This window comes from Siniperca chuatsi, linkage group LG17, assembly GCF_020085105.1.
Source record: "Siniperca chuatsi isolate FFG_IHB_CAS linkage group LG17, ASM2008510v1, whole genome shotgun sequence".
Classification (NCBI taxonomy): domain Eukaryota; kingdom Metazoa; phylum Chordata; class Actinopteri; order Centrarchiformes; family Sinipercidae; genus Siniperca; species Siniperca chuatsi.
This window is the reverse complement of record NC_058058.1, coordinates 15,449,479-15,579,145: the sequence shown is the minus strand read 5'-3', so window position 1 is coordinate 15,579,145 and position 129,667 is coordinate 15,449,479. Positions and strand designations below refer to the sequence as shown.

Here is a 129,667-nt window from a genome sequence, read left to right as displayed (position 1 = left end):
ACAGACAAATAGACCTCCTTTGCTTCTTAACCTCAGTGAGACGCAGCAATGCAGCCTTTCTTTTAGGCTTCATTAATTCTAATTAAGAATACATATTATTTATGATTTTGTTTTCACGTGAACTATGGCTCAGGAAAAGAATAATAGTCTTTGTGATGTTTTGCAACAGACTTTCAGCTTCTCTACTCAAATGAGGTAAACCTGCTGAGTGGAGGCTTGCTAATTCAAATGCTGCACACTGTTCAAATTATAAAGATCATAATTTTAAAAATGTAGTCCTAATAAAGATACTGTACATTACAACAAAGCTGAGTTCAAACATAACATTTTAACATTCTGCTGCTACTTTATTTGCACTTCCCGTTATTCTATTTATATTTGCACTGATTATATTTAACTCTGACCATATTCAACTGTACATATCGTCTTCTTTTACACTGTACGTGCTACACCCCTTCTTGCTGTTTGTGCTGTATATCACATAACCAGACTCATATCTGTATATACTATTTAGTGCTTTCTGTCCATACTGTACATTTTACAGTTACATTACTGACATCTCATAGCTGCATTCATTCGTACTGTACATTTTGTATATTGTGTTGTTTTATTATATGTAACAGTTACGGCCCTTTCTACTATCACTACCCCATCTGTTTATTGTTCTTTCTGTACTTTTCTTTATCTTTCTGTATATCTCATGTGCACTTTAAATACTGTTTGCCTTATCTGATTAGATTTTTTTGTACTGGTACTTACAGTGAGTAATGACTATTGGTTGAATTGAATCTAATCAAAAATTTGTGATGAAAAATATCTTTGATTATATATTATGTATGAAAGAAAATTTGAATCCCTATGATAAAGCATCACTAATGTCAGAAAACCTATTACTCTAAAATCATTCAAAAAGTAAAGAAAAAAAGAAGGTAATTCACATTTAATGGATTGTAGAAGGCTATCAATATAATACCATACCAAAACAGTCCCCTTAGAGATATTATATTATAGTATATATTTTTATACATGTTAATATCCCTACAGGAACTTATTTTATATGGTAAACGGTTAGTGAAAGATCCTCTGGAAATGTTATATCTTAAAATAGTGTATGATCTACCCAGAGTCACAATTCTGCATCACAACAGGGTTTACATTAGTAACATGGATATCACAGTTCTCATTGGTAGGATGCAGGCAGATGTCACTGCTGTTTTGCATCATAAACGAAGAATTTGCTTACAAATGTATCTAAAGGTGTAATTAATTAAGTCACTGTAGGGACTAGAGAAGGAATACAATATTGGGTAATGTAGGGTCCAGGATATAGGAGGGAGCCCTTGAGAAGGTTTCAGTGGTACAATTCACTGATTTCATGAAGACTGACTATCCTAATTAGAGGTATCACTTGCTGCTTCATTTCCCACCCACAATAGAAACAAAGAACATTAACCTCATTTGACGGGGCTCCTGTGATAACACCTTTATGCAACGTCCTGTGGTCTAAACTGTAACTATATCTGGGGGTACCTGAGGTAAAAAAAACAAACAAACAAAAGGTGTACGAAGCCCCTGATGTAACCCCCTAGGGAAGGTGGATGATGAATTTAGATGCAGTGCGTCAGCAGTCAGAATTACAAAACTATGAGCACAGTGAGGAATAATAAGGGTTCAAACGTGGGTTGGGCTGAAAGTGCGCACTCAGATTGTGCCAGCGCAGAGATAAAACAGTTAGGAGCTCAGGAGAGGGGTGAAGGAAGCATCAGTGTGAAGAATCCACCTGACTGGTTTTATTTTCTGATCAATGAGAGTGACTCACTATGGATCACCCTCAGCTGCATGGAAATCATCCAAGAGGGGTTTGTGCTCTGTGGACAAGGCTCAAACTTGATGTGCGTAAAAGTGGCCACCTACACACACACATATATATACTTTATCAGAGTGTATAAGAAAATGCGTGTGAAGGTGAAGGAAGTGCACCTGTTAAGTGATAGACCTCAGCAGTGCGATGGCTGTGTGGGTTTGTGGTCTGTAACGGATGTTTGACAGGCTGATGAGCTCTGGCACTCACACACTGCTTCCTCCACACATTCTCCCCTCCTCTGCCTGTCTTCTCATCTCTTTAGGCGGTGGGCGTAAACTCCCTCCTTTTCTTCCTAAACGCCGTCTTTCCTTCTCCACTCTTTTTCCCTCCTGCTCCTCCAATCCTTCTATGCATGTTGTTTTTCGCTGATTGCGAGTTTGACAGGTCTTCAGAGAGAAAAACGCAGAGGGAGAGGAATCAAACAATCTCCTCAATTAGACAGCCCACACAAACGTACGTCTGAACTCTATACCATCTTCATCAGTTGTCGCAGTTTTCATCTTTCAGTCGCAGACACCTCTGTTCCCGAGTTGAAAACACACTGTTCACAACAAAGGCAGAGAAAACCATTTAGCTTTGAAGAACAGAAAGCCGCGACAAGCTTTTAAGGTTTATTTGCATCGAGAGGAGAGAGTCTCTCTGCTTTTTCTCCCTTAATTGACCCACCGGTTTACCTGAAATTTGCAAAGGCTGCGCAGCGGCCACTGATGTGAGGGCATTTACAATGCAAATGGATCTCTGAATGATTGTGTCATAAGATTTAATACAATGTCACATTTAAAGGGCTAAATTTCAGCAGTTTAAAATGCAATTAATGAGGAAAGGCAACATTGCAGTTATGTTCCAGCATACTGCCATAATTACGCCTACTAACTGAAAACGAAAAGATTTCTGATGTAAGGAATAATAAGATTGCACGTTTGAACGGGAACCAGGACACACAGCCTCTTTGGTTTTATGTCACTAACCAGACTTTCAGCTGTCACTGAGAGTTGATGACTAACTTGCACACACGCACACACACACACACACACACGCACACACAGTGAAGAGAGGCAGCAGGCTACAAAGGAAGAGAAAAAGAAAGTAAAACACAGGAAGCAAAGAGGCAGTGAGACAGATAAAGTCCATACAGGACCTCCGGACAGTCAGCAATGGAATGAGTCAATACTGTAGTAATACTGTGGTGCACTGCAGCATACCTGGAGGGCCTCAGACCTGTTGATGCAATCAGTGGTGGATGTCTCGAGTTTTCTCTTTGCTCCCATCTGTCTCCTCTCCACTTGGCTGTCAACCTCTCTCACAGCCCCCACTCCCATCTTTCCTCCCACAACTCCTGCCGTCCTCTCCTCTCACCTCTCATTATGTACATCGCTGGGAAAAGAAAACGCCAGTTCTGCTAAAGTCAGTTTTTGGAGATAAAGAAAAAATAGTAATCCAGACTCATTTTCACAAGTCATTCACACCATCTCATTATGCTGTTTTAGTCATGCTTGCTTTTGCACTTCTGTGTTTTATCTTTATCTTGCTTGTATGTTAATTTTATTTAAGAGACAGAATCAGGCATTACAGTTTTGCTGATCTGATTCCACCATTTATAAATAAAAACTTGCATTGGTATTGAAAATTGGATCTTTTGGGCCCTGAGGCCATGAAGCTCCCTTATACAATTTTAGCTCAAGTATCAAAACAAACAGGTTGACATTTGAGAGATTTTTATTAGAGAGCAGTGACAATCTTTGTTTCTGGCTCCATTTTTCCCCTCTTCTATCTTCTTTCTTTCCCACACAAAGATCCTCCTCCCATTTCTCCCATCCTCAGGAATTGAATCTTTTCCCTCCCTCCTTCCAAACCTTCTTCATTTCATCCGTCCTTCCTTCCTTCTAATTCTCTTAATCATTTCCTCTATTTATCACTCTCTCTTTCTCTGCATCCTGACTCTCATCCTGTATCATTGACCTGGAAGCCTCTGAGCCTGTTCTCTCTGCCATGGGCATCATGGCCATAAGCTGAGTCGCAAGGCTATTTATATTTGTTCCTAATGAGGTGAGATTTCTCTCCGCCATAGCAACGGTCTCTATGGATACCCTGCACTTGGATACCAGATCTCATCCTGTTTTAAATGTCTTATTATGGGCTGCGCCTTCCCCCGTGTATCGTAGCCTAATTAATTCTGAATTATCGCCCTTTTGCTGTGTGAACGGTGCAGAAATGCCCTCAAATTACCACCAAGCTGACAGCATCAGCACAAGTTCACATCAAAAATACAGATTAGAGCTCCACTGGTCAATTTGCAGCATCAAGTAGATCAATATTAAAGCACTTAGGTATGCAACCTGATGCACAGCTCAGTTTTTTAAATTGTCAACTTCTGCAACAAGCAGAAGGGAGCAGAGACCACTACAGGTGCTCTCATTATTTGATCTGAAACACACACAGGAGGATCATCTGTCTTCTGTGCGGTGTGAGAGGCTGAGGGGCGTGCCATTGATCAGGTCTGAGCCAAGTGAGGAGCCGGTTGCAGCACAAGACCCAGGCAGCCGAGCTCAGATCATTAGAGGAGCTCTCTGCGGCTGGGGTCACACAGGTGTTGAGATCCGCCATCTCATTTCCTGCCACAAAGCGAGACAACCAATCAATAAAGCGGCAGAGCAGTTTCTGGAGAAAGCCACAGCGATGAGAGCACACACACACACAAACACACACATATATATGGATGGTCTGTGTGCCTTTGTATTTACAGTAAGACTTGGAAATGTTCCCTCCTTTCTCCTGATGACAGACGCTCTGAGACAGCTGCATGCACATGTACTCACACAGGTACACACAGAAACACACACACCCTGACAGGTGCTGCATTGTTATGGCATGTCCAACTCTGGCAGCTTGTTTTCCTCAGACCTCTCACCCTGTGTGATGACTCAGAGACGGGGAGATGAAAGGAGAGGCAGGGACAAGGGGGGAGGAGAGAGGTGGTGGACTCTGACAGGAGGGGATGGAGGGCCTGAGATAGCTTGAGCGTAAGAAGGTTAAGCAAATCATATCATTAATGCAATGTAAAGAGATTGCTTTGACCTCTGCTTGGCTGGCTGCATATGCAAGTGTGTGTGTGTGTGTATGTGTCTGGCCTTTGTCCCACTAAAGCAGGTGGCAGCAATGACGTCCATCTTCTTCCCACCAGGCACCACGCACTTTTTCTCTGCAGCTCTGTGCTCTCTGGTGACAGTCCCACTAAATTCTATCGTGCTTGAAATTCACTCATCATATCGCGTGGCCTCACTGTGCTGCTCGCTGACACAAGTGCGTGCACGCATGCAAAGACACCCACACACGCACGCACACATGCAGGAACACAGCGCAGTGGACTGACTTGATTATACAAGCGGAGAAGCTCAACCTGACAGAGGAACAAGCACCAAAAAGGAAACACGAAAAGAATATAAAAGGCTTATTTGCCCGTGTTGTATAAGCATGTTTCATCTTCCCACTCTCGCCTACCCTCACCCACACAGGTTAGATCCAATAGCTAGTGCCAGGCCTCTCTATCTTGCAACACAAACATCTCCGTGTGAAGGAATATTGCAGTCGAGTTCTTTTTCATAATCTCTTCCCTCTACACCCACACATGCACATAGTGAGGGAGTGAGAGGGAGACGGGGGTAAAAAGGAGAGCTGGTAAAAGAAAATGAAAAGAGATGAGGTGGGGGGGAGGGTGCTCATGAGAGCCAGGAGGTAGTTGTTATAGTAACTGAGTCTCTATACCTGTCAATCAGAGCTATTTCAGGCATCTCGCTTCTATGGGAAAAAATAAAGAAGGAAAGAAACGCACATACCAGGGCCGGAGAGCTGTTTCGTTGAGGCAAAATTATCAGCCAACGCACATGCACTGATACTGGCAACTTGTAAGCTGTTAGACTCAACAAATCAACACCATAAATGAGATTTCAACACTATGTCATTCTTACTTTTTAAAGATTCTCACATCTCTACTTCACAGTGCACTTTATGAAAGGAAGACGAAAACAGAATGACAGCCGGAGCATCGACACACTTTGCTGCACCAAAGAAGGATTATCACAATCATTTTTTTCAATTACACCCCATTAAAATCACTACAAACAGGTAAAGCAGAGCAGTGCTTCACAACCTTTTTTGACTGATTACGTTATCTTGATTAGATGTCGAGTACCCCGTTATCTACACCACTATGTTTCTAATTTGTTAATTTCTGTTGATTTTAAACACTATTAATTAATAAAAGTCGATTTTGTTTAAATATTTTTTTATACAGTTGAACTGCCAATGCTATGTTCGATTTGGTCTGCATTCGTCGTCATATTCACATTTCAACCATCTATCCATTAATGTTACTTTCAGCTGACCAACCATTTATATTTATCCATTACTTTTACCTAACTTTATCTATTTCATCCATGTATCCATTACTTTTAGCTGACTAATGTTATTCAACCATTTAACTGATATCCAGTACTTTTAGATAACTATTCCAATCATTTAACCATTACATTTATCTAACTATTTAAATCGGTGCCTTTTCCATCCCCAGGACATTACATGCACAAATATGCATGAAGAGTATCTGTATAATACATTTATATTATCAAGAAATATGTCCTGCACTTCCTTGTCCTAAAAACTATAAAAACTACCCAGAACAATGGGGGGAAAAAAGCATTTTAGCCCACTCTCTAACACAACACTTCACCATGAAATATAATGATTAGAATCCTTCAGAAATCTAAAATACATTTAATCATAGGACAAAAGTAACTTCTCTCACTTTATTCTCTGTATTTTTTATCATATTGTAAGTATGACTGAGAATGTCAATCTCAACGTACAGTCTTGTTACCTAAATTATTTCTTAGAACGATGTGAACACATTACTTACAGACAGGCATGTAAGACTGGGGGACTAGGGCACTGAGACTGAGTACAGAGGGCCCTAATGTGAGGAGGGCCCAAAAAACATTTTGTGCTACGCCTCTGCATACATGGAGCTAATCGATTAAGTGCTGCAGAGAAGCAGTGGTGCTATCACGCTCGACGCAATGCCGACCCAGAAAGGAGAGAGAGATACTTAAAGAAGGAACAGCAGAAATACAGGGAGGACATAGCATCAGGCAGGAAGAAAACAGTCAATAACATTAGTAAGAGGGAAAAGAGCAGACGTCGCAAAAAGTGGAGGCAGACTTACTACAGGATCGAGTCCAGGAAAGTAGTCCTAAAGCACCTCAACACACCTCCAGCTTTCACCAGACAGAGCTGTTAATCCAGAGCCAAGCACTTCTAGGTCAGGATAAGTTAGCCTAGTGCTAGTGTATGAAATGGATTGTGTAAAATGAGTGATGGCCAGTTAATAGGAGATATAGATAACATTTTACTATAGCCAGTTATTTTAATGTAAATGTAAATAATATTAAAGGGGCTATTAGTCTTCCTAGATGCTGAAAACATGAATAACCATTTGTGCACCATACTGCCAGCAGAGGGCGGTTGACCATTTGCATTACTCTCAATGGAAAACAAAGATGTCAGCCTCTTCAATGGAACGTGCCTTATATATAGACAAGGGAAACCATTTGAAACTTCAAACTATATCAGAAAAAATCTTTGAAATGAATTGGGAGAAAACAATATACATTATTATATTTAAAAAATGCATGCTAATGTTTTTAGCATGCCTCCAGGAAGACTGATAGCCCCTTTAATACCTAGTGCTTCATCGTGAAGTGTTGTGTATAATACATACATGGGACATACTTAGGATATAACATGCTTAAATTAAATTAACAACTATTGTAATTGTGAGGTACTTGTGTGTTTTAGGCAACAAGATTAAGGGCTTAAAAGGAGGCAAAAGACATCAGAGAAGCTCAGGAAACAATTTGAAGAGCTACAAAAGCACCCCACCCGCACACGCTCATGCAAAATCATGCACACACAGTTGTTACTGCTTTTATGTTGCTATTTATACTAAGCTTTTTTTTGCTATCTAACTTATCTTTGTTTAATTAAAGTAAGTTCTGTGACTTCCAGTTGTTTTCACACACACAAACATTCATTCCTGTGACCCAATGTTCATTCCTGTTACTTTTTTTTTTAAATATAAAGATAAACTGCTTATTTTTCAATTATGTTTGGTCCATCATTTAAACAATTGTTTGATAAATCACATGATATATTTTTGATAAAATTGAGGTTGGGGTCTCCCTTTTACAATAAAAAATGGCTTTGTGTTTTTACAAACAATACATTTCACCTGCATATGTTGTGACTTTTTAGCTATAGATATATATTTTTTTAACATGTCACCAATTACTTCTATAAAATACCCACTTGGTGAGGGAAAAACAAAGAAAATAGTTGGCATGACTTTTAATTGATATTTAAACAGTTGTAAGAGTTTTGGTAACAGGACTGAGAAAAATGCAACCATCTTCCATTTAGAAACCTTGTAAAAATTAAATATAATGGCCTGAGATTGACCATAACGCATTTTGAACAGTTAAACGTGTTATTAGATACAGTGCTGAAAAAATATATCCATTACTTTTAGCTAACTATTTCAACTGTTTATCCATTACTTTTTGCTGTTTAGACTCCCTTGCTTGCTAATTAGTTCTCACGCACTCTCAATCATAACACCAAGTGTTCATATGCTACAGCTGACTGCCTATATGCTGTATGTTTTAATCCTAATTTCTAGTTCAAATTAGTTGAACTACTCCACATCTTTACACATACCCTCTGAAAAATGCAGAAGTACCCCCTGGGGTAAGTACCTCTGGTTGGAAATCATTGTATTTGAGAATATGTTTCCATAATCAAGTATTTCTGTGAAATTATCAACATCATAGCTAGAGAAAACCCACGATTCAGCCATATTGCGGACAAACACATGGTGAGGAGGAGAGAAAAGCGATAAGAGTAAAAAGTGGGGGAGTAAGAATAGTGTGAGCACCAATATGGCTGAGTGCTGAGTTTGGGAGCCATTAGGCAGAAGGTAATTAATACCTGTCACCGCAGTGCTCTGTTCGCTGCCTTTATTCTGTTTCAGACCAATTAAAATATGACACTCCTCCGGTGGAGAACGTCTTGTTAAAATTAAGCGCCTGAGACGCACAGACACCTTTGATAAACACATCCAGTACTACAATTGGCTTTGGCAGCAACTGCATGCTGTATAGTTAGATAGGGAGGGAGAGGAAGAGAGAAACATGGCCGTGTGTTGTGTCACTTCCAGTAGGAGATGTGAGCTGTTAGATGTGATTAAAAGTGTGTATCCTTCCTTGTGAGTTTCACTCTCAAACACACTCATACACACTGTAGACTGATGTGATGTTATGAGACGTTTATGAGCCTAGAGATACTGACCAGTGAAGACAACTCACTGCCAACGATTTGCAGCTTGGACAGCAAGGACAGACAAATGGTAAGCAAAAACAGACGAGCCATGGGAGAGGGGGAAAAATGGAGGAGAGAGCAGCTGAGGATATAAAAAGACAGGTGGTATTACAAAACAAGCTTAGGAGCAAAGGAAAATATGATGAAGAGAGTCTGATAGGAAGGAAAACAAAGGATGGGAGAGTACTGGGGGAAAGTGTAGTGAAATATGGTGGGTTTTTTAAAGAGTGGAGCTGAAAGGAACTCAAGAAGACAGATTAGACGGAGAGAAGAGAGGGGAAAATGGAGAGAGGTGGAGTGATGGATGCAGGCAGGGGACCAGCAGCTCTCTGCCAACATCTCCATGCATCCTTCCAGACATCACACTGCGCTGCCATCTGCCTCCCTGCCACACACACACACACACACACACACACACACACACACACACAGGAGATATGTAAAATCATTAGCGTCTCCTGACACTGAATAAATATCTGGGGATGAAATCTGTCTGTGGAGAAATCACCTGCGGGGAAATATGATTGGATGAGATCACGACCTCACTGGAACGTAATTTGCATGTCATCTAAATGGGATCTGCCCCCAATGCACGGGAGGTCAAAAGGCATCTGATTAGTCGGATGGCAGAACCCCATCCCTGATTGGCTGAAAGGAGCAACAATGGCAAGTGAACTGCAGCTCAGCAGCTGCTCCTTCTGTGAGCTGAAGGACTGCCCTCTTCTGGCTGTTTTGCAAATTTCCGCAGTTTGATTAAAAACACACACGACACAATCAAGACATCCAACATTTAAAGGCAGGCAAATTCTGGCTGGCAGTTGTTTTTAATGACATTAGAGCTGAAGAATAAAATAAACAAAGCATGAGAGTGCAGCACACAGAGTGTCTCGGTTAACCACATAGTCTTATTTATACATATATTTATATAATAGAATCATTTCTCCCACTTGTACAGCCGCTGATTGTAACACAGAAATATACCAACATTCCCTGGGTGAGAGAGAGAAAAGAGCAGTCATCTACATTAGAAAACCTACAGGCCATTCGTTTTTATAGGTTTATACATCAGCGAGGCACCAGTATTCATTACAAAAATAGGAATATAGTTGATATAGAAGCACTGGGGGTTGATTGAGTGGATGGGGGAGTGAGGTTGTGGCTGTGCTCTCCCATCAGTGGCATGACTAGAAATTACCACCCATCCGCCTACCCAACACATACACTCAAACCAGGAAACATCCTAGGATTCTGTGCGCCTCTATGAATGTTATACAGTAGTCCAGCCCAGACAAATAGTCAGTTATCAATGGAAACCAGTTAGGGTTTAAATTAAACCATTAACAAAGCCATTAGAAAATGAGTACATAAAAAATAACCTTACAGGCAAAAGGAGGGGTTAGTGCATCCGAGGAAGTTGAGATAATTTAGGAAAAGTGCCATCAGAACCCAGAAAACATGATTTAGGATAGATAAAGGGAGGGCAAGATGAAAAGAAGAAAGGAATAAGAAGTGGCAAAGTAATGAAGGGTTTAAGAGAGAAGTGCAAAGCAGCTCTGAGGTCACCCTTCACTTGGGTTTCTATAGCTGCTGTTAGTGAGAGAAAAAAAAGATGAGAGGGGAAGGAGCTAATGGAGATGAAGTGTTATTGCTGGGGGTATTTTTTATTTGGTGTTAACTGGTGAGAAAAGGAATGAGGGGGTGGAGAGGAGAGTTATTGCTGAGGGTAGTAGGACTGCTGCTGAGGGGGTTGCTGGGGGTATCCAGGGTAGGGCTGTCCAGCAGGAGGGGCTCCTGGGTAGCCTCCCTGTCCTGGAGTTGCCTGGTAGGGCATGTAGGGCATGTTGGACATGTTGGGCATGTTGTATTGGCCGTAAGCATAAGGATTGTAGCCCATAGGCATCTGGAAGTACCTGCATGGACACAACAACAGAGAAAACAAATATGAGAGTAATATTTCAAGCGTTAAAAGAAAAGTTCAACATTTTGGGAAATACGCGTATCTATGTATTTGAGCAGATCCAAGCAGATCCACTACAGAGACATATTGTTTCAGAACAACTTAAACTGATTTAGATTGGATGACTTGCTTTTATCATCAAAATTCTAAGGAGGAGCTAGAAGGAGGACTTCTAAGGAGGAGGATGAAATCATGTTCACTCTATTCTGACATCAATATACTAAGTTATGTGGATCAGTTTGTACTCAGATCAGGATGTTGTGATGGGAAACTCACCCTGGATAGCCCTGGTAGGTGGGGTAAGGTGGTCCCTGGGCCTGGGATGGTGGGGCCACAGGTTGTGGGTTGCTGTTGGGAGGGCCAGTGGGTGGTGCATTGGTGGGAGTGGTGGAAGCTGCCTGAGGGGTGAAGCTCGGCGGAGGAGGCCTGGCTGGGGGCTGGAGCTTCGCCTCGGGCTGCTGCTGAGGTTGTTGAGGCTGCTGGGGCAGAGAGAGAGAAGACAGACAGATCAATATATAACCATCAGCCTCACATCTGCTGAAATGGTATTCAATGTTTGGCTTTGTGAGTGGCTGCTTACAAAGACGGTCCTGGGTGCGGGGGTTGGGCCGGCAGCGGGGGCAGCTGGGTTGCTCTGATAGGCAGGTACGCTGAAGGATGGAGCACTGGGCTCTCGGGCGATGCTCTGCTGCAGCTCCCTAAAAACAAATAGTCAAATTGTGACTTTGCTCCAATGTTTCCTTCATATTCATGCATTTATCAGCTCTCGTCAGCCATGGCTGCTCAGGTTGCCTCAGGTGGTCTAACCCCAATAGGCATTCATTACAATCTAAATATGAGAATAACAAGCATTCTTATACTGTAAAACACCCTGAAGCTAATGCTGGAATTAGCCTAGAGTGTCACAAATCAAAATCCCACTACAAACTAGAAACAAGTATGTAAAATAAACCCTGCTGGTTGACCTACCTTTACCTCCTAGCCAGTTCATATGACTGTCACACAAACCAATCAAATAGACAAAAACCAGGAAAGTACATACTTAAGTAGCTCATCCCGCTCTGTCTTGCGAGCGAAAACGATGTCGCTGCATTTGTTCTGGAACTTAAGCAGGATTTCTGTCAAGTCGTTGTAGAACTGAGGAGGGAGAAACAAAAGGGGACACAAATAAATCACCTGACTTGCAAACCACCTTAACGCACAAAAAAAAACAACACAAATAAAAGTAGAAAGTTTCTGACAAGATATGCATTACTGCAGCACAGTTCATCCTTACTGAGACACAAGTGTGCCGGTGTGTTGTGCTGAGTGAGTACCTTGGTGCCTTCGCGCAGGTTGCTGCTGATCTCAACGTAGCTGTCGTGGGCTGAGGCCAGCTTCTTCAGGACCTCCTCCCTCTGGTTTGCCTCCGTGTTGGACTGCTTCAGACTGCTGAACTCCTGGTGGGACGTCTGGAAGAAGATCATAGGTTGAAAAGGTAGATCACAAATTGAGGAGTTTAATTATTTCTTCACACACAATGGCACTTTGCCATTCAGAGGGCAAACTGGGTTTTACTCACTCTTTGGACTTTATCTGCACCTGTGTGATCTGCTTGCATAGGTGCTTTTTGTTTGATATATGCTTCATTGATTCCACAAAGGAAATTCACTTTTTGTTTGCTCTACTTCAGAAGAAGGTCAAATGTCATTATTCACTACAGAACAACACTCTTTACGCTGGTAGAGAGGGTAGAAAACTGCTGACACTTGACCTGATTAAGAAATGGTCTCTTTAACTTCTTTAATGGCAAGGCCACCTTGCTGCTCAGTCAACATTTGGCTTTTCCCAAACTCTGTGTGTGTGTTTGTATACCTGAACTTGTCCCAGCAGCTCCTCCTGTGTGCGGAGGCTGGCCTGTACCCTCTGGTTGTAGGCGCCGTACAACTGGTCAAGCTGGGGGAGTGACAGCTGCTCTTCATTGATGGCCCCATCCTGGGCGAGCGCCGTCAGGAAGGCAGTAGACATGTCAAAGGTCACGGCCTTGATCTCTCCCTCCAGGATCTCCCTCTCCTTCTTCACCTCTTCCAGCTGGGCGAGCTGGGAGCGCAGCACGTTCACCACCTGGGTGAAGATGGAGAAGATGGACACAGTGAGCAAACAGAGCAGTAAGGTTGTGGAGTTGGACAGGCACATACATCTTGACTTCATCACTTTCACTGTGCTATCCTACATTAATCCCTGACCTCTCGCCCTAATAATGGCTGCAATATACCATTGTTTTTCCACTTTAGCATGAATACAGTGTAGCTGTAGAGAGACATGGACTTCTTCCTTGCTCTTTCCTAGTTCTGCTTGCTTAGTTATTTTAGTTCCCCTGCGACACACACATGCAAAGTCAGCAAACAAAATGAAAAATGGAGCTACTGTGGGGAGGAGGGACAGGGCCATAAAGCACAGAATGTCCACTGGGTGTTTCTGTACAGAAGGAAACTATGTTTATGTGGCACACAAAATAACTTGGGAGGAGTTGACACACCCTAAGCTTAAAAACTAACCATAAAAATAAGAAGTAAAGTTTTACATTATCTGGCCATACAAACAAAGACAAAGACATCAGTCCAGGCAGACACACCTCGCTGCCCTGTAGTGTCTTGGTCGGGTTGGCGGAGGGGATGGCAGCATTGAGCTCGTTCTCTGGTTTACACAGCAGGGCGATCATGTCACAGTGGGTGTTGTAACGGTCCTTCACGACCTGGTCCGCCTGTACGGCCTTGTCCAAGATGTTGCGGAAGTTAGCTCCCTCTGGAGGAGAGAAGGGAGGGAGGTAAGGTTAGAGGGGACAAGAGAGAAGGAGGGAGAAAAGAGGAGACTAGGAGCATTGTCAACAGTGGATGACATGGAGACAAAGACAAACATCATGAACAAAAAAAAAGGACAGCAAAAAGGAAACAAACAGAAAAAAAACTGTATATGCATGCAACGATAGTCACTTTTTTCATACTGTATTACAACCTGGTCTCAGACAAATAGTACATTTATGTAACCACTTCATAGTTTGTATAAGCAGGCATTGAAAATCATGGATAAAAAACCTAACCCTCATCATTATTGCAATATAGTTAAAAAGTATAATCTTTTGACATTTGAAAATGTTCTGTTTATGGCGAATCTTGGTTTATTATATAAGATCATTCACAATCCAGCACCACAACCTCTTAAACAGTTTGGAACAACATGTAGAGCTGGTTCAAGGTTAACAAGAGCTCCCTTTAGAGGGGACTGTTATTTTAAATTTCAGTCTACAACATTTGGGCAAGCAGGGATGTGGAATTCTTTACCACTGAGTATCAAGGAGTGCAGTACTTTTAAAACCTTTTAATGGTAATTTAGTATTGTTCTTCTGTTGCTTGTTTCGGGGGTGATTGTTATTTTTTGTTTTGTTTCTTAGTTTTTCATATGGTCTTTTTTTGTGCGTTTTTTTTACAAAGTGTAAGGTTTTGATTTACTACAAATGCTCTTTTATCACTGTAACCTGCGCATCACTAGTGGCCTCCGCTCAGAGACTACAGATGAAAATTTGCTTTCAGCTATATCTGGTACAATACATGTATTGTACATTGTCCCTGCAAAAAATAAACAATAAACAAACAATGTTTTCAGTGAGTGTGTGTGTGTGTGTACCTGCACGAAGGGGCTTGTACAGGTCTCCAGAAGGGGTTCTGTTCCAGCGCTGGTTGAACTTGGTTCTCAGCTCGTTGTCTGTCGTCTCTTCATCGTCCAGCATCTTCAGAGACTGAGGACAACACGACACACACACATTAGATCATCAGATGATTACACCTTTATTATTAATTTGTTGTTTAGGCCATGTACATACTTTCATGTAGAGCCGCATAATAATTATTATTTTCATTATCTATTCATTTTATTGATTTATCAATAAATCATTTTGTCTGTTAAAAGTCCAAAAATAGCAAGAAGTTCAGAGAACTCAAAGGAATGTCTATCTGTCCAAAATATTCTGTTAACAGTGATGAAGACAGTAGAGCAGCAAATCCTCACATTACAGAGGCCAGCTAATCAAAATTGGTGTCTGTTCAATTTTCTTTCAATCAACTTATCGATTAATTGTTTCAGCACTACTTTAATGTGTTTTTTTTTTAAGTAAAAAGTTTAAATTTTAAATAAAAATAATATCCAGAATTGCTAGAAAATTATATAAAGTCTGTATTTCGGCCAGCAGAAATGTACTTTTCTGTTTTTTCATTTTAATTTTCAGTTATGGCTCGTTGCCTTTATGCAACACAATCGAGTACTTTTTGGGGGAAATTAGGACATTTTGGTGTGGACTTTTCAACTCTGCCAACAAACCTGGAAGCAGTTTGTGTTTTATGTTTTTACTCAAGTCTTGTTTGTCAGCAAGATGTGTAAAAAAAACGGTTGGCTGAAGATGGTGGACAGACAGTCCTTGGCCCAAAGATCAGTGGATTAGATATCAGTGATGATCCTGATCTGGGATTTCCGCCATTAGGGACGATTATGAGTTTTTATTATTAATTAGTTCTTCTGGTAGCGGTGGTAGAAAAGTCCAACATTCAGGACATCCAAGTCAGCTGCTTAACAGCATTTCATTCATATGCTACTTTGTGAAGAAAGCAAAGCCATATGACAAACAAGCTGTCACAAAGGCTGTAGTTCTAAAAGTGCCTTCTTTTTAAATAAATCTATGGTTAGGGTTACCAGTAAGGTGAGGAGAGGGTAGATCACTGGGATCTACAAAGTGCCGTAACATATGTATAAATCAGTGTGTTTCTGTGTGTCTGACCTCGTCCAGGATTTCTCTGTTGCGGGTCAGAAGCTCAGGCAGGTCCTTGATTAGCTGCTCGATGCTCTGCAGTCCTCCCTGTTGCACGATGTTTCGTGCCTTCTCAGCAATGGATTGTGGGATAGAGTCTCCTGACAGATCCTCCAGAGCGGCTGGCAGGTTTAGGGATGCCAACACCCTGATGGGACAGTTACACATCATCCGTCAGTTATTATGGTCTCCAAACATCAACTTGTGTCCCGTCACCATGACATTGTCATTATAAATTTTGAGTCTCACCATGACAATCTTATTTCCACATTGACGTTTTTAATATATAAAAAAATAACTAATATAACTATTACAATTTAAAAGATGTCTAAAAGAAATTAAAGTGAATTGCACCTTTCTATTTGGGCAAAAAACTCTAATTGTTAAGCACTTATTAGCATCATGAAATAGTGTGGTACAATTGTGTGGTACTTGACTGTTATTTAGGGCACTACACTAAAAACATAAGTACTTTTAATGGTACCTGGTAAACCATTATGTTATGAATTTTTAATAATTCCATCCATGCATGGAGACACAAGCACTCATGGACATGTTCATAGGAAACAATTTAACCTGCATAATCACTGACATGCACAAGCAGAGCAACGTAGGATCGTATAAACACAGGACAGCGTACCCGTTGCAAAGATTGGTGGCCTCCCTCATTGTTCCCACCAGTCTGTTAACAGTCTCAGCCTTCCTCTGGTTGTAAATGCTCATGGACTGCTGCACTGCCATGGGGACCATCTTCTCAAACAAGTCTGAAGAGAAAGGAACAACATAAACAACTGATTAAAAAAACAAGGCAGCCAGAGAGTGCTGTCGATAAGATCCCATCTGAAGTCATCCACTCCATAAACAATGAGTTTGAAGTCATTTTTTTAGACAGGGAGTTTGGATAGGATCGTGCTAAAATAAAGAGGGTCAGAAACTTAAATAAAATGGGATGCTTCTGGTCTTACATTTAATGTCTTAATGGGAATTTGCTTCAGAAATTCTCAGCTCACAGGTCGTTTTTACAACATCTGGGTACAAAACAAACTGCATTTTCATCACAACACTTAGATAAACCAAGGTAAATCATAGGAAATATCAACATGCTATGCTATGCTATTGCCTGGCTCTCTCTGAAGGTAACAAAATCTGCCTACCTGCACCGCCAAAGCTCACTAATACACATTATATCTTGTTTGTTTAAATCGTATAAAAACCAAAGTGTAAAAACAACAAGTTGTAGTTTTACGGTTGTTGATGTTCTGGACTTTTTCTTGACCATAAGCAATAACTTCCTAAATTCTCACCATGAGGTTGCCAGGCAACCAGCGGAGACATCTAACTCTTGACAAGTAACTGAATAAGTGTATTTCACATAATGTCAAACTATTCATTTAAAGTTTCTGATGTTAATTAGATCAAAAACTGACACAGACTTTGACAGCGTTTTATCAGGCAAAACACTTTCCTTTGTCTCTACTACTCAGATGTAGACGCTTAGTTTTAGTGTGTCAAATTGTCTTGACAATAAGAAACTATGCTGAATGTCTGTGTATCTCACCTGTGAATTTCTGGCTAAGCGGAGGTGTGATGGAGGTGGCTTTGACCAGCGCTGCCTTGCCGATATGCTCCAGATCCTTGACCTCAGGCACACGGTCGTGGTAGATAAAGTCATTGTCTTTTTTGGCTGCGGTGAGGGCTCGGTTGATCTTGTCAGTCAGGTCCTTAACGCTCACATATTCGTCGTAGCGAGACGCCACCGTCTTCACCAGCTCTGCTGCGTGCTGGAGGGATGAACAGACCAGAGGAGAGAAGATGGGAGGACAAAATTTGCTACGTGAATACGTTTTCTGATTTTGATGTGGAACTTCAAGGCATGTATGTCAATGTCTAATATCTGTCCAGTTTTTGAAGATTATATAAGACATTAGAGATAATGAATGAGTAGCCACATTATTTGACAGATGAGTTGCTGAGAGTATCTGACAGTGTAGGACAAAACCTTAAAGTCATGTGAAAGTTGTGTACCTGCAGGCGAGCGATCTCCTCCCCAAAACGCTTCTTCTGCTTGGCCAGGATGCTCTGGTGCAGCTCAGCGTTGGCTTGCATGATGCAGTGCTTGGCCGCCAGCACCGGAAGCACTTCCTGAAAATAAAAATACTGACCAGGGAGAGGCAACCACAGAGCAACACGCAGGCACGCAAACAGATATATACATGCACACACGCACGATGGCAAGGCAAACCACAAAATGGCAGACGCACACCAGCGCGGTCAAATCAAAAATGACATCACAGAAGCCAATCACGAACAGGCATAAGCAATCAGAGGTGTGCAAACACAACACAAGCGCGCGCGCGCACACACACACACACACACACACACACACAACCAATGCCAATGCCACCACCACGAAGGATGCAGAAAGAAAGGAAGACAACGAGAGAGAAAACAGAACAGGCCATGAGTGTTTAACCTTTCACCAAAAGCTGCTACACCTTCATCAAATGTCCCATAGCCATTTATGTGTGTGCGCACGTGACTATGTGTGGGTTTGATTTCACGCATTCAGGGAGAACACAGACACTGCTTTTCAGATATGGATCAATTTCCCTGGCCTTGTTTCCTGTGTCCGAACAGAGTGACATCTTCATTCTAAACAATTAAAAAACTACAAGCTAATGTGTGTCACTGAGGAGAACTGCAAGCTTTAGGACAGACGACGTGATGAGATGAACGTACAACCAGAACTGGGTTGCACCAGCTATCCATTAATCCATTTCTAATTTTGTGTCAAAAGTCCTTCCAAAGTTCTTAGTAACTACTAGCTAGTTTCAAACTGGTGATTTACTAAATCGAGTTGCACCGTTAAAAGTTAAATGTCTTAGCTAGTAAAGACCTCAGAAATGTGGAATTCAGTTGCTAGGAAACATCTATGGCCCTGTCCAATTAAAAGCAATCAACTGTGCTCACTCTAGCATCACAAGCTGTAACGTAATGTCCAAATTGAACAGTTTTAGGGGTCAAGAAATATATTAATTGCATTAGGGCTGCTACAACTGATTATTTTTGTTATCGATTAATCATTAAGTCTGTTAAATGTAAAAGAAATAATGAAAAAATGTTCATCACAATTTCCCAGAGTATGAAATGAGATTTTCTAATGTCTTGTTTTGTCTGACCAAACAGTCCAAAACCCAAAGAGATTAAATTCACAATGACATAATGCAGACAAAAGCATCAAATCCTCACATGTCTAGAAAATGGAACCAGGAAATGTTTTGCATTTTTGCTTTAGAAATTACTCAAAAGATTAATCGACTATTAATAGTCGTCAGTTAAAGACTAATCGATTAATTCACTAACATTTCAGCTCTAATATGCACACACAGAGAAATGTGTGTATTTCAGCACAAGTAGTATGTAGTTTACAGTGAGAGAGAAATACAGAATAAGCACCCTTTCCAATGTTATTTTGTCATCTAGTTAGTTACTGGCATAGCGTTTACTATGTTACTTTTATGAATTGTAATTTAAAATCATAGTTTATAGCATTATTAAAAAGCATTTTGATCAAGTGTCAGGTCGGATGTATTGACCATATTACACATCACTTCTAACACTTTACCTAGGCGTTTAGGTGTAAACTGAGTAACATCTCATCTCTACATAAGAAATTTTGTGCTGTGCAACCGGTTTTAATTTAGCAATCTTCATTTAGTAAACACTTATAATTAGGCTCATTTTGAACAGCTGGTGCAAGTTACTCATTTCCTGCTTTTCATTTTACTTCGATGTAATTAACCTCAAACTTTAAATCTGTGGCATGAACCTGAAGTAGTGAGTGTGCATGTGTGTATTTCAGTCACAGTGTTAGACAGACAGTAAGTACTTCAGATGCCCATGATTAGATGGTAAGAAACCAATCAGAATGAAAACAAGTCAAACTGCAGCTTAGTAGTAAACAACCAATCAGAGTGAAAACAGGATGGAAATGGACCAATGAGAACAGAAAGAGGTTGCAATTTGGACCACTGAGTACCACTCTTCAAGACTTATTTTCCACAAATACACACATACAAAACAATACGCAGACAGACAACACACACTCCAAACCATACAGAATCCAAACTCTGTCTGCATCTTCACCACACTGAACACACGGCTGACTGTGAATGCGTTTGTTACAGCCTTTTTTCAAAGCCAAGCAGTGTTTTAGGTTAGTGTGTAACTGTGTGTGTGTGTGTCTGTCCTTCACATACCTTGGGAAGGTTGTCTTTGTACTGGCACTGCTTGAAGGCGTCGCCATAGAAATCTGCTGCCTGATTGGCCAGCTTTGCGATGACAGCATCTTTCATCTTATCTATGAGGTGAACAAGCCGCTTTTAAGAGTACATATTAAAGAAAATACACTCAAGATGAGAAGCTGTGTTCTGATCAGACCCTCGGTTTGTTTGCTGTCTTGTGCATTACATTCATTTCACAACAGTGTTTCTACATCACCCTGATGAAATTACCCTCAGATCCTACAAAGTATAAAAACTTATTTACAACAAAAACTCACCCTCTCAGCAGAAAATATAGGTCTACTTTTTTAAATGGAAGCTTATTTTATGATGTAACCTTCAAAACTGTTGTGTTTAAAAACTCTTAATAAGTAACTCTGTAGACAGAACTGGGACAGAGGCTGTGTGGACCTTGGATCAAATCTGCCATCGCTAGACATTAATCTGTGCATAATTAAAGATGCTATTTATTAAGTGCAATTGCTCTGCATCCTTTATATCTGGGTGACTGGCGGATTTGTGTGGTTGTGCTCCATGTCTATGATGCACTTTTAAAACTAGGGACACTCTTCTTCCGAGTATTGACATGTCAGAAACAGAGATAAATCATAATGATAGTGCACTGAAAATTCTCTCCAGCAGTTTATGATGGTGCACGGTGGCAGAGCGGCTAAAGCTCCTGCCTCCCAATAAGGAGATCGTGGGTTCGTGGGATCGATTCCCGGACCAGACCAACATCACGCAATCTCTCTGGGCGGAGTCTGCATGTCCTCCCCGTGTTACCGTGGGTTCTCTCCGGGTTCTCCGGCTTCCTCCCACCGTCCAAAGACATGCATGTGTAGGTTAATTGATAACTCTAAATTGCCCGTATTGAATGAATGTGAGAAGATGAATGGTTGTCTGTGTCTGTGTTAGCCCTGCGACGAGTTGGCCACTGTCCAGGGTGTACCCTGCCTAAGGCCCAAAGTCACTGGGCCCAAAGTCACTGGGCCAGTCCAGTCACCCGCGACCCCTAACGGGACCAAGCGGTAGAAAATGGATGGATGTCTCAAATGAAGACGATGTGTGTGTTTGGACCTTTGAGGTGTCTGTTTTTTGGTACCTGAGGTGGCTTTGAGGAAGAAGACTTCCTGGGCCTGGGCCAGCATGATGAGGCTCAGGGTACCCACAGTCTCGGGGGAGATGTCCATGGTGGGCTCCCTGTTCAGCGCTGACAGCACTGTGTCCTTGATGTGGCCAAACGCTCCGCTGGCCAGCTGGATAGTGAGACAGATAAAGAGAGAAACAGATGAGACACTGCTTTGAAGACTGACATAATTCACATGACCTGATTTTTTTTGTATTTTGTAAACATCAACATGAGGGGAAACAATCTCATGTTGCAACTTGCATGTTGCAAATTTGGTGAAAGGGGCCCCAGGTCTACTTTTACCAGCGGAGTTTACATCTCTGAAGCATGAATTTCACTTATGAGTGTATATCAATGCCAATATTTACTGACAAGCGACATAAAATGAATAATGATGCATTTGTCTCTACGTGCATAGAGTGAAACTAGTTTTTCTTGTTTTATATCATGTCCCCGTCCACGTCTGAGAAGCAGGGGGAATTAATGGTATAGTATTCCTTCTGCTAAATATTCAGGAAATACAGATACAAAATAAAGATTAAACGGTGTGCTGTGTACAGTAATTAAAAAGCATGAAGTACAGTAGTATCAGTTACCACACCAATCATAAATGAGTTGCAAATATGTATTCAATATGCTTAAAAAACACAAAAAATGTAGACAAAACAAGTTCCAGAGGCTTCCAGTGGACATTTGAAGTTTGAGTTAATCTGCGTATATCTGACAAAACAGTATAACAGTTGTAGTTTCAAAGAGTCATTTTCACCGGGTTTTCTAAAATCAAGCTGTACATGTTACTATATAACTGTGTGGTAGTACGCCCACCTGGTAGTATTTGGCTGCAGCCTTCAGTCCCTCATCGTTGTCCAGGTTCTGCTCTGAGGCGATCTGACTAGCCAGCGCTGCTGCGTTGAACAACACACACGTCTTCTCGTAGCCCAAACTGGCCAAAGCTGTAATACACAAAAACAAACAGTAAGAAATCCTTTGTCTTAAGGATCTTTTGGTGCCCTTGATCTGAATCTTAAAAAGGCATTCTGTTTCTTTTCAGGGACAACTTGAACTACAGAATAACACACTTACATAGCACACTGGCAATTTTCCACTGAATCTGTGACATTAAGAGTGATTTAAATTTATTTCCCACAGCTAGAAAGTGATGACAGATTACCCAGAGGATAAACTGACATCTACCTTCCATCCCTTGGATACCATGACAGATACTGACTGATTTCTTGTTTGTTGACACTGTTTTTTTTTTGTGGGGTTGGCATTTTCTCTAACCAACACTTTCTACTGCTTCAGTCTACATTTTTCTCGCCCAGAGTAAACTGGAAAGAATCCCACAGTCTTGAGCTCCCACAATTCACCACAGAGGACAAAAGATTCAAGCGTGAACAGAATAAATGTGAAGACTGAACTTAACAAAGAGCAGTCTTAAGAATCAGGGGACTCTTTGCTCTCACATTGTACTTTTCATTTCACATGGACTTTCTGAATTTTAATGTGTTTTTTAGCTGTTAGCACCTGTCTCTGATCCTGACACACACTTATGTTACAAGATACCTTGTCAGGCCTATTTCTGGATGTATATACAACAGGGACCTATTTAGTGGTAGAAAGCTTTGTTTCTCATTGGGGGTGTGTGTGAAAGACCAAGCCAGATAGACACACAAAGAGACAGATGGATTAAGAGATAGTGTGACAGATATGAACTATATTGGCTTTAACTCTTCTTAATATCATTTCCTTCTGCAGCTAACTACATCTGTGTACATACACAGTTACATGCAGAGATTTTCTTCCACCGACAGAAATGCACTTGGTAAGAAGTTGTACTTACCGAGCTTGACTGAGCCACCAAACAGCGAACCTTTATCAAAGGCATCCTTCCACGTGAAGGTTAAGCAGAGCTGTGGAAACAGAGAGACGCTTTATGTTCAAGTTCTTCTGTTTGGAAAACTAAGTCTAACCCACAACCATGTGCGCTGTCCAATCAGTTACCTGGTTTTCAGAGAAGGGAAACTTGGCCTCGACAGCACAAAGCTGGTCATAGTATCTGGAGAGATAAAGAAATGGCAGGGTTAAAACCATGTTTTCTTATGTGTCTAAACCCAAAAATACCTGCTCTAATTGTTTTCTACAGATCATATATCACCTTTTCATTGAAAAAAAAAGGAATATCTTTATTCTAATCATTATTAAACTTAAATTTAGTTACAGTTAAGTAAAAAAATAATTGAGAAACTAGGTTAAGGGTTAGTGATTAATATGACATAAAAGATCTGTGGTCTGAGGAAGCTCTGCTATTTCAGAGACACTTGACAATGAGTCAGGAAAAATATGTGCGCGCACACACACACACACACACACACACACACACACACACACACACACACACACAGAGAGTCAGTGATGGCTCCTCAGCTCTTCGTCTTATCAGTGTCAGTATCAGCCTGTGACCAGTCTATTATTAGGAATGACAACATGCAGAGAGGCCGGTTACGGATTCCCCTATTGCCAGTTCATCGCCCCTGCTTTCCCAGTGCTAGGAAAGACTGGAGTGCAAACATATACATAAACAAAAACTGGCTTTATTGATTTGTTATCCTTATGTTACCCCATTCAGACACGCAAGGGCACACATGTGCACAGAGGAAAGCTGAGACAAGGTATGCCTCCAGGTTGACTAAAGAGAAAACGAAAAGTCCTAGACAAAACAATAGTTACCATGGTGACACAATAGCTGTGTCTACGCAGCTTTGTAAAGGATAGGGCCCGTCACCCTGGATACCTGGCACATGGCTAACAGACGACATGTGCAGAGAGCTAACAATGCTAGCAGTGAGCAATGGCGGCGCATTCCGCACAGACATGCTAGCTTTCACCTTGTTGCTAATTAGCCAAGACCATGTATCTACTAGCCCACAGGCCCTACATCTTACACACAAAGCATTTCAAAATATCTATACATGTGTAATGACATTTAAATTATTAGTTAGTTAGTTATATCCCCAGATTAAAACAGTGGGTAAATATTTCAGATCCTTTTCAGGTAGTACAGATCACTAGATCATTTAGATTTTCTGTCAACATTTCTCTCAAATACTTTCTTATAAACTAGTGACATAAACCGCTGGATACACCAGCAGTTTGTCTCCCAACATAAATTTTGATACCTCCATACCTTATATGTCAATAGGGTTGACATCAGTTCTCTCTTTTTCCCCAAATTTAGAATATCCATTGGGATCATTTTTATTATTTAACATAAACTGACTGAAAATGGTCAACAGTCATGACCAGCAACAAGTAATTCTTGGCATCACAGGCAGTGCGTCTCAGAAAAGCATTACGAAGTCACATGAGTGATGATGTTCTGCATTACTCCAGTTTGCTATTAACACTGGTACACTCTTTAATATCTAAAGAGCCTAATCTTGGCACTCATGAGACAAATCCACTTTGCACTGCAGCTATAAAGTAGCTCAAAGTGGAGAAAAATGTAAGACCTGCACCCTGCATGTGCATGCCTGGCTACTTACGTAATCTGGGCAAACCCTGTGCATTAAATAACTCATGAATCACAGAAGCGAAAGACTGAAATGAGAGAGGACAAAGTCTGCATCTATATGTCACCTGGGAATTGAGTATGCTGGTTAATAGTGAGTCACACAGCAATGGTAAGGTTTTCATACACAATATTAAGGATAAGGAGCAGGCTAACTCAGTCAAGACCTCTGTGGCTTTCTCCATTAAGGTTCAGTCATTAAACAACAATAACTCAGTATAATGACATAAGAGCAACACAGCAGTCAACAACAGCTAGGCAGGGGAAATAGAGCATGGGACACAGAGGAACTTTGTTTAACAAACATAAATCCTTCTGTCACAGTTCCTCTATGCAAAGCGGTTGGCACTGTGACACTCTCTCATTACATTATCGGTATATATGTCTGTGCTATGTTTTACACAGCAAGAGCAGCTATTTAAAATATAACATCCACTGGTAGACTATATATCGGCCTCCTCTTTAGCTCATGTCTCCGTGCATTTTCTTGCTTCTGATTCTCATACTCTCACAGCGGTTACGCTTTCTCATTTTGATCTCGGTTTGCTGATATGAAAAGCCATGGTTCTCTTTCCTAGCCACCCTGCACGTCTAATCATGTGGCCGCCAGTGGACCGAAGGCCTCGACTGTATGTGGGCCTGTGAATGACACCTGACAGGAGAGCAGACTGTGCTTGGACCTTCTCACTGGTGCTGCGTAGATACATATGGTGCTCATGAGGTTGAATATGTATGAATGGATTTGTAGGCTGCTGATTTTCTAGGTATGTTCACTAGTTATTGTTAGTAACTGTGACCTCTGTTAATGTCATTACACCTAACTCAGGAACAGGATGAGTCAGCTGACGATTGATGATTAGGTTGGATGATAATGGCTGGATGTACTCCAACTTTGTCATGCTGTCTCAAAGGCTCAAGGCACCCAAGCTCAAAGTTTTATTTGAGCTTGGGTGGTGGGTTTTAGCATACGTTTTAAATATTTCTATTTTAAGCATTTTATTATGTTTTATGTTCAAGTCTGTGTGTGTTCTGTGTTTCACCTTGGGAACAATAAAGTTGAACGTTGAAGTTACTTCTAACCAATTCGTTATTTGCCAACCGCAAATAAACCTCAAACATCAGAAGAAGAAGCTAATTCTAATGCTAAGGTAAACCATGTAGAGTTTTCTCAGTCATTTCGATGAATAAGCAATAGTTAAAGATCATAACTAGCTCGGCTTACATGGCTAACTTCATTTCACTTTGAATATCTGACAATTTAGTTAAACAAGTTGACGAGTCAAGTCTGTGTAAGCCTCTCAAGGAAACTAACCATGAATAACATATGAGTCAGTTATTATGGTGAGAAATACCTGCTAGCATATTAGCTTGACTAACTTTAGCTATCAGGTTAGCAACTAAAAGCTAACACATCTGGGTGCGGCAGTGGCTGGGCTAACTCACCGCCACAGGTAAGAAGGTTGCTCTGAGTGTTAGTGATATGGTAGCTGGTTCAGGTATGTTATAAAATGAGGACTTTCTACCTGAGCAGTATCTCCAGGGAGCTCTCATGTTTGTCCAGCGGCCTTCCCAGCGCGTTCCTACGGAGCTTGTTCAACTCCTCCACAGCGCGGATATACTCTCCCTGCTCCTCGCCCGCTGGGTATGTGGCTGTTACAAATTTCGACAGCGGCTTCACCAGATCCACTTCAGAGGACTTTTTTAACGGGACTGAAATAAACGTTGCCATTTCGGCCCGTAAAAGCGATATATTGAATCAGAAAAACGGAGACGTTTAGCTACCAACGAACACAAACAACAGCGAGTGACCCACTTCCTGGACTCTGACAGGGAACGTCAAATTACGTCATGGGAAACGGAATGGCGCACCGCGCAGAATCTGTATCGTTTTAATGAGAAATGACCAGACTCGAAGAAAAATACCGTTATCCATTTTCAGCCAGTCTTTTATTTCCACGACTGGACACCATGGCCGGATTAACCTACTAGGGGGTACAAGGGCAAAAATGAACTGGTGGGCCCCTATAAACCCCTGCCCCCCCCCATCTTTGAGAAATGTGTCCAGTATTTCTATGCCAGAATATTACGTGGCCCCTGGTTTGCTGTTAGGTTATCTGGTTGAACACAAATAATTTAGCAATATGCACCATATAAGCACCACATTCCCCTGTAGAGGCCCAGATAAATGAGACCTTTAACTGCTTAAATTAATAAATATAGAAAACATATATAATATAACCATGGAATTGTGAAAGTTTAATACTTATGTGTCCGCTTATTAGCATGACATGTTATTTCATCCTGCTTATTTTTTTTTTACAATTGCTGAATTTAATGAAGGTAATTTTTATTAAATTTCATCAGTTTTCATTTTGAAATGTTCATTTTCCATACCCTGTTTAATTTCCATACCCTGTTTTTCCCAATGAACGTTTTATTTTATAATCCCACTTTCCAGTCTTTGTCTGTCAACCAAGACAAAGAGCAGAGCCAGTTAATGTGCCTATGTGAAGTATTCACCCCCCATGGAAGTTGTCATGTATTTAAAGTATTCACCCCCTTTAAAAAGACTAGCAGCCAATTGCCTTTATAAGTTACATAATTAGTTAAATGGAGATCCCTTGTGTCAAATCAAGGGATTGTAATTGATTTTAGTATAAATACACCTGTATCTGGAAGGTCCAACATTTGTAAAGCTGCATCTACTAAAATACCGATTTTGGGGTTACATTTTCTTTAAACAATTAATCATATTACTACAAACCAGTTGCTACACAATGAACATGGGGCTTTGGAGGCCCAGTTGGGGGCCTGGAGTCCCGAGCTGTTGCCCACTTTGCCCAGTTGGTGATCAAGCAAAATACACCGTAAAAGCACAATATATGTACAGTAAATGTAGTTAAGTTATGGTTGTTAAACCAGATGGGAAATTTAAAAAAAAGTTATAATTCAAAAGCACCTGGGTGACCTGTACAACACATACACTCACTGACACACCCTTTGAGAAATCCAGATGTGAACTACCAGATGGTTTTGGTCCACTAGGACGCAGATAAATTGTTAGTTTTCTGTCCTGTGTGGTAATTTGATTGCAACAGCTGCTCACTCTTCATCCCAGATGTGATTCAGCCTCTGACACAATGATTAGAGAGAAAAGTAGCACAATTCTCGGTCCTAAACATCTGTTTTGGTTACCCTTTGGCAGGTGTTTTGTACTCTCAATCTGCTCAACAAACTCTATCAGTCACTGCAGTGTCATCTAATTGTCCTGCAACAAAAAGCCACTGTTTCGCACTGTCACCTTTCATGTCAAGCAATACCACAAGAGATAGTTGTTCATCGTACCATAGTCAAGTCCAAATATAATTTCCCTGCATAAAAAATGAATGCTTTTATTGGTCATTAAGACAAAAATAGATCATTTAGATCCTGACTGCCCAAAAAGGTATTTAATATTTAAACAACAGTTTATCTGGATTATCTTTTTTTAAATTGATCATTAAAGGGGCACTCTGACAGTAGAACTCAGCCTGTGTAAACAGTTGTATTAATGTCCTCTGTGGCTTTGGAGGAGCTCTCCAAGTCTGAGAAAATAATCCACAATATTATCGGGTTGTCTTGGCTTGGAGGTAACATATTTATAAAAGAAAGCCTACTTTACAAAATGGGGATATGCAGTTTGAAACACATGGGCGTTCACCAGACAATAGGGTCTAATGAAAAGATGCTAATGGCTGCACCACTACAAATGCACTCTACGGCATTTTTAGAGCTTCACTCACACTAGAGCCTCTGCTGCTTCCATTTTAGCAGCTCCTTTTTAAATTTGTCTCTTGTGAGTCACACAGCTTTATGGAAGGGCAATACAAAATTGCCAAAGTACTCCTTTAAAACTATGACAATCACATCTTGAGTCAAGAAGACTATGCTACAGTTCAAAGTCAGGAATATAATATATATTGTATATGTTTTATGTTAACACTTGTTATCTTATACATTTGTGTTGCAAATGAAGTCTTCTTCACTATTATGATGAAGCAGGACACCAAAGAAAGTTATGAAATCATTTATTCCCAGCACGTGGTTGTGTACATCTCCAGCATACGATACTGTGCACATGAGAAGCATCATCATTGACGTTAGGCTGTACATGAACAGTGGTCACCTCTCCTGCTCACACTCTCTCACACACACTCAATCACACAGACAGACGACTGGTCAGGTCTTCAGGGGACCAAAACTGCTCACCAGAGTTCGCCTGACTAGGTATCACATCCGCTCCATTACTCACTAATTTATGAGTGGATGGACACAGCTGTGGTACTCATGTCCTTGTAAACACCACAAGCGCTACAGTCCTGGCTCTGGCGCATGGGAGACAAAAACACAGATGCTTTAGTCTCGACAGTCTTTTTTAAACATTTTTTTATAGGCGGATAAGAAGAGGGTGTGGCTGTAGGACTACTGACTACACATCGAGCTTGAGTTTTGTGATTTTTCAGTGCAGACTTGGTCTCTAACATCTGGAAAAAGAAGGAGGGGTTACACTTACCAAAAACCAAATTATCCCTCCCTCCCTCCCTTCCCCATCTTCCACATGCTCTTTACTAAACAGCAAGCTAAACACAGTTTCATCATACCAACAGGTACGAAAAAGTTTATGACAACTATTGACATAATTAAGTTTTCTTTGCAAGAACGCAAAATGATACACATGCACACACACACACACACACACACACACACCATCTGACACTTAGAGGCGTGCAAACTGTACGCACTTGCAACATTGCCAGACACTGTGTACCAAAATCAAAGGGGCTCAACTAAACCAATGACGACTCCCAGGACCTGTGTAAGATTTCCTGTCACTTTTTAAAAAGGTAAGGGCACTCGAAACACATGACCTGTAAAAACACAAGATTCTGATGATGGATGTGGAGCTGCCATGATTTTCTAGTCTACAGGATAAGACTATTGAAACAAGGCTACCGCAGTGATACATTTCTAACCAGCCTGCTGTGTGATGGGTCGTTTCTTGCAGAGCAAATCCTGGAATGGAGGGTTGATTACTATGTACATGCAGCACACAAGCAACTCCACTAGACGAGGGTTTAATTTGCCATCTCATCAATTCTATGAATGCTTCTAGTGACCAAGATGTACAGAGCCAAAAGAAAAACAACAAAAAAACAAAATAAAAAAGCCTATCAATCTGAAACCCATTTGGTCCACATTATAGTAGGTTTTTGGATAGGCATTACTGCTCTGTATGTCTGTCTTCTATAAGAGGTTTGTTCCTCTTTTTCTTTTTTTTTTTGCACATTTAGGGCCAAAATCCCACAAGGCATAAACCACACTCCTCTAAACCAGTGTTTCAAAGTCAGCACAGAAAGCAGGAGTCAAAGACGACGATGTGCACTGTGTTTGTGAACGTGAGTAAAAGATTGAGTTAAAAAGCCAATATGGCACCAGAAACAAGTAAATTCAATGAGAGCAATGGAAACAGCTGATCCATAAATAAAGCATAAACTAAAAAAAACTGTAAAAGCGCAGGCCAAACAGGATGTACGTTAAGAGAGTTGAGCTGAGTGTGACATTGTGTCAACAGACAGAGATATGGCTGGAAGTCTAAAATCACATAGGATGACTATGTGACTAGAGTTAATGAAATAAGTCCATCTGACAAAGTCCAAGAAAAAAAAATTTAATGTTGGTGTCAACATCTCAAAAAAAAAAAAAAAAAAAAAAAAAAAAAAAAAAAGCGCCTTCCACAATTTTAGCCTGGATATTTTAGGGGTTATCAAGCTCAGCCGATCAGTAAATGGTTCATTAAGACAACCCCGTTAAGAATGTTAAACAAGCAGAGTAAGTTGGGATTTTCCTTTAAGCAAGTTAGTATGTTGAGATCGCATGCTGTTCAGCAGTACAAGTTATCAAATACTGGCCTAGTGCTGGTTGTGCGCGTTGTGTAAGAAGGGCAACAAGCAATAAGGAAACTCTGCTTTCTTTCCTTCTCCTGCCGGCCAGAATGTCACTTTCTGCCCTCTCTCTCCTGGAGCCTCCCCCCTCCCTACTCCCGCAGAAACCATACAAAAGACAAAAAATAAAATAATAAAATCAAAATACATACAACAAAATTATCTTTCCACTAACCCCATATACCCCCAGTCTCTCCTCTTTTAACTCTCCTCCGTTAATAGTGTTTTCAATATGAAACAGTGGACACACCCATGTCAGATTCTAACATTTACATGGCTTTAGCGCAGTATCTCTGCTTTCCATCGAGCGAGTGCTTAGAGAGAACGGGAGGAAGTACATGGAGAGAGTGGAGGCAGGCAGAGAGGGACAGAGGGAGGCTTCTGCTCCAAAACAGAGGGTGGAGTATTAGTGATGCCATCTGTCCTCCTCACTACTTCAGGATTAGATGGAGTCCTTCACCCAGTTCATCTGGAGAGGGAGACAAGTGTGATGAAAGAAGAAAGAAGTACATTAAATCCTTGTAAAATACGAATCTACTTAGCCTTGTTGCAGGCCAAATTACAATGCGGGAGACTACCAGCTACTGACGCATTTTGAGCTCACCTTTGACAGTGCTGATCAAAAAACAGCTCTCATCAGGCAAGTTGTAAACCATCTGGAAAAGACAAAAAAGACGAGGTGAAATGTGTCAAATATCCCTGTCAACTTGTAGAAATAGTGGTTCCTTGGTATTTTAGCGTCGACTGACATGAATTACAGACCATTCTGAGTTTGGAGAGGAGGTACAACACAGTACAGAATGTGTGCGAGAATGTAAATTACATGCAAATAAGACAGCAGATAGCAGAGTTGCTGTTCCTGCTCAGATAGCACACGAAATAGTGATGCACAGCTTATTTCGTCCTCTGTACAGAGTGAAGTAGTCTCAATCCCGGTCTTGCCATGTACTCTTGCTCCACTCACTTCAGCTCTGTTTTTGCATTCGTGTGGACCATAGCCTGACCAAAGCTGAATTTTCGAGGCATTTATAACAGCTACACAAAATACATCTCAAAAGATGAGTGAGCAAGGTGTCTATCCGTATCCATGGTGATGGTTTTTCCTGCTTATATAGGAGAGTTTTGAGCGTACAGTTTACCTTTTTAAATTATAGCACCCCTCTTAATAAAGAACCCTCCACAGCTGAGGGTGTGATACTCCAAATATTAAAGTGCAAATGGAGAGTCCTCTCCAGTTTGACTAAGGGCCTGTGTGTGTGTGTGTGTGTGTTTATACCTGGTCACTGAGCAGGATGTGTATGCCTGTAGGACCCTGTCTGTACACCTGGTTGATCGTTCCCAGTGGAAGGCAGCACACGTACGCCATCTTGCGGATCAGTTCTGCAGCTGTGAGCTCCTCTAGGTACAGAGCATGATACACTACACAGAAACAGACCAGGAAAGAGGTTTTAAACACCGCATTACTCCATGGACTAATATCAGTGTTATGTTGCTGTTAAACACCGAGCTTGTTTACCATGTAAACTAGAGGAAATGCTGTGTTCTCCGTTTTCATTGTTGCCGTGTCTCTCCAGCAGGGGGCTCTCCGGAGGAGACTCCTGACAGACATACACTGTCAACCTGGGACGCACTGACCTACACACACAGATAATGATTTATGACAAATGACAAATACTGCCACCTTCATAATGCTCATACAGGTGTTCACAACCATAAAAACTGACACACACACTTTGTAACACACCTGGATTTAAGTGCATTGAAGAGTCTGATCCCATCTGCTGGCCCACAAATCTGGACCAGGTCGTCCCGGGTTAGCTTCAACAAATCAGAACCTACGCAACAAGTTAGAGGACCAGTCACTCATACTGCAGCTGTTACAACATCACATCCATGTTTTATTGTGTTTGACAGTGTGTGTGCGTACCTGAGAAGTGAGAGAAGAGCCGTGTGTAGGAGCTGAAGCGATTTTTCAGCAGCCACTTCTGTGCGTCCTGTATGGAGGCAGTGGGGCTCAACTGCTGCAGAGGAGGAGACAGACACACAGGGTGTCAACACCTGGATCTTAGGTTTACGTTCCCCACTAAGTCGGTCCCATCATACAATACTGTACAGTTTTTAATGTTTGATGAAACTAGTGGTTATTTTCATTTACTACTGATCTACCAATTATTTCCTATTATTGGTTAAGTATATAAAATGTCAAAAATAATGACATAATTCACAATGTTAGACTAAGGGGGCAGCTGACTTAAACCATAAATTCATAATTTTCTGCGTATCCACAAATTGATTACTATTATTAGTGCCACCATTAGATGTAACCACAGAGCAGCAGTCTGTAGTACAGTTATATCCCTCATTCAGTTACATTCAATTCAAATTTATGATCATTCCACCTTAAAAAAAACGTCAGTGTTGTGGAATATTAGCATTAAAAAAAAACAGCATATAAACAAAAACAATGGAACAATGGCATTAAGATAAAGCAGCAGTATGAATGACTGAAGCAAGGTTATGAGCACTCCCATTTTGATTCGAAAATCCCAGGTGTTACTAATAACATCAATGATGGCTCTGTTGTATTCAAGTGTCCCAGTAAGTCGTGACAGGAATTCAACCATCATTAATTTTGTTGTTTACACCTGTGCTTTTCCTACTGTGACAGGTCAACATGTCTTCTGTGAAAAGCATTTCATTCTGTAACTTTTCAACCAGTTCAAACAGGTGAGAAGAGTGCAGACTAACCTCCAAGTTGCCATGGCTGCCAGGGTCTGCCTGGTGATTGGGTGAGGACGAGTCACTACAACACAAGATACAACGATTAAGAGAGATGACACACACACACACACACACACACACACACACACACACACACACACACACACACACACACCTGTCCGGTACTGAGGAGGTTGCGTAGGTGGACAGTGGGGTGGAGGAGAAGGAGGGAGAAGCTGCCTGGTTGGTGCTGATGTAGGCGTTGTCCGGCCACGGGGAGCACTGAGAGGAGACACATATATATAAATACTCAATTAAATCAGGCTTACTGGGTTAATTAACAGTGTAGGCCAACTCCAACTATCCCAAAAACAAAAAGGCATAAAGGTTGAGGAAAAGTCAAAGGTGGATTGGGAATATAGCTTTGCACCGTCTCCACCCCACCCAATGTCAAATACATGGCATTAAAACATCTCCTTCCCAGCAGCCGAGGGTCTAGTGTCTACAAGCTTCAGGGGGCAGACTCTGGATGGAGTGATGGGGAGGAGGAGTGGAGGAGAGTAGAGCAGGGTGCTTACACTGCCTCTCTTGGCCAAGGAGTCACCACAGTCAGCGGGAAGTGTCCGCTTGCTGGACTTTTTCAGCTCGTGGTCACCCGCATCCTCTATGATGGGCTCAAGCCTCGTCTACATACAGACACACAGCAGAGGTTAGCCAGCCAGCGACCAACACACAAACACAACCAATAACTTGAACGGGAACACACCGAGTGAATAACCTGAGGGCAGTCTTAGTGTGGCGTATCAAATATAAAATTACTGCTTTAGTGTTTCCAATAAAAGCCGTGATAAAACCTCTGATACACAAAAAAATTCTATACTGAATGATAAAAAAAGCCCAATCAGGGGACCAGTGTTTTTGTACATTTTAGCTAATTTTCTAAAAACACAGGGTTTTCCTGTTCTATTGTAGACGTGGGCCACCTCACCTGACATAAAGACCACCTTTGCTAAGATCATACGAATGAATGCAGTTTTATGAAATAAAACAGTAGCATTCTGGGGGTGGGGGGTGGGGGTGGGGGTATGCTATTTCACACAGCAAATGTTAAACATTTATTGAGTGTCCTCTACAAACAAAACTGATCACCAGACGAGATGCGTCAGGATCCAGGTGGCTAACCGCTTCAGTTAAACAATTTACAGTACTTGGGAAAACCCCATTGTGCATCTTAACATTACTGCCAACCATTTTCCAAAGCATACCAGACGTTCGTGTTACTACGGAATTCAAAAATATACGTGAAAAGACTTCAAACTTGCTTGAGACAGATAATCCATCACAGTGAACAATCTGTCACTTTGACTGTTTGACAACTGTGTCAAGTTGTATCATCACCATATTTTGATGCGCTGCAGCTAAAGAGCAAATTGTTCTAAAACCCTTTATTGATATGCCTGTGAGAAGCTGCGCCATCTAACATCAGCATTTTAATTCAAGAGCTACATGTGGTGGGAAAAAAATAAAAAAGGAATGGCAAAGGAATATAAAGGGATCATGTGCATTTGGTAGCTCGTTGCATTAAAATAACTGCTGTTCTGTAGTTTTTTTTTCAAGGCTCGATTGTCAAAATGGATTAATCTGAAATTTAGTTGGCAGAAAATAAAGTGGCAACAATTTTGATAATGGATAATTATTAGTTAGTGTCAGTTATCAAGCAAACATACCAAATATCTCTAGTTCCAGCTTTTCAAATGTGAGGATTTACTGCATTTCTCTGTTTTCTATCATTGTAAATGGAATATATTTGAGCTTTTGACTGTTGTTCAGACAAAACAAGCAATTTGAAGACATCACCTTGAGCTCTGAGAAAATAATTGTTAGACGAAGCCCTACAATGGTTGTCTGGATGGTAAGAAAAAAAGAAGCATTAATACATGCCTGAGGAAATGGTTGGCAGTGATGAAGTCCTTTGTTGTTCATAGGCTAAAACATCAGTATGGCCCTTTACCTCAAATTTAGCCATGTGGTGGGCCGCTTTGCAGAAATACATTTCACTTACTTGAGTGCATACATTTTAACATGGATAGCCCCCCAAATGAAAGTTAAACTGGGTGCTTTTTAGTACTTTAGCCTGGTTGGGGCCTGAGAGTCCATAGCAGCTGCATACTGACCTCTGACAGGATAGTGGTATCATAAGAAGGCTGGTACTTTTCCTTCTCTTGAGCTGTGCGTTTCTCCATCTTCTCCCTGTCTGTCTTTTGCTTACGATCCGCCCCCTTTGGCTAAACAGGAAACAGAGAAGAAGAGACCGGAAAAGTAAGACAGATTTAATGAGGGCTGACACATGGGGTGGTGTAAACCCTCCTGCCCCCCATGAGAGGATTAGTGTGTACCTTAAAGACTTTGATTTGGCAGGAGGCAGAGTGGAGGTGCTCTGTGTACTCTCCACTGTCTCCCTGGGCGAACGTGTCGAACTGGATCCTGAAGGGGACGCCCTTCTCTCCACCGTGCTTCCTGGGAGTGAACTCTGTGCTGATGCAGTGCACCTGCAGACAGTGGAGAGACAAGAGTACGGGTGCGATAAAAATATGTGTTTGATGTGGAAATCCAGCGGCACGCCCAAACAGATGGCACGAAAGAGAGCTGATGTGTGTTTGTTTGAGTGAGGATGTGTGTGTGTGTGTGTTACCTGCACAAAAACAGAAGTTCTTTTGTTCATGTCCCACAGGAACTCCGCAGCGTTAAGCTGGGAGGGGTGAGTCTTCGGCTCCACAATGCCCACTGACATGGGGATATCTGTCTCACACACACACAAAAGATATTTTAACTCCAAATCATACACATGGGACGGTTAAAGTAAACATTTCTTGCCAGGCATCATTACCAATGTCAAGGAGACGGTCGCCAGGACGATTCCACCTCCAGCCCTCCAGCTGCTGGTGCTCTGTGTATTGTAGCCGGCGGTCATGAAACACCACTCGCACTACACTCTACACACACACACACACACACACACACACACGCACGCCATGTTAGCTATGAAGTGTACTTGACGTAAGAAGTAAATGTTTTCCCCTCCAGCTGTGAGGATCCTCTCACCTTCACCATCTTGTTGGTGATCTCTGGTAACTCCCCTGGCTTCCTGTTGTCCAACATACGCACCTCGTAAGACTGGCCTGAGAGAGACAGAGAGAGAGAGATCACAAGATCAAAAGGAAAGAAAGAAACATGATGAGAGAGGTACCTAAAAATGAGAGCCAAAAAACAAAACAAAACGACAGTGGAGTGAATGTAACTATTCCCTGTCCTTAAAGGTCGCTTTTTTGTTATGTAATTTAGGTGAGACTGAAAAAAAGTCAATTTTATGTTTTATTGCTCATTATACGGTTTAATTACATGGCTATAATTATTTGTAAAAAGTTAGTCTTTGCGGTCATCTTTTTTCTTTTTTTTTTAGATGATTATAAAAGACTTGAGTTGTCTTTTAGAATTAGGAAGGCAGCCTCTTTGTGGCAGACATTATTCGTAAAGCTTGAAACAAAGCTCTAGGTTTCCAATGTAATGTTTTTTGTAAAGGTGTGATTTTTGGGCTCTTCCAGACCTAAGTTGACAACTGGAGAGAAACGTGGCTTGGAAATCTTTGGTTGTTTGTACTGCGAGTCCAGCGACAGACGATTTAGGGCTTCGGCAACCAAAGACGGGCTGCACAAAATCGGCAGTTCATGTTGCCCTCTTTTCCCTGGCCTTGACCGGCTTCACAATCTCTTTTGAAGTTTTTTGATGCATAGAAAAGCCAGCACTATGGCCAAAGCTTATTTATTGTTTCGCTACATTTTCAATAGATGAGGGTAGTGCAGATGGATGATGCAAGTCATATCTCTGCTTGCATCTGTTTTATTTATTTTTTTCACACCATCTCACATGCCTAAAACTGATATTATACAGTCTGATACAGATTACGACAAAGACTTCATTAGACCCATCTTGCACTGTGTGGCATGCAGTGAACTTCTAAGATTGTTGCACAATGTATGGAGATGCCTTAAGAAGTTGTGTTCTTTTCCGACTTATGTTGTTTCACCACTGCAGCGGTATATTTGGTGTCTTATGAGTCCATGTGGGGTGGGCACTTGTATGTGCATGACACAAAAAACTAATACAAATGAGTATATTCTTTGTACTAAAAAGTGGGAAAAATGCCCATGTTGTAAAGCTTTGATTGTGGTAAACACATCGCATCAGAGGTATTTTAAATCAGGTACACACCATCTCAATGAGGCTCAACAGTAAATACTGGCATCCCAGAACTAATCCCCTCTCTATCAAACCTACAAATCAGATCTTGACTACACAATAAGGCCAGATACAGTATACTTAACCCACAACATGCTAACCAATTATTTTCCAGTAAAGTCCATCCTGACCTAATGACATGGATGACCAGACCATCTTCAAACAGCCCACTGAGAAGTAATAGACCTAAAGTTGCATTTTAGCTGCACTAGCAATTCTGTATTATCCCACATTTGGAAATTCCCCTTTTATGTATGAATTCTATTAAATCCTCTGTAATTCCATGAAAACTGGGCTCATTAAATGACAGCTTCTGTCTTGCAGTAAAGCATACAGGGACATAAGTTCACATATGTTGCTGCTTCTCGTTAAAAAGAGGATTTTGCTAGTTCCTCAATTTGTGTAAATCCCTCTACGTGCCATTAAATTAAGTTAATCTCCATTTGTGCCATAAAGCAATGTAGCAGAGTCAACACCAAACTGGTGTGTGACATTAAAATGCAGTGTAGAGGCCAGAAGAGGACTCACATCAGCAATGGTTTCATTTTAACAGTATTTATACTAATGTACAATAAATGAATGTGTTAATTATTTACTGCTGTTAAATGATGGGTGTGCAGCCCTAGAGCACAAAGAAGTGGAGTGTGTATGTACGAACCACATCAAATACCAAAGTCTTTATGTACAGTTTTAGTAACCCAAGTAGAAATTTATAAAGTAAAGTCATAGTAAAGTAAAAGTCATATTTAAAAAAAACAAAAAGAAAAACCAGACAAAATGAGGTGAAGTACAAGCAACACGTTCTCTTGAGTGCATGTATTGCGTGTCTCACCTTGGTTTAGGTATGTGAGCGTCTCGTCATGCAGCTTGACAGCAGGCGAGGTGGCGGTGCACAGCACATACTGGAATGGGGGATTTTTGGTCTCGCTTTCAGGAGGAAGGCTGGAGTCCTCCTGCTTAAAGATTGGCAGAGCCAGCACATCGCTGAGGGAGACAGAAGAAAGAGGAGAGAAACACAAACAGAAAGTCAGCATGGATGTGATGCATGAAAGACATGCGAGAAAACTGAAAACCATCATAAAACAGTTGCGGCGGCTTAAAGGTTTTCCATGAACAGCTTGATTGGTGCATTTTTCTTGCCTTTGGCCGCTCAGTGTTTTTCAACTGGCTTATTATTTATTCAAAATTCTAAGCTTTTATTAAATCTCTAATATGATGTGGCATCCATTCTTTTTTTATGCCTTTAGTGAGGAATTATTAATTCCTAAATGGAATTGAACCTGGGTAAGGACTCAGCCTTAGTATATGGGGCCCACGCCCACGGCATCCATCCTGAATGCAAAAGAAAAGAAAAACTGTGCCTTTATTCCTTAAGACTGGATGTTCTCGTTTCCCCACTTTGCAATTATCTCTAAAAACACATCATATTGATTTGTACCATTTAAACTGTTGCATGCTCCACTTTTGGCAAGACAATACTTTATCTCCTCATAGTGTGGAATTATTAAATGGATTGGCTTATTTTAGAATAAGTGACGAAGGCTCTCCATCGATCAAATGGCTCTCTTATTATGTATGCATGAGGCTGCAGCAGAATAAATGGACAAAAACACCCAGAGATAGCCTGAGCTGCTGACACACACTATCTCTCACACTTGGCAGCCACTCTAGACAACCAACCCGTCCTCGGCTCACCCTGACAAATGCTGCTGGAGTGTCAACGGGTGCACAGTGAACAGGACTGTGTGTGTAGATCTCAGTGCCTGTGCAGAAAAGAAGTCCTATCCATGCAAAGAAATGCAGATCATGGCATCTCATTACAAGGAAAACTTTTTGGCAAGTCATGATGCTGCTCTAAACCAGAGCCAAACTTAAAAATAACAAAAACAAAAACAACAACAAAAAAAAAAAAACACCTTGACAATTTCAAGACATTCCTGCAGCACCTTCCTCTAAACAACAAAGTCTTCCAAACAGCACCCCGCTAGACTTATTCAGGCTCAAATCACATCTCTCTTGATTACTTGCTGGTGTGTTTTCTCTCTGCAGAGTGGGTGTCCAGACAGTGCCAACCTGGGTGTCACAGCCCTGTTAAGCCCTGCTGCCCAGGAAAACTACATCTGCTTCCTGAAACATGAGGCGCTGGTTCCACTGAAACACACGGAGACATTCTGTTCCTACCAGCTGCTGACTCCAAACATGCCCCACAGACCACATATAGCACGACACACACATGCACCCACACACACGCACGCACGCACACACACGCACACACACACACAGTGTCTTCCCTAATTCACTTACATGCAACCCATCACTTGAGTATTGGTAAACTTGCTTACTCTCATAAGAGACTGGCACACACCTCCGTCACACTCCGATAAATGCACGCTAAAAGCAGATGGCCGAGGAGGCCGCTGATAAAGACACATGCATGTCCTGGGAGCTGCTTGCCTTCGCCACACAATTATCATCACCCCCTATAACCTATTACATAATACAGTGCACACATACCAGGAGTTACTAATTGAACAGGTGGTTAACATCAATACCACTTTAATGCCAACACAGTCCTTCTTAAACAAATTAACGAAAGACAGATACAGGAAGATTATCGATCCTCCACACATTATGAACAAGTAGTAGCACTGACTAACCGGATTTGTTTCCCTGATTCATAAGATGCCACATTTAGGAGCAAATATTGGAATCAGCTGAATGACCAGGAAGTGGTGGCACATCCACAATTCATTAAATTAAAACTTAACATGGAAGATGAGAATTTGTTACAGGGCTACAAGTATGCAAATTGGGCATAGGGACAAACGCTAAGTGTACGCTACAAGAACATTTTAGATATCAGTTCCAATAAAATACCTGTACCTGTGTTGATAGTGATACCAAAACAATGTTTTTTTCAGTACCATAGTTTTGGGAATATTAACACATTTTATAAATCAATGACAACTGGACAGACTGCGACTGAGGAAGATTGTGTGATTCGATCAAAAGCTCTAAAACAGCTATTTAATCATGGACCCTGTGGTGAGATTGTTTTGTTTAATGTTTAAGGATCTGACCAAGAGTTCAATACCATACTTGACACTTTTTGATACGGCACATTAGAGTCTGTAGTCAAAAAGTATCAAGAGTGGGTAGCGCATGCTTGGTCAGATTCTTAGGTTTGTTTACTTATTCTTTGAGCAGACATTTTCACACATATAAATCCGCTAACTTTAGACAATATTTTTAGGGAAAGATCCTTATTTAACACTGATACATTATGTATTTTGGCATATTTTGTTAGAAGTTAGGAAAATCCAACAGCGCTAAAGCAATCTAACTGAACATTGATAATCATGGGTCATCAGTCAGAAACACCCATTGTCTCTTACAGCATTACTGTAGTAGAAAAATACCTAATTTTATTTAAAAAAAAGAAAAAGATCATCAGGTGTTTCTTAAGCTGCATGAGGAAACTAGTGCCAAGTCAATTAACCATTTTAGGAACTTTCCTAATCAAAAAGACTAAAATCAGACCCATCACCTTGGACATAATGTGCAGACCCTTGTTTCCACACACCACTGGTAAATACCACCTGTTCTAACAACTGCCAGCCTCTCCTGCAGACTTCCTCTATATTATCTTGAAACGTACACAAAGTTTAGGTCTCTTTTAGGCAACACACCCATAATCTAAGCAACTGGATGAACTGATATAACGTCTTTGTTGTCCCTCACAGTATAACACCTGTCCTTCCTTTGCTTTTTTGTGAGTTTAGAGAAATTAATCTTTGTACCTGATGGTGGCACCAGGCAATGACTGCCTTCCTCCAAATACCAAAACAAAGAGAAGCCATCACACTCAGTACAAAGAGAATAACACACGGGGGGGGTGATGTTAACCCCTCCAAACAGTGTGTGTGTTGTTCTCTAACGATCCACTACTGTGTTAGGAAGCTGGGGTTGGCATGTTGACTCCGTCTCTAACCTCATGCTGTAGGCTCCAGCCCCCAGCTCCTGCCCGATGCCAGACAGACTGGCATCGAAGTCGTGCACCAGCCCCGACTCTATGGTGGCGTCGTCCATCTTCAGCACCCAGGCCATCGGCCCCAGCTCCTTGTCCTCGGCTTCTACTCGGAGGGCCGCCAGCTTGCTGCAGGTACGAGAGGTCGGCTAGCGAGGAAGTGGTATCTGCAGCTTCTGAGTGACACCGCGAGAGGAAAGTTATGCTGCTAGCCCGTTAGCCGCTCCTTGGCAAGCTAGGCAAGCGAATGTGTAGCTTTCCACAGAGACTGGATGTATCGCCATATCTCCACTCGGGTTTTTGTCACACAACACGGTGCTCCACAGCTGGCAGACTGTCTGAAAGTAACGATAAGTTAGAGTCCACTCAGCTAGCAAATGTTAGTCGTGACTGAAGATGCGAGCGGATTGTCAGCATGCTAACGTTAGCTAAAAGCTAGCTAGCTTTGCAAAGGCAACTTCAGCGAGCTAGCATGAATCCAGCAGCCCCGTTGTTACCCCGGGCACAGAGTCTTCAAAGCAGTCTAGCTTACGTTAGCCCAACAAAATGCAACAAGCAGAGAAGGTGGTTTTGTTTTAGTCCACACGCCGCATCCGCACAGCTGTTGCTACCTAGCTATCAGGCTAACTAGCATCAACTTTACTTGCTTTGAATCAACTGTGATGTTCGGTGACCTAAGAGCAGCTCTCCTCTGGCGCTCCCTGTACCATCCCAAACCGCTCTCCTCTTCTCATCGCGGTGCTGGAGTCACCGCTAAGGCTCCCAGTCTTTGAGACGCAGTCCTTTAACCATCCAAAGTGCAGCGGTTGACACAAAACCAGGCATCAACATGGCTCCCTCAGCATACAGACTGTCGGTCTGTGTCTGTGAAGCCTGCAGGGCTGCCACCGCCAGCCTCAGGAAGGATGCCACGACGGCGATAAGCCAATCAGAGCCCGCCTTCTGTGCCCAGCGCAGGGGGGTTAGCCAATCAGAGGCCTTCGAGCTTCCGTCATTGTGTCCAACTGTACTTGTGCCTCCCAGAAACTATAATGCATCTACAAAGTCAGAACTGTCAACAAAGATGAACCACTGTAGATATATGCAACCAACCCCCTGTTGTTCACACACATGTACACACACACACACACACAGTGATAGGGCTCATTGGTCCAAAAGTGTAATAATACACCAAAATAGTTATTCATTAACATGTATTATAGAGACACTGTTGACATATTTGAGGCCATAAACTAAACTAAACAAACATGTCACCTTTAGATGTATGAGGTTCGTACCGTGTGTAACTGCTGCCGCCGTGTCTCTGTACGGAGGCTCGGAAGTTTTCAGTGTAGGGCTGCCAGAACAACATCGTGTCCACTTCAAACCTGTCGCTATACTGCTGCTGCTGCTGCTGCAAATAAACACGACTCAGGCCGGTACCGAGGAGGTCCAAACAGGAGCTCATGTTAGTTTCATGTCAGTGTTGAAGAGGAGTTTGCTCCACAGGAGTTACTTGTCTGTTCAATAATTATCCACCGGTCGGACCCTGGACGTGGCGGACTGTCAAGTCCCTGGGTGGTAAGTTTTTCCGAGCAGGATACACGCGCTATTTTGGCCACCGGGTGGGGGTGGGGGAGAATTCAGGGTACAGACGTCAACACACAATAGTCAGACTTAAGTGCACAACCAGTGCAAGACACAGTAAGGTTCAAACATAATGGCCAAAAATCTAAACCTAAAATGAATCCCTTACAAACAAACCCATACTTAAAATATATACTAAGTATTATCAGCAAAATATACTTAAAGTATAGTACTAAGCATGAAGAAGGACCAATTTCAGTGTTAGATTATTGTATATTATTGGATTCTTATTACTGATGCTTTAATGTGTAAGTAGCATTTTTCTGTTGCAGCTAGTCGAGGTGGAGTTTATTTTAGTTACTTTATATACTGTTGGGTACTTTATAACAATCCATCATATTTTATAATCTTAACATGTATTAATATAATAGTAGTATGAATATTTATCCCTGAATTGTACTGTAGAAGAAGTATAAAGTAACATAGACTGCAAATACTCAAGTAAAGTACAAGTATCTTAAATGTACTTAGTTACATTTCATAATTTAATGTTTATTTGTATAAGGGGCAGGTATGTAGCATAAACCAATGCCACACACCACAGCATTTATAGCCTGAGCTAATTGGCAATTCCCATTCATAAAACTCAACAACAAACACACAAGAGACAGTACAAATCACAAACTCAGCAATAAGTACGTACATTAAAAACACAAAACTCAGAACTCAACAAGAAAATACGGACAGAACAATACAAGACACACACTAATACAATAAAGCACCATTATTTGATTCTACATACTTCATTAACTGGTGAGCTACAATGTTTTCCAGAACTTTAGAAAACACAGGATACTAATTGACCCATAGTTGCATGCCTTATCAACTGCTCCAGATTTAAAAATTGGTATCTCTTTTGCTAGCTTCCATTTACTGGGGAAACTCCATCGCTGTAATGTAACTGATGGCTTTGCTGAGTTAGGGGACTTTTTAAGGGGGCAGACAGTGTATTAACTGCAGGGACTTTGCAGTTAGGTGGTGACTGCAGGGAGGTCACTGTATCTGGGACCCTCTTTAGCTGCAGCTAAATTTACAGCCCAGAGAACTTATGCATACATGAAATTCCACACCGGTTTCTTGAATAGCTGTGTTGCTTAAGACATAAATGTTATTGTTTATGTCTAGATTATTCCACAGCTGCTCTGCTCTACCAATTAACAGTCCTGGCTATAAACACAATAGAGCAGTGGTTCTACATCTGAAACAATTAAGTGCTGATTAATCGATTAGTTGTTCGACAGAAAATTAATCCTTCTCAGTTGGGAGGATTTTCTGCTTTTGTCTTATGAGATAGTAAATTGAATATGTTTGGGTCTTGGACTATTAGTTGGAAATACAAGTCTTTCACACATTTAAAAAAAATCGCCAATTTCTGAATTTTTATAGACAATGATTAACAAATAAAAATCAGCAGAGCGATCTATAATAGAAATTTAAAAATTAATCAAACCCCGACCACCACTCAAGTAAAATTTACAACCTCCTGTTTGCATCAAGGCACAGCTGTTATATAAGAGTAGTTACTCCAAAAAAGGACAGAGGCATTGTTCAAGCTTTTTTGGAGTAACTCTAATCTTACACGTTTTAAATTTCAGTGTATCTCCTGGTTTAAGGTACATATCTTTGGAATATATACTGGAGATGGTTTACCACTGATCCTGAGTCAGTTAGAAATTGAATTGCACAGCCAGTACTGCAATAAGTAAAGGCCAACATGTTTGATATATCCATTCCATCATTAACTTTTCTATCCATCCTTTCACCACAGGACTCTCTTCCACTGCAAAAATGAAGAGGCAGGGCTTATCTTGATCTGTACAAGTTCTTTATTTTATTGTAAGCACAGCTTTGTAAATGCACGGAGGAAACACAACGGTGAAAACTAGAATGTTACAAGAAGAGGAAGGAAAGAAAGACACGATGAAGAGGAGAAGAGAGGAGGGTGACATGACAGTTTTGTTTCAGAGCTGTAAATAATACATTTCTACAAATTTCTCAGCAGAGAAAACTTAAGAGTGAGAGAGAAAGAGAGAGAGACACTACGGCACGCGCAACAGAGAGAGAGAGAGAGAGAGAGAGAGAATAAAACAAGGAAGGGCACAGGTGCGCTCGTGCACCCCCCTGGGGTCTCTCCTAAATGACACAGTTACTGGATATTCCATTTTAATATCATATACAGATACATATCCACTATGTGATAATAAGCCATGTCCTGTCATTCTTCATGTAGTAAGCAGCACGCACTCTTCTTCCTCCCCATGTTGCCAAGAAGTGGACTGATCCAAGATGAACTGGGAGAAATGGAGGACACCGTGGGGTTTTCTGAAAGCTGCGGACATGGTTCACATTAATTTAAAACCACAGTCACACTATTCTGACTGTCAATAGGACCCCAATAAAAACTTATTTTTTAAATTTAGTCTCATGCATAGCCAAGCACACAACACCTCCTATACTTTGGAATCTGCCTATGTATTTGCTATGAGCAGGCATGACCCACTGTGACTCATGTTAGTGCTTGGTTGGTTGGTCGTACCTTTTAGGCTAATCAGCACCTTTTTGAAAGAGAGAAAGTGTGTGTTTATGTGTGTGTGTGTGTGTGTGTGTGTGCGTGAGAGAGAAAACTCCGGACATTAAAAACCGCTGCAGTAAAATCTCATTGCGTAAAATAAATCCAAACTATGACACAAGGTAAATTTACATTCCTGTCTACCTGGCCCCAGTTACTCGCTGTTCAAGAAAGACACAAGGCGGCACCATTCGTTCGTCTCAGCCCTGTTCTATGAACTTTACCCCCCCCAAATATGAGAACCATGCAGTTACAAGACTTCCTGTTGACATCAAGATGTTATTCAGAGGGGATACTGTTGTGTTCGGGATATAAAGGAGGTGAAGAGGACGGAATTTTCATATCTTCATCCTTGTGTGGTTAGTGTCAAACCTGGGTGGAGTATGTGACTGAATGTGTGTGTGTCTGTTTATGTGTAATCCAGATTTAAAGGTTCAGTTCAGTCTGAGATCAGAGTGGATCCTCAGCGATGGTCAGGAGAACTACAACACTCCTCTCTTCTGCACCACAACTCCCATCTTGTAGTGGGACAGGAAATGTATGAGGATTGTGTTTATCTGTGTGTGTGAGTGCAAGTGTACGTGTGGATGTAAGCAGTTTGCTCCTGTGAAAGAACGTTAGGATGTGTGTTTTGTTCTCGGTCTGTGTGGGTGTGAGCTCATGAACAGATGTTTATGTTTGGTGGGCAGAGTTGCAGGTCTGTGGTTGGCCTGTGGGAGGGCGCTGCGTCTCCTATAGGCCCTCAGACGGGGGTTCGCTGCCACTGGAGCCGGACTGGGCACGCTTGATGTACAGATTCAACAGCTTCAGCTATGGAGAGAAAAACAGACAGAGGATAGACATGTAAATGTATGTTTCTCTAGAGGCTGCAAGGAGTATACTAAGCCTAAGAAAATCCAGCCTGTGAAAACATATAGTTCCTCGAGTGTGTTATCATGCAAGATCTTTGTCTTTACACGCCAAGTTACTGCATCTTAGGTTAAAATGTCCCAGCTTAAGCGTGTTACTATGCTGCGATGCTTTCATATCATTGGCTGGCACTGCTAGCTGACCCCACAACGTTGTTGTCATATGTGATGTAGTAAATGGCTACTGCATCTGTTTAGGCTTCCTGTCACATGACTATTGCTTAGCTGTGACGTCTTGCTGTGTTCACCACTGATAGGGGATGAATGTGAAGCTGATAAACTTTGGTATATAGTTTAACATCAAGCACTGAAGGTTTTTTTGCTTATTTACTAAACCCATTTATGAAATTTGCATTTCCCCGTCTTTCATGGTTTTCATGCATGTTCTGTAACATTCTACTGTCTAATCTATTAATAATAGCAGTTTGAATGCAGAAAGAAAAGGTTTATTCAAATATTAATTTCAATGGAGAAAGATGTGCTATGATATTGCATAAAAAGAAAAAAGAAGGGATCTTGCCATACTGGTCTCCAGCTAGAACACGGGAAGTGTTTACTCCCATATTTGAATGTGTTCATGTGTTCAAAAGTATCTTAAGATGCCAGATTTCAACAAGCCAACTGGCTTCTGATAAGTCCACATTTCTAATGCCTTTAGGTCAGGTTACCTTGCTGCTGGAGAGTTGGCTGAGGTGCGGTTTGAGGTCCTCTCCTATCACTGCATAAATGGCCACCAAGCAGAACACACAGGCTTTCCTCACACTGCTCTCAGAGTTGTCATAACCCTGTTCAAACAGATAAAGTAGATTACAAACCTGCAGGACACTTTGTTCAAAACAGAGGAGTCAGAGAAATTATTCATGTAGGAATGTGTGGATGGTGTGTAAGAACAGGAGGTGTGTTTTACAAACTTTATGAAAAAAATAAATTAGCCACTTATGACCAAGCTTTACAAAGATCTAGAATAATGAAGAACTATTGTTTAAACAGAAACACTCTACTCTTCTTTTTATTTTTCAAAAAGAAGAATTTGTCTTACTTTTAATAGATTGTGATTTTCAGCATTAAAACTAAATGTTAAATATATGATGTGTGTGTGTGTGTATGTTACCTGTATGAGTCCTGGCACTATCTCAGGCAGCAGGCTCATCAGGCCCTCGCGGGGAACCCTCTCCACTACTTTGGTCTGCATCTTGATGGCAGCCAGGTTGATGGGGTAGTCAGCTGACTGGATGATGGGACACAACACCTTGACACACTGGTCTGGACTGATGGACAATGCCAACATGGCTGCCGTCTCCTCTGCTGCTCGTACCACCTGCAGGAACACACGCAAACATCAGTATTGATGCTATGAAACAAGAAATTGTGCTCAGATTACAATTAGTACTTCATCTGTGTTAATGTGATGGAAATATATTTCAAATGGGTAAATATGACCATTTCATAATCCTGCAGCATACGTAAATGTCTTTATTCTACTCAACGCTTTGATCATCCATACATACATCAACTTTTGCACCATCTCTTTATGCTCTGAAGTTCTCATGATAAGTGAACTCAGTTGTGTGTTTTAGTACAAGTACCTCCTTGTGGGGGTCTTTGTGAGCCTCCAGGGCCTTCATGATGGTGAGCTCAGCATAGTTTTTGAACCTCCAGGGCTGCTTGCTGAGAATCTCCCTCAGCACCCGCAGAGCCAGCGTTCGGATCACGTGCTGGGAGAATTACAAAGATTTAAGTTTAAAGGAGAGGAATTCAGCTTGGCCTATTTGCTCAGTGTTACGGTAGAAATGAAGCGAGTGTGTGTACCTCTCTGTCACCCATCGTTTCCAGCAGGAGCAGCAGGATAGTTTTAAAATGTTCATCCCACACCTGCAGTGTGTTTTCACGGATGAGCTTCAGCAGTTCGCATAGTGCTGCCTTCCTCTCCTCAATGCGCTCATTGTGATTTGACAACTCTTTCAGCAGCTCGGCCACCAGCTCTGATTGGTCCAGGCTGCTTTCTGTTAAGAGACAACAGACAAGAAGAAAAAAAAAAAAAAAAACATGGTACACTTATTATATGATTTGTTTTGTGTGGTGCAGTGTGTCTGTGTTTTTCTGTCAGAATGTGTTTGTGTACCATCAGTGAGATGCTCAGAGTCGTCCATGCTGGTGTCTTTGCGGCTGTGTTTGAAGGGAGAGTCCATGAAGTGCTCGCGGGCCCCTCGGGGGCTGGAAGAGAGCAGGGGGGTGTTGAGGAGGGAAGTCTTGTTGTCCAGAGCCATACGGCCTCCGTCCACCGAGTCTGACACTCTAATGTCTGTCCCGCTGTCCCCCTGCAGAGATGCAATAAAAACTGTTAAAGAGGCTCAGACTTTCAGGTCACTTTCGCAGCTGGTTCATTTGTTCCAGACCACTGTTGCCTTTTATTTCTTGTCTGTCTCATGTTCACACCGACTGTTATTACAACCGAACCAAGAGGTGTAAACATGGACGAGTCACATGGACTGACAGGTTACTCATTCATTGGACAGACTGTTATCCTGCATCATCAGATCTAAAAACCCATGGAGGAAAATCCATTTGACTGACAGCAAGTCATACTGCATCTTGTGTTCATTTTCTTAGTTTTCATATGGAGCTCACAAAGAAATAATTGATTGTGAACACTATTAGTCGAGACTGCAACTTGACCTCATCTGTCAAAAGCAATAAACAGGACAAAAAAGAGGCATCTTGAACAAAAATATTGGAGTTTTTTCTTATCCACACTGAGGGTCTACGGACAGAGGGTATAAGCTGTGCAGATTGTGTTTGTGGTTGATATGTGGTTTGTGAATTTGGTTACATAAATAAAACTGACTTGAAATGACTTGATTAATATTACGGCGTGAGGTTGCTACATTTTCACTCACTACAAAAATCCCAGCACTAATTTATCTTGCACAAAGTTATCTTGCTTATTTATATAAATCACATAAACATATAGATTACTTGGGAGATTATTTTCTCGACAGTTGATGATCAGCAGATGGATTTAATAGCAGTTAAGCTTTTGAATTCATGTTAAATTCATATCTACTATTGCTGTTGAATCCTGTTGTTGAACCAGAGTTCGCTTGGAACCAGACCAAGAACAACCTTGTTAGGCAGTCTCAGTCCTGTTGTTCAAAGACCAGAGTTAAGATCACAGCTTTCACACCAGAATAAATAAACCAAACCAAACCAAACAAGCAAACACACCAGAATTCCTCTGAAGTGCACTAAACAGGTTAGGTGTGAAAGCCTCCCAAAATACTGGGCAGTGTTCTATTTTAGCAGGTACAGATATTGGTCAAAACAAAGGAAACGCACATTTTGTGGTTTGACCTTCCAGATTTTTTCATCTGAATCACTTGACCAGTAAAATTTGGATGATATTTCCTTTGTTGACAGCATGTTGTTCTCTAGATGTGATAAAAACAACCCAGTGTTGGGACTTGTGAAGGCTGACACATGGTGAACCACCACGTGAGAAGCAGAGCAGGGTGAAGAGGTTTAAGGTGCTCTTGTGTCTGTGTATATTTACACTCAAACCACTAAATGCCACTATCTGAGTGGTGGTTTGATGAGTCAGGTGTGCTGTGATTGGCAGGCTGATGGCATGTGGGCAGGTTAGATTTCAGATGCACCTCATGAGGAAAATGTCAGGAGGTCACACCTCTGTACTAGAGTACACCATGTCCTTAAAATGGGCCGGGGTTGTTGGGAGGGACAGCAATAAGACCTGGCATGACGTCTTAAGTCATAAATTTGGATTGAGTATCTAGATAAGCACAAGGGAAGGTTCTTGTTGAGAAACCCTCTCTGTCATTTTCAGCAGTCAGGATCATAACAAAACAATAAACATGATTTTATCAGTGGCTGAAGAGGATTAAGTTCACAGTCATCAGTCCCATACGCACTTAATGTATGCCTCTCAGTTCCCACGCTACGGGGGGAGTACTGGAGCACATCAGCTGTCAGGGTCACATACAGAACATATAGGTAGCTATGTTTTTGTGTGTGTGTGTGTTTAGGCCTTTGCGACATGCAGTAATGCTAGACAAGATTATAGCTCAGTTTCGAAAGTGAGTACCAAGTGAAATATGTCTGTAGCTCAGAGAATGCATCAAAAGTTAGCATTGAATACTTTGTCAGATCTTGTTTACACTTTCTTTGATTAGATATTTTCCGATTTAAAGCCTAACTATATATTACTGTGACAAAGGTATTGATGGCTGCTTGTGTCAAGACAACATTAAACACAGCTGATTCAGTCTTTTTTGTTAAATAAACCAAAAAGGATTTACAACAACGTTTTCCTACTGCTTTCCCCAACACCTCTACTCGTTTTATTTGTTGCAGTGTTCTGCCAAAGTTTCATCAAAAAATATTGTCTGACTACAACAATTGGAAAAATAGATGTGTGAAACAAATTTTGAGATGTTTCATGAAGGAATTCCCAAAAGTTGGCAGCTTGGTCAAGTCTACTGTTCAACACTTGGCTGCTATCCTTCACACAAACATCTGTAAATCTTTCACTTTTGCTCTCATTCAAAGTCAAATTACCATGCCTGAGAAAAAAAGACAATGTCACGCTATGAAAAATCTCACTCCAACCAAACCAAAGATGTTGCTGACAATTACAGAAAAAAACTCCTTTCCTTCACAAGAATATTTTGCAGAAGTACAAGTACAGCTCTAATAGTTCCATATCAGCCGTAACACATACTGATGTACACTTGCATCAACACATACAACATCCACCTGTCCTCTCTACTGACCTCCTCTCCCTCCCGCCGGTGGACTGGTTCATTCATGTCCTCCTGGCTGCGGACGCTGAAGTTTTGGATCGCCTCAGTGACACCTTTCAGTGAGCTGTAGATGTCCTCCGAGTTCATGTTTTCTGTGTCGTAATCAAATGCACTGCACACAAATGAGAAAAAAAAGGACACTCAGCCAGAGCTGCACGATTACAGCTATTACTGTCCTGCTAAATATCACCCTCAGTATTGTTTTACCCAAAGTATATTTTCATATGGTGTTACATGAGAAAGTCAACTTTTCTACTACACATTTAAAATATATCTGATTGAGATAAATGTAAAGAGTGGAAAAAACTATTTAAATTACAAAACTACAAAAACATTATTGTTCATGAATTACAGTGCATCCAAAGACATCTAGAGACATAAAGGAGAAGAAGAAGAAGCACAGAATCATTCTGTCTCTAACTAATGTGGTTTAACTGATATGAACATCTGTAGACTTTAGTCGTTTCCACTGTGTACATCTTGGCCTCTGCTCATGCTCATAAGTCAATGATTGTTAGATGGATTTTCCATTTTGATGAACTGTGGTAAGTGGAGGTGTGTGTGAGTGTTACCTTGGTGAGGGGGTGTTCTGGGAGGTGTTGGTGGGGGAAGTGACCGGGCTGGACCAGCTGGCTGGAGATCGGGGGGTGTGGCGCGTCAGTGGACTGCCCATTGGTGCCTGAGGACGTGACAAAATATTCCATTAATGTTACAGTATAATGACTGACAACTATAGCGTACCATGTGTGTCTGAAACACTACCTACTCTCGTGTGGACGGGGAGTTGGTGTGTGTGTTTTACCTGTGCAACGTTGCCAGTGTTCTTCAGATGGTTTTGAAGCAGCTTAGTGGCTCCGTCTTGAAAGGTTTTGGGCAGAGCTGCCAGCAGCATAGTGAACTCTGGAGTGTTGAGCTGGAACAATGAGATTAGCACCGACTGGGCTGCCTGTAACACACAAAATACATCCCTCTCAGTTAAACAGACTTCTGAAAGAATCGCCACTGTCGTTCCCATGTTTGTGTGTATTAGTGAATCAAAGGGGGCAGCAATTCTTTCCGATAACTTGAGAATTAACTGTGGGAATAATGTTTTGAGGTGGCCTTTGAGTAAGGTAACTGTCAGGTCTGTATGTCAGTACCTTTCTGACGTCAGAGCTCTTGGGTTCACTCGTCCAGGTGATGATGCGGGAGACGGCCAGTCGAGTCTCACTGGAGTTCACAAAGTCTGGAGCTTCCATCTGTAACGTCAGCGTCTCAATATACTTCAGTATGGCCACCTTCACCTGCAATACACACATTTATAAAATTATCAGTAACTTGATTGATAACGAAGACATAGCATGGCCAATATTCACCTGCAAAAACACAAATACAGTCATAACAAAACTTCACACATGAAAAAGTGACCACAAACATTCACAGTCAGCATGTACAACCACAGCAGATTGTACATCTCTTGCAGGTCTGAAAATCAAATGATCTGATGAATAAGTGAGAAGATCAAAGTGGATTCATGTACATGCTTTATAATGTAAAAAAAACAAATAATTCAAAAAGAAAAGTGAATGACAGATGAAAACATTCACCGCAGGCTCCGAAACGCCACAACAACTGACTCCTGCCCTGATTTTCCTCCATCTCTCTCCCATTCTCCGTCTCTCTACATATGCACCTCAAGGACCAGAATTTCCTCCAAATCACTTAGCAGCATCGCGCACGCCATATAATTGCTCCCCCCAGAGCGCACTGACCTGGGAGGACTGGCTCCAGGCTGCGGCCTGCTCGTCTAGAGAGCAGGCGTGGCGCCGCGCTCTGGGGGGGAACAATTTTACCCCGGACCCTCCCCTGCCTCGCCCACAACACGAGCTCCGTACAGGCTTCAGAGAGAGAGAGGAGAAGCACCGCATCAATCAACGGAGAAAGAAAGGGAGACAGGGACGGGGGAGGGCAGGGGGAGACAAGAGAGGAAAAGGAAGGATGAGGGAGGGAGGGTGCAGAGAGTTTAAGGAGTAAAAAGATTGGAAAATAGGTTTGGGCGATATTTAAATTTTATATTATTCTGAAAATTTGGCTCGTTTAGGCCACACGATGGCAGCAAAGAGCTGTGATGCCTAGTTAACCAACATAAATCAGTGGGTTATGAAGCTTCATGCAACAGTTTATATGCTGGATAATGACTGCTACACTGCTGAAATGCTCAACATTGTATTAACAGCTTTATAATGTCTACACTTTTATCATGGTTCAATGTTTCCCACACTTTACTTGGGATATACGCCCAGATATATTAATGGCCGCCCAGGCATAATTTGGTGACCCATTTTAGCATTTTTTACTTTTAAAAGCAGGTTGAGCAGATTAAAGTAGCTGTGAAACACTAAAATAAAATTAAGTAGAATTAAAATGGTAAAATAAGAAATAACCTACTATAAGTAGGGTAATGTGTTCTTAATATTTTCAAATAAAATACTTAAATACCCACCGCCGTGCGCCACAAGTACCCTGTCATTCTGTGGGAAACACTGTGGTTGCAAGGAAAGTGTATGAGTTGATCTTGCAAGTCACCTCTGCATGCACAGGCAGTATCTTTAGACTGTTATTTGCATTTTTTGTGTAATATATATATTTTTTTCTGGAAATTCAATTAAGAAACTGTTTATAGATAAAATAAGCAAATGGGAATGTTTGGATATTGCATATCATATAAAAATCCAGGTACTTCATTACGTCAAAATCTTGTAAATCCAAGATTGCCATAAAGCAAGCACCCTGCCCTAGCCTGTGATGTGAGCTGTGAGTTCATGCTATGAGCTAACAGAGAATTTAAAAGAGAACAATCTTTGTGGACTATTATTTCTTCAGGCCACAGAGTAGGTCCACAACTGAGCTTTAAGCAGCCATTTCTTACTGCATGAAGTCAAATGAAGGGCAAGAATAGTCTTTATATATTTGAAATTGAAATTGTGGTGCTGATAATATCTTTCATTGCCCAAGCCTAGTTGGAAGGCAGACTGATCAGGAATGAAAAAGTCTGAAGAATGTGGTGAAACACTGGGCAGGAAAGGGTGTGGGAGGGGGCAGAGCGAGAAAGAAATAAAGGGATAAGGAGAGCGAGGACTGAGGAATGAGGGATAAAGAAGCAGAAATTGAGGGTAAGGTAAGGGGAGGTGGCACTGGTGAGGCAAGAAGTTGTTCTAACAGAAGGGTTAGTGAGAGAGAGGGAGGAGGAAAGTATGAGACGATGGATAAGGAGTTAGAGAAGGAAAGCTTGAAGGGAGTGTCCACACTGTAGCAGAGCAAAAAGCCAGTGGAGTGGCTACATCAATCGCTATCCATTCACAGCCCAGAATTCAGGATTTTGTGGGGTTTTGGGAGGCAGCGCCAGCATGGGCAGGCATGAGGTCATATCAGTACAGCAGTTACACCATGGTTACACAGTCCCTGAGTTTCCAGCCTTATGTCCATCCCATCCTCCCACCAATCCCTTACTCAGACCTTCACACACTCAGCTCTCTTTCTCATAAACACACACACATTAAATGAACATGTCATTTACCTTGAGGTTGGGCGTCTGTGTCTGGTCCACAGTGAACCGCATGAGAATAGTAAACTGGAGGTCATTGGGGAAAGACTCTCTATCAGAGAAAAAAGAAATCCATATTAAACCTCCAACGCACACAGAAACACATCTCAAGAGTAAAATGATCTTTGCCAGGTGTCTTGACAGGTTAAGATAAATTACTGCATTACTACAAAAGTCAGAGGTAAAACAATGATTTCTCTTAATTAAAACTACCATTTGTGTATGTGTGAAAACACAAGAGAAAGAATGAAGCAATGATGCTCAGATGCCTATCTATTCTTTCATATGTAACAAATAATCTAAGCACAAACTAGCTTTTAGGAGCTTTCAAACACATCTCACAGTCTTCTTGAGATGTGACTTAAAGCTCCAAAAAGCTAGTAAGTGGCCCTTTGACCTTTTAAATTATTCTGTTACACATACTATTCCCAAAGGTCAAGAGTGACCTTCCATGTTTAAATATAATTTTACTACATACCTTAAATTACGTTACCCATGGGTCAACAACCTACACGCCCTAATCTGTATGTGACACCCACCGTGTGACATCCAGAGCTCTCTGAACTTTGGCCTGTACAGAGCCCAGCAGGTCAGCACCCATCTTCTTCAGCAGCTGTGTGAGCAGGACGAACAACCAGTCCTGCAGATCCTCCTTATGGACGTGGATGAAATCTACCAGTGTCTCCAGGAACATGCTGAAAACCTAACCACACACACACACACACACAGTTTGGGTCACACAGTGACTCAGTCACTCAACAATTCACGTTTCATCCACACATGCATGCACGCAAGTAGTCCTGCATTTACAGTATACGATTATGCTGAAAAAGTTTCATGTGAGAGTAGCATTAGTTCCCATTGTGAAGTTAGTGGTTATTCACTCATCATTGCAGCAGCCCACCTTCCTTCCCAATCACCAATTAAACTTAAAATCACCCAAATTAATAATAATAATAATATTAATATTAGAAGACAACCACAATGAGATAGTTAATTACTCGACAAGAATTAAGACCATCTCTACATGCCAGCAGTTGATTTCAGCAGGACAGTGTCGTTACAGGCAACATTATGTGAGGTAGGTTAGTGAGTGATTGTTATGTTGTAACCCTGATAAATGGTTATCCAATCAGATTAATCCATCCAAACACAATGTATAAACACAGTAACACTGATTGGCCAAACTTACTCTCTACAGAGAGTTCCAGAGAGGGGTGGCATGGGGGAGAGAAAGACATATCTGTTAGCATCCTGACAAAGAATACCTGAGTTCGCTCACAATCTTGACTTTCAATCCACATTTTCAATCCAACATTTGCAAAATGGAAATAGAGTCAAATAGATAAGACCAACAACATCTTTATAAATGTGAAGTGATGTTTTTGTGCACACTAGGAAAGAACTGAGAATTAAAAGATGAGTTTAAAAACATGGGAGATGAGAAAGAAGAAGTGGGAATGGTGTTGGATAGATAGATGAAGGCAGAATCCACGGTGAGATGCAGTACCTTGAAGGAGGCTGAGCTTATACTGGATTCTGCCGTGCCGTACACCCTGCCGGAGTCTCGCTGAAATTCATCAAATCGTCAAATGTCAAACGAGGGGGAAGGGGAGGGGGCTCACACACCTTACGACATGTGTGAGGCATCGGGCACTCAAAAATGCCAAAAGAAAAGTGGCAGTGTTAGAGAGGGCGAACCGCAGGTTAGTCGGAGAAAAGAGCTGGCAGCCCAAATATTTGTGTGTATATTCAAGTGCGTCTGAGTGTGTGTGCGGTCAGTGTCACTTCAGATTGCAGGGAGGGAGGGGAAAGACAGGGAGTGGCAGTAAATGCAGTGAGCACAGCCACAGGACGGCGGAGAGTGTGAGGTCACACGCAAAGTCAGGCATGGCATGCCATTAGAAAACAGTCTGTTGCACACTCTGCATGCCTGTGTTTATGTTTGAGTGTGTATATCCATGTGTGTGAACATCTGAGAACACATTTTGACCTGTTTATCCCGTCTTTATCTCTGAAGTCAAAAGACTATATTTTATATCCGTGACTGTTAAAGTGTGTCTGTGTGAATTAACAAAGAGATCCTTGTCTTTGTTTTGGCAGAATCCGGTACAGTGAAGGATGGTGGGATAAACAAAGTATGTAGAAACAAAATAAAATCAAAGTGGGTGAATAATGAATCTATTTGAAATGATATTGTAAATGAGGGGTGTGCGTCTATGTGTGAGCACTTGTGTTGCATACACTCATACCTTACTGTGAGGATCAGCAAACATCCTAGTGAAGATTTCACACAGCCTCTTCAACTCTACCCGACTGCAGATCAATACAACAAACAAACAGTTAGCTGAAAATCAACAATCAATTTATCCTATGAAAAACACATTTGCCTGTTCTGTGGCTGACCTGAGGGTGCGTTGGTTCTTGAGCAGCGCCTGTAGGCCCAACAGCCCCTCCTTCCTCTCTGACCAGTTGGCACTGGCACAACGGTTCAGCACCTGGCAAGAACCACAAAGACACACACACACACACACACACACACACACACACACACACACACATAAAAAGGCCTTTTAAGACTTCTATATAGAGGGAAGTAATGATATTAAGAAATACTGAGTGTTAAGGCTTTCTGGTTTTTCAGATTTCAGATTCAGGGGAAGGAAACAATTAAGTCAAAACAAGTGTAGAGCCGAACTGGAACTCAACATCAAAGAATGCATGAATCTCAGTGATCCAGTTCCTGCACTAATGGCACTAATTTCCTCACTGCAAAGTTGTAGTGCTCAAAATCAAAACCACTCACTGAACTGTAACCAGATGTTTATAAGCTCAATCATAGCCTCAAAATTCTACACTGAAGATACACGGTACAATTTTATTCAGCAATTCCTTAAGATCTGTGCATGGCTGAGCAAATGCAAGGCTTCAAATCTTATGTTTTTCAAATGTAATGGACTTAAAAGTACTTATATGTAATCTGTAGAGTAATATGTGATCAGCAGTATGAACTGCAGTAGAGCATTTTCTGTATGCCATTAGAGACAAGACATACATGGCTGGACAAAAGACAAGATGCACTATAAAGGTGTTATTGTATCTAGTTTAGGAACTTGTTGCTTGGCCGACTGACTATCTGGTTCACAGAGTTTTCTGCTGTACTGCTTTTGCCGCTAACCTCTGCTACATCTTCTGTCTGTCTCATGTAAGTGGGGATGGCTCCTCCGTTCCTGGAGCTGTAGGACCTCTCTGAACAGGCACTGGATGCATCACTGTTAGCGTCATCATCAGAGTACATGCTGTAGTTTTCGTACCGCCGCCGTGCTGGCTTCTTCTGCAGGTGGAGGACAGAAATGGAAAGGACATGAAATTAAACTGGCTCGCTCGCACACGCACACGCACACACACCTAGTTTGACACAAACACAGCTAAACAAACAAACACACACACACACACACACACACACACACAGGTAAGAGGCGGGAGAAGAAGCTGACCTTGGACCGCATGTCTCCCAACAGCTGACAGCATTAAACAGAGGTAGAACCAGGGGTTAGTTAACACAAACACACACTCCAGGAGGTGTAAGCTTCACATGGTGACAGCTTACTGGAATGTGCAAAGTTGTTATGTGTATTTTTATGCATATATGTTGGGTAGTGTATGTGTTTTCATACCAGTGCATCTGCGAGAGCCTCTTCTACGTCGGAGCCCGTGTTGAGGACCCTCATGGCACTGACAGAAGAAGAGAGACGACTGGACTGACTGATGCCAAACCCTGATCCTGTAGAGAATCAGACAGATCAAGAGAGTGGAAGGAAGAGGGATAGCAGGAGAGAAAAAGTTAGACTTGAGACCTAAATTTGCTAACCCTTTTCTCTCACTCATTGAGTTGTGTCTCATTTGTCCACTGATGATCCACGATCCGTGTCCTCATCATCCATTCTCTGACATTTACTCAACCCAACCACGCATTTCCTACGAACCGACCCTGTAAGTTGATGTGATGACTTGTTAGGTGACATTGTAGGTGCCACTGGGGGAGAAAGAATGATTGACAGAAAACACAGGAGAGCGTGTTGGTGTCCCTATAGAGCTAAATAAAGAAAACAAATGGGCACTGGTAAAACTGGCAGAATGGTTGTCAACTGGCAACTGAACGGGCGGAAACATGCGATTCCACTGGAAGGTTTGACATCCTGGAGCAGAATGTAAAAAAATAAAATAAAAAATAACACGGAGGCTGATGGATAAGAAAAGAAACAGGCTGACAAATAATATAGGAGAAGATGCGTGGCACTACAGAGAAAACGGAGCGAACAAAAATTAAGGCGAAGTGGGGGGGTGAGGTACGGAGAAATAGATGTACTCAGCCTTCACCTGCAGCCCCCAAAGTATCAGGTGTGTGGAGAGCTCCGGTAGAGCGAGAGTAGCTCCGCGTTGCTGCAACCAAGATTAAAAACACACATAGAGTTTAACACTCGCACACACAGACACACACGACCCTAACACTGACCGAACAGTGTGTGAGAGTAGAAACAAAGGCTGAAAAACAAGCAAGTGATTGCTTTTTCTTTTTTTAAATCACCCTTAACTTTTAAGTGTTGAGATTTTTACAAGTTTACTTTAAATTAGATACTGATTTAAAATAAAAGCCTACATTTCTTTGGTTTAAGCTAACTTTAGAGAAGAAAGGTTTCTCTTCTCCTTTGATGTCTTACTCATCCCTCCTGGGTATCTGTCCACTACTGCTACTCACCAAGGGGTGTGAAGGAGCGTATGGGGCTGGTGTCCCGGCTGCTCTCCCTGCTGGCCTCTCTGCTGCAGCCCTGACTCATACTGGGCCGAGGGATACGACTGCCCCGAGCTAACACCGCCGGGTTACAACACCACACCCCAGCAGGGGAAAAGATGAGGGGGGCAAGGAAGGGAAGGAAGAGGGAAGAGAAGTGGTAATAAGAACACAAAGGACAAGGGGAAGGGACATGAAGAAGACAACAAAAAGACAATGAAAAAAGACAAACATGAGCAGTGACAAAGAAGAGAGAGGGGAAGGTACATGGATAAAGACATAAATAAGACAGAACAGGCAAAAGTGACAAACTGACAGAAACAAGAAGGAATATGAGCACAGGTCTACTGGCCCTGAGGGAGCATCTCAACAGATTGTAGTCACTTCTCTTTCGTGATTTTCAAGCAAGAACAAGAAGTAACCTCAGAGGACTGGGATTAGGGCTGTAAATAATTATTTTCATGAACAATTACTCTGCCAATTATTGTCGATTATCATTTCGGTTTATTGTGTAGTCAAATGTCTTGTTTTATCCGACCAAAACCCAAAGATATTCAGTTTACAATAATATTTTTTTTTAAAACAGCAAATCCTCACATCAGAGAAGCTGTAATTATATCATAGTTACTGTAATTACATAGTTGACTAGTTTACAGCAAAAATTCACATTTCAGAATCTAGAACCAGTGAATTTTGGGCATATTTGCTTAAAAAATGGTTTCTCAAATCAAAATAGTTGCAGACACATTTTCTGTTGATCAACTGATTGTTTCAGCTCTAGATGAGATGCAACCAGAAGCGCAAGACTGCTGGACTCACAATTAAATGAAACAAACAGTGTGATAATCACATACACTCAGGCGATCAGCCAGCGTATGATACACAAACACACAGAATAGAAAATGAAGTGATCTGAGATGAATTTAGCGAGGGGTGGGTGAGGGGAGGATCTGTGTTTTCATCCAGTAGCATCACCGTTCATTGCTCTGTTCACCAGCTTCAGCATCTACCCAGCCAATCACGGTTAATCACAGCCTACAAAGGGTTACAAAGCCCTGATGAAGCTTCGCTGATCCTGCTAGAAGGTTCATTCACCGGCCATTGACAACAGGTTAGTCGAGAGAGGGAGGAGGTATGTTCATAATGCGTGGACATCTACCGATCATGGGCACCCATCACCATAACAGCACAGCCATGAAGCCAGAGACAGTTTAGAGAGATGGGTTCTATGAGGCTGAGGCAGTGAGCTACAGCTTGATGGAGGAATTAGGAAGGTGGGAGAGATTGTGAGATTTGTAGTGATGGAGGGAGATAAAGAATGAGGGATGGAGGGATGATTTTAAGATGAGGATGAGAATAGATAGTTTGAGGTAAAGAGATGGATAGCAGGATGGTCTGGTCGAGGTCGGAGCCTTACCTCCTCTGCTCGCTCCGTTGTAGATGGAACTAATGCTGGAAGGAGCTAGACGACAGAAGCAGCAGGGCGGGAACAGAAGGAGGACAGGGAGAAGAACAGAAGAGGAAAATGTGGAGACGGAGCAGGAGGGAAAAAATAAGTTGAGTTGAGATCCAAGGATATATGTGTTTTTAAAACAAGAGTTATAAATGTAACTAAGGTTCTATGAATTCTGGATGACCACCAGAGACGGTATGTAATACCTGGATAGGCATGGTGCGCATGTGCAGGAGGTCGAGACATAATACCAACAAAGTCACACGTGTGACCTGGTGACGCAAGCAACCTGATAAAAGGGGTCTGGCATCCAGCAGTCGTCTCCTACAGAATCTTCTTGTCAATATTCCGAGTAACAGTGAACTCTAGTGGACATCCAGAATTAATAGAACCTTAGTTAGATTCATAACTCTCGTTCTGTTTCATTTTTTCAGACTATCAGGGACGGTATGGAATACCTGGATGACACATACCAACAAGGTCACAAGGAAAATGCGGACCGAAGGAGCAGACAAGACCGCTGCCGCCACAGGATGAGGGGCGGCCACGTTAACTCTGTAGAAGCGGGCAAAGGTAAAGGAAGAAGCCCAAGTAGCTGCAGCACAGATGTCTCTCCTCAAGGCAGCCCAAGAAGTGGAGACACTCCTGGTTGAATGACATTTCACAGGGTGGGACCTGGAGGCCCCTGAGCCTGTATGCTTGCAATATGGTATCGACAACCCATTTCAAGAGTCTGTTTAGATAAGGCACAACCCTTCCTGTGCCCTCCGTAAACAAATAGCGCATCAGACTTATGGAACTCAGCTTGATGCATCTATGTACAGTCTCAGAGCACAAATAACACAAAGCAGACTGACATTAGGATGCAGTTCCTCCACTCCTGGCTGCGGGGTGAAAACTGCCAAATTGGTGTTGGGCCACATCAGACCCATCAGAATTCCAATTCAAACAGTCCCTGGCAACAAACATGGGCATGAAGCTCACCAACTCACTTTGCAGACGCAACAACGAGGAGAAAGACAGGCTTACCAGACGGCCATTTGAGGTCAGCCAGTTCCAGGAGCCCAAATGGTGAGGAACATCAAGTTTCCATTACGATAGGCAAATCCCACGAAGGCAACCGAAGAGCACCTCACCAGAGGATGTGATCTTACAGTTCGATAGTCCACCAAAACATTCCAAGCCAGCAGCAACATACACCTTAATGGTATAGGCCAAGAGTCCCTTATCCAGCAATATCTGCAAATATTTGAACAATATAGGTACAGAGCAACGCTGCAGGTCCATGTGTTGATCCTTGCACCAACTGGAAAAGACCTCTTGCACCTCTTGGCATACAGCATCCTAGTTGAGGATGCTCGAGCATTAAGTATGGTCTCGACTACAGCCTGATTGCAAGAACTCAGTAGTGAGCCTGGCCCTTCAGGGACCAAATATGCAGCCGAAGGTGATCAGGGTTAGGATGCAAAATTCCCCCCTCCAACTGTGACTGAAGATCCTGTCTGGTGTGAGAGGCCAAGGCACTCCATTGAGGAGCTGACGGATCACACGGAAACCATATCCTCCCAGCCAGTATGGAGTAGTACTGTCAACGAATATTCTAGATTTGATTATATAATCGAATTGTAAAAAAAAAAAAAAAAAAATCAGACAGTCGACTGTAAAAATTATTATTCGATTGTGGCAAAAAGCAGCACTACCACAGCTGGCTGCCTCGCGAGTTCTCGCGTTGCACTAAATGATTGATAATGAAATGTAGGTTAAGCTGAAAAGAGCAACAACCATGTGGTAATGATGGCAGAGAGTTCACAACCCAACTCGGCCACAGAGAGGGTGATTTACACTCAGAGCAATCTAAAAAGCCCCATTTGGAAATACCGTAAATCTTTTGTTATGGTAGCCCACCATAGAAAAGATGAAAGCAGAAGGTTACCGTAGTATTTCATTCAACTTTGATTAATTTGGATGAAAAAACGTTTTGATTATTTTGATCGGTGGACCCTTACTATATTAATACTTACTTACCCTAAATATATATATATAAATAATCAAGGAATGGACACATATTCGGACTATATAACCACTTCAAAAGGTAGGGAGGCAACACTTTTCCCCCGTCTCTCTTGTTTACCATGCCAGTACATTTGAATGAATGAATACTTTAGTGCTCATGGTTTTCGTAAAATGAACTGATTGAATTGTGACAAATCTAACCGATCTAATGATGTAACAGCATGTCCATATTGACACAAGTTTAAACATTTATATTTGTATGTGCAATCTAAGCAGCTTAGAACTAGCTCAAGCGGGTAACCTAGTGGGCTTTAAGAGGTTTTATACATCCAAAGAACTTCTATAAAAAACAGACCCGGCGTCTAATTGAGATTCAGATTTTTGTCAGCAGATGGCAAAATTCTGGAACCTTGTGATAAGGCAAGCTACGTAAGCTACAGTAGCCTACCATTCCAGCACTAGCAATCCAAGGGCACATCTCAAAAATATGCACTCAAATGAGCATGGCCTGATATCCAGAATTCAACCCAAACCATATTTGTTTATTTTATAATGTGTAGGTATGTAGATATTTTTAAAAGACATGTTTATGTTGAAACAAATATACCTACAAGTAGTTATGTCTCTCATTGTACTGGTTTGCCATCTTATGGACATAATGTGCAAAAATAGATATTCGAATAGTTCAAACCTATGTGTTTTTTTAGAACAAATAATCCAACATCAGTATGGAGCCACCAGCAGCATTGTGTGACTGCATCTGTCTATCCTGTGAAGTGTCAGCATGAGTAGTGGAAGTGGAGGGAAGGCATACAGGAGGCAGTCTGGCCAGGGGTGTGCCAGGGCGTCCTGCCCCAATGGACTGGTTTGTTCTGAGAGGGAGAACCATAGCGGACAGTATGTCGATGTTTCCGAAGCAAACAGGTTGACTTCCCCTCTGCCTTACCTCTCCCAGATCATCTGAACCACCATTGGGTTCAGTCTCCACTCGCCTGGAGGGGGCTTTTGGCGGAAAAGCATGTCTGCGGCCCTGTTCTGCACACCTGGCAATGGCATTGCCCTGAGACTTGCAAGGTGAGGTGAGGCCCACTGGTGGAGCCTCCCGCAGGGACTGAATGGATTTGGTGCCCCCCTGGTGGTTCACTGTTGAAGTGTTGTCTGACAGAACAAGAACATGTTTCCCTTCCAAGAAAGGAAGAAAATGCCTGAGGGCTAAGTGTACTGCACGCAGCCTCTGCTGAGGATTCCAGGGTCCCGACTGCCCTGTAGTTCCACGCAGCCCCCTAGCCCGAGAGGGAGGAATCTGTTACCACTATCTCCTAGGGGGAGGGAAGTGAGCCCAAGAAAACACCACGGCACAGATAAAGCCGGTTTCCCAGGGTTCTGGAGACCGAAGGCACTGGCTTGAGACCATCACCATCCTGTTTTGGTGCCTCTTAGGGTTGAGGCCCAAACTGTTGATCCAGATCTGCAAGGGACGCAATGAAAGGAGCCCTAGAGGTATGACTGCCTTTGTTGCTGTCAAACTGCCCAGCAACTGGAGGAGCAGGACGTATGTTAGCCTTGTGCCTCTTTGAAAGAGGCCCAAATGGGAGAACCCGGAACTGGTATCCCTCGAAGGGAAAACGAAGGAACTGCCTGTGGTGGGGTGCCACTGGCACATGGAAATAAGCATTCTTCAAGTTGATGCTTGTAAACCAGTCTCTCTCTGACACAGCCTAGGGAACATCCACTGTGAGAAGCATGTGAAAACAAAGAACCTTTACGAACTGGTTTAACTCTCTGAGATCGAGCATCAGGCGAAAGCTGCCATCCTTCTTTGAAACAAGAAAAGAACGTTTTACATTTTCGATGGCACCTTTCCTTAGAAGCACTGGAATTTCCTGCCTGAGAGCCAGAGACCACACCTGTTGAAAAGAGGAGGCTCTCGATAGACTCGGAGCGCTGGCTGCAGGGTGAAGAGTGCTGGTGTGTCTTGGTTTAGTGAAAGGTGCCTGGTGTAAGTCACCAAACTGTTGACTGATTTTGTTCACTTGTGCACTACGCTCCAAGGCCTGTTGGGCTGCAGGTCCAACACCTGTTCTCTTGCTTCCTTATCAGTAAAACGATTCCCTGAGGCCACAATAGATAGTGCATCCTCATCATTTTGGCTAGCAACAATAGCTAGGTCATCACTCTCATCATAGGCCTGGAGTGGCGGCTCAGAATTGGCAGTGACAGCAGCAGCGGAGGGGCCGCCAGGCTGTAAATTAAGAAGAAGGGCCTTAATCTGGGCAAACTCAGAGGCCAATTTGTCCACTTTAAGGGCAAAAAGATCATCACACTTCTGTTTCTTCTTAGTGTTGGAGGGGTCACCTTGTGTATGCCTGTGGCACTTAGAACATGAAGGGTGGCTGAATGCAGGTATTCCTGAAGGAGGTAAGTAATGCTACTGTCAGACCGGCCCAACCTTGCAGTCCTCTCTGCTAACAGCATGCAGTTGCAGTTAGAGCAAGCATTAGCCTATCTGTCAGTGCCTGCCTTAGGTGTTCAATACCAAGAGACAATGGACATCTATCATGGCCATCCTCTGGGCTGAGAGGGGCCAAGCAGGAGTTACAAAGGGAGAGCATAGTCGACTTCAGGATGGAGTTAGTGGTCTAACCAGTGGTGGGGGAACAAGCCCGTTCCTACCCCACAGCCACCGCCAAGGCGAGCGCACATGTAACGTTACCGCCCTACAGTTAGATAATAACAGGAGAGCGCGACACCCTCGCCTACAAATCCAAGGTAAACCAACACCTATAAGGCTAGCGATGTAACAGTAGAGCAAGAAACGGTCAGCTACGAATCCGATAAAACCAGCACCTATAACACGCTAAGGCTAGCGATGTAGTGGTAGACCGATAACACTCAGCTACACATCCAAACTCCACTAAATCGCCCTAGTAGGTGTAATTGCATGTAATTACCTTTAATAAGCGTCAAGTCAGTAGTCAAGGAGCAGTTCCCCAACCATCGACACAGTTGTCATAACGAGGCAAATAGAGCTCAGCGAGACTGGACAGTCAAGTACAAAAACCACAAGATAATACAGCACACAATAGAAATTCATCCTTAATGAGCGGAGGTGCTAAACGGGTAGCAAGGCACGCCCGCCAGGAAGATGGCTACTTATCTGGAAAGTCCAACGCTTTGTAGTCGGAGTTTCAGTAAAACTCCCGGTGGAGATGAGCACCAGCTACGCAGCCTCTGGAGGACTGAACATAGCTCCAACAGATAGGTTATGAGGCTACTGGAATAGGAGGTAAAGCACTGATGCTAGCTAACGCTAACAACATACACGACCTGCACGCTTAGGCGAGAAGATGACAAGGAGACGACTACTGGGTGCCAAGCTCCAGTAGGCCATCAGTAATCAGGTTGCTTGTGTCACCAAGGTCACACGTGTGATTTTGTTGGTATCATCAATTGACCTCCTGCACATGCGCGCAATGTTTATCCAGGTATTACATACCGTCTCTGGTGGTCAGAAAGAATGAAATAGAAACAAGACGACATATAATCTTTGAGCAGTTGTTATAAAACTGATGCAGGAAGACAAATAAAAAAAAATAAGAATGTTATTTGTTCAGTTGTTATGAATGATATCAAAACAAATTCCAAAGAAAAATGTGAGTGCATGTTTAGGCTTCCCTGTATGAGACAGTAATTGTTTACTTACCAACAGACAGGCGGGTGGGGGAGGAATCTCTGGAGCAGCCCTGGCTGCGGGGGATGCGGCTACGTCTGTGTCCGTCCCCAGCCAGCACCCGGTGGGCCCCTGAGCTCATGGTGCTCAGGGCCGTAGTAGTCAGAACACGACCCGGGGAGCCACTCCGACTGCCGGCTTCAGAGAGACACAGAGAGAGAAGAGGACAAAATACAAAGACAGGGACAAAGTCAGAGTCTTACTCAGGTAACAGTGAAAGCTATAGACAAATTTAACCGATCTCCATCTAATGTAAGGATTTAAAAAAAAAAAGCTGACTAGTTTTGTATACATACAACTGACAAAGACAGTTGCTACTGCCCTCCACTTAGTGGCACTAGTGTCCAGGCACTTTTTAGTAAATGTTGTAACATACAGTATGCATATAAAAAAAACAGACAGAACTTAATGACAAACTTTACAGTATTGGATGGGTGGAAAGAGGATTCTTGGGGTAAGGAGAGTTGAAAACCACACCAAGAGGAAAAGTGCATTTTACAAAGTACAATGACTTTGGTTTGGAAGTGTTGACACCTACTAGTAACAAAATCTTTCATACAAAAATACAACAAAATAAAAAACATTTAATAAATAAATTTAAATTAAATGAATAAAGTGTCATAAAAGTGACATTTTGACAACATGATGATAATTTTACAGACAGCTCTCCTGCCTTTTTAAAGATGCAGGGGAATAATAATAAATAAATAAATAAATGACAATTGTTTCTGTCCAAAATTAAATATATCATATTTGATAATAGAGGTCTCTTTTTCTCCTCCCCATGACATCCTGTCTCCAAATGCAAAGCCCACGGTGTGTCTGATTCTACAATGACTCACATTACTATCAACCTGAAGACAAACAGTTGAGGAGAAGCTGCTCTGCAGTGCTGAATATGAAGTGTGTGAACAGGCTTTTGGGGAACAAGCTCCAGGGCTCAACACATGAAGCTGGACCTTAACTGATTTCAACATGACTGAAAATGAGCACGCAGACCAGACTCTCTCTTTCTCTCTCATTGACACACAAAAACCCAACTAAAGCCACACACACAAAGTCAACACATGAAAAGTCTGTTTCTATGTACGAGTACCTAGTGACACAGAGCTAAATAAATACATCTGGAAAAAAGCTAAATAGGGATTGTTCTGGTATTTTGGGGGCATCTTGTTCACCACTTGTAACTTTACAGGTATGCAGTAGCTGATAATTTATTTTTTTTTATACTTTTTATCATGTAAAGATAAAAAGTATAGCTATTTGACCCCTAAACTTTTAAACATTTTTTGTTATATTTTTCTGTAAACCTTCCCTTCCTTTCTTCCTTCGTATCCTTATATTTACAGATACACAAAGCTAATGTTGATTCAATAAATGCCTATGAGCATTACAAAAATATAATTTTTACAAACTGTTGATAAGATAGTGAACTATATAAAAGGTGTTATTACACCAAACGAAACTACAAAATGTACGGAATTATTTGTTTGGGATCCAAAAATACATATTTTGGAAAACTGAATGCCAGTAGGGAAAGGTGTTGTCCTTTTTACAGTGGACAAAACATTATCTTCTCAAACTTTAGGCTACATCCAGGCACACATAAGAGTGCAGAAACAAGGCTCCCAAAGCAGTGTGATTAGCATGATCATAGAACAGCCATGTTAACAGTCTGTGACTACAAATCCCAGCATGCCTCAGCCAAAGTGGGAGGAGCCTTAAGTGACTTTTCTGGGTGCTCGTGAAGAAGGGGGAAGTCAGGGTAACAGAGGAAAGCCAGTAAAGATAAAGAGAGCAGGTAAAAAAAAGTAGCGTTGTAATCTTACCACCAACAGGGTTAGCAGATTGAGATCCTGAGCCATTAAGCCCATTGGTTGGGAGGAGGGGGAGAGCAGAGGCGTGGGGGAAGGAACAGCAGATTAAACCAGATGAATTATGGGTGTTAGCGCAAAAAAGCGTCATGGGAGTCAGAACACAGAGTACGATGGGAGCGCATCGTGGTGTTCCATATCGAGAATGAAGGCAAAGCTGAAGCACTTTGATTAAATAAATCCATTTATTAAAGAGAAAACAACTATTAAAATGTGTTGCTAAAACAAACACGCACACTGAACCAGCTGCAGATGATAGCCAGGGAAAAGCAGTGCATGTTGGGACACAGCTGGCATATGTATGAAGCAAAGTCTGTTCACAATGAGAAAAAGAAAATGCCTCAAAGTAAATATGCTCAAAAATATCCATCCACATTCACACTATCTCACACACACACACACACACACACACACACACACACACACACACAAAGAAATCTTTCTCTGCCTCTGTTCAGCTGCCATTTCCTCTGTTTATTAGTCTGTTGTTCTGAGATTTGGTCTTTTATCTGATTGGTGCACTGGGCTGTGGTCCAAATCACTGTCTGGCATCAAAGCCATCATGCTAATAAGCAGCAAGTATTTTTGGAAAGCAGGTACACACAAATCTGCTTTATGTGTTGCAATAGTAGCTAGCTCAGTGGCTTGAGTTCCTTCATGAAGTATTTTTAATAACCTAAATGACAGCCAGAGCCAGGCTATAGCAACGGAAATAAATTGTCCACCACACCATCCTCAGTGATGAGACACAGCATGCACAGAAAAACACACACACTTCCTCTTTACACAAAACACCTTGATCAGAATGAGAGCAATAGCAGGTGGGCCACCATTCCCACTGTGATAGACACACACACTCTGACACACAAACAGAATACCTGGTGTGCAATCGGATTCGTCGGAACCTGAAGGCACAAAAACATTTACATGGAGCTTATAGTCACCGTGAAGGCAACAAGAACTGAAACTCCACAACAAGAGCCTGAGAAACTACAAACACACACTCCAAGAAGCTCACACACACCATTTCTGTTGCTGTGTGTGTTTTTATGTAAGTGGACTTCATACCCAGAATGTTTCACTCACAACTGGGTTTAAATCATGCTGTCTGTTTGGTGGGAGGGGGTACATACGTTGTGACTGGGAGACCATCTTGGTGCGGCTGCGTCCTCGTGAGTCCACCTGGCTGGACACGCTGCTGGCAGTGGACAAGGGCTGCTTGGTACGTACACGGCCTGTATATATGCGGAGGGAAAAATACAGGAAAAATATAAACAAAAAGAACACACTGCTGTGCTTCCTATTGTAACACATCAGAGCAAAAACTGTTGGCAGCTAAATGAAGCGAGAACCTAAGAAGCACTACAGCAGAAGAAAAGCTACTAATGCTGGAAGCTGCTGAACGAACGTCAGATCCTAAACTAAAACACTCAGATTCAGCCAGGTGCACACACAGATAAATACACCAGGGATGCTTCAGTGGATTAGGAACCAGTCAAGTTGTAGTAGTCAATTTTATTTATATAGCCCAATATCACAAATTACAAACTTGCCTCAAGTGGCTTTACAATCTGTACAGCATACAACACCCTCTGTCCTTAGAACCTTGATTCAGATCATAGACTGTATATGAGATGAACGACATGTCTCCACTTCCTCCCACTGTACAAAAATGAAGCCAAAATATCCCGGATATGGGCGTTGCCATCTTAAGATGGTGACGTCACTTGGAGCCAGAGTCTGCGCAGTAGTGATCGGGGTTGGAGCCGTGGTTTCGAGGTCCCACCCATACACCCAGCCGACTCAATCGCGAGCCGGCCTCAGCTGTCAATCATGACGCGAAACCCCCTTTTTACAGCATTAAATTACTAATTAGAACCAAACTTATCAGAAAAATTAGCACTTGAACACACATCAGCGTGATAAGAACTACCTAAACTGACAGAAACACAAATCTTTGGGAAAAACCTATTTGACGTGTACTTTGATTTTTTTAGTTTGGCTCGTGTCTTATCTGCTAACAGTGACCTACACTGCAGCCAGCCACCAGGGGACAATCGAGATGTTTTGGCTTCAAGTTTGATGTGCTGTCATGTCCTCCGTCTTTATATACAGTCTATGATTCAGATAAGGAAAAACTCCCCCAAAAATGGAAGAAACCTCAGAAAGAGCAACAGAGGAGGGATCTCTCAGGACGGACAGACACGCAACAGATGTCGTGTGTATAGAATAAGTACATACTTAAAATCTGAAACTAGTCATGACCAAAGTGGTCATTTATCTCTAAGTATTGATCCATTTGATGAAAATATCAGCCAACATTTGGCAAGTCGTTGTGAGATATTACTGCAACCCACTTCATTCATATCAATCACTTTAGCTCCTGCAGCGCATCATCCGATCCACTCACAACTGCAATTTTTGTTTATGTTAAAACATTCTTCTTTTAAAATACTAAAACAACCAAAGACATAATTGAATTGCACAATTAATGTTGGATCTGTGATTTCAAGATTTAGAAACTTTTTTATTTTATTTTAGATTTGTAGTGTTTTAAATTGAGTGTACCACAGTAAAAGACTTTCAGTACATTGATTCCTGGTGGTTTCTCTGCCGACGACAACAAACTTGAACTCTAGGTATTAATTTTGTCAATGTTCCCAACTAGAACATCCCTAAGACATGCCCACACACACATCCACCTAACCACGATCTTACCATTGTCTGACCTGGTCCCTACAGACAGACAAAGAAGGAGCAGGTTGTAAACAACACATTTCACCTGACGTGTATAATAGCACTAAAACAACACATCCTAAGTATCTTAATAAAACCTCAATAGCTGAATGATACAGTTTAATGCAGGTGTTGATGGTTAGACCATTTCTGTATTAAAAATAAGATTAAACTTTAGTAAAGCAGAAGATGATCTTAGATGTGTAATTAGTTTGATTCATGATGTGCTGAGTAGGATGGTGATACAAATGACGGTTGAATGAAAGACTGAGAGCAGGAGGGGCTGTGGCCACACATTGCAACAAAAGGAGTTGACATGGACTGGTGGACTGGAATGAAGTGTGGAAAGGGGAAAGAATAGAAAGAAAAAAGAAAAGCATGAGTAGGTTGTCACTGGTGAAGCAGAGTGAGATGATCTTACCATCCGTTTTATCAGAGGCATCATCTTTAGTGGCAAAGAGAGAGAAAGAGAGGGTGGAAGAAATAAAAGGGAAGAAACAAAGGGAAACAAGAAGCAAAGGATTGATACAAATGATTAGTAAAAGTAAGAGATACAAAAAGAAAAGGAACACAAGAAAGGGAAAATGAAAATTGAACAGTGTCAGTAACAAGGAAAAACAAAATAATGAAAAGGAAGAAAGAATGTAAGACAAGAAAGAGAGGAGACAAGAGAAGAGAGGAGCACAGTGTGTATTAATTAAAGAACATCTGTTTTACAGAGAACCATGCAGATGCAGTGGTCAACATCGAAAACAGAGAGACAAACCAACACAGTAGGGATAAAACGATATACTGGCCAATATTCACCTTGTTGACTGCTATCGGCCTATCGACAAATAGGATGACATTCACCGATGGCAGTGGCCGATGTTTATCCGGTGTGTCGCATCAATTTTTCACTGGCTAAATTTTTGTTGGTTACTTGTATTTGTTGTATAGCAGGCTTTTTGTTTATTAAAAAAAAGGCTTTTCAAGCAGTTATTTTTTTTTATAAAAAACCCAATCTTTTTCATGTGAAAGAAGGTTATATTAATGTTTGTTTCATAAATTTGTATGATTGAATTGATGCTCATTCAAAGATAGTGTAATGAAGGGCTGAATGACTTTAAAAGTTTCAGTTATTTTTTAATAATGAAGTTTTCTTTGTTTCCCTGGCACAAAATAACAACAAAAACAAAATAAACAAAAAAAAAACACTGGTATCGGCATCAACTATCTGCCAAATTATTTTAAACATCGGTATCGGCCCAGAATTTCACAATCGGTGCATCCCTACAAAACAGAGGAAGATATTCAACTACAGAACATGCACACAGAGAATATCCATACCAAGACATACGCAGGGTACATTAACAGGCAATGAGCAGGCAGCAGGAGGAGAGTACAGGAGTGGAGAGGAGAAAGCCCAGTCCAAGCACTGACGTGTGAGAGTGTGTAGGTCCATCGTTATACACTGTTTTGTAGATGTGGCAAGCTTTTATAGAGGATGACTTTTACTTCGTACTTCAAGCTGTACTGTACTGACACTTGAGAATAACTACTTCTGAGCTGATCGCAGATGACTCCTCAGATGGAGTCTCCATCTCTGCCTGACATTCTGCTGATCACATGCTGACTGATGTCTGCACTGTTTGATTTGTCATCCAACTTGACTGACAGGGCCCTTACCCAGTGAGGAGTAGGAGCCAGGGGGCAGACGCCCCGCTCCCCTGGCCGGTCCGACGTTCCGGTGCTTAGCGACTGCTGCTGAGTTTACATCCACGTCGCTACGGGAACGCTGCAGGGAGGCCGACGACAGCCCACCCTTTGAACCCGCAGGGACTGATAGAACAGGAGGAGGAGGAGGAGGAGGAGGAGGAGGAGGAGGAGTGTGTTGGAGAAGGGATGGGAGGTGATGAAGGGATATATACGCATCACACATGCAGGCACCTCACTACACTTACACAATACTTATACCATACAGAAATACACAAACAGCCAGACACATATAGGCATATGTCTGCGCACATGTGTGTAGTAACATAAAAAAACATAACAGGATGTGGCTGTACGGGACTGGACACAGGCAGATGTAAATGAGAATGATGAGAAATGGCTCTGTAGGATGTTTGTAGAAGTGTATAGTGTATGTGTTTTCACACATGAGCATGTGTTTGAGAACGCGCGCGTGTGTGTGTGTGTGTGTGTGTGTGTGTGTGCTTGACTCACCTCGCCCTGGAGCTGCTGACCATTTAGAAGTCAGAGGCCGACTGACAGAAGAGGGAGAAAAGTAGGTCAGTCCACAACAAAACAACAACACACACAAAAATAACAATGACAATGTAGTGTTCAATAATAATTTCAATTTTCTTTTTTTCCTCAATGACAAAATATAAACAGCTCAATATTTTCTCAATGAAGTAGAGTGGAGTGGAATTACACTGCTTTCTACAAGCATTGCGCAGTAATCACATCCAAAAAGCTTATTCCATCCACTTCAAATGTAAACAAATACACACTAAAGAGTAAAAGAGGGCAGGATGAAGGAGGGTGATTCAGAGAATGTGTGCTAATTCAACTTCAACAATGATGTTTTTTGAGTAGATTTTCAGTAGTCGTGTAGTTAGTATATTCTGAGTTCTTCATGGTGACCAAAACAGACGTCAGTTCCACCTGTGGAAACCCCTGTGGCCTGAAGGCAGCATTTTTACATCTGTTCCACATGGAGTAAATTATTCTAATCAATAATCTAGTTATCTAATTCTATTTATTTTTCTCACTGTTTGATTCCACCAATGTAGATTTTTGTGACACAGCGTACGACTGGTCTTCTAATATTTGAGAAAAATAAGAACTGAAGATAGAATATCTCATAATAAATACTGTTTGCTGCATTTTATAATTTTTTATCATAACATTTTGTAACCAACACTGTAATGCTGCTTATTCTCTGAGCCTCAGCCACAGACTTCAAACTATATACTTCCACACTGAACACACTATTTACTGACAGCATATAATATAAAGCAGTTTAGCAGGAAAGCACGTCTTTTTACTTTGTTCTAATTTCAGCTGGCTTTGTATACATTTTGCCAGTGAACGACAATGCAGAGGAGCAATGCAAAACAATGACAGCTCCAAAATGCTGGGGAAAGACTGAGGATATAATGCCCTGAATAACCTTCTAGGGATTTCTTTGTTCAACTTCTGCAAAGCTTCAGCACAAGTGGATGAAGTTACTGGGGATTTTGTCTTTCTAAAGAGGAGCGTCAACTTTTATTTATCAGAATTGTTTCTTTTACTGATGCATACAGCAGAAAAGCTGGAGGAGAAAAGGGAAAGTAAACTGAGGAGATTTGATCCATGTACAGCAAGGATGTCCTACAGGGGTGTGTAGGTCCACAGATGGAGTCTTATAAAAACATTCCTAAAAATGGTTTCTGCCAAAATGACATCAATCTGCATTTTCAAGACTCAAAGGTAGTTTTAAAGTGAACCTAGAGGTCTAAAGTGAACTGTGGAGGAGCAGTGCTGAGCGTTCATTACTTGAGGCTCTCTTGAGAGGAGGACGAGGAGCGGTCACTCTGGGGAAGTGAGGCCACGCTGCCGGAGCTCTTCAGGCAGGACTGAAGGGTTTTCTGGTAAGACGGCTCCAAGGAGTTGTAGAGAGCATCGGCCTCCCCTGGAAAGTGGTTCCTTAGACCCCAGTAGGCCCTGAGAGAGACAGGGGGGAGATGAAAACAGAGACAGAGGTGGTTAGAGAAAGAGATGAGGAGAGATGAAGAAAGACAAATGGAAATGTAAGAGAGAAAAAAAAAGATGGGTGAGGACGAGGGAGGTAGAAAGATGACGATAGAGGAATGAAGGAATTCAGAAAGGAAAAGGAGGGTGGTGAGATATTTAACACTACTTGTTTTTCATATAATTGAATTTTAGGAAATGTGTGTGTGTGTGTGTGTGTGTGTGTGTGTGTGTGTGTGTGTGTGTGTGTCTTACTTGCGAGCCTCCACTCTGGCCTCTGAGTCTGCATCACGAATTCCCTTCTTGATGCTCTCAACCAGAACTGCTGTGTGCCTGGGAGAGATACAGAGATACAAAAGGTGCATTAAGTGTGAACAAGTATAAAAGCAGGTTTTAAACAGCTTTTCCTCCTGTGTAAACCACACTAATGTGAATCCTACATCTTTGCTCTGAACCATGTTGGAATCAATCCTCACCTCTCTAAAGAGTGGGTTTGCCATTCCTGTAGTAGAAGGTCCAAGAAATCATAACAGCGCCTGGAGATGACACATTTTTATCATTCTCATCACAAAAAACATCATTTACCAGCACCATCATAAGCATTTTATGATCTTATAGCTGTTTATTATTTGAGACCTGCTCATTTCCACACTAGGCTTTTTATCACTGTGACGTCAACACCAATGCCTTTGTTAATCTCACCTTCTCACAGCCACAGACTTGCATGTGCAGTTACTGGTTATCAAGGGGATGAGCCTGGGGACGTGGGTGTGCTGCAGAGAGGAGAGGAAGCATGCAAAAGGGAAAAATATCTAATAATCAGACTACAGTGGTAGTTCTTACACTGACCACAAAGAATCTCAACAAGACTGTTGAAAGAATATATGTGTGTTTGCAAAACTCACCCGTATGATGATGCGGATAGCTGACACACCGGAGGTGGCCATGACTTTGGCACAGTTGGGGATGAGGTTGAACAGGACGGGAACGATGGCCTCAGCTCCATGGTCAAATTTATTCCCGAGCACTGATGAGAGGTAGCTACAAGAATACACAGACGAATACACAACAAACACCCAACACAATCAAAGTTGTGATAAAGGTCATAATAAAAGGTTGAGTGCAATCTCACTAATCAGGACTTTGTCCGAATTCACACATTTATGAACTTTACAGTGCCCTCAAAAAAATTCCAACAATGGAATGAAAAAAGTAGTGTTCATGCTATGAACACTACTTTTTGAGTTTTTCAGTTTTACTGAGTGTTATATAGGAAGTAGTGAATGAGGGAGTGATTTTGGACACCACCCAGGAGTTTGAATTGTACAGGTTGTCATGATTTTGTTTCCTCTCACTGCACATCATGCTAACTCTGACAATGTGTGTATGATGATGACATTATCAAAAGTTCACAGTTCAGTTGTGATGTTTTACAACACATCCAACAACTTCTAAAATTTTGTATATTTTGTCATTGCAAATGTACCCTCCAGTGACAGCAGTATCTAACACTCACGCCACAGTGATGCAGGCCTCTCTGACAACTTGTGAGCGCAGGTCTTTAGCTGACAGTTTGAAGGCTCCATCCAGTAGCCGTAGGTGCTGGTAGAAACAGTCGTAGGTGGCTGCGCCCGCCACCAACAATGAGCGGATCTTCTTCAGCTGTAAAAAAAAAAAAAAATACATTACAGACACCAACAATGATAAAACGAAGCAGTGCACAAGAAGGTCATTTCATTGATATAACTGAAAAAAGAAAATGTGTTGACGATGAATCTACTGACAGCAATGGCTCTCTGGTCCCAGTCGTGTTTGTCATCGGAGCAGATCTCACGGATCTTATTCAGGTTGTCCTCAAGATCCCTCGATGAGTAGATCTGCATAGAGACACAGTGAAAGAAAACGGGAAAGAAGGGAGGGAGCAGAGCAAATGTGTGAAGGACAGAAAAAAGTCTCACACAGTCTGGCCAAGATAGCTTGTATAGTTTGGTTATTAAATGGGTAAAATGTGTGAGGTTGTCTGCATTTATGTTCCTGTGTGTAGTGTACCTGGACAGTAGGGACATCTGTGAAGGCTTTAATGAAGTCCTCTTCATCAATTGCCCCGGCACTTTCCTTGGATACTAGAAAATCATGGGACAGTCATTTAATATACGTGTGTGTATATGTGTGCATTAATACAATACGGATTTTGCTCTGGTTGGTTTTGTGATTCTGGTTTAACTCACAAAAACACAAGCACACTTCCAATTACACACACACACACACACACACACACACACTTAAGTCAGTGGGAGCAGCCTGTGTTTCTAATGGACTTCCTGGCAGTAATAGGCATGTCAATCATATTTCTCTGGGGGCTGGAAGCTCTGTGGACCACATCTCCTACAACTCCTTACTGGCAAAGCAGAGAGAAGAAACGAGACAAAGAAGGCAAAAAAATAAAAATTTGAAAAAGTGAGCAAGGAGGAGCTGAGAGCTATCCACGAGGAAGATAATATTAAAAAAGTGACACAGATTAGAGAGAAGACGTTCACAGGAGAAGAGGCTGAAGGGAAGGTGTAAACATGGTGGAGGAGAGTTGTGTATAAACAGAGAGAAAGGCAGTAGAAATGTATCCTTTCCCCTTTTTCCCTGGGGTTGGTTTCCATGTCTGGCTGTACCACAAAGATATGTCATGTCAAAACTCTACATGGCCCTCAGAGAGCTGGGGAACATCGATGTAGCCAGCTGGCTATCTGTAGGCACTATCCTCTGTTATTCTCAGGGAGAAACATGGTAGCAGCCTGGCCATGAAACCCACCTAACAGCACTCAATGAACATTTTAAATCATTTTTATTGCCAGCTTTATGAAATAGAAAGGTTCGTAGCATGTTATCAGGGTGAGCAGTTATGGCTGCAATAATAATCATAATTATGTTGATAGCTGATGCTTTCACAATTGTGAGAACTAACTTTGATACAAGAAACAAGCATTTCTGCTGAATAAAATGTATTCACCCTAAGATTGTAAACAAAGTATTTAATTACTCATATAAACAGATCTGGGAGATCATAATGTAGAGGTATGATCATTAACCAGCAGCGTGAAAAGAAATTGCTGCTGCGAATGAAGCATGCTGACATAAAGCAACCATCTTGGTCTTTGAGAGAAGCCATGCCCTGGTACTTCAATCCTTTTAGATACAGCTTTAGACTTTTTTTCTGCCAGTTATTGGCAAAATTGAAATATCGGTTTTCTGTCTGAGTCTTGCTGCCAGGTGTTGCCAGAGTGTGTGGGCATACGGTCATCTAAATGCAAATGAAGACAATGGGGCCTCCCATCGCCACCATCATGGACACTAGGCTGATACAGCAGAATAAAAGCCATTAACTCCAAAAAATATAAAATGACAAACAAAATGACACAAAATGTTTACAGCTGCTAACCCTTAGAAACAAGTGAGTCAATATCACATATTTGTGGCAAAGGTCAAGTCAGGTCTTTTCATTTCCATCACATTAAACTTAACATGGTCAAGATCTTAAGAGCTGTTCTGTGTGTGAAAAATATCCAGCATGCCTTGACTTCAGCCTCTAACAGCTGCTCCACAATCAATAAGACTGTAATGACTGAAGTGACAAGAGATCACAGTCTTGCGTTTCCAACCAACAGAGCAATGTACCAGGACTCAGACAGACTGCTTGCTTGTAAAACACTTCCACCTGCGAGTGTATGCGTGCATGTATATGTGACATTGCTGACACAGATACATCAGCAGGCAGCAGGAAATCGACTGCATGGTCGTGGGAACACTTCCAATAGAGAGAGAGATGGGAAAAATCAATACATGCAAACACGAAGCAAACATAACACTCCAGCCATGTACAGCAGGAGGGAGACGTGACAGAGTGGAGGAGGCTCTCTCTCAATGGGAAGGATGATTATAAACTGTTTCAAAGGCAGTCGACCACAGATATGAGGCTGGTGATAGGAACATCAGAGTGTATCGGATTTCTGAGGAGACACGGAGAGAATGTGTCACTGTGGACTGCGACACCTTCTTACTCATGTCCTTTTGCTTCTTCCAACAGCCCCCCATAGTCTGTCCCTATTTTGTGACCACCAGTTATATACGGCCAGAGAACCTCCTGAAAAATGTGACTTACACTGAATTGTCTCTGAGGACGTTAAAGGTTCGCAGGATAGATTTTGTTTATTTTTCGAGTTGATTTCACCTAAATTTTTTCGCATGCATTTAGGCCAAAACGAAAAACCGGAAGGGTAGGGACACCTGGGTTGGTTCACTTCACACTCAGATATCAAAACCCAATTTTCAAACTGCAAAGTATGTAAAAATGACAGCATTCTTTCCTACTAAGACAATTTAAGAAAATACACGTAGTAAAATTTTTTTTTTTTTTTTTTTTTTTTTTTTTTACAAAATGTGATTCAAATTTGCTGCCTGACTGGATAAGACTGTCAGACTCCTAGTGGCACCAAGCTAGTAGACAGCTCAAGTCTTGTTCAGGTTGTGGTTATAGAAATATACACTAAGTTAAGTACCTAGCTTGCTACCGGTAGCGCTGGGCCTGCGTGCAGCAGAGGACTCTGCAGGTTTCTTGGGAACTTTTGGGACCTTGAAGGCAGCCTGGGCTGAGGAAGAACGATTCCCATCCACACTGTCATCATCCTCAAAACTACGATCTGGAAGGAGAGAACAGAGAGTAGGGTGTTATCATCCACACTGTAGTGTATGGTTCAAACCTTTTGTCTTAGCAAATGTTGCTATTGAGTCAAGTTCACTCAGTATCCACAGTAAGAACTGTTACTGATCAATATTGCAAATAATTATCATCAAAAACAGACCATAAATAGTCTATACACAGTGGTAAGATAATTTTATGTATTCACAACCTGCATGAGCATCATTATAAACTATCAGAAAATACAGAATGAAATCAGTTTTCTAAAATGTTAAATAAAAATGTATTAATTATTCAAACCCTCGGGTCATTCTCAAGCATTTCACAGTACCTTGGATTTTACTTGCCCCTTTTATGTTGAGCATAAAAAGCTTAAGGCCATTTGAAGACAATGAACGCTAGAAAGTAAAGATGCGAATAAAAGAACGGAGGAGGTTGTAGTCTACAGAGGGCTTGGTCAGGAATCACTAAATCAACACTAATTACAGCACACCACTGGTAAGAAGAAAAAGGCAAACCCCCCCCCACACACATATCACGAGCCCAAAAACACAGCGAATGATCAAGATGTCCAACCCATGTAACCAGTGACTGACAGAACTCTCTAGAAACCCAAACCCTCAATCTGCATGCTAGCAGAAATTAAGCTAGCTAGAAAGCTAGCATTGAAACTTGAGACACACTTGCAACAATGGCGCAGCATTTTGAACGTGCATCTACCAGCTTTAGGACGACAACATGTGAGGACACACACAAGTTGATGAAACTGTTGGCACAGGAATGCAGTTGCGCTGACAACCAGCTGTGGAGAAATGCGCCAAAGCCACCACCCTACACCTTGACTGATACATCGACTTACCTACACATAGTCACCATGCAAAATGAATTGACAGGCGTGCGCGTGTGTACATACAAGCCAAATGTTAACAGTGATTGCAGAGCCTATTATGTCAAGCTCAGTAAATGTTAAGTGGACATGTAAAGAAGCAGACATATTTATCCTTTACCGTGAAACAACAGCCATCACACACACACACACACACACACACACTCAGATCCATCCCTGCACTCACAGTCACAGATCCGCTGGCAGATAAGTCGCCTCATGCTTCTGGGAGGGCGTGGTATTGGGGTCCCCCCTCTTCTCCAAGCCGTACCCCAAGACACATAGACACACACCTCATACACACTTCATAGTGGGGCTAAGGCTGTGCACACACACACACACACACACCTCACATCACTGTCCGAAAACCCCTCCACCCATACAAGTGCCGGCATTTTCTTTCACTCTCTCTCTCCCAGCATCTCTCCTCCTTCCCTCAGCAGCCTCACAGCCAATCAGATGAGAGGTGACATCATAGTGTTGCAGCCAGTGCGGAGGCAGGACTATTAATGTGTGTGTGTGTGTGTGTGTGTGTGATGGGAGAAAAAGGGAGAGACACACACAGACACCCCAGGAATATTAACAGGGCTTCTCTGTGTCCCTGCCAGACCAGCTAACCTAAACTCATTACCATTGACAACACACACTTTCAAACCTCTTATACCCTCTCTCCCTCCTCTCGCTATCACACACAATTATCAACAACCTCTCTCACACTTTTTATGCTGCTTCATTTACCTGTGAGACAAGAAACACATTTATCAATTCACTTTCTCTCTCTTCACATACACAAAAGAACAAAGGATGATGGAGCAATGATCACAGGATGGGTGTGGGGAGGGTGAAGTGGGGGACCACACCCCTCCATCTGAGGCCTTGACCCTCCCATTCTCTCACACACACAAATGCAGTGCAGTTCGTGAGTATGTGGACAGTGACGTGTTTTTAGTTGTTTTGACTCTGTAGTCCAGGAAACTGGATTTGAAATGAAACAACGACTATGAGGTTCAAGCCAACTTTCAGCTATAATTTGAGGGTGTTTGCATCCACATCAGATGAGCAGTGGAGAAATTGTAGCACTGTCCTTAAATTGGGGTGCCATAGATAAAAAGGGCTACAATGTCTACTAGACTGTTCACCCAATATGAATGTAAACACCACCAAACATTCTTACAGATAAAAGTGAGCTTCAACCTCATAATCTTTGAATGAAATAAATAATAAATAATGTGCAACTATTCTACACTATGTGTGAGTGAGTGAGTGAGTGAGTGAGTGAGTGTGTGTGTGTGTGTGTGTGTGTATATATATATATATATATATATATATATATATATATATATATATATATATATATACACACACACACACACACACACACACACACACATACATATATATACACACACTCACGAAAAATGCCTGGATCCCTTTATGTAAAGTGAAACAAAAGTAATAGCACATCATCTTGCAAATATGGGTTATAAATAACTGTAATGGATCAGCATCAAGGGTCAAAGTTCAAGAACCAAAGGGACTACAAGACCCTAATTTGCATAATAAACACCATTATGAAACAGGTTCTTAAAATGAATGCAGAAGAAAATACAGAAAAACAGTGATAGACACTAATACAACTGAATGAATTCACAGTATCAGACACAAGTTTAGTGAATGTAACTGCTTTGTAACAAAACCCACAGGTCCATTAGCAATACTCAGTTTTGCATCGACGGTCTTAGCATTGATTAGCATCACTGTTTGCATGATTTGCATCTCCTGCTTTTGTCTAGTCAGACCCCACAGGAGTAAATGTCTCTGGGTGAAGGGCAGAGCAAAGACACCAGAGAGAACGAGAGAGAGAGGTGGAGAGACCGAGAGACACAGAGAAAATTCCTTGTACAGAGCAGACTGCACACATGCTGTTGCTATGGCGACCTGTGCAGACCAGCTTCTCAAATGAATAGAGCAGCAAAAAATAAAATAAAAAATATGTTCAGTAAACCCACTTGCACATACCCAATTTAGTTTAATCAACAGTTGGATTTGCTGTTTATTCACTGACTTCATGTTAGTTTATTAAATTAGGATAGATTTTGGTTTGATGGGGAGAAAAGGCTTCCAGCAACAACAGTGTCTCCAAGGATACACTACATTGCCAAATAATATGACACAACATGCAAATAACAAGTCTATACACACATATACATGCAGAAACAGACACAGGCACATACACACACAGTGAGAGACATCAGCTCCACCATGTACCAGGCAGCGTTGCCATGGAAACTCCAGGCAGAGATTCCCTCCTCTCTCCATTTCAGAAGAAGAGTAAAAAAGAGGAGTGAAAAGAGAAGAGGAGCTTAAATATACAGATCTGATAGCTGTCCAGAAAAAATAATCGATCAGTGGTCAAATTTACGACATGTTAAAACACATCTGCAAAAACATGCAACAATGCCCCAGTGCATCAATCTGTATGGGAATAATCCCAGAGTTTTCCTCAGACAAAAATATAATATTATACCAAATATAATCTACATGCAGGGAGAGATAGAGGAACTAAAACACATGCATTGCACTGTATCTCTGCCCCTATTTAAAGAGAAAAGGATAGAAGAAAAGAGGAAGACAGACAGATCTGATCACAGTTTTGCGAAAGTCATTTAGTGATTATATCACAGATCAGTAAACACAAATACACACACAAACAAATATTCAGTTGTGACCACATGGTGGCAGCACTGGCTCTGTTCTCACCAAATTATTTCTATGGTTCAAACATGCCAAGAAACCTCAAGACACAGGAGGGACACAGCTTCCCACTGCATTATAGACAGGAAATCAGATCTTCCCCAGCTCAACAGCAACAATTCAATCATGAGGTGAATGTTTATAACAATGAGCAGAAATGTATTGGGATAAATATATTTCTAACTTAGTACTCATTAATAATGATTTTTAAAAATATACGGCGCACATCTTTACTTTTGCATGCTTCCCTGCATGCAAAAGTGCATTGGTGGGACTGAGTAAAACCAAAGAAAACTAGAGGTTTTTGTGACTAAACAGAATAAGAACAATGGTGAGCGAGACACAGACGCAGCTGAGGAAAACAACTATAATTTAGAAGCAGCTTTGGTTTACCTGGTACTGAAAAAAAGATGTAAACGGTCTTGAACCAGAGGAAGAAACCTTTCAGTAAGGCAACACTACCAGTCTTAATATGTTAGGCCAATCATAGAAGTTCACGTGGTTGTGTGCAAAAATAAATTTGACCAGCAAAGTTTGTTTCCCCTTCAGCCAAAAGCCTGCACAGTGCTTCTCTTAGTATAAACCTGCTTTTTCTCCATAACAAGTATAGTCACATTATTCTGTGCAAACCTTGCTTAAACTCAGTAACAGAAAGTGAAGAAAGGTCAGTCAGTTAAGCTGTTTTAAAGCATTGGGACATTTTATCAGCTGGAGCACTGCTACAGATATCCTCACATGTATTACAGCTGAAAAGCTCAACATGCAACTAAGAACATAACCGATATCTTCTGAGGAATGAGACTTACTACACAGAGAGCTTGTGTTTGTGCTGATCTGCTGTAAGCTGCAGGGGAACAGGCAATGTCGCATATTCCCACTCAGGACCATGTGACAGTGTCAGAGTCTCATGCAAAAGATGACACATATTTTGATATTTTGATACAGCACAGCTCTCATAAGAGAATGACTAAATGTGAAAAGAAGAACATGAGCAGCACTGCGAGAACTGGGACAAAAGCTGTTAAAAAGCTCATGACTGCACCAGCTCCAAAGTAAACTAGAAGAGGTATGTGTGTCAATAGGAAACTAGACTATGAAACCCACAGCTATTCCTGCAGCTGTCCAACAAAAGTTTATAGGCACATAGAACAAAACAGTACTATTACTATCTCTTTAGAGTATAGGGATAATTATTAGAGAAATTGTGACTGCAGCAAGGGCTACTATTTCAAAATCAAAACAACACGCACAATGAGAAACATAACCACAATATAGTATAGAAGTAAATATAAGCTAACACCACACAGACTCACTGACTTAATTGTCACCAGTTAGTGCAAAAGAGGAGGTTGTTACACAGGAATAAATGCAGAATAAACATAAAAGGCAGTAATCTCATAGGAGAAATGTGTGTTTTATACTTCCCAAAATTGCACTGTGAGGTTTCTTATCAATACTAAAATCACATAGTTTATTTGTAGATATTTAACATATGAATGGCAGATAATCAGATGCTTCACTTTCAGCCACCCAGTTGTTTCTGGGACGGAGGATAACAGAGAAAAGGGGGAGGGAAGAGAGAGAGTGAGAGACACACTTGAGGTTCTGGATTTTCTAATACGAGACAGACTGCTCCATTTCCAGCCCAGCTCAGGAAAATGAGCTAACACACACACACACACACACACACACACACACACACACACACAGGTATAATATGAGTCCCAATTCCAAGTCGGGGAGAGGGATAAACCATAATATTCAGAGGAAAGCTTTGCCATGGCAACCAGCCTAGCCTGGAAACGGGGTCATGGTTTCCTTTGCAGAGCCAGAGATGCACTGAAGCAGAATGAGCATGTCTGCAAGAGAGAGTGATTGTGTGTGTGTGTGTGTGTGTGTGTGTCAGTCCCTGTCAACACTGAAGTACTATGCAAGCAATGAAAGCTGCTACTGATGGTCAGTTTGCAAGGCACCGAACATCTCTGGGGTTCTACGGTGTGTGTTTTTCAGACAGGACCAAATAACATTAAGTAAGAGCCGAGCACTGCGTCAGCGGCACTGACACGCTTTACTTTCTTACACATAAACACTGGAGACAAGCTTCGTTCCTCTACATACACACACATTAGAGGATGTACACAAATAATGAACAATTAGTTGTCAGTTTGAATAAGGTTACTGATCAGTGTTAACCAGTTGTATTTTGGTTCAGTTTTATTACATTCAGTCTGTGTCGCAGATCAGTTATTTTGTCTTGTCTGGGACAATTTTGAAGCAGTGATATAATTTCTTTCATTTATTGATCTAAGAAGTGTAGATCTTTACGTGTCCAGTTGAGATCTACTATTCCAATGTTGAAACTGGATGGTATGTCAGTCTGAAAGAAAGGATTTATTTAATGTGCCATCTCAATGAAATTTTCATTAAAAAAATTTAAAAAATCTATTGCCCTATTTTTACTGGGAACCATGAATATATTGTTTAGTAAGATAAAAACTTGAAAAATAGATAGATATTTTAAACATGGGCAATGCTCAGAGACTTGTGTTGGGTATTCACATTTGAAACACTCTAAGTTTGCCAAGTACTTGGAGAAAGCCGGGAGATGAGGGAAAAAAAGCTCTTTATTGGGATAAACGTTAAGCTTGTTCTGCTATTCGGTGCATAATTTATTACAAATTTAGTATTTTTTGTATGTTTTTCTGTCTGTGTGTTACCTGAAGATGTCTTCTTAAATTTTTGATATTTGATATATAGCAGCATATTGTAATTCCATTTGGGATGCGCTAAATGTTTTGCATGACACGTAAATAAAAACTAAGTAACTAACTATTAATAGATGGCAAGCACAAAAGTTACATCATTTGGTCTGTATATATTCTGTATTGCCATACTAGATGACATTAAGCAGCACAGTGTGAAATTCTTGGAGGAGTTGTTTTCAAAACAGCCAGAAAGAAGAGACACAAAATTCTCTCAGCCATGTTGATTATGTTTCATCTAAATTTAACATCCATCTCAACAAATGCCCTTTTCTGCTGTCACACTGTGGTAGATATTTTGGTCTAATGTGGGAGGAAACCCACTCTTGAAGGCTGGAGTCAAGACAAGCGGAGTGAGCTATAATGGACAATATCTTAACGATGATTATTCATAATTTACAATCATCGATCACTAGAAATGATTTAAAATCCAAACATTAGGAAGGCTGCCGAACCCAGAACGACACACACTTGACCTAATATTACTGAAACAGAAAGAGTTTAAGTGGGAGAGAAAAAAGCAGAGACTGAGAGGCTACTTCACAGTAAAGTCACAGTATTGCTTTTTCAGAAAATGTTCTCTTCAATTTCCAAACCAAACTAAGTGGAGAAATTGGACATGAATGCCAACAGAATATTCATTCATTCATTCTACCATTCGCTTGGCTTGGGTAGCTCAGGTGCATGCTGTATTATGTAACTGTGACTGATCCTGGGTTCAAGTCAGGCCTAAGGCTGCAACCATCTCTCTCAAATATGTCCGGTCTTCTCTTTCATATAATTTTAAAAAAAAGGAAATCTTTATTTTTCATAAAAACCAATGAATCGCTAGGATGCACAAATGCTCTTGCACATCACTGTATATCTAGACACACACACACACACACACACACACACACGATGGGAGACATTTTAGGACATCCCTCTCACACACATGCAGATGCAGCCTATATCTGAGCCAGATCACTTAGGGTGAAAGTGATTGGAGTTTAAGCTGATTTCAATCTAAAACCATATGCTGACAAACCTTTGTCTGAGTGCCAGCATCCACAGCCAGATGAGATTAAATACACACACACACACACACACACTTACCATTGCCATCATCCCCGACTGCCATGGTTACAGTGTGTTATGGATAGGAACTTCCTGTTGTCTGTGTCTGTATTTGCACCTCTCCCTCTGTTCTCTGGTTCTCTCCTTGGTTCTCTCCTTTGTTTTCTCCTTTATCTCCTTTCCTCTCTTGTTTGTTCATTCTCTCTCTGTCTCTGTCATGATGAATCAGGGAGAGGCAGTGATAGGCACAGCGCTGTGACTAGCTTACTGCGAGAGATCTCTGTCAGCTTCCTCCCTCAATCCCTTGCCCTCCCTGCCTTCCTCCCTCCCTCCCTCTCTCTTCTTCTCTCAGCAACAGCTGCCATAAACCCTGTAGAGCAAACGCCAATAGCTGGCCTAAAAGAGATGTGGGGCAAGGGCAAGGGCAAGTAAGAACGAATCTCTGTGTGTGTGTGTGTGTGTGTGTGTGTGTGTGTGTGTGTGTGTGTGTGTGTGTGTGTGTGTGTGAGAGAGTGAGTGAGTGAGTGAGAGAGTGAGAGAGAGAGTACGTGAGTTTTAGCGGGTGGTGTGAGTTTGTGTTCTGTACTCAGAGGTTGAATTCTCGGTAGGTTCTTGGGAGTGTTTAGAGAAAAAACACCAGCTCATGCTCATCACACTCTGTTTCTGACCTTCCACTACCCTTTTTGGTAGATTATCTCGCCAAAAATGGAGGCTGCTGGGAGCCTCACAAACACACAAACTTAGGAAACTAGGAGCTGTAATCCTTAGTCGATTGATGGAAAATTAATCTGCAGTGTTTTTGATAATTCATAGTTTAGTCCTTTTTTGAGTACAACTGACAAATATTACCTTATTCCTGTTTCTCCATTGAGAGGATTTGATGCTTTGCTTTTCTTTGCCCTCTTTGATAGTAAACTGAATAGGGCTGCAAGTAACGATTATTTTCATCATTGATTAATCTTCCGATTACATTCTCTTAACTGACTAATCATTCGGTCAGAAAAATCTAACTCTTTTTACAATCACAATCTCCTAAAGCCCGAAGTAATGTCTTCGAATTACTTGTTTTGTCCAACCTACCGTCTAAAACAGGCATGGGACGATATGAAAATGTCATGTCACGATTATCCTGGCCATAATAATTGCGATTCACAATATTATCCTGATAATCATCAAAATATGCTTAGAACTATTAAAATGGCACTAAACATACTGGAATCACTTTACCTTACATTTTGTTAAGAAACAAATATTTGTATTGCATCACAGATGACATCTTTTTAGTGAAATACAAACTATCTTAATTAAGGTAATCATAAATCAGAAGGACCCCCTGCATAAATAAAGGATAAATAAAAAAATAAAAAATAGAAACATTGTGTGAGTCTGCTCTTTGTTACATGATAATTCCTGTATTGTTTTAAAATCAGGCTCTATTTTTCACTTCTCTACCATGATGTCAAATGGTCCAGACTATAATTTCATCAATTGGATCAGTATATTTACCCCTGACTTAAGAAATAGAATAATTATCCTCTAACAAAAATAAAGTCCAACTGGCATTGGGCTTTTCAAGTCACTCGTGAGGATATTCACGATTATCCCAATAATGGAAATTCACCACAATCAACTTATCTTGAGTGTTTTTATCCCGATCCGCAATAAAATCGTATATTGTCCCATCCCTAGTCTAAAACCAAAAGATTAAGTCTCCTGTCACATAAGATAAAGAAAGCGTAAAAGAGAACATTTGCCATTTATGCTTAAAAAATAATTAATTATCAAAATAGTTGCAGAAGACTTTTCTGTTGATCAACATATCGAATAAATCGATGAGTCATTTCAGCTTTAAACTTTATATCTATTGTTTTGGACTGTTGGTCGGTCAAAATAAGTAATGGGAGGAGGAAACTTTGGGCTTTAGAAAATTTCGATGGGCATTTTTCATCAATTTTGACATGGGAAAAATGATTAATCAAGGAAATAATCTGCAGATTGATCGATAATGAAAAAAAGAAAAAAAAAAGTTAGTTGCAGCCCTCCTAGGCAGGAATGGGAATGCAACCAGACATGCACCAAGAACTTGAAGTTGTGTGACTCTGAGCAGCCAACTGTGGCATGACAAGCTGCAGTAGCTGAGAAATACGAAAGAAAGAAGCTTAAGTACACATGAGGTGGCAGCCAAGGCCAAACAGCGAGGCATGCGGCCAAATTCACCCTCGTGAGCATCTGTAGTCACTTTTACCTCACGTTTACTCAGGGACTTTGGATATGTTGTCAACACATATGGTTAGATTGTGAAGAGTTTTTGAAGGTGCTACCTAAAGAAGAAATAGAAGCACTAATACAAATACTTTGATTTGTTTACCAGGGTCCACGACTGCTGCTGCAATAGATTTGCAATAGTCAAGCCATTCAACCAGTGGGTCAGTGCTTTCTAGGCTGTTCAGGGATCAACACTAACTTTTAAAAGTGGTTACCAGGCTGGCAACCAAGCATCAGCTTTTGGTTGCCAAAATTGAAAATATGGTTGCAATATTTAGTCACCTTATATTTTAAGTAATTAAGATACTATGTAGTTGTATGTCAGCTTAATAATGAAAATGTGACATAAATGAATGGTTAAAAGCTTTATTACAGCAACCGAACTGAAGTTTGTGTTTTATCTGATTCTTTAGAGAATTGGAAAAGTGTTATTAGTTATTGTGTCCACCCTGTGAATGGTTAGTGGGTAAATGGCGTGGTGGGTGAAGAGAAGATGGATCCGGACTGTAAGGCCTAACAAATGGCTGGCATTTTTGATGCGCTGCTGGGCATTGGCAGGCTAGCGACGGACACTGTCGAACTGTCTGACTGACAGTATTGTTTTTTCTTCAGATGCGCGCAAGTGAGCGTGGTGTAGAGAAAAAATAAAATACTGGGAGAATAGCCGATCTTGCTTTTGATTTCGAAGCTCAAAATCGAAAAGTGGTTGCCCAAGAATTTGTTGGCTGCCAATGTCAACCTGGCAACCGTTACTGTCGAGCCCTGCTGTTTCAGGCAAGCAGGAAGAGTTGTCCTACCCTGTTGGTGAGATGTAGAGTTTCCAGTGTCTCAGGTATGGAGGATGGTTGTGGATCAAGTGTGTTGTGGGCCTCAGCACCACTCCATGTTTTGTTGACCATCTATGACAGTTCTTAAACTTTTCACTGGACTGCTGCAATGTTTACTCCTATTATCTTTCTCCTACCATTATAAATGAAGTGATAAGCCAATAGTCCTAAAAATGATTCCATATACATAATAACAAGCAGTGCTTTCATGCCCGGCAAAGCACATGACAGAAGACAACAACACAAGAGTAAAAATAAGAAAAACAAGAAATCACATTATCATCTGATCATAACAACTACACAATCATGGACCCAAAAACAAAACTTTGCTCTAAACCCTCGGGGGGTGGGAGTTACACTCCCTCCATCCCTCTGCTGCCACCAGAGACAGCATCATGGCAACTTCTCCCAATACATGCCCTGAGCTCTTCTCCACGTCTCTCCCTATGCCCCTCTCTCCAAGTAAACAGACTGCATCAGCCGACCAGGCACCAACCACTGCTGTGGCTGTCAGACAGATGGATACAGTGACAGGACAGCCTAAAAGGTACTAACAGCCAATGACAGGCTCTGCTAGACACCAACAGACATAACTGACCTCACAGAGAGCACAAACTCAGCTTAAAGCTACACAGTTGAGAATTAATTTGACCAAAGGTTGGGATACATTCCTGTAAGCACATATTCATACTTTTTGAAATGTTGTCATATTATCATTACTCAAAACTCACATTGCAAACTGAGTCAGAAGCCTGCCGTGACAGAATTCATGTAAATGATGATGGAAACATCACATTTTATGACACTGAAAGAATCTGGATCAGTCACATCATATCCGATCCCCAATCCTCTTGCTAAGGTCAGTATCGGCGTTGATGCCAATTCTGCATATCAGATTGTCACATCCCTATAAAACAATGGATTTGTAGACAGAAGCAGCTTCTCTTGCCAAATACCAAAATAGACCACTTTGTGGATCAATATTCAGTGAACATTTCTCACACAAACACTTAATAATCATCAAGTCTGAAAATCACAATAACTATGCAAGAAGGGAAATTTAACAGTGTCAGTAAATCCCTACAGGGCTACTGTACCAACCTTTATATTCTGAAAAGTGAAAACAACAAAGTGAAACCTTGCTGTAAGGGGGCGTCAATACCACTATAACTTTCCGTGGTCAAACAACACTGCCTGAGCCTGAGGCTCCCACAGATCCACAACCCACTCTACTGCTGGACAGTAAAACACTCAGCAGCCGGAATACCCACAGCGTCTCTCTCTCTCTCTCTCTCTCTCTCTCTCACAGATTAAACCATTAATCCTGTTAGGTCCTCTTACATGGCAACAAACAGACACAACCACAAGAGCACATGCAGATATAATAAGACACGCACAAGCACCCACAGACAAACAGACACACACACACACACACTCAAATAAACACCCAATACCTGACAACAGTAAAATCATCTTGACAACATGACTAAACTTGGTGGCTCTCAGAAGCCAATACAACTGTGGCAAAATAAATGAGAAAAGGCACTGACCGTGACTCGGGCTGAGAGCCATGTTGCCTGAATTCAAGGCTTCATCAAAACGAGCAAATAACGTCTGTAACCTGGAGAGAGAGAAGAAGGAAGGTTAGAGCAGAACACAGACACCAAAGCAAAAGAAATAACTATAATTGCAGAATTGGATACACCCAAAAGAGACTTAGGAAAACTACATTCAGTCATCTTCATTGACAGATCATTACAAAGAAAATGCACACAAACAAACACAGTTTTGACCTAAAGACAGGCAAGGTGCTGTGAATCCCAAGTGAAAGTATCAGCAGCAACATGTGGAAAGCCTGCCTGCCTGTCTGTTGGTGGGTGGGTGTGTCTATTATGCCAGTCACACTCATGAAGCTGCAACAGCAACACGACAAGAGTCCTCCTGACATCCTGCTCAGCACCAAACACACACACGCACACAATCCCAAGCCAGATCTGCTCAGTCATGCGATGTACAGGCAAGAATGTCTGCATGTTAATAACACAAAGATCCATCCCAATCAGACAAGTCAAGCTAAAATAACATCTTTGCACAAATAAACATCTTCTGCGCACTGAGCAGTGTCGATACACATGACTGGCATGACAAGAACACAATACAGACACAATGACCCACGTCCAGTGACATGCCCTAATTTCTCCTTGCCAAAAGGTTAGCAATGGATGTGAGCACACAAGAATAAGAGTCATACACACCGTCCTCTGTCTGTCTCTCTCTCTCTCTGTGTGTCTGTCTTTTGGTGTCTGGGTGCCGGTCCACAACTACCAGACAGCTTAGCAGCTTCTGATAAGTGATGATTAGAGTTGCAACGGGCTCCTCAGCCGTGCAGCATTTTCAAGTGGTTCCCTTCCTTTCATTAGCATTTTAATTTGCCTATTCGGTTCAGAGGTAGCCCAGCCTTTAGTCTTCGATACTCATTTGCCTCAGGATTTCCCAGTGGACTGATTAATAGGTTGCTGCGCAACGTTGCATTAGCTCCCATGCTAGTGACACACTCCAGTCCTTGGCTTCCCTCAGCTCTTTGTATCCAACATGGTGCAGTGGCTCTGAGAGGGAGGGAGGAAGACGGGAGGAGGGAGGGCGTGAGAGAGAGAGAGAAGGAGCCAAACAGCGAGAGCATGCTATGGGCATATGACAAAGCACCACCTACTGTCACCCATACGTACTGTATGCTAAGCACACACACACACACACACACACACACACACACACACACACACACACACACACACACACACAACCACTGAGAAATCTCCACAGTGGTATAAAGAGTTAAATCTCAGTCAGGGTTTTTGTTTGTGTGTGTGTGTGTCAAAGAGAAGACAAGTGGGCCAGTTTGTGTGACAGGCTGCAAAGAGATCCAGCTACCCTTTACATAACCTCCCTTCCATACCCAGACACATAAACACTTGTCAGAGGGGGGAGGCGCTGTACAGCTAGTGGTAGACAGAAAGCAAGGCTGCTCCTCCCCCCTCTACGCCTCTCGTTCTCTCCCCACTTGCCCGTATTCCTTCCCTCCCATTTCTTTCTTACTCCCACCTCCCTCTTCACATTTCTTAATTCCAGGATCCCATCTTCGCACTGATGCACCTTTTAGACTGAGCTCTCAAGTTGTGGTGGACACAGATCAACTGTCATTGAAAAAGGGGCACCACAAGTCCAGCGGAGATGACTCACACCTTTCAGGTAGTTCTCTTCATCTCCCTTTGGAGCACGAAATGTGTGCATGAGGCAGGTCTACTGAATGTGAGACTCAAGTCTACAACAGTACTTCCATACACATCACTCCTAGACCTTAGAAATACACACACTTACAGGACAGTAGAGAAATACTACTATAAAGTTACATTTTAGTTCTCTCAGCAAATCAGGGAGTCAGTTAAATAATAACTAAACTGCCATCTGTAACAGAAACACAAACAAAAGACATCCAGGTAGTGTCTGACCTGCATTGAAGACAGGACGAACTGGGTCGAACAGCCAGCTCAGATGGTTCACGTTGACCCATTCAGACTGATTGCCAAAGCAGATTTAACCCGGGTCACTGTCGGTCTGAAAGGGGTTATCAGGTTCAATGGCTAACATACAAAGTGTACAGTATGTTGAGCTGAACACTGACCAGCTGAACTGATCTGAAAATAAAACAATTTTCCAATACTGTGGTGAACATTCTGGGATGCCTTTAGGGACGAGCCTAATTTTGGGTGATAACATTCCTCATCATTCAACTGACACACAGTCTGTAAACTACATATTTGAACCTTTTACCAGGTTGTAAAATTAAGCAGCCTCTAGACAGAACAACCTGCACATAACTGTAGATGCTCAAAGGGGGATATCTTTAAAAATACTTGCACCTTTAAATTGGCTCATTTACAATTTTTTATTTCTTCAATGGTTTATTTAATGTACTGCTTAATGTATTTGCTTGTGTATAATGATAATTAAAAAAGGTACAATTCATACTGGGAAGCCGTATTGAAAGCAAGATGTGAGCGGCACATAAGAGCTACTGAAGCACTAGTTTCGTCCGTTCAATCCACACCGACTCCGATCTCCGTTTGATCACGCTTAACTAAGCACGAGCGTAAAAAAACACGGAGGGTCCCGGGGTGATGTGCACCTGTTCCATGAGACGGGCAAGCGGCTGATGTCAAAAACTGTTTCTATATAGATTGGCCTTTGGAAAGTCCTCACCTGCATGAAAAATGTAATTATACGGCCTCCAGGCCTACTCCCAATAATTTGGGTTAGTAATGTAAACAACTCATACGAAAAAAAAAAAAACACATTTTGTGTGTGATTTAATACTGTAGGCTTGGATGCAAGTTTAGGCTCTTTTTAAGGGGCGAGAGAAAAAGACTAAAATTCCGAATGTCCCATAGAAAATTGTGGATAGTGCAGATGTCACAAACTGCTGTAATCCAGACATGTCAAGGATTTCCTGCAGGCTAACCTTGTGTTAGGAAACATGGGTTGAACATGGTGTTGAAAGCATATATAAAAGGCAGCTTTTAACCCTTCTGCTTTCTCTAATGCGCTCTCTGCCTTTCCACCTCTTATTCTCAGCCTTCTACACTCCCTTTCTCTGTGACGACACCCCCAGTCTCTCCATTATCTGATGCTAGCTCTACAGAGTTGATATGTGATCTGGTCAGCAAGACCCTGGCTGCAGTCCTGCATTCCACCCAGCAAATATATCCCAACACAAACACACTCAACACACACAACCCCCACCTAGTCTTCAGACCAGTGCTCTAATATTATCAGTAAACATGGTGACAAAAACAGGTATGAGATATTAGTGCTAATCACAATTCATGCAAAAATGTATGCCTATTTTAAAGAATTTCATTTAATTGTACACTACATCTACAGAAGAACAAGCATTGGTTTCAGACCTAAATCACTGCATCTGTTAGACCTCTACATATAATCTAAAGCAGACAGACACACAGCAGTCTGCATAAATTCCACATACACAGACAGCGTGTTTACACTGGAGACAAACAGGCTTAATATGCGCAACACATGACACATGGCCACAGCCAGCATTCACAGACGCAAGACTCATACTGAGCAGTCAGCACACAACACTGGCTGCTGCTTGGATCTCACACATGGGAGAAAGAGGGAAAGTGGGGGAGACTGTGCTTAGAATAACCCTCAACCCAGCACATGTAACCAGGACGACCAAAGAAGGACGGAACCACTCAATGAACCTCTTCAGATGACACGAACACACACACACACACTTTCTCCAATTTTTCCCCAACTCTGTTACTCCACCCAATGCCTTTGTACCCCATCTGCCCCCTCCCACCCTCCTCCCCCAGTCAGTCAGCATTGTGCTCTGGATGAAAGTGCCTCTGTGTGTGTGAAGGGCAGAGTGGTGCATGGTGTGGCCTGGGACAGACTGAGTGCCAAGGCCACGGGACCCACAGACCCTCCACACAACTCATCCCTGCTGTGCAGCGCGGACACACACACACACACAAATATGACAGTGCTCACAAAGACAGAGCTGATCAATAACTGACACACAAAATAACTCACCGTGCAGCAGGCAGTCCTCTCTTTCCCAGGTCTGCTCTGACCCTCTCTCCAACGTGACGATAAACATCCACCAATGCTGTTATGGAGGCTTCACGTACCTACAGACAGCAGACATTAACCAATTTAAAAGTCCCACACACACACACACACTTCCACACTGTACTTGTATACCATGTAAAATAGGGGGTGTTGGTTTGTTAAGATTATGGTTCATTTTCCTTAATAATTCCATACAGATTACAGTCTTTCTCCACTGTTTGGGATTACACATATTAAGGATTGAAAACGTAAACACATTAAAAAATTTACCCCTTAAGGGCCCATACTCATCCCCCTAGTGGGAGACATCTGATTTGCTAGTTATGTTGTGAGCACTGTTGTGATTGGGTGGTGGGATGCCGTAAAAAGGATTCTCTGGAACTGAGGGTAGGCGGGCCTGTTGAGAATGTTGATTGGTTGGGACAGTATGTGGGTAGATAATTATTGGGTAGACGATAGGAGCAGATTTCAGCTTTGGGGTGCAACTCCACAGGAGGTTAAACCAACCTCTCTCTATCCCTCTCTCTCTCACTCACAAGCACATACACACACTCAGCTTGTGGGTTAATGGTTGGGTGTTGGTGCTCATGATTCAGCAGTGAAGCTGGGTGGGGGTCTCTATAGAGTCCATCTCCTCACTAATAAAAGCAATAATCACAGAGCTGCCTTAAAATGCCTGCCAACACACTTTGGATGCTGAGAGCTAAACCACAGGCTTAGCTACAGACTGATACAAGGAAAACACAATGACCTCTACACACTCACACAAACTCACACACAGAAATTACATTATATTGCTAAAGCACTGTGTCTCTTACCTGTGGGTTCTGGTCTCCAGTCAGAGAGCAGAGATGAGGAACTAGTTTACTGAGGCTGAGTGACTGGGCTCCATACCTGTAAGAGCCACAAGAAGAAGTAAATGAGGAGGATGATTTTTATTCATGACAATGTAAAGCAAGTATGAAGATCTTGCTGTCTAATGAAAACCTTGCCCCTCATTCATATCACATTTTCAGGAATTTAGGAAAACAATTGTATTCTCAGGAGGCAGACTGTAAATTGTGAATAGGATTTATGAACCCTAGGATATACAGAACTTATTTGGTACAGACTATGTAAATTGTACTTCATTAATAAAAAAGTCTGAATACATCATCACTTGACAACACATACATCACATCTAAAGGGGGGGGGACTCTGAAGTAAACAAAATACAGACAAAAGAAACAGAACATAATGGAGCTGAGTTACAACACAACGGAAGTTTTCCAGGGTCACCAAAACTGATGAACATCCTAGTGATTAGTAAATGGCTAGTTTTAGGCGTACAGCCAATATCTCCAATAATATAGGAATAATGCAATCAGAATGTTAAAACTAAGATGAACAAATTTACTACTGGTTTATTTACTTTTGCACTGCATTGAGCTTTCTCAGCCACTGTAATATCTGTGACCACAGCAATAACAATATAAACACGTGTAAACCCAGAAACAGACCATGTCTGTGCCATGTTTACTCAGTCTACTCAGGCTTAATGGATACCGGTGTATGCTCATCTTTAGCTTTACTATCAGGTAGCAGCTTAGCATTTAGCACTACAGTGTCACTTTCCATTAGCAAAAAGATGCTAAAATTAGCACTGCCATTCTAATGGGCCAGATTTGCTGTGTGTGGTAACCTTAAGGTGCAAAATACAGTAAACTACAACTACAGTAAACTGCACAGATCTGAACTGCTGTTGAGCTGTTGTCAAACAAGGTGAAGCAAGCAAGCATCTGTTTAGTCTTATGTCTATAGGTGTGTTTGTTAAATGACACTTTTAGCTGGCAAAACGCAGGTTAAGTATGACAGCTGTGTCTCTACAATCCCTGACTGTGTAGGATACTACAAGAGCAGAAATCCTCCCAAAACTAATTGGGGGAAATGAGAACAAACTAATTAATTTAGAAAAGAGCAAAAGACAGAAATGAGCAGAATCTGCATAGAATACAATGAAATGAAGTCAAAAGGTCGTACACACACAGCCTGTGGCTTCTGGAAAAGTGTCTCTAAAGGGATCGGCATATTTTCTTTGGAACATAGTAGTAAGATACAGTCCCACTCCAATTATTCATTCATGCTGACAGCTGAGCATGAGACCATGTAAAACTTCAGGCCTGGGTGAATTGAGAACAAAATTTTAAATCCCTGAAAGAAACAGTGACATGTATGCTTGAAGACTGTAACACCACATGACAAAAGTGGTGGTGCCATTCGTAGCACGTGTGCCACCTCTACAGGTTAAGAAGATTAATCCTGGAGACAGACTGTGTGTGTTTCTCGAACAAACAAAATGGGGCATGCTCATGGAGCGTAGTAACAACACATGAAAAAAAAAATCTACCTCTCAGTGTGCAGAACATTAATGAACTCATACTGAAGATGTATGGGGTCAGTATAGGATTAAGATATAGTTAAGAAATCAATGAGTTGGTTTATAGTAAGTACAGTTACATTTTGAATTTATTGTAAGGGATAATGTATGGACCTTCTACCCACAAGATGAGAAAAAATGTGCCTAAATTTAATAGTTTTACAATTTACAAAAGTATTCTTTCACATTTCACCCTGGAAGTGATACAGATGAAGAAGAGGAAGTTACTCACGTGCTGAGCGTGGCACTTAGACAGAGGCAGACTCCTTCTCGACTGCGGAAGTTCTTGTGTTTAAAACCAAGAAGTAGCCTTTCCCAAATGTACTGGACGAAGGAGAGGGAGACAGATGAGGGAGAGAGGGAGAGGGAGAGTGAGAGGAAGCGAGTGTCAGTAGGAACGAGCAGAGGAAGGTTCTGCTGCCAGGCAGCTCATCAGGGGTTTGAGCAGATTACAGAGTACAGGGGAGGTTACAATCTGTGGAGATGTGCATGCGTGTCGTGTGTAGATAACACAAAGCAGAGTGGAGCTGTAGCCTGTGTAATTCCTTTAATATCCAGAAGAGGGACCCCATAATATAACAGTACCTCTCAGCTGTAGTGAGTATCTATTGAAGTGGAGGTAAAACCTGAAACTATTTTAAGGAACAACCAATATTTAGTCTTGATTGACATCTAAATGATTTTTGAGTGACAAAAACTGTCATGTCACATGTGGTGCTTGAAATAAATCACTCAAAATAATAATTTGACTGATACCTTGGTTTCACCCACCATTTATCTGATGTATATTACAAAAGGCCTTGCCTGGTCAGGGTCCTGAGAGTCTGATCATTATGTACGTGTGTGTGTCTGTGTGTGTGTGCGTGTGCGTCTCACCATTGGCGAAGCAGTCTGCTCCATACAGCGAAGGATGAGAGCTTGGCTGTTCTCCCTGACCTGGTCCTTCCCATCGCCCAGCCTGTCCACCAAAGCTGGCAAAACTACAGACAGAACAAGAGATGGCCAAAGAGAGAGAGAGAGACACAGAGAGGGTGGGGTAGTGGTGAGAGTCAATGTATGGAAAATGCAGTTTAATGTGCAGTACTTACATCAAGTACAGGGGAAATGAGGCCACACATGACACTGAGTCTCTACCAGATTTGAATGCCAAAGACGATAAAGACTGCCCCCAAGTGGTGTACTTTTAAAACACATAAATATACAAAGATATAGGTTTATGATTAGTTACAGTCTGTGGGTGTGTGAGAGAAGAGACAAAACCTTGTTGCAATGCTTAAGCAATACCACCATCGACACCAGGGCTCTGACAAGACGAGGGTAAAAGAGAAGACCGGAAATGAGAAATGGACCGTAACTAAAATAATGTCAAGATCATCAAATGCTTTCACGTCAGTTCCACTTACTGTTACATCTAACACACAACTGCTCCAGTAGCACGGCCCATGTAATGCAGTGACGCACACTGTACAGAATAAAAAAAATGCCAGCAGCCAAGTGAAGTATAAGGATTTTGGCAACTACACAAATGGTTCAGATGGTTACTCTAATCCTCTATGAAATGAGGAACAGAGTTAGCAGAAGGGTCCTTGGATTTAAGTGTATTTTCAGCTTTAATATCAGATGAACAGGTACTTGGAAGCTTTTTATCTGAAGACTTGCCATTTGGGGGTGCCAATATGAATAAATAATCTACAGTGAAGAGATCATTTAAAGGATGAGTCTGGTGAATCCAAAACCTGATTTAGCCTATTCCTCTGTGCCACAGACTTCCATTGTTGTCCAAAAGATATAACATATCACTGAGACAAAACGTTACACAGCCTGAAATTATGATGTCATCGTTACGATTAACATGAGTTCCAGCTGTTTTAAGAAATTATTTAGTCCATATGTTTTTAAATGAAAGTATATATTTGTGACCCGTTTTTAAAGATTCACAACATACGTCTTAAGTCATCAAACCCTGTTCAACCAGACAAATCACCATCTTTCTCTTTTTGACCATCAAATGGAAAATGTTAAACTCTGAGTTACATAAAATCTCCCTTTGACATTCACACCATGAGATAAACACAAACACACACAGAATGGCATGAGCATATACACACACACCCTCCTACCCACATTCCTAGTCTGAAACTTCAGCGAGGGGAGTGATGTCATCTGTCCTTTTCCTGTGCAGTGTCTATGTGTGTGTGTGCGCGTGCATACAGCATGTTACCACAACAGCTGGTTGCCTTGGCAACAAGGACAATACCCTCAAACAGAAAACATGACAGGGGGGCATTGTTGCACACAACATCATCTGCTGTAGTAAGGATGAAAACACACACACACACGCACACACACACACTTTGCTTGTATGTGGCAAGCTGACTCATTTAGTTTAATCTTTTTCAACAGGACAGTCAAACCGGCAAGCCACACAGCTGCTGGCTGGCCAGTCACATCACTTTATCTTATCTGTCACGTTGCAAACAGACAGCGGAACTGTGGCGGGGGTGGGGGGTTATATTGAAAATATTATATATACAGTATATAATATTTGAAAGAATACATTACCCTATTTCTAGTAGGTTATTTCTTATTCCACCAGTTTAATTATACTTAATTCTCCACACACCCATTTGTTTCACTATCTCTATGGGGGACAGTAATTGCATAATGCCTTCCCTAGCCCCTTACCCTAACCATCTCAACTAAATACCTAACCTTAACCTAATTGTAACCTGTACCCTAAAACCAAGTCTTAACCCCCAAAAAGCAGTCTCTACCAGTGGGGACCTCAATTTCGGTCCCCATAGTGACACAAGTCCCCACCGAGATATAAGAACATGACACACACACACACACACACACACGTTTTGGACTTTTTCACCTGCGATTCTGTTTTCACAACAGCAGGTGAGTCGTGTGTGGAGGAGGCTTGCTGTTAATGACGTCACCTATCGAAACCAACGTGGTACCCAATGACATCGGCACCAACAGGTGCACTTACAAGCTTTTACTAAACAACGGCATAAGTAGGCCTACATTAAACAGGAGACTCTGTGTTTCTCTGCAGAGCATACGCAGTCAGTAGACCACACAGGAGGAGCAGAGGCCGGGGAGATTGTCCACTAGTTAATCGACTGTAGAGGCATCATTCTCTCAGACAAAAAAATGCTAAAATGGGTTGCCAAATACCCTGGCGGCCATTAAAGTCATTAAAGTCTATGCGAGGAAACGCTGAAGTATTATCGATTACAGCCTTATATGATCTTTTTATTTTACTTCCATTTCACTTTCTGGGAGTTACTTTGTAAGATGGCCAACAGCACAGTGTCAATGTGCACACACAAACATGCACACACATACAGTGTAATGGCAGCAGCCATGTACAATGAGTCATTCCTGTAGATCAATACAATCACTCAGTCGCAATGATCTCATCTTCCTCCACCCTGAGTGTGTGTGGGAGGAGGGTGAGTGCAGGGAGAAGGCGAGAGAACACAGGAAAGGAGAGATGGAAGTCAAATTGGGGGGGGGGGGATTCCAGAGCCAGCGGTGGCTCAGAGAGATGTTTTTACCATCAATCTGAAACACACACTTCCATTACACACACACTCATACACAGAGCCGGGCTAAGGCCATGTCCTGGACAGTGAGAAAGATAAAGAGTGTGTGTGTGTTTTTCTGTGTGTGTGTGTGTGTTGGCAGACTTTGCACAGTGTGACAGATCCAATCATCCTAGAGCTGCACTGCAGGATTCTGTGTGTTTGTTGGGGACAAGAGCCAGTCTGGTTGACAAAGACAGCTGGTGACACCTTAAGCGGGCACACACAAGGGCTGGCACTGACATAACACACACATACAGAGCATGAAATCTGATACAAGAGTCTGAGTATGAGGTCATATGAATGTGAGGTGTGGTTTTGGGGTGTAATAGACAGAGCTACATTATGGCAGACAATTCAGAGCCTAAATATAGACTAAAGGATGTATAATAGAGAGGGGGGTGGTGCCAGGCTTTAGAGTAGTGCTGCTGGTCTGTCTCAGAGGAACCACAAAGTGGAAGTGAGAGACAAAATGGAAGGACATAAGCTGAAGAGTCTATACAACAATACACAAACAATAACAAAGGGATGGACATTTACCTTTGAGCTTAATGAAATGATCAAAGAATGACATTCTTTTAATCCCTTTTGCAAAGAATGACAAATTATGACAGTGTGTGTTGGTTATATAATACCTGAAAACAGGTTTGTACAGGTACATGTTTGTACAGGTTTGCTATCCATTTCACAGACAAGGAAATTGCCACAGAACATACAAAGTATTTGTGTGTATCATAATGCTGTTTCAGAAGCAAGAAAAAAACTGACAAATCCTTTTTGAGTTTAGTTTAAGAAAAAATACAAACATTTCGGGAATGAGTTTCATTGTAAATAGAACATAACTCAGGAAATTCAGGGTGTGGATAGGTTAGATATCTCACCTGTGCCCAGGTATCCTTTGAACCGCTCTCCTATGCGGTCCACAAACGCACCACAGATGTCTATCCCCAACAATGCCACCTACAAAACAAAGGCAAAGGGGCAAGGTTATAGTGGGTCATACACAATAATTATACACAATTATTACACAATATGCATGGCTTCAGGTTTGTGACAGTTCACAGATGTTTCCTGTACTTTTCATGTCAACAAATTTAGTACATTTCGAGCTGTTTCACTGTCTGCTTACACATCAACAGCAGTGGCAGCAGTGATATGAAGACACATGGGCTGAGGATGAATTTAGGGTTCTCATTGAAGATGTTTTAGCAACATATTAGTCTGATCTTGGCATCCTAAATGGATTTACAAAATGCTGAATCAAACTGTCTCCTGAGTTTTTCTGCCTCTGCAAACAGCTGAGACTGTGAAAGTTAGTTTTGTCATGTTCAAGAAATTGAAGGAATTAAAGTTTCTCCTTGTCTCCTATTCAAGATGCAGACCAGTCAGTCTGCCAACAGCTTTTTAAACCAGTTTAACTCCCCAAAACTCTGATATCTAGATGAGCCTTGTAGTGTGAGACATTGACACAAATATCGTACCCAACAGAGACTGGCAACATAAAATTACAGTTGAGTTCTTAACAGCAACAAAGAACAAACTGGAACTGATTTGTACTGAGAGTAACCTGAGGTAACAAGTACTGAGATGGAAATATGTACACACAAATCACTAAACCCAGTGCATGGTTTAGCAGTCTGTAAAATAAAATAAAACCATGTTTATTCTGAAAGCTAAGTGTCCATATTGGAAGTCTTACCATTATCAAAAAATTAATTAAAAAAACCCCCAAAACAAATACTGACTAAGTGCTTCTTGTTTCTCAGTGTCCCCCCCCACAGTATATTTTTTCTGCCATGTGACCTCCTCAGCAGATTCAAGAGGTTGTCTATCATAGTGTTTGTAATTAAGTGACATGGGGCTGCAGAATGAATGAGCACCACTGTACAGTAATGGATATTGTGATTTTCCATCCACCTGTTAAGTTTATATATACACGCATAAAAAACCAGAACCAAAATGTCAGAAATAAAAACGTTTTAACTGCTAAAGGCTTGAACTTCACATCCTTGAACCCCCAGCACACAACCACTTATTATCAGGTTAAATTAGTGATGATAACTGAGCCAGCTCCATTCACTGGTGAAAACCCTGACATGCAGTGGAAAGCTCCAAAAAACCTATTAAGTGGACTTTACAGTTGAGATTATTTTGTCATGCAAATCTTATGAAGTATGGAGCTTGGCTAAGGTTGAACATTTGTTTGTATGGATAAAGGAATGGTACTCTAGTTAACAGTCAGAACAAAAGTCTAAATAACTAATATAAATGTCATATTTAATGGGTAATACCATACTGTATCAAACAGCTGTGGCACTGTTGATTATGTAACCTTGTGCCCTCTATAATATCTGCATAACAGCAGCTAATGCACTTTTTATGACTTTTGGATGTCAACACAATGACTTAAGTCAAATGTAGAATAAAATGCTGAGGTGACAACATGTTAAGATGTATGCACTGCATTCACACTGTCATGATGTTTGTTAAAGTGACCCTTGACAGTCCCCTTACGCATCTTTCTTGTCTACCACCACTGTGATTTGGCTCAGTCATAATAAAAGACAAAAATGTCTTGTGACTTGTCCAACAGTAAAGTTGAGTTTTCCACTGTGTTTCTGATTAGGATCACATCCCACACTGCGCTGTGCTCCTGGAATGCTTGTTTTGGCAGTGCTGCGGTAACGCTGAACAGTCCAAAAAGAAAATCCATTAAAACATTATTCTCATGACTCCTTTGTCTTGTTGACTGCAGTTTTTTCCCTATTTTAGTCAAAGGAACAGCAGAACCAGGTAACCATAGAAACAAAAAGGGGGAGGATGGGGGGTGCTGAGGAAAAACACAGGGACGAAGGCCAAGTAATACCAGAGAAAACAAAAATCACCTGGATAAGAAACATGAGCTCTGGGTCATTATGATGACTCCTTCATACTGACCTAATTTAGGGGGAGGAGGGGAGGAAGAGAGGAAAAACAGCAGGAGAAAGAAGAAACAGTATAGGAAGGAAACGGCCCTGAGGTCTCCCCTCCCCCTCCTCCACCCAGCACCCCAACAAGCTCTGCGCCCACAACCATATGGCATCTTCACACATAGACAAAGAGGAGGAGATGGAAGGGACTGGGAATGTTATCTACCTTGGACAGGAGAAAGATGGAGAAGAAGGGGAGGTTTTCTCCTGCTCTAAAGGCCTCCTGCAGTGAAAAGTCCAACTAGGGGTGAGGAGGGAATGATGGAGGAAAGAAGAGGGGAAAAAAGAAAGACCAAATGGGCACTTATGTATCAGCCCAAATACTAAAAACATCAGGCATGTGGACAGAGCAGTGTCTAAAAGGATCACACACACACGTTGTTGTGCAACACACCCCTGCATCTCTAAACTGCAAGCTTCATAACATCAGTGTGACTGAGGTATGTATGAATGGTATGAATGAATGGTTCTTTGTGAAGACTCAGGTTGGTCCATATGGTGGCTTAGCCTGCTAATTCGCATACCATGTACAGGGTTTACTCTGGATTCTAGAGAGGCTTAAAGGGAGTTTTGGACAGAAAAACAGGGTCCAAAGCTCACACAGCAGCATCTGGGAGTGGACAAAATGTGCAAAGATAGAGACAAGTGCTAAAACAATTAGATCGTTAACCCATTAGTTGATCACCAAGAAATTAGTCGACAGTAATTTATCAAGCAAAAACAGCAAACATTTACTGGTTCCAGCTTCTTAAATGTGAGGATTTGTTGCTTTTCTCTGTTTTATATTATTGTAAATTGAATATTTTTAGGTTTTTGGACTGTTAGTTGGACAAAATAAGTTATTTGAGGATGTCACCTCAGGCTCTGTGATGGTAATTTTTCACTAGTTTAGACATTTAATATATCGAACCATTAATCATGATATTACAATAATCAACAGATAAATTGATAATAAAAGTAACTGCTAGCTGCAGCTCTATTAGATCCATTAGGTGCTCAAAAATAACATTTTTGGTGCGCCTGATGGCTTATTTGACAGTGAATGGAGGCCTATGTGAGTTCAAATCCCTGCTCAAGCTGTGTTGCTAAATATATACTCACTTTCATCTTGGTGGTCACTGTGCGATTGGTAGGCATGTTTGTTTCATGTAGTGCTAGATTACATTTGCCTATTTTATCAGAATCAGCTTTATTGCCAAGTAGGTTTACACATACAAGGAATTTGCTTTGGTATTTTGGTGCAAAACAATAAAAATAGTAGAAATAAGAAATATAAAGCAAATATTATTACCATAATATTGGCACAATTACATTTAAATTATTAGTCCACAGCACCGCTAAGGGTGATGTCTAACATTACTGAGGATGATAGCAACAGAATGGGAAAGACATAGCATACCTTATTTTCTTGTACTGAACTCTGAGATTTGATCAAACTGCAATAAGCACCTGGTGTTTGTCTCCTAACTGATAATAAATAACCCAAAAATGTCTAAAAGCTGGAATGAATTCTCTTCAAGGTTTCTGCTACGAAGCACCTGCAGAAAGAGTTGGGTTTGTAGAAACAGCAGGCTAACACAAAAATATTTTCATTGTTTTAAAGAGAAAAAAGAATATATTAATGCTGCAGTACATAATCACAAAGATCAGAGTGTCTGGGCAGGGCAGCCTGGTACCAGTATCAACCCTTGATCAGTCAGTGTCCAGTCATCTGGCCCTGCAGCCCATAAATGCAACATGCAATATTAATGCACACTTTTTGCATGTCTCATAAGGCTTCTGTGATGTTGTGAGAGCAAAATGTATGAGGTGAACCTGCTGTTCTACCTAGTGAAAGAGGAAAAGAAAGAAGAGGGTGAAACTGACTCATTGTCAAAAAAAAAGAAACAACAACCCCCAAACAAGGACACACAAGTGAAATAGAGAGATGAAGAGAGCCAAGGGACAGAAGAAATACAGTATTTTATCCATTCCTAAAATAAGAACTTGGGTGCGACAGCTGCCTTATCATTGTATCTATTTATCAGTCCTAACTTCTGTTTTCCACTCACCTACCCTTACCCTATTTATCACTCCAATTCTCCCCCAAGAACTACAACTTCATTCTCCACCTCTTGTCAACTCTGCATCATCTCTCTATTCTTGCCTCTCTCTGTGCTGACTCAGCATCCCGCTTACAGCTCCTCCTGTCCTTTCGCCCGACAGGGAGCCAATCAACATCACTAAAAGCCTGCTATGTGAAGGCCTCTGGGGGGTCACAACTCACTCACTCATCACTGCCAGACACTGATCTGAGCTCAAGTTACTGTATGTCATCCACATAAAAGAACAAATCTGAACAAAAAAGGGACACGTTAGCTTGTTACAGCTCAAGATGAAATTCTTGGAACAAATGTTTGACTGGTGCTTGAAATTAGCGTAGGCAATCAAAAAAGCAGTATGGGCGCATCTTTATCAACTTCTCGGTAGTAAATGGAAATTAGTTAAAAAAACGTCAAATGAGCATTTTCTACCACTAAAAAAGGGAGACCAAGAGATGATGCTTTGGTTATGCTGAACACACAATTTCCACACTCTTGCAGTCTTGCTGAGTCCTGCATATTAGTGCAGACAATGTTAATCACTTCAAAAACAGAGACTTGGGAGTCAAATTTCAGCACAACTTGAAAAGAGATTTCAGACAGTTTTGACTTGCTGTCTGGATCGGTGTGATACCCTGGCAAAAATGTCACATTCCAGGATTTCCGAGATATAGCAAAGAGTGTGGACGAGGCCAATACACACACAGAGCATGAAGCAGGAGAGAGAATGAAGAGAAAAACTGGTAAAAGGCAAACGGAGATAATCAGAGAGTGTGTGTCCATACGTGAGTGAGTGTGAGAGAGAGAACAAGAGAGGGAGAGGGATAGATGGAGAGAAAGCATAGGTCATAATAATGAGTCTAACCCCTCCCCCATCCCATCCAGTGGTCTACAGTGCTGACAATGGGTCCCCTTAACACAGACACACAGTCTCAGCCAAAACAATATTAACTCCAACAAACCACAGGATTGCCCTGCAAATGTCCTACTCTGTCACTGGGATGAGATTTAAAAATGTCTGCCTCTTGTGTTCCAGGAGTAGATTTATAGGTTGTCAAAAAGAAACATCGCATTCATCTTTTGTGAGGTTTGGTAAGAAGATGCGCTGTATGAAAACGCAAATAAAATTTTGACTCTTCTGACTTTGCTGAGGTCAGCTATGAAGAGGGGCTACCAGGTTGATTAGCTCTATTTTAAATTAGATCAGATTGTCCTCTTCATACCACTAAAGCGATAACAGCTCGTTTGAAATTCCTCATCTGTGCTTAAGTTCTTCGCATCGAAACCAACCTCTTGGCAAATAACATTTCCATTACTCTCTTCCAGTTCACTGGGTAAACTGGTAGAAAATAATTCATGAACAAGTCGAAGGGATGACTGCTGCAGTGACACTGCGATAGCCTCATACGATGACTGGCCAAGATCTCTTACCTTGAAATTGCTGGAGTTCACCCATCCCGTTAGCTCGTCCACGGTCTTATCCAGCCGGGGTTTGTCCTGCTCCACGTCCGGGGAGCGGTGCGGGTCGTTCAGGAAGTCAATGAGGTCCTGGCCGACCTGCAACCTGCGGGTAACGTCTTTTTGCACTACCTGCTGGTAAAAATAGTCCATGTTGTCATGGTCCTCCATTGGGTACTCAGTGCTGTGTGGCCAGCCACTGAAGCTGGCCGAAGACAAGAGACAGTGGTCGGTGGGACGGGGTGACCGAAAAAGATTTTAACTGTAGCGTTAGTCCCGTGGAGGAGCAAAAGACTGTGCGGTCTGGACTGCGTCTAACTGATGTTCATCAATATATAATCCGTTGTAAAAAAAAAAAAAAAAAAAAAAATACAGATTAGTTTAACACACAAATCATCCCTCTGACCAAATCAAAAGCTCAACTTTGTACGACAAAGGATTTGCTTGCTAGCTTCCTTAACGTTACTAACGTTATACAACGTTAGCTCCGAAGGTTAACTTTAAACTTCGACAAAAGTTCAGGAAACGTGTAATTGTAGTGGGTCCCAGCAGATTCGTTAAATATAACCGCATCAAAACAAGCAGGCAACCCTGGTTGGCTATCTGTTATGCTAACAAAAATAGCACCTAGCTAGTTAGCACAGCGACCCAAACAAGGATAGACTGCTCCACATCAGCTAGCTCAGCTAGCTAACGTTAGTTATTCGCAGGCCTGACGCCTGGCTCCACTCCGCTTCTATATTCCATGGCCACAGGCTGGAAAGTCTGCTGAGCCTTCAGCTGTCGACTCCTTCAGCGGTAAAGTTGCATCAAACTTCCACAACAACGGCTCGGCTCCAGTCCCGCGGTAACTGGTTTCTCTTTTATCCAGGAATAATAGCCGATACCGCTAAACCGGTTAAGAGGCGCTGAAAGCTTGAGCGCTGCCGGGGACTGCAGTTTACCAGGGGGCGCAACCGCGCAACCGATCAACGATCAGGCCGATGGGTCTTCGGGCGCCGCACAGCTGGCCAGCATATTGCCTGATGTAAAATGTCGAATTATCAAGTGTATTGAGGACCGCACTTGTGCTAGATAGATACATCAGTAGTAAGTGAAATTATATAATTTTTGTCATTATTTCTGACTTATGGCTGTTTTCTGTAACACATTAATGGATCAAATACATTGCACTGTTATGTGGGTGTGTCTGCCGTCTACACGGCTCTTGGGTGACATCTAGCGGATAGCTGCGGTGTGGCCTGTTTTCATTTTGCCGCAGTTTACTATAAAGTACTCTTTAGATATTGTTAGACAAAATCTCACACTGGAGAGACAAGGCACGTTTACTATTAGTCACTTTTATTTATTCATTTGTTTCTTTTTTTCATTTATTTCTTTATTTTCTTAAACATAAAACTGTTAAAACAGCTGTCAAAGAGAGGGCATTAGTATCACGCCAGTCAAGTCAGCTATGTATCCAAGTCCATCTGAGTCTTTCTTACTCTTTCTGTCTGCTCTCCTTGTTTCAGTCCTATCCATAGTCCTGTCAATCTCCCCAGTCTTGGAGCACTACACAGCACTTGCCAGTCTCTTGTTTATCGCAATATTACGAGCTGCTTCTGTTTTGTTGTATTTTCAGTGCTTTGAGAAGTGGTATTTCATGCCCCATACATGTGTTACTCTGCATGGCAAGACAGATAATTTTGAGATCCAGTTTACCCGAAGGAGTGTCTGTATAGCGTAAAATAAACAGTTGGTTCTGGGGCTTTCCAGTCCCTGCTTATCACATTCCTGTTGTCACATATGTTTTGTAGTACTACATGAGAGGGAATTTGTTGCTGATCAATTAAATGCATTAGATTAGCAGATCTCACCAGATTTGTGTCAAATGCTAATTCTAAATAATTCCTCATGTGCTCCTGGGGTCATTAAGCGAGTGGAGTATATTGAATACAGACAATTCATCATATCCTACATCATCAGTAAATTGCCAATTATACAAAACCACACTGAATTAACTTTCAAATACATAAATTCATGTGATTGTCAAAAAGTTGAGGTGCCTTTGCTCACATTCTCTCACCTATTATCTAATCTTTATTTCCATTTCATTTTGAAGCAAAGTTGCACCGTTAGCCCTGATTGATATCCAAATACACACAGAAATAAATCTGAATAATGGACTTCACAGTCCAGTTAAAAACAGGGAGACTGGAAACCTACTGATGTAAACAAGTTTGTCCGTGGTGCTAACCTAATCCAGGATGTAAACAAATGCTTAAGTGGTCAAGTAGGAGCTAGTGCACAGGGCTACTGACAGGACGGATCAGGGCCTACGAACCAATATAACCATGCAGTACACAGGAGAGGCCAGTCATCCCAGTAGCATCCAGAGTCAACATAACGCTTTTAGATGCTGAGGGTCTGACTCATAGGTCCTTTTTTTTTGTCAAACTGCAACAGTTTGTTCTTTTCCTTTTCAAAAAAAATGGCAAACATATCTCCCTCTCTGGATAGACAGGTATGGACAATTACAATAAGCACTGAAAAAAAGAAAAGAAAAATAAAACAATTTTTTGTTGGCATACCCCAATTTTGAGTGAGTTGCCATAAGTGTAATTCTTTTTTCCATTGCAAAACATTCTTTGTAGGAACAGAATCAAAATCTCAACAAAAGTTTCTCAGATGCACAAATATGTCACACGTCTCATTCTGTACTTCCTGTTTTTTTCTCAACTCTTCCACACTAGGGAGTTGAGCTGGCTGTGCGAAAGCTTCACTGTTTATATCCAGAAGATCTACATTTCCCACAACCCAGCTCTCACCTCCCTCCATGCTGCGTGTTTATTGGTCAAAGCAGAATGAATCACAGGATGGTCACATAGAGGTGTCATGTGATTGGTTGAGATGATACTCCACAGACAGTTGTCCAAGATGACAATATCGTCATTTTTTTTTTTTTTGTTTCAACATGATGCATTGTAGTTCCACTGTTCAGACCAGCCCTCCCCCCCAACTCCAGCTGTCCAGATGCAGTCCTCTACGCCCACAGGTGGGGAGTCAGGGGTGTGAGGAGCAGAATGGAGTGGAGAACATGTTTTTGCCTTTATGGTGAGAAAGAGAGAATGAGACAGAAAGAGAAAAAGAGAGAGTCCATCTGTCCATGTTCTTTCCATCCACCCCACCACACCCAAACCAGATGCTGCTGCAGTGCTGATTGTTGAGCAAGAGGAGAGGAGGGGCAGGTTCAACTGATCAGGGATCAGTGGCGATCAGTCTATGTATTGATCAGTGATCAGGAGCAGTGAGCGGGTCCAGCCCCTCCTCTCCCCTACACCTTCCCCAGTTCCCCCACTCCCACCCCATTTCAGCCCATATCAGAGCAGCAGGACCTGTAGACAGAGGTGGCCCCCCCTGGCCCTCCACTGTCAGAGGATGATGCAGCAGCGGCACAGACGCTGGCCACCTCCATGTACAGAGGGAGGAGGTGTCACTGGAGCAAAGTAGGCATGGACCTTGATCTCTGGAAGGTGGGCCTATGTAGGGAAGAGGTGTGTTAATACAAGGATATTAAAAGACAACAAAAAAAAAACAGAAAAAAGTTATTTGCATACTTGTTGAGAGTTGGATGAGAAGATCAAGGCCACTCTCTTACTATTATGAGTATTGATCTTCTCATCTACCTCTTGACAAGAAAGCGAAAAAATGTATTGTCACGGTATATGACTTTTAGATAAAATAAGGTACAGAACAAATGAGCAGAGAAGTGATTTTAAGAAGTCACTGATCCAATCCCCAACAAGAGCAGAGTCTATGTGATCAAAAACATGTTCCCATGATTTCCACTGACCCGGATGCGTTTGATGCCAGCCCTGGTGACTTGCTGACAGTCGTAGAGCTCAATGCGCTCTAGGCGATGGCAGCTCTTCAGGTGCTCCAGGGTCACATCAGTGATGAGGGGGCAGTTGTCCAGCTCCACCACAGTGAGGCGCTCTTGGCCACAGGTACTGCTGCTTAGAGCTCTGATGCCATCGTCTGTGATCAGCTCGCAGTGGGACAGGGACTGTCCAGGGCACGGCAGACAGGGTTGAAGACACACAGATATAAGGATTAAAGCTCCAAACGCTTGCAGATTGGCTGAGGTAGAACCTGGCATAAAATCAGAACTGCAGGTGTAAATGTTTACCAGGGCTTGCAGGCGAGGGCAGTGGATAGACAGCTGAACCAGGGTGTTATCTGTCACCTGTGGAGAGGACAAGCTTGATTAACGTACTGTCACATGTCAAGAGACAGTCTTAATTCACAATTTTTGGAAGTGTGTGTTGCATGTTCGTATCTAGTTTTGTATCCTGCTAAAACTTTTTCTTCTGTGTCACATCTTTTCTATCTCCCTCTCTGCTTTCTGTCAAAATCAATTTGATTTTGATTTGATTTGAATTTGATCAAAATGATCATTGTGCCACTCACTCTCCCTCTTATCAGGAAACATACCCTGCAATGCACGCAATCACATATGTCTTTTTCCTACAATCTAATCTCTACCCAGACAAATAGATCAAAGCCAAGAATTATTCCAGATTTAACATAAACAACCATGAGCATGATGTTGGGAATAAATAAGGACACCACAAAATGTCTTACCAAAATACATTCTTCTAAGTCCATTTTCTCAAGCTCATGACAATTCTGTGAAGAAAAACAGAAATTCAAAATCATTCAATCGAACTCAAGAGATATCGAGGTGAAATGGATGGCTGACCCAACAAAAGGTTCAGAGAAAACAGGACAAAAAGAGCTAAATGAAACTCACCCTGGCCAGCACAGTGAACCCAGCATCCGTAACATGGGAGCATCGTGCAGCTTCAAGGATCCTGAGAACACACAAACACGCACGCAACTTAACTTAAGGCTACTTGGAGGGTATGTTTTAGTGTGGTGTGTTACCAAGGTTTATCAAAATCATCAGCCAACAATTGGATATGAAGAGAAAGTAATGACAGATTCTCTCCACTAGGTTTGGGATCATGTATCAGACCTGAGATCCTTGTCGGATTGTAACCTTGTTTGTTCAATAAAATCTGTTTCTCAAAATTTTTAACATGTTTACAAGTGTGTTGAGGGACACCACAGATGAAAAAGAGACTCTGGCCTTTTCAGGTAGCTAAAATTAAATGCAAAACCACAAATAACAATGATTATTCTAGTCCATTTTTGGAAATGATAGCAGTCAAACTGCCTGAGGAGATTTTATGGATACATTTGTGGATATATTTCGTGAAGGATGGTGGGACAGGTGTGTCCGTGCATATGTGTGTGTTTTTCTCACTTGAGTCGGGGACAGTTGAGTCCCATTGCCGTGAGGGAGGCATCAGTGATGTTACTGCAGCCAGACACACAAAGGATCTGTAGCTTGTGGCATCCTCGGCACAGACTGACCAGGCCTTCATCTGTTATTTGCTGGAGGCAACAGACACACAAGACAAATTACAAAAACACAGAGGCATACAGACGCATCCCTCATCCCCCGCATCCCACAACCAAATGTTTGTCTTACTGTGCAAGACTGCATATTGATGGTGGTGAGTTCTGGGCAGTGTTTTTGAAGGTGTTTCAATGCTCCATCGTCCAGCTGGGTTAAAATAAAAAAATGCACAGTATTATTAATCAAACACCTAGATCAATAATTTATGTATGTGACTCTGTTTATGTGTGTTGATGTATCTGCTAATAATCAATAGTGGCTTGTGATTGAATGCCTCTTGAAACTTAAAATGCCCCCCTATAACTTTTGCTCAATTTTACCCGTTTTTCCAATGAGTTAAATCAATTCATGTGTGTCTACGGTCCCCTGCGAGCCCAAAAAGATGATCCGTTGGGGATTCATGGTATTTTTTCCGGGTAAGAAAAATAGACTAGACTTTGGTTATTAAAACAACGACAACAACAACAGCGCACACAGCCTGAAGAAAATATTGGCTCTACAGAAGCAGCAGAAAAAGAAAATGCCAACCTGACACAAACCACTATATCAACAAAAAAACAACCAATACATAAGTAAAAAACCCAAATTCCATTGGATGGAAAATGTACTGTGTTGGGAACAGTATTTAGAGAAAAGGGCACATTTCTCTTAAGTAAGTAATTTTTCAGCAGTGGGAAAGAAATGTGACTTGTGGTTATGTTTTTTTATTATTAAAAATGTATAGGTATTTGTTTTGAGTATTCTGTAGTTTTACCATTTCTCCTCAGCTGAAGCATATTGTGAGCTGTCTTCACCACCAGAGGACCCTGTTTGTTTACAGTAAACTGTAGTGAACAGTGTCCTCTGGCAGCAGGTAACACGATGACGTCTTGATGCATGGGAGGATAAAAAAACGGATAAAAAGCAGGAAAAATGTTTTAACCAATCTACTCCTTTTAAGAAATCTTGGCATTTTATGGGGAAAATTTGTAAAAGGATTAGCCTTAATTATGGTCTTTTATTAATGTATTTTTTATCTTTTATGATATTTGGGCTATATAAGTGTTTAATTAGAATTGTATTTCAAAACATTTAATTTAACATGAAATAAAAGCACTCTGTAAAAGGGTCAAAATGCCAATAAAGAAGGCCTAAAATGCCCACTGAAAGAAAAACAAATTCTTGCCCTGGCGTGTGTGTGTGTTTATGTATGTGTATGTGTGTGCATGTGTGTGTGCGCACTGCCATTCCTGTACCTGTGTGCAGCCTCTGAGGAACAGTGCTCGTAAACCATTGCAGCCTCTAGCCAGAGCCTCAATGCCATCACGTGTGATCTGGTCACACCATGACAGGTTCAACATCTCCAGCATTCTGCAGCCATCACTGAGCACGCACACACATTACACAATGAAGATAAAGACAAAACACACAGGACATGTGAACCAAATGGAGATATGTGTTATATTACACCTGTGTACATTTATCATTTCCTTAAGAGTTCAACAAAAAACAGTGTGCACAATATAGAGTGTGTGTGTGAGGGCTTGAGAACTATTTTCTGTAAGGGGTTGATAGTTACATGGGTTTTAGGTTTAAGTAGCCAGGGCAATACCAAGTGTGTGGGGGCTACCTGAGGGCCTTGAGGGAGTGGTTGCTGATGGACACACAGGAGGTGAGATCCAGCTGTTTGAGTTTGGAGCAAAACTTGCTGAGGCTGAGACAGGTGCTGTCTGTTATCTTGGTGCAGCCGTTCAGGTTCAACACTTCGATGTTTCTGCAGTTCTGAGCAAATGTCCTGGGAAAGAGTTGAAACAGTAGAGAGGGAGAAGGGGGAATTAATCAAGAGTCGCTTCATTGAATAAATAAGAAGTCAGATGCTGGGAGCTGCTCGGGAGCCAATTAACAGAGTCATCTACAGGCCCTTGAGAGGTTGTTGTACAGCTACTGTACATTTCTTTTTTTTATGAAAGCCTTACTCTCCAAAGAACAGCTTGTACCTCTTTAAATCACTTGCTTAAAGAGGTGATAGTAATCTTCAAGAGAAACCATGTAAATGAACAAGGGGTACAACAGTTTCATGTAAAAACAAAATTACACCACCACTGTTCTTTTGTTCTTGTTTGTGTGTGTGCAGTAAAGTGAGATGAAATGGAATCAAAAAAAGAGTTTCTACCACAGACTCCCCTGGGACTGAAGAGGCGCAAGCAACTTAAACTTTAAACATAATCACACAGGAACATAATCACTTTAAACAAAAACAATAAGTAATCAAACCAACAAGAGAATGAGTTTTGGTAAAAGTCAAAGCAGAACCACACTCAGAGACAATGAGAATCTCACTTCATGGAGGCATCTCCCACGCTCAGGCAGCCCCTGAGGCTCAGCTGCCTCAGGAAGCCTCCACAACGCTTCGAAATGTTCTCCACCACCCGCCCCTGAGAGACACAGGGACAGAGAGAAAGAGAGAGAGATGGACAAAGAGATGGACAGAGCCACAGGACAGAGGATCAGCTGTGACGTCGCAGTCGGCACCAAACGCCTACTGACCCAGCACTAAGCCTTGGGCTGGATAATGCTACTCAACAAGCACACACACACACACACACACACACACACACACACACACACACACACACACACACAAAAATACTGTCCATTTTACCCCTTCACTCTTCTCCTTTTCTCTCTCATAAACACACCCCTCACCTCTATGTCTGTCTGGAAGTTGAACAAGTCAATCTTCTGCCAGTTACTGCCATCTAGAGCCAGGACATTCCACGCCTGAGAGGGTGACAGACAGGTTGTGGACAGAGACAGACATGTGGGTCAGACAGAGGTGGGGGAAGGTGAATGGGGACTCTGTTATCATAACATGGTGGAGAAATTAATGAACATATTGGGTCAACCGCTATTGTACAGCACTCTGTGGGTTTGGCTCTGTGTACGCATAAATTATGCCCACTTTCTGGTTCTATGTTCATGAAGCAGGTGCACCAGCCACTGTTTTCACTTCTTACATCCATCTGGAGCCTCTCTAATGTGAGGATTTACATCTTTTCTCTGTTTCATATCATTGTAAACTGAAAATCTTTGGGCTTTGGACTGTTGGTCAGACAAAACCAGACATTTGAAGAAGTCACTATGGGCTCTAGGAAATTATAATGGGTAATTTTCACTGGTGTCTGATACTTTATAGTCAAAACAATTGATTGATTAATAAAGAAAATAATCGGCTGACCGATCATAACAATGGTTGCTACACAGAACACCTACATGAAGCTCAGCAGACAAGAGTTAAACTACCCTAAAATTAAAAACAACAACAGCTACGTATATCATAGAAAAAGATAAAACCTATACTTTGTGCTTTGTCAGAGGTACAGAGGAATAACATTTTCCTTACAGAAACACATTGGAGAGAGGCAGCCACCACAGCTCCGCATTCACAGTCTGCGTGCCAGGCCCTTGTTATTATTCACAGATAGCTCATTCATAAATGGCTTTCAGCTGCAGTGCACTATGGCTAAACAGTGGTCCACTTCCACATAACCAGCAGATGGCACTATATTACAGGCATTTCTAGAGAATTCAATCATGGTAAACCGGTTTCAATTCAACCATACCATAGTTTAGAATTGTGTATTAGTCCACAGTGGGTGGTTTGGAGGTGTAGAGATGGAAGTGCTTACCTTGGACACTTGGGCACACCTACAGAGTGTAACCACATCTAGATAGGAGAATATTCTACAGAGAGAGACAAAAAAAAAAAGAGCATGAGCTTGTCTCAGTTCACCGTTTCCACCTAAAATTTGAATATTTTTCCTTTTGGGGGATTCAATATATGTTTTTTGTGTCTGTAGAAAACAGAACAATCCCCTGTGTTTGGTTGGTAGCAGGAGAGCCCCACAGAGAGGCAGTGTTGGAGCTGTGGGCTGGTCAGCCACAAAGGGCTGCATGCAGCAGGCTACTGGGTCAGCTCAATCCATTAATCTGCCATTGAGTAATCTCTGGCACTCAGACAGGCAAGGCCACAGACAGCATGGGACTGACAGATATACATACATATACAGAAGGACATACATGAAACCAAACATGTATACCTCGTCTGAGTTCCCAGTGATTAAATGGCCTGTTACTGCTCATAGAAGTGCCTTAAAGGGACAATCTATAGGAAAATTTGAGGTATTCAGAGAATTGTCATGGTGCCAAAGCTTTGAGTGCAGCTGGGGTCTGAATGGCCTTTTAACCCTCAGAAACAGGAGCTGGCCATTGTTTCCTTCATATAGACGCGGACAAAGGCTGTGTGTTTGATGTGCGTTATCCCAGTTCATGTTGGGGCATGTCTGTATAATCTATACCAGAGTCTTGTGTCAAGGAGTACATGCATACAATCGACTAAGCAATGCAAAGACATCCACACACATGCACTCTCACACATCTAACACATGGACACACGCACACAGTGTTTGGAGTGATTGCAAGGCCACCAGAGAAGCTGACCAATCAAGCAGGCGCTCATCGATCTCCCCTCTAATAACTGGTTAATGGCTGTGACGCTGGTCATTGATTGGCTGTCTGTTTTAATCAAACACAATCTGATTTTCTATTACGTGCGAGAGAGAGGCCGTTTACTAACCACAGAAGAATTCTGTTAATCATACTCACAGGCAAGCAAAGCATAATAGTTGAGAACAGCCCTGATGTTTTAGATGAAGACAGATTGTTGAATACAGTCATTGACATGGACTTTTTCATGACAGTAAGAAAGAAAAGACAACAGAAAGGGGAGGAGGTGATATAATAGAGCCAAATTTAGAGTATCATGAGTATGTTTTTCACTTTACCCTAATGCTGTCTCTGAACACAGAACATAAGTTAGCAGCCTTTGATTGCTCCGTCAAATCCTGCCTAGGTATTCCTCTATTTTTGACATGGTACATAATGGGATTTTAATGGAGCATAGTCCTATTTATTGACCAAATGTACACCTGGCCCTTCAAGCATAGCAAGATAAGAGAGAGTCAAGTCTTCACTGTGAGTCTAGGACTGGTTGCCATAGTGACACTGGTTAGACATGAATTTGGGCGGTGGTAGGGAAGGTGCTGAGTCAGCACTTCTGGCTAAGAAGACCCTGAACTACTCTGAACTCTTTCTGAGGCTCGTCTGTCAGACAAGGTTCTTCTATATCATGCCACAGTTTTTACAGTTTATATCCATGCTGCACTGGCCTAGATAACAGCTGTTTACAATGCACCACCTGAAAGGCAACGCAAAAACAAGTCAGGTACTCGGGCTTGCTCACAGTGATACATTAAACATAAATAGTAATGCTAATTAAAACACTAATTAATCAAATTAAAAAGACAAATTAGCAAATATTCCTATGGCAACGTACTTGCCAACACATACCACATAGGTCATCTACTCCAGTGGTTCCAAACCTATTTTGGCTGGCAACACCTTAAAATGAATCAATGTCTGCTTGCAACAGCTCTTCACAGGTGACTATATGTCTATGAGTTATATGCAGTTTAACCAAAGAGTGAGTTTCTCCTCTAAACCTCTCAGATCACTTTTAGATTAATCGATTAGTTGAGCCACAGAAAATTAATCAGCAGCTATTTTGATAATCTAATAATCATTCAAGTCATGTTTCAAGCAAAAGTTACCAAACCCATTCTCTGGTCCGAGCTTCTCAAATGTGAAGATTTGATGTTTTTCCTTGTTATATCTTAATATCTTTGGGGTTTGGACCGTTGGTCAAATAAAACAAGCAATGTGAATACCTTACATTGGGCTACAGGAAGTCATTTTATTGACAAAATGATTGAATCATTGATTAATTGTGAAAATAATCGACAGATTAATCAATAATAGAAATAATCGATAATTGTAGCCCTATTTCTTTAGAATAAGTGTTAATGCTTGAGGAGGTAAAAGTGTTTCACAAGAAAAATGCAAAGATCAGAGAAATGTCAGGAAAAATAATCAAAATTTGAATAGTAGAACATTATTTTTCTTCTTTCCCGTCCCATTAATCATCTCACGACCCGTTAGATTTATCTTGCAACCCCTTGTAGGGGTCCCCCTGATTTACTCTATACTCCTAATTAATTTCTAATTACAAAAGTGGCGTGAACTAATTTCCTATATGTGATTTCTGAGTTATTGTGTTTAAAATGTCTACACACAGATTTATACTTGCATTATACATATGCAGCTGGGACAACAATAATGTCCCTCGCTGTGTACCATGATGACAGGGCATAACAAAATTATAAATAAAAGGCTCCAGTCAACCCACTTTCCATGGTTTAAAAACAAGATTTACTGCCATAACAATGAGTCTTCCTCACAGCTGATGTTGTGTAAGTGTCTCAACATGACACATGTGACAGTAAGTCATGTGTTGTAGCTAACGAGTGCATGCGAGTACATGTTTTTCTGTTCACCAGTGATAGAAGTGCTGGTGGTAATGGGTGTACTGGTAGTCTCTGTGGAGCACAGCTGGAGCAGCAGCAGAGCACAGCACTGCGGAATTCCCCACCAGCTAAGACAAGCTATTAATAGCACACAAACGCAGACGTACAGTTTGCATAGGCCCAGGAGCGTTTCACACATGCGCGCACACACACACACACACACACACACACACACACACACACACACAAACATGCAGTACTGTAGTGCAGAAATTAAAAGAAAACAGTCCACATCATGTGTCTGCAGAGCTACACGCAGGTGCATCCCTTTCAAACATACATGCACGCACACACACAAAAATCCATATATAAATCAGTGTGGAGGATGAACATGTGTGAGTGTGTGTGTGATGTCAGATTTATGGGTCATGTGGGACAAAATATTGGTCTGTAGGTCAGGTTAACAGGACCTCATTTCAGACTAGTGACAACATACATAATCCAAAAAAAACACACACAGACACCTACACAGTACACACAACTAGTGACAAAAACACACATACACACTCCTACACAATAACTGTTCAAGGCTGCTTCAGCTAATGAGTAACCCTGACCTAAGCCCTTGTCCCCAGGGTCTGTTGTGTTGTATTTTGTGTGTGTGTGTGTGTGTGTGTGGAGGGGGGAGGTTCCGTATTATTAATCTTACCTAAGAAGAAGCTCTTTGGGGAGCTTCTTGTTAATGGGGGCTTCATCGCTGTTTGAGAACACCTGCCGAGACACAAGATAAACAATAACAATGAGTGTGTGCGTGTGTGTGTGTTTGAGGTGGTCAAGAGCAATGATAAAGAAACAAGACATGAGCTTCTACAATGGCAACAAAGGTCAAAACATAGAAAGCACAGAGCATCATTATCATCATCACAAGAACATAGAACATACAGATCTAAAACAATATTATTTCGTTTTGCCAAACTCAAAATGTGTTTAAAGGAGAAGTTCACATTTTTCAAGTAAGTCTTAAAACAATCCTATTCCCATATGTACATTAAAAGCACTGTTGGTCACTTTAGTGGTTCCTTTTGTCCATAATGGCCGCAAAAAGTTCACTTCTTAAAGCAATTTCAATGTAAGTGAGGGGGGACAAAATCCACAGTGTTCATTCTGTATAAAAAATAATAACAAAGCTCAAAGACTGTAACTTTGGAAGATACATTTGACTTGTCTAGCTTATACTGCTGAAGCCTCTTGAGACTTTGGCTGGACTTTAGAATTAATTTTGGATTTTGTCCTCCATCACTCCATCAAAAACGCTTTAGAAAGGGACAAGAGGAATGATTACGTCGACCAATAACACTTTCAATCGACATATGACAGAGTTGGAAAAAAATGTTAACCTATCCTTTAATGAAAAATAGAACCTTGCAGTATCTTTCGAGGTACTAGTGAGAAAAAAAGCTATTACTTCTGTAAGCTATGCTAATAAACAAGCCAGAGCTACATTTGGCTTTCCACATCCCCTCCTTACAAGCTTATAATTCTGTTAGCCTGGTCAGCTTGTTGGCATGCTTATCTCAATTAGTCTACTCGCTGGATGTCTGGCCATCTGCTGAGTGGGACACACACACACACACACACACACACTTACAGGCTTGCAGGTGATTTAAGTCAAACCTGACGAACAGAGGCAGAACATTCTAGATCAGGTGGGCTGTATTCAGCCATGAATTTAAATTACGGCAAACACCCACATTCACTGTGCCTCTGCAGACACGCATCCTGCCAGTGATACACTTGTATCCTCAAAGACTCAGAAACTGTATCTAATGAGGGAGACTCCCTGCTGTGTCACACGCAAACTCAAACACCAAAATGTGAAAACACAAAAAGGGAAATGAGGAAAGGCACAGGGGGAGCAAAGGTTGATTTGGAAAATGTCTTGGCTCCGGCTAACACCATGACAGACGCAAGCTCCTCGAAAGAGAAAGCAATAAAGGAGAGGGAAAAGGGAGGCAGGGGGAACAGGAGACAGAGGCAAACAAAGAAATGGTACAACAGTCAAGGACTACAGGAAAAATATGTACAAAAGTCATTATTAAAATCAGAGAGAGAGAGAGAGAGGGGGAGGGAGGTGAGGAGGGAGGGAGGGAGGAAGTAAAGGACATTTGAGAGGAAGAGGGGGTCAAAAAGACAAAAGGGAGGGAGTTGGTCCAGTCAAGGTCCAGCAAAAGATTAACTAAGCTGGTTTGAATTTTAACATCACGACACAACAGTGGTTTGAAAACCCCATCTGAACCTACTGGTTAACTATATCCAATAATAGCTCCAGGATATAGTTAAAATGTTTTCCATCATTGGTTCCCACATAGCCCTGTACTGAATAACACATATTCACTATCTACCCATGAGGGCCAACTGCCTCTATGGAAAAGCTTAATAAAGATTCTACAAAGTCTCTCAACAAATGCTTAATAAAGCATTTATCATCATCATGTGACCTTCAGTTTCAGTTATATTTGGAGCCGTGTCAGTTGAAGTAAACTGAAAGTAAATTTGCCTTAATTGTACAATACCGTACGTACTGAATGGTAGGAACTTGACCTGTCAACAGACAAGGCCTACAGTATAATATCTCAGTGTCTCTCTAAAGCCAGAGGTGGCTTAGGATTTACGACTAAATTTAGACTTAATTCCAAACCACCTCTGTAACACATCACTCACCTTTGACCTCTCCTTCAACAGACACATATAGACATTTGTACAAGATGGCATTGGCAAAGAACATAGGCAAAATAAAATTTCTGTGATGTGGTTTAAACTTGCAAACTGAAACATAACTTTTACTGTGTAATGGCATCTAGTCTGGTACTGTCCAGATATTTAAAGTTCTTAAAATTCACATACAGACATTTCAGATTACTGCTGACACAATTCATCCATTAGTCGATCGAAAGAAATTTAACAATCATTAACATCAACAATTTTGATCATCAATTATCAATTAATCATTATATTCATATATCAGGGATATAAAATATTTGCTAGTTCAAGCCTGCTACTATTCTCTCTTTTATATCATTTAGGGCTGCCACTAACGGTTATTTTCATTATTGATTAATCTGCTGATTATTTTCTCGATTAAATGATTCATTGTAACAGTCCAAAACCCAAAGATATTCAGTTTACTACAGAAAAATTTTCACATTTGTGAAGTTGGTGCCACAAAATATTTGTGGCACCAACATTTACATTTTTATTTGCCAACAGACTTAACCAATTATCAAAATAGCTGCCTATTAAATTTCTGTCGCTTGACAAATTGACTAATCGACAAATCATTGCAGCTCTAATATAATTTCTTAATGGAATATTTTGGGGGTTTTGGACTGCTGATGTTACCTTGAGCTATTGGAACTTGTGATGGACATTTTTTACTATTATTCATAGACTAAACCATTAATCAGAAGAAGACAAAGAAGCTGGCATACAGCCGACTTACAGTCTATTCTCCTCTTCCCTCCCTTAGTGTTGTGCAACCCAAACCCAATGGAAGAAGTTGTCAGGTGTAATGGCACGAACATAGTATTTGGTGTGTAATCTCAGCCACGGGTATGACATTAAAACAGCAAGGTTCAAAGCCATCTCTGGTACGCATGCTTCATTAAAGTTCGCCTCAGCATTCTGGTGCCCTCGTTCCCTGTGCCAGCAGAGTAGCATTCCCAAGCAGGGAGTTCCTCTCTGCAGTAATACTCCTATTCCTAGACAGTGTACAACAGGGTGGATATGCAAATCTGGGTTTTGAACTTGCATGACTCAGGTTTAGTTTCCTTGCCACATTAAAACAACTATGAGGAAATTAGATCTAGGTCATACTATGTGTTCAATTTCTGGCCTGCAATGCAACAACTACAAGGGGCTTGTGCCAGGTGTTTATTATAAAGCATCATGTCAGGTGTTCGGCTATTAGTCATCACTCCCAAATCCTACTCTATTACCCCCTACTCTTCAGTCTCTCTCTCTGACACACACCGGCTTGTTTCCCACCACACACTGGTTTTCATCTGCATCTAAGAAGCTTACAGCTCTGTTGAGAAATCCACTGATATGGCAACACACATCAGCACCACCACCTTCTGTTCTCACTCACTCACACGTAGACTCATATGTTCATACTACTGACAAGCTTACGGCGGCTGAACACCTGATGGAGAAAGTCAAGTAGCATCAAGTCAAAAACCTAAAGAATCTCAACAATGTGCTGATGATATGTCAGATAAACAATGCTCACAGCTTAGTTGGACGGGAGCTGGTTTAATGTTTGTACACAATTACAAAGAAAACGTTGACAAAGCAAAACATGGTGATTATTAATCCACAGGTATTAAACGTGAATCAAAGGTTTGTGAGCAAAGATGCACTTCTGTAAAACTGCATGCAGTTGAGCAGTGGTGAAAAGTATGTTTACTCAAGTACTGTAGCCTACTTAAGTACAGTTTTGAGGTGCATGTACCTAGTATTTGCATTTTTGCTACTTTATACTTTAACTCCACTACATTTATGAGGCAAATATTGTACTTTTTACTCCACTACAAGTATTTGACAGCTGTAGTTACTGGTAACTTTGAAAATCTAGGTTTTAAATACAAAGCAGATAATCATCTTTTCAAATATGATGTATTAGTATAGATTAAACTACCCAACAGAGTATAAAGTAGTTAGATTTCAATCCATAATAACGTCCAGTAATATAACACTGGCAGGGATCATTCTGCCTGCATTATGAGTTTACTTTTGATACTTTAAGTAGTCCTACATTTTGCTGCTGATAGCCTTTTCTTAACCTTAAGATACTGCAATTTTTACTTAAGTAAAAGATCTGAATACTTCTTCCACCACTGCAGCTGATCACTGGATCTCTAACCTGTATGAAAGGGCGTGTGTTTACCACTTTCCTGCAAAACTGATCATGGAAATATGAAAAGGTTTATGGGAGTATACATGACAATTCATAGCAGTCATGTTATATTCCATATTATGACTGAACACAAAAAGGACCGTCTGTAGTGTGCCAGTGAACCTCCTGTGGCACCTGTCAGTCACAGGTATTACAGGAGGTGTCACAGGTTTTGCGGTGTTATCTGCAAACCGAAGTGATGACTAACTGAATGCTGCTACACTGCTCATATTTACTCTTCATCTGCAGCCCCAGTCCCCCTCCTGAATGCCTGTAACCTCAGGCGACAGTGCCTGCCTGCCAGCCAGCCAGCCTCGGCCCTGATATATTGACTATCCTCAGCCACAGCCCTCCTATCCCGCAGTCCTGAGCTCCATGTTGTCGCTGTCTACTGGTGCGGCAGGACAATAACAGGATTTCGGATTACCCTTGACCAACAAAACGCCTCGGCTCCCGACTGCATGTAAAATTAGGAGCACGGTCCACACACACACACACACACACACACACTTTGCTTATACAAGCCCACGACTCCCACGTCTACTAGAAACAAACAGTTTAACCGTTGGTGGTCCACTCCCTCTGTCATACCTCGAACCGGCCCTTGGTGATACCGTTCATATCTGCGGCGGCACGTCCCTGCTACAAGCCGCACAGACACCAGTCGAGCCGTTTGACGAGCGCCGTTATTGTTTTTGTCGCCGTTTTATTTTTGGTCGGCCGGAGTGTAAGAGCCGAGCTGGAGCTGGAGCTGGGTCCTCACACCCTCCCCCCCCGCCCCAGCCGTCAGCGAGGCTCCTGTCTCCGGGTCAGTGAGGTGGTGAGGGTGGTGTCGGTCCGGGGCGGCCTGCGGTAACGTTAACGGTCGTTGTCTCGGAGACCAACGGCTCCCCAGCCCGTCTCATCACAGGGCTACCAAAATAACAATAATAACATGGACGGTCTGTCAAGTGACTTCACTTCCGCCTCTCCCTTCATCGCTCCAGCGCGAGTCAGCTGGCCCCCAAATCCCCCAAGTTTGCTAAAAACACACGGGAAACGCCAAATTAACGTCCGCTTTCATCTCTCACAGTGTATGCCCCGCATCAGGCACGCGTACGGCGACTGTCATGGACGTTTTCCCCAATGTTTTCTGTTTACTTGCGGGGAAGGGGAGGGTTTACGTGACGTCACTGCTGCGGGAAAAGCACGCGTGGTCGATTTGTTTTGATTGTGGGGTCTTGCAGATATTTTGGAAAATAACGACAAAAGGGTCCTTTTAGACCGCGTTCACCGTGCCACTCGCGGGCGTAACAGCACCGAGACGTGACCTGACACGAGCCTGCGGGTCTGATTAAAGGAAGGTAACGCTCACATCTCTGAACGCCAGATCCTGGATCCAAGACTTTCTCTCCATTAGAGATGTGAAACACTGTCACATTAAGGCTTCAACCTGCAGACACACACACCCAAAACAACTTGTACTGACTTCTCTGTCACTGCATTATGTAAACTGCTTATGTAGCAGCAGTAGTGGAGGAAGTAGTCCTTTATTGAAATGAAAATAACTAGGCTATATAACAGTGTAAAAATACTCAGTGACCTGCATTTAAAATCTTACTTACTCAATACTGAAGAATTATCAGCAAAATGTATTAACAAAAGTCAAGTTAAGAAAATCCTTTAAACAAGTTTATTTGCATTGAAAGCAGGGTGAAATATTCCTACTGCAATGGCAGATTTTTCCCACTTTTTAAAAGGAAATAAAAACTTAAAGGACACCAGATACTTGACACCACAGTATGCACAGAGCCTGTGGACAATATTATTATTCTGTGGTGAAATGTAACTAAGTACATTTACTCAGTTACTAAGGTACTTGCACTTTACTTGAGGATTTGCATTTTATGGTAGTTTATATTTCACTTCATTTCACTGTTTTTTTTTACTGCACTACATTTATTTGACAGTTGTAGTTACTTTGCAGATTATATTTCATATAAAATATATAATCAGCTTCTAAAACATGATGCATTGTTTAGTTACAAATGTCTGTACAAATGCCTATTATCAAGTAATTTAAGTCCTTAAAGTATTTTTTTATTTATTACCTGCCGGTGCAGTAAGAATAGTCTGGCCTGTTTTCAATGCTAGTTAACTTGTTTTTGAGTAAGTATTTTCTAAAATCATGTTTAATTTTTTGTAATTCTCGTGCAGCCATCTGTCTTATTGTTTCTTGTTTCAAGATACAGACACGAATTTCATGGACATTTTTAAAACAAGTTGATTTATATTAAACACAGCTTTAAATATTTGTGCTGCACAGACATTTGTTTCACTTGTTTTAAGAAAATAAGGGTTTTAAGACTCAATTAAAGACAAAAATGGGTTTTTGCAGATTTAGCTGCATAACTGTAAAAATATACAACTATACATGTATATAACACTAAAAGGGTTCAATCTGCATAATGGGTACATTTTGTTGATAATACTGTTTTTACATTGTTGCATTGCTACTCTTCCTTAAATAAATGATCTAAATACTTCTTCCACCACTGTTATTGCAGGTTTTGTAGACAGACTGGAGTGTGAGTTACACATCCAGAATGAAATATCTTCACAGTCGTTCTCAACACCCACAGCTAGAGGGCGATCTTATGCAACCAGCCTAATCACTGTTCACCCTGTACTGTAATGACCAATACTTGTACTTTTCTTGAGTATTTGCATTTTCTGTTACTTCTACTTGACTACATCGCACAGGGAAATATTGCACTTTTTACTTCACTATATTTATCTGACAGCTATAACTATTTTGAAAATAAAGGTTTTACATACAAAGCACATACTATATAAGGTATGATAGATTAAACTACCAAACATCATGTAAACCAGTCAAAATTAGTTCACCCCGACCAGCTACAACATTAACACACTGCTTACGAGTTAATGCATCTGTAATAATAGTCCAATAATCAGTGGTGGAAAAGTTTAAATATCCCACTATAAAATATTCAGTTACAAGTAAAATAGTTTATTTAGCTGAAGAAGTAGGAGAATTTTCTCAACACATTAAGGAAATACTTTATCTTTCAGTTTATCAGAAAAAGTCAATATCACCACATTTGGAGATACATGGTTTTCACTGGACAGTAAGGGTATGAAAAATTGTAATCTGCAAAGTAACTAGTAACTAAAGCTGTCAGACAAATGTAATGAAGTAAAAATTACAATATTTGCCTCTGAGATGTAGTGGAATAGAAATATAAAGTTGCATAAAATGTAAATACTCAAGTAACGTACAAGTACCTCAAATTTGTATTTAAGTACAGTACTTGAGTTGATGTACTTAGTCTCCACCACTGCCACTACATTTAGCTGACAATACTATGCATTCTTATTATTTGACATTTTGAAGGAAGAACTTTTACTTGTATTGGAGTATTTATATAGTATAATGCTACTTTTACTTTAGTAAAGAATCAGAGTACTTCTTCCACCACCATTAGATACAGCAGACATGTTCCCTCAGGTCTTCCAAA

The 129,667-nt window shown here is 41.6% G+C and overlaps 4 protein-coding genes across 62 annotated transcripts; all 4 read right to left on the bottom strand.

Annotated features, from left to right (window-relative positions):
• Positions 1-10,097: 10,097 nt before the first annotated feature.
• LOC122864363 (programmed cell death 6 interacting protein) lies at positions 10,098-26,914 on the bottom strand. Of its 4 annotated transcripts, none has more exons than XM_044171691.1 (18): positions 26,593-26,914; positions 23,503-23,557; positions 23,342-23,411; positions 22,324-22,451; positions 21,472-21,625; positions 20,346-20,446; positions 18,112-18,228; positions 17,645-17,867; positions 16,727-16,850; positions 16,057-16,234; positions 14,913-15,024; positions 13,864-14,033; positions 13,104-13,352; positions 12,566-12,700; positions 12,292-12,386; positions 11,830-11,947; positions 11,526-11,728; positions 10,098-11,202 (listed from the first exon to the last, which is right to left on the bottom strand). In XM_044171691.1, the coding sequence occupies exons 1-18, from the start codon at positions 26,796-26,798 to the stop codon at positions 11,004-11,006; spliced, it is 2,637 nt and encodes an 878-aa protein (XP_044027626.1). In that variant the 5' UTR covers positions 26,799-26,914; the 3' UTR covers positions 10,098-11,003. The 4 variants fall into 4 exon arrangements, with proteins under 4 accessions (XP_044027626.1, XP_044027624.1, XP_044027625.1 ...); XM_044171689.1 differs by having other exon boundaries at positions 18,112-18,243; positions 26,593-26,909; XM_044171690.1 differs by having other exon boundaries at positions 11,526-11,725; positions 18,112-18,243; positions 26,593-26,909.
• Positions 26,915-29,120: 2,206 nt separating this feature from the next.
• ubp1 (upstream binding protein 1) lies at positions 29,121-43,666 on the bottom strand. Of its 6 annotated transcripts, none has more exons than XM_044172277.1 (17): positions 42,742-43,022; positions 42,059-42,270; positions 38,900-39,051; positions 36,874-36,950; positions 36,659-36,764; positions 36,464-36,570; positions 36,168-36,320; positions 35,946-36,056; positions 34,350-34,457; positions 33,947-34,053; positions 33,799-33,853; positions 32,978-33,071; positions 32,795-32,885; positions 32,567-32,685; positions 32,327-32,469; positions 31,655-31,706; positions 29,121-31,519 (listed from the first exon to the last, which is right to left on the bottom strand). In XM_044172277.1, the coding sequence occupies exons 2-17, from the start codon at positions 42,172-42,174 to the stop codon at positions 31,482-31,484; spliced, it is 1,629 nt and encodes a 542-aa protein (XP_044028212.1). In that variant the 5' UTR covers positions 42,175-42,270; positions 42,742-43,022; the 3' UTR covers positions 29,121-31,481. The 6 variants fall into 6 exon arrangements, with proteins under 6 accessions (XP_044028212.1, XP_044028210.1, XP_044028209.1 ...); XM_044172275.1 differs by lacking the exons at positions 42,059-42,270; positions 42,742-43,022 and adding exons at positions 39,763-39,848; positions 41,868-41,942; XM_044172274.1 differs by lacking the exons at positions 42,059-42,270; positions 42,742-43,022 and adding an exon at positions 43,372-43,663.
• Positions 43,667-45,523: 1,857 nt separating this feature from the next.
• On the bottom strand, positions 45,524-110,303 carry clasp2 (cytoplasmic linker associated protein 2). 50 transcript variants are annotated; one of them, XM_044172219.1, is made up of 46 exons: positions 109,301-110,303; positions 103,701-103,779; positions 100,100-100,203; positions 99,456-99,547; positions 97,626-97,701; positions 96,769-96,866; positions 92,703-92,773; positions 80,463-80,603; positions 77,965-78,038; positions 77,700-77,792; positions 77,432-77,577; positions 76,821-76,956; positions 76,618-76,688; positions 76,392-76,451; positions 76,171-76,248; positions 75,721-75,888; positions 74,404-74,444; positions 73,864-74,016; positions 72,617-72,640; positions 72,178-72,195; positions 70,593-70,694; positions 70,338-70,364; positions 69,415-69,441; positions 67,559-67,723; positions 61,807-61,851; positions 60,357-60,494; positions 59,978-60,040; positions 59,275-59,381; positions 59,095-59,118; positions 58,776-58,931; positions 58,004-58,095; positions 57,850-57,913; positions 57,108-57,167; positions 56,790-56,792; positions 56,137-56,300; positions 55,571-55,649; positions 53,154-53,297; positions 52,817-52,960; positions 52,587-52,693; positions 51,985-52,126; positions 49,320-49,515; positions 49,007-49,200; positions 48,784-48,912; positions 48,309-48,515; positions 47,866-47,982; positions 45,524-47,099 (listed from the first exon to the last, which is right to left on the bottom strand). In XM_044172219.1, exons 1-46 carry the CDS (start codon positions 109,496-109,498, stop codon positions 47,022-47,024), a joined length of 4,695 nt encoding a protein of 1,564 aa, XP_044028154.1. In that variant the 5' UTR covers positions 109,499-110,303; the 3' UTR covers positions 45,524-47,021. The 50 variants fall into 50 exon arrangements, with proteins under 50 accessions (XP_044028154.1, XP_044028160.1, XP_044028156.1 ...); XM_044172225.1 differs by having other exon boundaries at positions 60,357-60,464; positions 109,301-110,302; XM_044172221.1 differs by lacking the exon at positions 59,095-59,118.
• Positions 110,304-111,974: 1,671 nt separating this feature from the next.
• On the bottom strand, positions 111,975-127,407 carry fbxl2 (F-box and leucine-rich repeat protein 2). 2 transcript variants are annotated; one of them, XM_044172282.1, is made up of 14 exons: positions 126,738-127,292; positions 121,902-121,963; positions 118,460-118,514; positions 117,477-117,551; positions 117,111-117,205; positions 116,401-116,565; positions 116,027-116,153; positions 114,864-114,938; positions 114,636-114,766; positions 114,120-114,180; positions 113,951-113,995; positions 113,496-113,552; positions 113,160-113,372; positions 111,975-112,845 (listed from the first exon to the last, which is right to left on the bottom strand). In XM_044172282.1, the coding sequence occupies exons 1-14, from the start codon at positions 126,765-126,767 to the stop codon at positions 112,738-112,740; spliced, it is 1,299 nt and encodes a 432-aa protein (XP_044028217.1). In that variant the 5' UTR covers positions 126,768-127,292; the 3' UTR covers positions 111,975-112,737. The 2 variants fall into 2 exon arrangements, with proteins under 2 accessions (XP_044028217.1, XP_044028216.1); XM_044172281.1 differs by having other exon boundaries at positions 113,160-113,552; positions 126,738-127,407.
• Positions 127,408-129,667: the final 2,260 nt, after the last annotated feature.

Excerpts from the sequence above, each read along its gene's own strand:
- LOC122864363 (XM_044171689.1), bottom strand. The coding sequence starts at position 26,798 with ATGGCAACGTTTATTTCAGTCCCGTTAAAAAAGTCCTCTGAAGTGGAT. Across the intron at positions 12,701-13,103 it reads AGCTGCTGGGACAAGTTCAG|ACGTCCCACCAGGAGTTCAG; the intron begins GTATACAAACAC and ends ATCTTCTTCCAG. Across the intron at positions 12,387-12,565 it reads ACCTGCGCGAAGGCACCAAG|TTCTACAACGACTTGACAGA; the intron begins GTACTCACTCAG and ends CTCCCTCCTCAG.
- ubp1 (XM_044172274.1), bottom strand. The coding sequence starts at position 43,541 with ATGAGCTCCTGTTTGGACCTCCTCGGTACCGGCCTGAGTCGTGTTTAT. Across the intron at positions 33,072-33,798 it reads GCAGCCATGGCAACTTGGAG|CAGTTGAGCCCCACTGCCTC; the intron begins GTTAGTCTGCAC and ends CCTCCTCTGCAG. Across the intron at positions 31,707-32,326 it reads ACATCCTGCTCAGTGACCAG|ATGGTTTACAACTTGCCTGA; the intron begins GTATAAACACAC and ends TGTCTTTTCCAG.
- clasp2 (XM_044172219.1), bottom strand. The coding sequence starts at position 109,498 with ATGGAGGACCATGACAACATGGACTATTTTTACCAGCAGGTAGTGCAA. Across the intron at positions 77,793-77,964 it reads CAGATGTCCCTACTGTCCAG|ATCTACTCATCGAGGGATCT; the intron begins GTACACTACACA and ends GTCTCTATGCAG. Across the intron at positions 49,516-51,984 it reads ACCGGCGGGAGGGAGAGGAG|GGGGACAGCGGGACAGACAT; the intron begins GTCAGTAGAGAG and ends GCATCTCTGCAG.
- fbxl2 (XM_044172281.1), bottom strand. The coding sequence starts at position 126,767 with ATGAACGGTATCACCAAGGGCCGGTTCGAG. Across the intron at positions 114,767-114,863 it reads TCAATATGCAGTCTTGCACA|CAAATAACAGATGAAGGCCT; the intron begins GTAAGACAAACA and ends TGTTGCCTCCAG. Across the intron at positions 112,846-113,159 it reads CTGGCATCAAACGCATCCGG|GCCCACCTTCCAGAGATCAA; the intron begins GTCAGTGGAAAT and ends TTCCCTACATAG.